This window comes from Camelina sativa, chromosome 7, assembly GCF_030686135.1.
Source record: "Camelina sativa cultivar CO46 ecotype springtype chromosome 7, ASM3068613v1".
NCBI lineage: Eukaryota > Viridiplantae > Streptophyta > Magnoliopsida > Brassicales > Brassicaceae > Camelina > Camelina sativa.
This window is the reverse complement of record NC_141886.1, coordinates 19,345,160-19,471,263: the sequence shown is the minus strand read 5'-3', so window position 1 is coordinate 19,471,263 and position 126,104 is coordinate 19,345,160. Positions and strand designations below refer to the sequence as shown.

The 126,104-nt window shown below is 36.6% G+C and overlaps 9 protein-coding genes, 2 long non-coding RNA genes, 2 other non-coding genes and 3 pseudogenes across 14 annotated transcripts; 10 read left to right on the top strand and 6 right to left on the bottom strand.

Moving 5' to 3' along the window:
• The first annotated feature begins 18,645 nt into the window (after positions 1–18,645).
• Positions 18,646–19,774, top strand: LOC104701301 (uncharacterized). Its single transcript, XR_753797.2, has 2 exons — positions 18,646–18,756; positions 18,918–19,774. It is a non-coding gene; the product is annotated as an uncharacterized LOC104701301 (long non-coding RNA).
• On the bottom strand, positions 18,832–19,895 carry LOC104701303 (uncharacterized). The gene is made up of 2 exons (XR_753798.3): positions 19,621–19,895; positions 18,832–19,522 (listed from the first exon to the last, which is right to left on the bottom strand). It is a non-coding gene; the product is annotated as an uncharacterized LOC104701303 (long non-coding RNA).
• A 23,650-nt stretch (positions 19,896–43,545) lies between these two features.
• On the bottom strand, positions 43,546–46,070 carry LOC147941464 (uncharacterized). Its single transcript, XM_087458522.1, has one exon. The coding sequence runs from the start codon at positions 46,009–46,011 to the stop codon at positions 43,546–43,548; it is 2,466 nt and encodes an 821-aa protein (XP_087314648.1). The 5' UTR covers positions 46,012–46,070.
• Positions 46,071–46,666: 596 nt separating this feature from the next.
• Positions 46,667–46,773, top strand: LOC147941463 (small nucleolar RNA R71). The gene has a single exon (XR_015562990.1). It is a non-coding gene; the product is annotated as a small nucleolar RNA R71 (small nucleolar RNA).
• A 2,919-nt stretch (positions 46,774–49,692) lies between these two features.
• On the top strand, positions 49,693–54,736 carry LOC104701300 (disease resistance-like protein DSC2). The gene is made up of 6 exons (XM_087460111.1): positions 49,693–50,529; positions 50,651–51,728; positions 51,829–52,128; positions 52,344–54,036; positions 54,185–54,272; positions 54,369–54,736. Exons 1-4 carry the CDS (start codon positions 49,934–49,936, stop codon positions 53,988–53,990), a joined length of 3,621 nt encoding a protein of 1,206 aa, XP_087316237.1. The 5' UTR covers positions 49,693–49,933; the 3' UTR covers positions 53,991–54,036; positions 54,185–54,272; positions 54,369–54,736.
• A 1,880-nt stretch (positions 54,737–56,616) lies between these two features.
• LOC147941462 (uncharacterized) lies at positions 56,617–58,146 on the bottom strand (annotated as a pseudogene). The gene is made up of 3 exons (XR_015562905.1): positions 57,914–58,146; positions 57,360–57,649; positions 56,617–57,260 (listed from the first exon to the last, which is right to left on the bottom strand). The product of XR_015562905.1 is annotated as an uncharacterized LOC147941462 (transcript).
• A 5,250-nt stretch (positions 58,147–63,396) lies between these two features.
• LOC147941461 (uncharacterized protein At4g02000-like) lies at positions 63,397–64,125 on the top strand. The gene has a single exon (XM_087458521.1). The coding sequence runs from the start codon at positions 63,397–63,399 to the stop codon at positions 64,123–64,125; it is 729 nt and encodes a 242-aa protein (XP_087314647.1).
• A 673-nt stretch (positions 64,126–64,798) lies between these two features.
• LOC147941460 (uncharacterized) lies at positions 64,799–65,446 on the top strand. The gene is made up of 2 exons (XM_087458520.1): positions 64,799–65,035; positions 65,081–65,446. Exons 1-2 carry the CDS (start codon positions 64,799–64,801, stop codon positions 65,444–65,446), a joined length of 603 nt encoding a protein of 200 aa, XP_087314646.1.
• Positions 65,447–69,796: 4,350 nt separating this feature from the next.
• On the top strand, positions 69,797–73,627 carry LOC104701299 (uncharacterized). The gene is made up of 5 exons (XM_010416948.3): positions 69,797–70,761; positions 70,911–70,972; positions 71,070–72,572; positions 72,652–72,757; positions 72,833–73,627. Exons 1-5 carry the CDS (start codon positions 70,602–70,604, stop codon positions 73,450–73,452), a joined length of 2,451 nt encoding a protein of 816 aa, XP_010415250.1. The 5' UTR covers positions 69,797–70,601; the 3' UTR covers positions 73,453–73,627.
• A 6-nt stretch (positions 73,628–73,633) lies between these two features.
• On the bottom strand, positions 73,634–75,594 carry LOC104701298 (uncharacterized). Its single transcript, XM_010416947.3, has 2 exons — positions 75,379–75,594; positions 73,634–74,568 (listed from the first exon to the last, which is right to left on the bottom strand). Exon 2 carries the CDS (start codon positions 74,550–74,552, stop codon positions 73,857–73,859), a length of 696 nt encoding a protein of 231 aa, XP_010415249.1. The 5' UTR covers positions 74,553–74,568; positions 75,379–75,594; the 3' UTR covers positions 73,634–73,856.
• A 405-nt stretch (positions 75,595–75,999) lies between these two features.
• LOC104701297 (uncharacterized) lies at positions 76,000–77,779 on the top strand. Its single transcript, XM_010416946.3, has 3 exons — positions 76,000–76,132; positions 76,547–76,857; positions 77,622–77,779. The coding sequence occupies exon 2, from the start codon at positions 76,557–76,559 to the stop codon at positions 76,845–76,847; it is 291 nt and encodes a 96-aa protein (XP_010415248.1). The 5' UTR covers positions 76,000–76,132; positions 76,547–76,556; the 3' UTR covers positions 76,848–76,857; positions 77,622–77,779.
• Positions 77,526–79,524, top strand: LOC104701296 (agamous-like MADS-box protein AGL97 pseudogene; annotated as a pseudogene).
• A 12,214-nt stretch (positions 79,525–91,738) lies between these two features.
• Positions 91,739–91,845, top strand: LOC147941459 (small nucleolar RNA R71). The gene has a single exon (XR_015562956.1). It is a non-coding gene; the product is annotated as a small nucleolar RNA R71 (small nucleolar RNA).
• A 12,926-nt stretch (positions 91,846–104,771) lies between these two features.
• Positions 104,772–107,844, bottom strand: LOC147941458 (LEAF RUST 10 DISEASE-RESISTANCE LOCUS RECEPTOR-LIKE PROTEIN KINASE-like 2.7). The gene is made up of 4 exons (XM_087458862.1): positions 107,094–107,844; positions 106,261–106,965; positions 106,141–106,167; positions 104,772–106,060 (listed from the first exon to the last, which is right to left on the bottom strand). Exons 1-4 carry the CDS (start codon positions 107,734–107,736, stop codon positions 104,964–104,966), a joined length of 2,472 nt encoding a protein of 823 aa, XP_087314988.1. The 5' UTR covers positions 107,737–107,844; the 3' UTR covers positions 104,772–104,963.
• Positions 107,845–109,428: 1,584 nt separating this feature from the next.
• On the top strand, positions 109,429–110,040 carry LOC109125456 (uncharacterized; annotated as a pseudogene).
• A 3,806-nt stretch (positions 110,041–113,846) lies between these two features.
• On the bottom strand, positions 113,847–117,816 carry LOC104704684 (glycerophosphodiester phosphodiesterase GDPDL1). The gene is made up of 9 exons (XM_087458863.1): positions 117,555–117,816; positions 117,011–117,449; positions 116,525–116,818; positions 115,809–116,429; positions 115,690–115,728; positions 115,291–115,575; positions 114,895–115,037; positions 114,341–114,824; positions 113,847–114,256 (listed from the first exon to the last, which is right to left on the bottom strand). Exons 2-9 carry the CDS (start codon positions 117,159–117,161, stop codon positions 114,003–114,005), a joined length of 2,271 nt encoding a protein of 756 aa, XP_087314989.1. The 5' UTR covers positions 117,162–117,449; positions 117,555–117,816; the 3' UTR covers positions 113,847–114,002.
• Positions 117,817–126,104: the final 8,288 nt, after the last annotated feature.

The window sequence follows — 126,104 nt, the reverse complement described above, 5'->3', positions numbered from 1 at the left end:
GGACTCGTTATTTGAACAACACATACGTGTGTGTGTTAATGAGGGTTACACAACACAACAAACCATGGATCGCTTGGAAGCGACTTCCATGGTTCAGTCCTTTACAGGAGAGGGTGAACGTCCGTGTCATGATGTTTCGTTCTTTATTTTTTTTGATATTGTGATTTTTATATCTAAGAAGTATATAAATAATTCGATAAAAAGTCAAAACATGTGTATATATATATATGCTAGAATGAGTCCCACGCGATGCGTGGGTAAAATAAACATAGTATACTAATATACTAGGAGAGTTACCCGCACGCTTGTGCGGGCAGGAACTGAATAGAAAAAAAAATTAATTTAATTCTTTAAAATGTTGAATCAAAATTTTATTATATTTTAAAAACCTGTTTAATTTTTTTTAATTTTTATAGTAGTTCGTATGTTCAGACATAAATTATTTTTTTGTAAGTTTCGTATTAAATATATATATATTTTTAAAATTTTTAAAATAATAAAATGAATAGTTAATAAAATGTTTATAGTATTACTCTACATATGCAAAATATAAATTGAAAATTTAAAAGTCCATTTTTAAAGTTTAGTTGAAATTTTAAAGTCCATTTATAGAGTTTAAGCCCAAATTGACTGTAACAAAGTTTTAAATGAGCTTACAATCAATTTTAATTACCTTGATATATTAATTTGGGATAATATAATATGTAATTTTGTTTAGACCATTAAAATAATATTTTAAGCAACCCATAAATATACTTTCGTTTAGACTATTGTATTTAGTACTACAAACATTCAAAATTATACTAAAGTTTGCATATACAAAAAGTTCATTAAGCCACTGTATCTTCATTTCTAAGTCCATTCTTTATGACTGAGTCTCCGAGCTCTCACTTTGATGCTCCATTACATGGTTTATGTAATAACGTCCAGCAAACTCAGACCTGTAAATATATTAAGTGTATGAAACAAAATTATTTTAACATCATACATAATCATATATAAAGTGTATAATGTTATTTTTACATAATCGAATCTTACCAGTCGTTCGAACTGTGGTTTATAAAGATCTTTGAATAGGCCAATGTGTTTTCGATACATGGTGCACCTATAAACATTTGCAGAGTGAATATATTGCTTACCTTATGATGATTATATCAGAACTATTTTATGTTACATACCTTCATATTCTCCGACCTTCACAAACCGCATTACACCAAACTCAGGTCCGGATTTGTATATGAGATGGAACCTATTTGATTGCCATTTAGACATGAATTCTGAAGCGTAGTTATCTTTGACACGACACTTCACAGTTTCATTCCTACATGTTTATCAAATTAATAAATAATCTTAACAGAGACAATTTTAAAACGTAACTGTCCTAAAGGTAGAGTAAATGTCTTTTACCTACAATTCAACAACGTGAAAACAACTTCATTACTTTTAATGGCACTCTGAGGTCTTCTTTTATCTTCCACATCTACTATACACGCAAAAACATCTAATTTGGGGAAAAGATAGAATTTAGTTTTCCAAAGTGTTGCAAATCTACATTTTGTAAAAGTTTAATTCATACTTTTCTAAGGGAGGAGCCAATACACAAAGTTATAACAAATCCTATAAAGATTCTAGATTCCCAAACACAAAGTTACAATTAACTATACTCATGGATTGTACCATATCAATATTAAATTAATTAACGAAACACTTACCGAAAGAGATGGGATGATTTATTCTTCCACGATATATATCATCCAAATCCTCGAATCAAAATTAATTCTTTGGACTCAATTGTTGGACCAGCGTCATAGTGGTATCGTCCATGAATTTAATTTGATAAGGATGATGAGTATTCCTCTCATTCAGGGTTGGATTGATTACTTTGAAAGTTCTAATATCATATCAATCACCATCGTCAATATATTTTCGGAGTTTAGCGAGTGTATTTGGTAAAAAAGTAGCTTCGATTGTGTTACCCTTCACAGTTTAATAACAACTGTTTAAGAAGTATTATATATATAAGAACTGTTAAAAATTAAAATTTAAGTAAGAATGATGTTCAATTAACAACGCTAACCTCTACATCCACAAAAAGCAGTACTCTTTTTGTAAAGAACTCACTGATACTCCAAGAATGTAAGACTTCAGCAATTTTATCGAATCTCATGATTTTCTCAAATTAGGGTTTTTCCTGTTTCTTCTCTGTTATAGAAAACGAAAAGTGGATTCCGGATTTGTAAGAATACAAACAATCACGATTAAACGTTGCGTCTTAATCGTTTTAGTATCTCACCTTTTGTTTGACTATTAAATATTTTTAATATTTATTATTATCTATATATAATAGCAAACCTACTTTTGGGGGTCAACTTTAATCTAACGGGTGAGATTGTTTCTACCATCTCATCTAACAGTCTAGAATTATTAATGATCCCAACAGTTGCAAGTTTTTTTCAATAATCGTGTTTCTTCGTCGTACCCCATCTTTTAAAAATCGCATCTTTTAATTTTTACACTTTTTTGTTTCACAGCTCTTTATTTTCACATCTCTTTGTTTTTATATATATATACATTTTTTATGAACTTTGAAAAAAGTTTTTGTTCTTTGAGTATTATATTATTAATGATGTCACCCTTTGTTATTGATCTCAAAAGTTGCAAAGTTTTGATCCAACAATTGTGTTTCTTCGTCGCACCCCCAGTTTTCCATGTTAGCATCCGTTAGGTTTCACACCTTTTTGTTTTGCACCTTTATTGTTTATATAAAATTGCAATGTTTTGATCCAATAACAAACCTACTTTTGGGGGTCAACTTTAATCTAATGGATGAGATTGTTTCTAATATCTCATATAACGGTTTAGAATAATTAATGATCCCAACAGTTGCAAGTCTTTTTACCAATAATCGTGTTTATTCGTCGTACCCTCATTTCACACCTCTTTGTTTTCACACCTTTTTGTTTATATATATTATACATAGATTTTTATGAACTTTGAAAAGAGTTTTTGTTCTTTGAGTATTATATTATTAATGATCTCACTCTTTGTTAATGATCTCAAAAGTTGCAAAGTTTCGATCCAACAATTATGTTTTTTCGTCGCTCCCCCAACTTTCCATGTTAGCACTTGTTAGTTTTCGCACCTTTTTGTTTCACACCTTTTTGTTTTCACACCTTTTTGTTTATATTTATATACAGATTTTTATGGACTTTGAAAAGAGTTTTTGTTCTTTGAGTATTATTAATGATCTCACCATTTGTTAATGATCTCAAAATTTGCAAAGTTTCGATCCAACAATTGTGTTTCTTCGTCGCACCCGCAGCTTTCCATGTTGGCACCCGTTAGTTTTCACACATTTTTTTTTTACACCTCTTTGTTTATATAAAGTTGCAATGTTTTGATCTAACAACTGTGTTTCTTTGTCGTACCCCTAGCTTTCAATGTTTGCACTAGTTAGTTTTTGCACTTTTTTGTTTCATACCTTTTTGTTTCACACCTCTTTCTTTTTATATATATACAAATTTTTATGGACTTTAAAAATATTTTGTTCTTTGAGTATTATTAATGTTCTCATCCTTTGTTAATGATCTCAAAATTTGCAAAATTTCGATCCAACAATTTTGTTTCTTCGTCGCACCCCCAGTTTTCCATGTTGGCACCCGTTAGTTTTCACATCTTTTTGTTTTACACATTTTGGTTTATATAAAGTTGCAATGTTTTAATCCAACAATTGTGTTTCTTCATCTTACCCCTAGCTTTCAATGTTTTCACTTGTTAGTTTTCGCATCTTTTTGTTTTACACCTCTTTGTTTTCACACTTTTTTGTTTTTATGTATATACAGATTTGTAAGGACTTTGAAAAGAGTTTTTTGCTCTTTGAATATCATTAATGATCTCACCCTTTGTTAATGATCTCAAAATTTACAAAGTTGTGATCCAACAATTGTGATCCAACAATTTTGTTTTTTGAGTATCATTATTGATCTCACCCTTTGTTAATGATCTCAAAATTTGTAAAGTTTTGATCCAACAATTGTGTTTCTTCGTCGCACCCCCAACTTTTTATGTTGGCACCCGTTAGTTTTCACACCTTTTTGTTTTACACCTCTTTGTTTATATAAAGTTACAATGTTTTGATCCAACAATTGTGTTACTTCGTCATACCCTTACCTTTCAATGTTTGCACTTGTTAGTTTTCGCATCTTTTTGTTTCACAGCTTTTTGTTTCACACATATTTGTCTTCAAACGTCTTTGTTTTTATATATATACATATCTTTATGGACTTTGAAAAGAGTTTTTGTTCTTTGAGTATTATTAATTATCTCACATTTTGTTAATGATCTCAAAAGTTGCAAAGTTTCGATCCAACAATTGTGTTTCTTCGTCGCATCCCCAGTTTTCCATGTTGGCACCCGTTAGGTTTTCACACCTTTTTGTTTATATAAAGTTGCAATGTTTTAATCCAACAATTGTGTTTCTTCGTCGTACCCCTAGATTTCAATCTTTGCACTTGTTAGTTTTCGCATCTTTTTGTTTCACACCTCTTTATTTTCACACCTTTTTGTTTTTTTATATATACAGATTTTTATGGACTTTGAAAATAGTTTTTGTTCTTTGAGTATTATTTCACACCTCCAAATTTTAAAAATTATGAGTATTATTTTCTTTTAATTTATTAATCAACATGATTCACTCATCTTTGTTAAAATTTGGATTGTTTTATTTATTGATTCATTCATCTAATTTTTGTTTGGTGTCGTTTTCCATTTATTCATGCATCAATCATCTCTTCCAATTATTAATCTAGGTAATTGATTGTGATTTCTAATTTTCATAGATTTATATGTTTATATATTATAGCAAACTCACTTTTAGGTGTCAATTTAAATATAAGGGATACAATTGTTTTTATTATCTCATCTAACTGTTTAGATTTATTAATTATCTTAAAAGTTGCAATATTTAATTTGATCCAACAATTGTATTTTTTCGCGTTATTCACAACTTTTAATGTTCACATTTATTATGGACATATATATATATTATGGACCTTGAAAAAAGTTTTTGTTCTTTGAGTATTGTTTAACACCTCCAAATTTAAAAATTATAAGTATTATTTTCTTTCAATTTATTAATAACCATTGATTCACTCATCTTTGTTAAAATTTTTTGAATTGTTTTATTTATTGATTTATTCATCTAACTTTTATTTGGTGTCGTTTTCCATCTACCTGTATTGATCATTTCTTCCAAGTATTAATTTAGGTAATTAATTGTGATTTCTAATTTTTTTATAGATTTATATTTTTAGTCAATTTAGTTTGTTGCAGCTATAGCTCTTTCTCCCTGATTCTCTTATTATTTTTTTATAAATTTTGATAGAATAATGATTAATTTTTTTTTTAATGTGAATATCTTTCAAAATTGATTATCTGAGTATCATTCAGTAAACTTAGATTTATATATGTTTAACATTATTCTCTTATTTTCACTGAATTGATTTTTCATTTTATATATACAACAAATATTTTATTTAACTATTTGGTTGATTAATCTTAGTCATTATTTATGATTTTTATACTATATAGTTAAAGAATTACCATAAAGTTAGTCATTTTAAATTTTTATTTTCCCGTACGATAACGTATGGGCTGACATCCTAGTATATATAATTACAGATTAAAGGTAAATTTTGTAGTTAATAGATATGATGTAAAATTATATATACACTTTATGATACAACTAACAATTATATGTTTTCAAACAACATTGTTGAAACCAAATAAAATATAATCATGTGAATATTTTAAATAATATGTTCTGAGACCATCTATAATGTATCTATCTATTATTTTATAATATATAATAAGTCTAAATTAGAAAATGGTTTTCTCCAATGTGAAAGTCTATATCTGACTATAAAATAGAGGTAGTGTTAAAGATATTAAAAATCACTATATTTAAGAGAAGAAATATAATTCAAGTCTAAATATCCAAAACAATTATCCAACTACAAACCATCATTATACAGTCTCAAATACCTTTTTGAAAACAACATTAAGCGTTTTCTTCGGGCATTTTCCATCTTTATCTGTAATTAACACCTTTAATTCTTTTCTGGTTGTGACTCGAGAGAAGGCAACATAAAGCTGTCCATGTGTGAAAACCGGTTTCGGTAGAAACAATCCAACATGTTCTAGCGCTGACCTTGACTTTTGTTTATAGTAATTTCAAACGCCACAATAACAGGAAACTATTGTCGCCTCATACGAAAGGGAAACTTTGCATCAAGTGGACTAACATACATCATAGGGATAAGTACTCTATCACCAACCTTTTTTCCTGTCACGATTCTTGCTTCGATTACATGATTGGCCATCTGAGTAATAATTAACCTCTTACCGTTACACAAACCTCCCTTAGGATCTATATTCCTTAGCAATATGAAGGTGCTCCTATTTTCAACGTTAAAACATGGCTTGGCAATCTAGAAACTTGTATACTGTTTAGAAATTCCTGAGTGTAGATCATATTATCATGAGCACTTGTATCTGACGTTTCAATACTATCAGACCTAAGATACCGTCTCTCCTCACCTGTAAATAAAAAAATAAAGATGGAATTTTAGATATGTATTTAATATTAGTATTTCTTAAAATTATTTCTTAAAATGAGCTTTGCTTCTCTAATTAAGTCAGCAAGATCCGATTCGGCATCGATAGTACACACAGAATATTGATTAAGATTGATTGGAATACCAAATCTTGAATGAGCCGTTCTACCACCTTCCAAAAGCAAAGCAGCTATACCACTTGAAGCAACATTTAGAACAATATTACCTTTAGACCTTATATCAGCACCAAGAATATTCCACAAGAATGTTTTCCAGTACCACCAAATCCATGAACAAAAAACATACCACATTTGTCGTGATTCACAGAGTGAATGATTTCTTCATAAACATGTCTTTGCTCCTCAGTTAGCATAGGTAACAACTCATTGTACAATTCCTGTTGTTTATGAGGCTTATATATTCTCTCATCTGCGATAAGCCTATTTACACATGTGTTCATCATACTATTATCTAGTTTAGGCATTTTCTCAAACGCCGTAAGAGACGTTCCATTCGATCGCAACATCAATTCTATTTCAGTTAAACATATATTTTCTATCTGAGCCTGTGTCAACATTAGACCTACAACAATAAAGTTAAACACTTATTTATAATTTTGTTTTATGAAAAATAAATTACATTCAATTAACCAAATAACAATTTGACTTGTGCGGGAAAAAACTTTTTTAAAAAGAATTATTGTCCAAACTTTTTTGTGGTCAAATATATCACTAATTCAATTCTTTTATAAATTTGTGTGGGCAAATACTTTTTTAAATAATAGTTCAACTAATTTAACAAACCAAAAAGTAAATTAATTATAAGGCTAAAAAGAATTCCAACAAAAATGTAAATGGAAAAGAATTAACTAAAAGAGAAGCTATAATTTAATCTTTAAAAATAGTATTTATTTTCCATTTTTAATAATTTAAAATGGGATTCAATTATTTTATTTTTGAGATTTTCTAATTTTCGTTTGAAAAATAATAATTCATTTTTTTAAACAGTTTATTTTTAAAAGTGAAAGAAAAATAATTTGTTAAAATTACTCGTTTATATTTTCAATATATATACATTTTAATTGTCAGAAACTTTTCTTATTTAGAATCTTTGTTCCTCTTTTTTTTGATAGAGCATCGAGCCGGAATAACATGGGTTTTCTGGAGATTTACATCAACCATATGAGATTTTGTCGAGATCACAAAAGATTGTGTCATATCATCAAATTAAATGGATATTTTTAGTATATCCTCTCGAGATTTTCAATTCCTTCTATCCAAATCAAACAGTCATAATTATCTATAGAAATTTAACATTTTCGAAAATATAAATTTTCTTGAAACAAATATTTACAAAAGATTTAAGTATTTATTTTTCATTTTTTTAAAAATTTAAATTGGATGTGAATATTTGATTTCTGTTTTTTTTTTTCTAATTTTCGTTTTTAAAAGAAAAATAATTTTAAAAGTGACACAAAAGGTCTGTAGAAATTTACTAATTTTAAAAACAGGGATATTCTCAAAGAAATATTTGTAATATATTCTAGTATTTATTTTCTATTACTTTTAAATTTTAAATGAGACATAAAATTTAGATTTCTGATTTTTTTATTAAACAAAATGAGAAATTTACTATTTATTATATATTATTTATCCATCTAAAGAAATTTTCAAATAAACAATAATTGTAAATTGTTAAAAACAACTCTTCCTAATCTTCCTTAATCTCTTTCCTTCTTGAAAAATCTCTGAGATATAAAGTCCCGAATCCAATTAATATTCCTTCCTTCTTCTTTCTATCAATTTAAGAGGAAGAAGGAATATTAGTCACAAATATTTATGAAGAAATATTAGTCACAAATATTTATGAAGAAATATTAGTCACAAATATTTATTTAAATATTAGTCATAAAAAATATTTAATTTATTTGTAAATAGAAAGAAATCAAAGTCTTTAAAAATTACCATAATTGTTTTATGAATAGAATCCACCATAATTTTTGTGCAACTATAATCATTACAAAAAATATTAGCAACAATATTATTTTAAAAAATTAAGGATTTGGGTTAGCAAAAATTAATACCTGAATTTCATTATATTCAATTTTGTAGATCCACAATTATGATCAATGATCATCCATGAATTCAACTGAAACAAAAAAAATTATGTAATAGGTTACATATAAATAGAATTATAATTTAAATCTATTTGTAAACAGAAAGAAATCCAAGTTTTTAGAAAAGTACCATAAATTTGTTATGAACAGAATCCACCATAAATTTTCTGCAACTATAATTATTACAAAAAAAACATTAGCAACAATATTATTTTAAAAAAATAAAGATTCAGATTAGCAAAAATTAATACCTGAATTTCATTATATTCAGTTTTGTAGATCCACAATTATGATCAATGATCATCCGTGAATTCAACTGAAACAAAAAAATATGTATTAGGTTACATATAAAATTTTATTTCAAATTACTAAACTATATAAAAAAAATAGAAAATAATACAACCTATATTTTTAAAGATGGAGAATCTATAGACAAAGTCTATGATTGTTTGATCTTGCTTTCCAAACAACCACTACAAAAAAAAAACATAAAAATTAGAATCCGATGAATCATATAAAATTATCAAAAGTTTTCTTTGCTCATTTTCTTGGAGAATAAAAAATTATGGAATAAAAATATGATCATGTTTAACCAAGAGAACAAAATTGAATAACAATCACCACTATATAAAAAACAAATAAATACAATTATTAAAAATACTTTACCGATTTGATTTTTTTGCTTGCTTCATCAACTTGTTCGTCCAATCTTGTTTTTGATATACAAAAAAACATCCATGGTCCATGGCAGGTACACCTAAAACACAACCAAATAGTACAAAATGAGTAAAACTTTTGATATGATTCAACATAATAATTAAAAATTATAGCAGCATAAAAATTAATCATGCAAAGCACCAAAGCATATGGATTGTACATCAACATGAAAAAAAAAATCAAAATCATACAATAGTAAAGTTGATTCATTAGAACCAAAATAATATAAAAGAAACATTATACTCTCAAAATATATGTTTAGCTTAATGAATCCGACTTCTACTGTTTTGGCTAAGCCTCTATATATATAGCTTAGAAGGAAAATCGTCATAATTATCTTTACTATTTTAATATTTTAAAAAATAGAAATTTTCTTTAAACAAATATTCGTAATATATTCTAATATTTATCTTCCATTTTTTAAAAAAGAAATATTGTGTAAATTTATTAGATTTCTGATTTTGTAAAACAAATTTCGATTTTTTTTTAATTTTCGTTTTTTTATATATATTTTTTTAAATTAAAACTTAGAAAAGGGTAAAAAAGTCCAGTTTTGAATCTCATTAATGGCAAATTAGTAATCTTAAATCTGAGGATGAATGTGGTGCTTTTCAGCAACCTAAATAGAGAAGAAAAGCTTATCCGAAATATTTTTAAGGGTAAACGACGTCAATTTTTGAGAGATTGGTTGTGAGCTCTTTCGACTTCTCCTTTAATATATTAGATATTGTTAGTTATTTTATAAGAAATTTAATAATAATTAGTTTAAATATTGTAACTAAGATATATTAATTTTGTAAATTAAAAATATATTAGGTTTTATGAATTATTATCTAAAACAAAATTTTAGTAACTTTTGTATTAAAATTATTCAAAGTGATCAAAAGAAACAAATTACAATAATTATATAAAATATAAACCTTCTATTTCAATTAAATTTATGAAACTCATATGCAACATTTCGTTGACTGTAAGATTTCAAATTTGAAATTGTATATATTGTATATATTATATTTATTATATTATTTCTGTAAACTGTTTTTCAATAGCTTTGAAGTTGTCAGTTTAAAAATATTTTGATTAATTAGTGAGATTAACATATATGAGTGGTATTAACAGTGTGAATTTTAAATTCTTTATACTGTCAATATCCAAATTAATGACTATTTATTCTACCTTTTTATATTATAGTAAGAACTTCATAAGTATTTTGATATTAAAGAAAAGATACATGATTTAAGTTGACCAAAAAGTATATGGATTCGAATCGATGTATTTATTAAAGTAAATGTAACTTTTAAAAGTACAATATAAAACATACAACTTTGACACACTTATACAATTACTGAATAAATAGAATTATAGATTGGCTAATTAAAAAAAATGTGAGTTCTTTTTGTTAAGAACATACAAATTAAATTTAAATAAACATAAGTTCTACCAATATTATCGGTAAAGATCATATTTTTTGTCTAAGCTTACCAATCATCATATCTTGTAGGCTCTACACCATCTTCATCCATGTAATTTCTTTCTACATTACCTTATTTACCCACATAAGCATCATGGGTAATAATGATGGTCACAAAAAAAAAAGCAAAATATAATGTAAATTTAACATGATAATTAAAAGATAAAAACTTGGAGTGAGTTCTGGATGGAGATGAAGAACTTAGCAAATTATGATGATGAATACAATGACATGAATTTACATATTTAGTACACCTTCTTCCCACTCTCACCATAATTTACTAATTATTAAATAAGTTTTTCTCGTCCAAAAAGAGTAAGAGTACATTAAGATTCTTTTAGATTTAAAGAGAGAGATAGTTTGTTCAGAAGAAAAAAAAAATTAAGAGATCAAACTTTTTAAATATATGAATAATGTTTGTATATTGAAGTTCTAAATAATATTGAAGAGACAAAAAGAAGTAACTACACATAAACATGTATAGAAGATGATAGTAATTTGAATCAGCACTAACCTAAAAATTATTTTATGCATCTAATGAACATTTGGTTATTTTATTTATGTTTATCACTTAATTACTCACTTTAGGTCATTTTGACGGAGAAACTAAAGTACTTTTAAAGACGAATATATATGAATTTTAGCAACTTAATAAAACAGACATGCTAAACAATATTTCCCAACTTCAAAATATGAAGAAGCAGTAGAAACTGAAGGTAAAGAATATAAACATACTTTGTGTACCAGGAGCCTTAGATATTCTTCATCTAACTCTTTCTATAGTAAAACCACATTTCATATGTTCATTTCGGCATATGCTCTAAATTTCAAATTAAGCTGTAAAAAATATTTGGTTTTATTCTCATCGGTTGGTTAAGTACTCACTTTCGGTTCTATTGACGGGAAAAACTAAAATATCTTTAAAGACTAATATGAATTTTAGCAACTTTATAAAATAGACATACTAAATAACATTTGCCAACTTCAAAACATGACGAAAAGTAGAAACTGAAGGTAAAGAACATAGACATACCATGTGTACTCTTAGTTTCAAGACATTCTTCATCTAACATTTTTCTAAAGAAAAATCAAATTTCACATGTTCATTTCTGCATATGGTCCAAATTTAAAATTAAACTATAAAATTTCAAATTACAAAATTTATAAAATTATATGAGAGGTAGAATATGATGTTTGATGAAGAATTTGCCTTGATATATATAGAGAACTTTTTTGTTTTGCTTTTATATTTTGTTTATGCAATATTGATGAAACAAAGATGAAGTTTTTTCATGATCAGTTTTTTTTTTCTAAAACATCATGAGACTTATGGTTACATTTCAAATAAGAATTGTGCCATAGATTTTGATTGTGTTTTTCATATTTATTGTGAAACATTAATTGTATGGTAACCAATACATTAAAATTGCATAGATTGTATGACAATTAATACATTGAATTCTACTGTGGGAGTTATATAACTGCTAAACGGGCATTGAAAATTGATACTGAAAATTAGTATAAAAGTGTAATTAAATATAGTGAATATGAAAAATAATGTAATTAAATTTGAGGAAAATGACACATGTTGAAAGAATAGAGTGTCACTTGTCAGTTTATTAGAGCATGAATTTGAAGAAACCTTACTTTATGGAAAATAACACATGTTGAAAGAATAAAGTGCCTCTTGTCAGTTTATTAGAGCATGTGTTTGAAGAAACCTTATTTTTATATAAGATATATACACACATTGAAATTATTTAGAATTTTTTTTTCATATTAAAGGACACAACATTTAGCATCTTAGCCATAACTGAAAAAGTCGATAACTATTTTATAACGTTTTTAGTTGTTGTTGTTAACATGATTGGAAAAAAAAGGTCTCTCATAAGTCACAAACTCACGAGTTTATAGAAAGAACTTATTTTTTGAAGACATGCACTTATATATATTCTTATCAGAATCTTAATTACATGCAAGGGTTATTCTTATTGACAAAATTTTCAATTATTTTTCTAGCTTGTCACGCGACCGGTGTTGATTAGACATTAAATAGTTTAAGCTTCAAAGTCCTTTCATTTTTTTTTCCTATAAATCGAAACTAATTATGAACATGTATAACACAATTGGGAAATTTGTTCGGATTTGTCCTTAATATATTTAAAAGAAGATGAAGTTATCATTGTGAAACTGTTACTGGATCACTTTTAAGACAAGGAAGTATGGATGACAATTATAATCCGGGAAGATGTCAACCGCCACATGGTTGTAGGGCACTATAAAAACACTTTAATCCTATTCTCTTCTGGTTGTCACTAAATTTGCTTTTTTCATATATAAGAAACTTGGTTTTCTTTATAAGAGGTAGCATATTTCATTTTGTGTACCTTTCAACAAAATTCATACATGAAAATTTGTGAGTAATATATGTTTTACTTTGGTACTAAAATAAACCCCTTGCAATAAAAGTGGTGCAGCTGATTTTGATTGGTACATAAGTAATAAATAGTAAGAACCACAAATTGTCAACTTAGGACGATGAAATACTTGAATGTTTGTTAAAAACGTCAAATCAACATTTGAGTTCTTTTTAATATGTATGGGATGTAACCACATAAAGAAAGGGGCATTGGTTTTCTTTAAGGAAGAGTTGTCCTATAGATTTAGGCTATGAACAAATTCTTTTAAAGCAAATAATTTACTAAATCATTCAATCTAGCCAATCGAAATGACGCCATGTTTATGTTCATTTAAAAATTTTGGTGAATGGACTACTCGACGACTACACTCACTTTAAAAAATTAGTAGAATGTTAAAACTCGAATCATCCTCTGGTTATGTTTTTTAAAAACCGTATATTTATGTTAATTTTCCATTACATGCACACACTAAACTAAGTTTGTTTGTAGCTAGAACATATATGCTTTAGCGGTTGGTATATTAATGTTACCACTATGTCATTATCCAGATTTAAGAACAATTATCATTCTCTACGCCTATGTACTATCCTACTTACTTTTGAGAGCTTCATTGTAACGATCAAGATGGAAAAAGTTACTATGTGACAAGAAACCTCCTGTCTCCGATCCTTTACTATGTGCACATCATGCATATTACTAACAAAATAAACTTAATTGTAAACTGTTGTGGTTTTACTCACTTCTAGTTAATTAAATTACACACATACTCATTCGAGAATATGATAATAACCCCTAATTAATTTTTGTTAAATCAAGCCAGCAAGACGTAATTGATTTCTTAATCATTTGACGGAAGTTTTATACTACTACTAATTAGTCTATTTCAAATAATTAAGTTGGTTTCTCTTTCAGAATACATTTTCGGCAACGGTTCTTTAAAAGTTAAAACCGATCGATGCACATGGATTACGAATAATATGACGCTAGCTAGTTAGGTTCGATTCATGCATTTGAAACAAGAATAATATGGATTATTATGGAGCAACGAATAATGTTTTAATTTATGTAAAATAAACGGACGAAATCTGTGGCTCGAGCTCGACACAACTGCATGAAAATATTTCATAGTCACAATATACATTTTTTTTTTTTTGAACGAAAGTCATAATACATAAAAATACAAAGCTTTTTTTTTGGGGCATTCGTTTTTTCCTTCGGTCGGTTTGGATTTTAGAGTTTTCAGTTTTGGAGAAAATTAAAATGTCCGAACTAGAACATATTTATTCTGATTTTATTTGGTTCCATCCAGATTTGATTCTGTTTTTAAAAAATAAACCAAAAATAAATGTTCTATTATAAAAATTTGTATATTTTATGTTTAATGTATTTTTTGTTTTTAAATGTATTTTTACATTTAAAAGAATTGTGGTTATTATCAAAACCGAGTTATATAGTTTGGATCGGTTTGGTTATACACCAATTAATTGGTGGTTTTGTTTCAAGTCATCATAGTTTGGTTCGGTTACAACTTACAATATATGATGAAGAAATAATTAAAACCTCAATCATGCAACTACGCAAGGGACAAACCGATATAGAGATAGCCTAGTTGAGTTAAATTATGATTAACAATATTTATGCATGCACAGGTATTTAACCAGATATATTAAGTCCAACACGTGCAAACTAAACCAGAAATAAGTAGTACACATCCTATATAAACTTTTAATTATTCAAATTCATGATATAACGAGTACTAGACTTTTCAATATTTTTAAAAATGTTAGGTCGGTTATGCCAAAAATAAATATATGTTATTAGGTTGGGCGAAAACTTGAGTTTGTTTCTATGGCACGTACTTGAAAAAAGCACGCGGTACAATCTTCTTCTTCTTCTTTTTTCTTAAATACAAATCTTTTTAGGGGGAATTTGCGTGGTAGCCAAAATGGCAAATAATACTAAGAATATAGCCCACTGATCCAAAAAATTAAGTGTATCACCAAAGGACATAGTAAAATTACCATTATACTCTCAGGTGATTTTAACGCTCTGTTAAGGTGGGGTGATCAAAATATTTAATGGTTGACTAACGCTGTTTGAGTTAATGTAGGAATATGGGTAACGATTAAAAGTCTAGGCAGTAAATTTGAATTAAGTAAGAGTTTAAATTGAAAAACACATGGTTCTTTTATCTGGGTAGTAATTTACACTTTTGAAATAATACAAGTTGAAATTTACCTTTTTTCCGTGTCCACACATAAGACATAGAGGAAAAATTGTCAAATCAATTTTGTTACATTAGTTTTATGGAAGAGAGTAGTTTAAATGTTTAATAGTTTAGTAGCTGTAATGTTTTACTGTATTTAATGCCAAATTAACCCGAAACCCACACAATCATATGAATCTAGTGTTACATTACACATAAATGGAAATTAGTTTCGTTAGCAATGTTAAAAAAATGGAATAGAATTTGCAAAATCCCAATACATAACATACTGAATTTGTTAACATTCTTTTAAAAGGTCGTCGTATATAGACACCTCTCTCTTCACAGTTTTTGCCAATATAACACTATATCCTAGAAAACAGAACTTGGTAAATCCAAACTAACAAGTAAATATGTCTGTTTCATCTTAAACATTACTTTTTGTACAATGGTAAATATTGTTTTTGAAAAACTAAATCCTACATTATAGAATTTTGTAAACCCAAACCAACAAATAAATATATAGGTTCTATTTTAAACCCCTAAACTAATGTTAAAGAGATTTTTTTAAACAATTGTAAACCCTACAAGATAAAACTTTCTAAATTATACTAAATTTGCATATATTTGTTCTTCCTAGAACATGCCACGATATTAAATGCATGTGTAAATTGATTAAATCTAAACCCTACAAGATATAATTTTATGAAGATGAGTTCTATCGAGATGATGTACTAGGCTATCAACCGCGTATTGTAAAACGGGGAGAATTTTCCAGTTAGTTTTGATAATGTTGTGACTCATTCAGGGGAGAATGAAGATGTATCTGGTGATGTTGTTTAGGTGTTTGAACTGATGAGTTTACAAACATAGTCAAAAAGGGGGAGAATGAAGATGTATGGGATTGTCTGAACTAGTATTTGTGTGATTCAAGACGTGATACAGGATTGCTGTTGTTTTATGTGCTTGAGAAGATTTTAGAAGATTTGAGAAGACAATATTGAAAGACGGTTTTAGGATGAATTGAAGAGGAAAACTACTATTTCTTTGGTTAATTAAATTGGAGTTTTACAAGGAAAAGGAAAATAACAAAAATGAAAAAGGCTTGTTCTTATGAAATTTTGGAAATCTTCTCCTATGGTGATTAGGAAGTCTTGATGGGTATATAAGGAGGTGTTGGGCACGTCCTAGAGAGGCAAGAGAGCTGAGGCATAAAGGTTAGAACCCTAGAGAGCTTTCTGTTGGTGTGTAACTTAGTTTCGCGGTTTGGTGCTTGTGTTATTCAAGATTCTTTGTTCATGGGTGTGACGTGTGTGTGAAGGTTGCTCACGAGAGTTGAAAATCTGAAGTCTAGGCTCAGGGGGAGTTTAGCCCAAGGTTAGGTTATCTTGGTTTGAATCTAGGCTCGGTGTAAGTTTAGTTAAGGGTAGAGATTTATCCTTAAGATTTCATGTTATAGAACGAAGCGGTGAATTAAGAGGGTTGTGCTTGATTTACGTGTTTGCGAATATGTTGTATTTGTTTTCTTGTTCTAGTGGAATCGAAATCTGGACGTGGTCCCAGGGAGTAAGAAAAACTGAACCTCGTTAACAAAGCTCTTGTGTTATTTACTTTATGCACTTTATTATTTGCACCTCATCCGCATTTACACAAGGTAGGCAAGTCTGAACCGTGTTTCAGCATCTCTGGATTTTCCCCAGCAATAATCTAAACTGCAGAATCAAATGAAAACTACAAAATCTAATGAAAATGTTTCATCTTTATGCTTACTGGTATTGATGGAAAGCATGCTTCCTCATCTTCAATCCCTTTTGATCCTTTTACATCACCCCCAGGTACGAAAATTAGATAAAGTGATGGATAGAATCTGAAAATATGAACTTGGTAAGAGAGATAAGGGGCTTCCGCTTCTTATTCCTCTTCAACAACACCAAGTACGAATTAGATAATCGATTTCATCTTTAATCATTAATAAAAAAAAATTATTATAACAGAGACACACTCAAATCCTCAGCAGAATTAATAATTTATAACGAAAATAAGCTAATCACCATTCATGGAAGTGGCGGCAACAATTTGGACCAGGACCACCATCACGCAATCTAAAAAAGAAAAAGGTAAGGAATGAGGAGAGGTTTTTTTTTTAACTAATACAATAGAAACATAATAGACAACTGTTGATAGTGCAACAGGGTTAATTGTGTAAATATTATAGAAAATATAGTCAGTATAAGGTTTTAATGGTTACTATGGTTACACAGTTAATTATTAAATTTTTTTGGGTTATACAGTGCAATTCCCCATCCTCTTAAACTATTTGTCTAATTCGATATATATAAAAAATATCTAGCATAAAAAGTCTTTTTTCTCCCAGATACGATTATCAAGAAACCTTTCCCAACCAAGCTTTTCGGCGCCGGCGAGGTCCTTGCCCACCGGCGTCGGGATCTAATCGACCAATTTCTTGCTCAGCTCTTCTCTATCTTTTTTAGTGTAGCCTTTTTTTAAGTTTTCCCCCAATTTGTTCTCTTCTCTAACCCTTCTCAAACCCTGATAAAACCTGTCTCGAATTACACCAACGAAAAGCGTATATCCCGCAGATCTGTCACTCACCAGAAAAAATCTCTTCACAAATTTCGGGCACCAAACATTCTCATTCCTCACCTTGGTTTTTTCAAGAGAAACTAGGATTTTCCCCAGTGGACCTAGATTCCATCGCCAATCTAAACCGAGGTCACCGACTGTTCCTGTCGATCTTTAAATCACCGAAGATGCGCTTTGCAGCACAAACCTCTCCGCTCCTCTCGGGCAGCCGTCACAATTTTGCTTCAGCTTGGAAATCGTTTGTAAAGCTAGGATTTTCTCCAGTGGACCTAGCTACCAATGGCGACTCTTACCACGGCTACCGCATGGTGCCACTGATCTCTCACTCACCGGAGAAGTCTGCTACACCGCAGATCTCTCTGCAGTTCTCGGGCGGCGACCAATCTCGACAAACTTTGCGGCTCTTCCTTCTGAAACAAGAGTTTTCCCTAGTGGACCTAGTTTTCAGCTTAGGCCCATTAAGTCAAAAAAGCCTTGAGTCCATCAAATCCTATCATATATGCAACAATAGCAAGTTAAACCCCAATTCCTCACCGTCTATGACTCGCCATTGCCAAGATCTGTCCGGTTTCCCGATAACCAATGGTCGAAGACTCCATTGGCGAAAGGTAACACCAGCTTTGCTTTGGCTACTCATACATTTTGTACAGAACCTGGCTTTTGTTGTTTTTAGGGGCTTGCGGTTGAGTATAAATAAATACGGTTCTTTAGTCTATGCTTCTCAATCTGTTCTAGCATAAGTCAACTAGTTTAGATAACGATTTTGTAGTTAACTTCTCATGAGCGCTAATGTTGGAATGGAAGAAGAAACATAAGATATGATGAATCAATTCTTAACGAGAAGGGACAACCGTTCCGAGGAAAAGAAAAACCTCTCTTCTCTCTCCTCTTCTTTAAGCTTCGTTTCAGATTTCCGGAGGCCTTGATCTTCATTCCCTCAGATTGCTAGGTGTTTGTAGAGGGTGTGGTTTTCTCCTTTCTCGACGTAGATGCAGAACCGGCGTGGCGGCAGGAGAGCGCCGCTACAGACCCTCTGGTTTGAAGACGCTGCCGAGTGGTGTAGCTGTCAACTCTCGTGGCTCACCCGTCGTGTCGGAAATAGATCTACGGCGGAAGTAGATGGAGGGGAAGGAGGGTTGCTGATTTGCCTTGAAGGTTAACGGTGGTTCCTTTTGGATCTCGCCGGCTGCCGCGGATTCAGAGTGCCTAGGGTTTCCGATTGAGCCATCGGTCCTAACCACCGCCGCGTCTTACTTCCTTCTTGGCCGGTTCGAAGGGATCTAGTTCGGCGAGTTGAGGACCCGCTAGATCTGGGAAGGAGAGGTTACGCCCGAAGTTGGTGGCTTGCTTGGTCTAGGAGCTGTCAACGGCGTGCTGCGACGTTGGAGGTTGATTATTACTCTTTTTATTAATTAAAAAAATTCAAAACATAAAATAAAATTATTTTTTGTCTAGTGTGGAATTGTAAATACCGCTGGATAATAGCTATCTTCAAAAACATACTGCGGTTCAGTGAATTTTGTTCACCCTAAAAAAACGCATACGGTGTTTTATTCTTTTTTGTAGAATACCGCATATTAGGTGAAATCACGTCAATGGTAACATAGACCCATTTTTAAAAACAAATCTTGAAATACGCTTTTTATAAGGTTACCATTCACTGCCATAGCCTACAAATTGACGTGTTTTTATCAGCAATATTTGGATTCTATTTCAAATATCAACGATCGTGATTTGTGTGAGTCATAAGAAGTTGACGATTCCTTATTATTTTGTTTTTATAAATTTATTCAAGCTAATTACAAATAGAGGTGTCAAGTCGGCCTGTCCGCATCCAAGTAGCCCGTCCTGTCACAGGTTTTTGTTTTTCTGTACCACAACAGATTTAATACACTTTTTGTTTTTCTAATCAATTGTAATTAAAAAAAGAGAGCTAATACACCTTTTTGTCAACTAATTATATTACACATATCACACGTTTAAACAACTCTTCCCGTTTTTTTTTATATTTATTATCATCTCTAATCTCATATCCACTAACAACTTAACATCAATCAACAACAGCGGAAACTAAACAATATTATTAAACCAAAAAAAATCCAACAATGATCCAATAAACCAATAAAGTTAATAACCAAATTCAACATCGTACAATGTTCTATCAACCCAACTCTAGCAACCTAACAAAAGCTAGACCACAATCAATAAGCCTCTAGAACATTCTCCTCTTCATCGCCTTGATTCCACGATCACACTTTGCCTTTACCTGCACCACGAACACAAATTAAGAAGCATGAGTATTGTCATAAACACTTAGTGAGACAATCCTCCCATCTATTGGGCTATACACAAAAGCAACTGAGATTCCAATGTTAAACATGCAACAAACAAACACAAATAAACAAGGAAAACAAGTGTCAGCCTCCTGTTGATGAAACGACTCGACCCGTTTTTTTTTAATAAATAATAATAATAATAATAATAATAATAATAATAATAATAATAATAATAATAATAATAATAATAATAATAATAATAATAATCTACAACTAGTGGTCTCATACCCACTAGCCACCTAGCCACAATCAAACCAAACAGCAGAAAATAAACCATACAATAACCAAATAAATATCCAATAAATAACCAATATGTAAAACATAACAATTATCCAATACTCAAACAACATGAAACATAGAACCAGCAACCTAACAATGTTCTAATGACCCAATTCTAGCAACCTAGCAATACCAGTAAACAACCAATCGAGTCCCTAGAACATCCTCCTCTTCATTGCTTTGATCCCACGATCACACTTTGCCTTTACCTGCACCACAAACATAAATTGAGATGCATGAGTATTTTATAAACACTCAGTAAGGCAATCTTCCCATCTATTGGGCTATACACACAAGCAATAGAGACATCTCTAACCATCAACCAACAATCAACAACCAACAATAACAAACCAGGGCTATGCATCGACCGACACCAACCATGCATCGACCGACACCAACTGGGATTGCATCGACCGACACGCACACTGCATCGACCGACGCATGCTCGACATAGCACGAAAACCCTAGTTGCATCGACCGGCACCTCCACATGGCATCGACCGATGTTCCTAGGTCAAACGCGTCGTCCTCGCATTCGCATTGATCGACACATAAAGTGCATCGACCGATGCACATGCCAAGCATTGTTTTTCCCCGAAGCTTCTCGTCGTATCTTCGTTCCTACAACCAACAAACTCGCTCCTAAGCCACAAGAAAGCTTCACAAAGTCCCAAATAACATTCTAACAGCCTAAACAACACATAAACAAGCAGATCAGAGAAATCTCCAGCTTAGATAAGCCATGGTCATATACTTACCTTTGCCAAGATGATTCTGAACCTCAAACAAGCAAGAAAACACTTTCAGGAAGCTCCTACAACAATCCCAGCTACAAATCTCTACAGGAACAACTTCCAATCTCCCAAAAATCCTCAAGAACACTCAAAAACACTTAAGAACACTTTTTCTCTCTTTCCTTTCTCTCAAAAGAAGCTAAACACGACTAATGAGACAGAAACGCGAGTCAAGGGTTTTTCCTTCACCCAAAACGCAGCGTTTAACTTAAACTCGTCCGCACAAAACCGACCTTGCATCGATCGATGCATCCCGTAAACCGGGACTCCGGTTCGCGGATGTTACAATTCTCCCCCACCAACATAGATTCGTCCTCGAATATCCAACTACCATCAGTCAAGGACTCCAGTGCAACCGTCTCTATGGCCTGCACCACCACCGACCGATCTACGAAAGGGTCTCCTCTAGTCGATAGATTCACGTTCTAGACATTATTTGCTCTCGACTTTTGGACTTTCCTTTACTCATAGGCCTTAACCTTGAGTTTTTTTGGCTCCTCCTCAGGCCTAAGCCTGCATGCCATAATGTTGGCTCCTCATCGGGCCTAAGCCCACATGCCATAATATATAAGGAAGTCCAATATTTGTCACTCGGGTTGCCACCCTACACCGCGCACCCGGATCATCATCCGAAGTCAATATACCAACCATACTCCCAAGCCACAAAGTCTCAGAATATGGTAGTACTAGGAGAACTAAAAGTTCCCCAACAGTCGCGAGCAAACAATTCTGAATACGTCTGAGCCGTATCCCTAACCAAGTTTCCTTCTTGTGGCTCGCGTAAAACATCACAATGTCTTACCAACCACATATCCCCTCACTGGAATACCTCATGACCACACAAGGATCATATACATGCCACACGAACCACCACAAACGCCAAACAAATATCCTAAACAGGACCGCCTCCAAGGCCAAACAAATGTCCTAAACAGGACTGCCACAAAGGCCAAAGAAATGTCATCAACATGACCGTCACAAAGACCACTTGTCCCGAAGGACCGTCACGAAGACAACTCGTCCCGAAGGACCGTCACGAAGACCACACGTCCCGAAGGACCGTCACGAAGACCACACATCCCGAAGGACCGCCTAAACAGGCACATTGGCTAAACAGCCCACCACAAAGGCCACACAATTGGCTAAACAGTCCGCCACAAAGGCTACAAAATTGGCTAAACAGCCCGCCACAAAGGCCACACAATGTCTCAAAAGACCGCCACACACGGGCACAACGACTCAAAATTCCGCCACGAAGGCCACACAAGCCCCACCAAGGCTCACAACCACTAAAAATGGACAAATTCTAACTCACATAAAACTTTCTATTTTTAGAACTTTCTACTTTTTCAAACTTTCCCCTTTTAGAAACTTTTATACCAGGAAATTTCGTACTTCGAGCACCACCTCATCTTGTTACTTAGTCGCAAAACCAACGACCCCTAAGCGACCAAGTAAACAAGAGAGATGGGCTGGAATACTCCATTTCTGCTCCAGCCATGGAATACACCTGGGACCAGGCTAGACAAGTTCAAGTTGCGACCTGCTTCTCGAACCACTTCTTGAACCTAGCCTTCATCCTTGCTTCTGGCTCCCAAGTCTGCTCTTAAACACCATCACAGTCCCAAAGGACTCTCATCAAAGGAACCTTCTACTTCCGAATTTCCTTGATTCTCCTCTCGAGAACCCTCACTGGTCTCGCATCCAAAGTCATGTTAGGATGAAGATACTCAGGAATCTTAGCCAACAACTGATCATCCTCACAGAGACACTTCCGCAACATAGACATATGCTACCGGTCCCACCCACTCAATCACTTTGAACGGACCCATATACCTCAGACTCAACTTAGTCTCAGTCAATGACCTGTTCGGATCCTGCAACATGGCCTTCTTGAGTTACACTCTGTCTCCTATCTGAAACTCAAGATCTCTCCTCCTCCTATCGGTATAACTCCTCTTCCGATCCTGAGCTTCCTTCATGTTCAGCTTGAGAACCCGAATCTTTTCTGAGTCTCCTGAACAAAACTAGCACCATACACGCTCCTCTCCCCCACCTGATTCCAGCATAACGGTGTACGACATGACCTCCCATACAAAGCCTCATAAGGAGCCATCCCAATGCCCGCCTGATAGCTGTTGTTGTAAGCAAACTCTACCAGGTTTAGGTGATCTGCCCAATGGCCACCCAAATCGAACAGACATCCTCAGCAAATCCTCTAACGTCTAGATCGTCCTCTCTAATTGTCCATCTGTCTGGGGATGATAAGCTGTACTCATATGCATCTTAGTGCCCATCTCCGCCTGAAATGCCCTCTAGAACACCGAAGTGAACTTAGAATCCCTATCAGACACATTACTCGTTAGCACCCCATGTAACCTGACTATCTCCCTCACATATTTCTTAGCCAAGAACGCTGCTCCATCAGTCTTTTTAATGGCCAGAAAATGTACAGACTTAGTCAACCGGTCCACAATGACCCAGATAGCATTAAAGGTCCGAGACAATGGCAGTCCTACCATGAAGTCCATCTGATCATATCTCACTTCCACTCTGGAATGGGAAGACTCTTTAGTAACCCGTGTGCAACCTGATGCTCAGCTTTCACTAGCTAGAAAACATCGCACCTCGTGACCCAACTAGCTACATCCTTCTTCATCCCGACCCAATGATAGTACCTCTTGAGATCATTGTACATCTTAGTCGCTCCTGGATGAATAAAGAACTTGCTCGCATGAGCCTCCCTCAAGATCTCCTGTCTCAACTCCTCATCCTTGGGCACACAAATCCGCCCATGCACTAAAATAGTACCATTAGCCGAAACCTGATACTCAAAATCAACATCCTTTGAGGCATTCACCAGCCCCAAGTCCTCCTTCTGAGCCAACCGCACTCTGCTCAGAAGATCTGCTCTATTAACCGCCTCCCAACCCAACGGCTCCTAAGAAATAACACAGAAACTCAACTCACTGATCTCTCCTACCAGAGACTCTATAACCTGTTCCTGAGAAAAAGCTGCCCTCTTCTGAATCAGAGCATATGCAACCAAGTTAGCCTTACTAGGGTGATAGACTATCTCCAAATCATAGTCCGCCACAAACTCCATCCACCGCCACTGCCTCAAGTTCAGCTTGGACTGAGTGAATATGTACTTCAGGCTCTTATGATCTATAAACACCTGTACCTTTGCACTATAAAGATAAGATCTCAAAATCTTCAGGGAAAAAACTACATCAGCCATCTCCAAATCATGAGTAAGATAGTTGTCCTCATGCTTCCACAACTGCCGCGAAGCGTAGGCAATCATCTTCCCATGCTGCATCAACACACACCCCAAACCAACTCTAGATGCATCTGCATAAACCACATAGAGTTCTCCCTACTCATGCAAAGCCAATACTGGCGTAGTAGTCAACATCTCCTTAAGGCTTGCAAAGCCCTCCTCGCACTCCTGTGACCAAACAAAAGGAAGATCCTTCCCAGTCAACTTAGTCATCGGACGTGCCTTGCTTGCAAAGCCCTGCACAAATCTCATGTAGTAACCTGCCAAACTAAGGAAACTCCTGATCTCTGTGGCATTCTGCGGTCTAGGCCAATCTCTGATAGCTTAAATCTTCTCCGGATCTACAGAAACCCCCTCTGCCGAAACAATATGACCCATAAAACCCATCTCAGGCTGCCAAAAACTGCACTTGCGCAATTTAGCAAACAGCTTCTGCTCCCGCAGCTTCTCTAGAACTGCCCTCAAATGCATTGCATGCTCCTCAAGACTCTTGAAATAAACCAGGATATCGTCGATGAAAATGATGACAGACACGTCCAGAAACTCCTGAAACACGTTGTTCATCAATCTCATAAACGCTGTTGGCGCGTTAGTCAAACCAAACGGCATCACCTCAAACTCATAATGCCCATACCTCGTCCTGAACACAGTCGTCCTAACATCTGCCTCATCTATCGGAATCTGATGATAACTCGACGACAGATCTATCTTGGAGAACCAAGTAGCACATCTCAACTGATCCAACAACTCATCGATCCTGGGAAGAGGGTACATGTTCTTCACAATGACCCGGTTCAAACCCCTGTAATCTATGTACAAGCGGAAACTCCCATCCTTCTTCTTAAGAAATAACACCGGCGCTCTCCACGGTGATAGACTAAGATAAATGAATCCCTTGCTCAAAAGATCCTCCAACTGCTTCTTTAGCTCTACCATCTCTGCTGGAGCCATCCTGTAAGGAGCCTTGGATAACGGCGTCATCCCCGGTTCCAGTTTAATCATGAAAGGATCAGACCGAGATGGTGGTAATCCCTGCGATGACTGAAACACATCCTCAAATTCTTTAACAACCTGAATACCGCTAACCGTAGACTGCCCTATTGACTCTGGCATTGATATTGTAACCAAATAAGCCTCACGGCCCTTCTCGATCATCTTCCCAGCCTGCATGGTCGAGATCATGAGACTCCCCGAAGTCAGACTAATACCTTGGAAAACCAACTTCCCTCCTGGACGCTCAAACTCCACTTTATCCCGATGGCAATCCAGATGAACCATATGTCGATGCAACCAATCCATCCCGAGAATAACATCATACAACTCCACTGGCTGATAAACAAATCCGTTGGCCACGACTCTCCCGCGATCTGAATATCAACTCCCCTAGCTCGTCCAATGACTCTCAGAAACTTGCCACCCGCAACTCTGACAACTCCTGTACGCTCTCCGCGATCTCCTATGATATCCGCACCCTCCACACACTCTGGGGTAATGAAGCTATGAGTAGCTCCAGAATCAAACATAACATGGGACTTAAACCCGCCCACCAACAAGATCCCTACACTAAATCCATGTGTTGAGAACCTAACACTTTATCACAGGCAAATCATAAAATCTGAACCTACTGAAATTCACAATGTTTAAGTACCATAAATTATACCTGTGATCGCCCCGGCACTGGTTCCACCAGTCTCGACTATCGTGTACACCCATGGCGCCTGCTTAATTTGTGCTACCTGCTGCACTCCAGGCTGCACCACTGCCACTGCCATCTGTTGCAACTTAGGACACTTGGGCTTGATATGCCAAGGTTCCCTACAATGATAGCGTACACAAACCGCTGCCGTTGCAGCACTCCTCTGGGGACAGCTAGCTACCTTGTGATCCATGCTTCCACATCCGAAGCACCCTGCACCACTCGGCCTCTATGTAGCCTCCCACTTCCTCTTGGTTCCCTGCGCACCTTCCAAGAATTTCCCTGATGATGAGCCTTCCTAGGCTGCACCGCCGGATTAATCGTCACTGCCTGTGCCCAGATATCCTCCTGAATCTCTGCTGCTATCTCAACCAGATCTACACGCGTAACATAGCTCGTCCTCTGTAATGGACCCTAAAGTCATCACAAAGAGCCCTCGTAAACCTCCTGATCTGGGCCTCCTCAGACTCCATAGCCTGACGCCCATAAGACAGAAGACGACTGAACTCTAAGTCCAGCTCCCGCACTGACCGTGTCCCCTAAGATAACTGAAGGAATTGCACCTCCATCCGGTCTAATGCCTCTCTCAGAAAATACTTGCGGTTAAACTCCTCCACGAAGTCAGCCCAAGTCATCTCCCTCTGCACTCTCTTAGCAGCCACTGATCTCCACCATACTTGAGCATCACCAATCAAATTGTAGACCTCTATGCCCACCCAAAGCTCCTCAGGACATCTTAGAATCTGGAAGTTACGTTCCACACTTGTCCTCCACGCATCTGTAGCAGTAGGATCTCTACCACCCAAAAACCATGCAGAATCAATGTTACGCATCTCCCTCAGCATAGACACGTAACAACCATGTGCTCCCACATCCGCAGCCACTGGCTGTCGCTCCTCCGCCATCACTTGTGGCACTACCTGAGCTTGAGCCGGTACCACTCCTGGCAACCGCTCCAAAACCTGTGTTAACAAGCCCACAAGATCAACTCCAGGGACTCCACCTGCTGGGACTCCCACACCCGGAACCCTAGCATCACCGACCACTCGAGCACGAACACCGCTCCCTCCGACCACACTTATGGAATCCTCCTGGACACCCTGCGACTCACCAACACCCTCATCTGTCACACTCTGGTCCACAATATCACTTACTGCTGGGCCTCTGCCACGTCCGCATCCACGTCCACGTCCGCATCCATGACCACGACCAGCAACAGCATCCTCTCTAACCATCTCCACTACCATGAACAGAAGACTAAGTGATGTGTGTACAATTTCACTCCAAATCTTTTACCTGAAAAGACTACACAACGACTGAAAGTGCACAGTTAATCAGTGTAGTATTTTAGGAGCGATCCCACAGAGAGTAATAGCAAACACAAATTGAATTATAAGAGAAAGAACTATGGCTAAGACTAAATAAGAGATTGGGGTTTTGGTTTTCCTAATAACTATTGCAAATAAATAAAAACGGATTAAAGCTATAAGACTAAGGCGTTGGGAGTTTTGGGAGTCATCTCAGGGTTTTCATGGTTCTAAGCAATATTAAGTGTCAGATCTAACAAGTAAATACTAATTTTCGGTCTAGGTTCTCAACTATGAAACACTAATGAACTAACAAGCTATTCTCATAGAATGAAAGTCTAAAGTATTCACACACCGTTACTCAACTTTCGCAGGCAACGACGCATGTCAACCAGCTAGTTAAACAAGTTTGATACATTCACCAAACTTCGTAACTCAACTTACGCAGTTTACGAGCAAGGTTTCGGTATAACACTTGTTTGGAGAAGTAGGATAACGCAGTTAGCGCTCCCGTTCTCTAGATCAGTACTTGGTGATCAATCCAAGCATAAGCATTAAGATAAAGATGTCCCTAAAGAACTCTAATATAACCCAACAAAATAAACTACTCGCTCATGATGCAAAGAAACGACATTGATATTATATAGAACAACATCAAAAACGAATCAATACACAAAAGGGGTTCAAAGGAAACTTCTCTATTTTTCACAAAAGTAACTTGATCCCTAAAGCAAAGTAAAAATGAAAGAAATAAGAAAGAGTAGAGATTTGGTGTCTTCGGCAATGGCTTCTAAGAGGAGGTGAGAGAGGACGAGCTTCGACAGCGGTAGAGGAGTCTCTGGTCGTCTCTAGTCGTCTCTTCATCGGCTGCTGGTGGTGTGAATGAAGAACTTAGAGGCACAAAGGAAACACACCTCAAAACCCTAGGCCTTAAGAGTATTTATAGGGTTTTGTTTAGGGTTAGATTTTTGTAAGGGTAAAAACGTCTTCTCTTCTTAAGTGCAGGACAAGGGGCGGCGAAAGAGGCTTCTGGACCGTGTAGGAGGCTTGGACTGGGCCGCAGTGGTGGTCGCTGGTCAGGCCTTGAATGAAAGTCCATCGGCTGGTTGCTTCTCTTTACGTTGGTTTATAACACGTCTCGGTAAATTGGGCATAACTTCCGGACGAATGAATGGATTGACTTGATTCCACTTCGAGGAGAAAGATGACTCTTCCTAAAACGTATTTTCCTTGTCTTTTGGTCCAAATTGCTATAAAACATGTAAAACCTTATTGAAACCTGAAATACTTGATAATAGACATTTTATACTTGAAATCTTATCAAACTCTTCCTAAATGCATATAAAAACTATAGCTAATATGTGTAAAATAATGATGTTATCACTAAGCAAGAAATCTAAACATAACACAAAAACATAAACTCACCGTGGAATCACACAGTAGGCTCGAAGAGGATGTTCTAGGATTTCATGCCACACACAATTAACTAACTCATATAATCAATCAAAGCATGCAAATCCCATACATCTACAACACAAAGCCTAGTGAACATAAACCTAGAAACGTAAGGGCTATGATACCAAACTGAAACGACTCAATCCGTTTCTTTTTTAATAAATAATAAATAATAATAATAATAATAATAATAATAATCTACAACTAGTGGTCCTATATCCACTAGCCACCTAGCCACAACCAAACCAAACAGCGGAAAATAAACCATACAATAACAAAATAAATATCCAATAAATAACCAATATTTAAAACATAACAATTATCCAATACTCAAACAACATGAAACATAGAACCAGCAACCTAGCAATGTTCTAATGACCCAAGTCTAGCAACCTAGCAATACCAGTCAACAACCAATCTAGTCCCTAGAACATCCTCCTCTTCATTGCCTTGATGCCACAATCACACTTTGCCTTTACCTGCACCACAAACACAAATTGAGATGCATAAGTATTTTATAAACACTCAGTAAGGCAATCCTCCCATCTATTGGGCTATACGCACAAAAAATAGAGACATCTCTAACCATCAACCAACAATCAACAACTAATAATAACAAACCCGGACTCTGCACGGCCGCACGTCCTCCGACCGGACTGAACAGCGTCAGCCAAGGTTTCCCGTGCAGCTGTCGCAACAGCCCGCACACCTCCGACTGAAACCTTGAGGTCTCCCTCTAGTCAATATACTCACATCCTAGACGTTGTATGCTCACAACTAAGTGCTTCCTCGGTCCGCGGTCACAAGCAACGAATAATGCCGGCTCGCTATCAGGCTAACCGCCTTAAGCTACGGTATCCAGAAAGTCACTCACACCCACTCACCCGCTCTCAGGTTGCAACCTTCGAGACATATCAGCTCACTGCCGAGCCGCGACAGTTGTGGAAGCATCATACTTGTTTGCTTGAGCGCGTTCTCGGATCGTCATCCGAAACAAACATACCACTCCCACTCTCTGGCCACAAAGTCCATCGACCTATCAGTATCACATGAGTTGGGCCCACACGACTTTGAGCAAACATGTCTGATGCCAACGAGTATCTCCCGACTAGATCTACCTCAACACTTTCCATTTCTGGAATCTGATGCTCAGCCTTCACCAGCTGGCAAGAGTCGCACTTCACAACCCAGTCAGCTACATCCTTCTTCATCTCGACCCAGTGATAATACCACTTGAGATCAGAGTACATCTTCGTTGCTCTTGGATGAATAGAGAACTTGCTCGAGTGAGCCTCTCTCAGTATCTCTTGCCTTAGACCCTCACCCTTAGGCACACAGACCTGACCATGCACAAGGATAGTTCCATTAGCAGAGACCTGATACTCTGAACTCGCAGCCTTATGGGCATTCACCAACCCCACATCACTCTCCTGAGTTTACCGCACCCTGCTCAACAAATCTGCTCGATTAGCTGTCTCCAAGCCCAAAGGCTCCTGTGAGATAACAAATAGCACTAATCTCACCTACTATCGCCTCCATATCATACTCCTGAGCCGAAGCAGTCCGCTTCCGGCTCAAGGCATCAGCAATCAGGTTAGCCTTACCAAGATGGTAAGTTATATCCAGATCATATTCTGCTACCAAATCCATCCAACGCCTTTGCCTCAAATTCAGCTCAGGCTGAGTGAAGATGTACTTCAAGCTCTTATGATCTATAAATATTTGCACCTTCCCGCCATAAAGATAGGACCTCCAAATCTTCAGGGCAAAAACCACCGCTGCCATCTCCAAATAGTGGATAGGGTAATTGGCCTCATGCTTCCGTAACTGCCGCGAAGCATAGGCTATAAACTTGCCCTACTGCATCAGCACACATCCCAACCCAACTCCGGAAGCATTAGTGTACACAACGTAAGGCTCGTTCTGTTCTGGCAGTACTAACATCGGCGTCATAGTCAACATCTGCTTAAGGCTTGCAAAACTTGTCTCACACTCCGGTGACACACAAATGGAACCTCCTTCCTGTAAGCTTAGTCATTGGTTGTGCCATACTCACAAAATCTTGAACGAATCTCCTGTAATAACCTGCCAACCCCAGGAAACTCCTGATCTTAGTGGCACTATGTGGCCTTGGTAACATGAAACAACAATAATTCGACTGTGGGTTATTCCAACATTTCTTTTTATAATTAAAAATCTGCAACCATTCCGCAGATTTTTGATAAAATAAAAAATCTGTTATCACTTCATGTCAATCTAGTAATTATTTTCTCGTCAACAAATCGGTAATGTGACGACAGACTTATAGTCTCTTAAACAAAACTGAAACGACTAATTAAAAAAAAATCTGTCATATAGTATGAAAGTTTGTGGTAACAACAACAATAAGTCTATCGTAGAAAAGAAAATCTGCCACTAAAATTAAATCTCTTGTAACGAACTACAAAAAAATCTGTCGAATAAAATAAATCTGCCGTGGAAAATATGTCGCAAATAAGAAAATCTGTCACGTATAAAGAAATCTGTGACAACCGAACAGCAGACTTTTAAAAAAAAATTAGAAATTTCCTCCTCGTACGAAAAAAATTGAAGGGATATTTTGGTATTTTTTTTTATTAAAACGAAAAAGGATGTTTTAGAAAAAAAATAATTTAAATAACCGTAATATTTTATGAATTACTTAGGTAATAAACCCTATAATTTGGGTCAACCTAGTTTTTTTCCCTTAAAATATTTATAACGTCTAATTTGCAAATTTATTGTAGAACTTTAGAAAATGTATACAGTCATTAGAGCATCTATAGTAGGAATCTCTCTCCAAATTTTCAACTAATATTAAAATGAAGGGAATTTTGTTTAATGTACCACATTTCCCACAAAACTTTCTAAATGTACCACAATCGAGATTTCTTTTCTGATCTACCATAAATGTGAGGTAGAAAGACGTTTTTGCCCTCCTGCTAATATGACAAGTCTCGTAGACAATTTGAGGAGTACAAACTTGTCCATTAGCTTAAATTACTTGTCTAAAACATAAATATAAAAAGGACTAGTTGTCTCTCCTTTGTGCGAGTTTAAAACTAGTCCACCGAGTTAATAAAAATGTTGTTTACTAGAATTTTTGTGAATCATCTAGTGCATGACAAATTTAATAGATGACAAGTGGAAATTGTGGAAAAGTGTAAAACTTATCTATCGAGTAAATAAAGTATTGTCTTTGTAAAATAACTTGTCCATGATAAGATTAATAGTGGACAACCTGGTGCGTTTAATTGGTCCATCGGTCTTGCAAGGAGAAGCGGAAGACTATGCCAACGACGAATTTAATAGAGGACAAGTGGACATTGTGGACAAGTGTAAAACTTGTCTATCGAGTAAATAAAGTATTGTCTTTGTAAAATAACTTGTCCATGATAAGATTAATAGTGGATAACCTGGTGCGTTTAATTGGTCTATCGGTCTTGCAAGGAGAAGCGAAAGACTATGCCAACGACGAATGGTCAGATCCGGTAGTGAAAGTAAGACCAGCGACAGAACTAAAAAGCAAGGGCCAAGAGATATATATATGAGGAGGCGATCTGGCGGTTCCGGTTGGTCCGGCGAAAGAGCTCTGACGAAAGAGCTCCAGCGATGGCGGTGGTAAGAAAAGATCCGAAAAGAGATGAAGACGAAGATGCGGAGGAGGATGACGGAGCTCCGAACGGAGAAGAACCAGGCTGAGAAGAACCAGACAGAGACATGGCGGTTACTGATTCTCTTCTTCTTCCACTCACTGGTTCACTCTCTTCTTCGCCGGCGTTTGAAAAAAAAACAAAAATAAGAGTTTGATATGGTCACTCTCTTCTGCAATGTAAAATAATTTGAGGATACAATTGTCATTTTGATATGCAGGTGTGGTACATTGAAAAAAAAGTTTTCTAATGTGGTACATTGAGAAAGCTTGAGTTTCCAATGTGGTATAACTCTTAGAAAACTCTAAAATGAATTTAATAAAAAAGAGAAATTCACTAGAACTCTTTGAGAGACCCTTTTTACACATGTCAAAGTTTTATTGGTTTTTTCTAATTTTTAATTTAAAATCACAAATAAATTATGTGAAAAATCTTAAAATAATATTCATTCGGTCCCAATAGATTAATGTTTTGATACTATCATACATATTAAGAAAAAGTTACATTTTTATTTCTAAATTAATTTATAATTACTTTTTGATCGATAGAAAAACTATAAACCATTAGATAAATGCCTATGTAGAAAAGTATAAAGTAGAAAAATTGTTTTAGTTTTTAAATCTGCAAAATAAATCTTTTAAGAAAAAAATTAATCCTATAACATCAATCTATTAGGGACAGGAGAAATATTAGTGAGAGACTCACACCATCTCTAGTCTCTACCAATACTCTTGCTCTTAGGGCCTGACTGGTTCTCCCGCTACCACCCGCAAACGCTGCGTTTGCGGGTGGTAGCGGTTGCTAGCGATTGGTACCAATCTTACAATCCGCTCTCAATCGCTCCAAACCACTAAGTTCCAAAAGCTGATTCCTGCAAGCGTTTACGGTTGCGGGCGACTGCGGTTAGAATTTTTTTTTTTTTTAACTTGAAACAAATCAATGATAATGATATATTTTTTTTTATATCTTTTACTAACTATTTTATTCATTAAGGATTGGAGAAAATGAAGCACGAATATGATTGAGAATATTAAAAAATAAACAATTTGAAGAAAATAAAATTTCAATTAACAATAAACCATAAAACTTGATGTAAATTTAATGGCACATCGCACATATGTTAAAAATAAATCTAATAAATATAACATTTCATCAGAAATTTTAACAAATAAGAATCAGAAATTTTTAAAAATAAGATTATTTTTTGAAAAATATAAAAACAAATCACGAATCTTCTCAACTACTGCCCCACGAAACTTATTGAGTGTGTGAGATTTAAAAAGAAGATCTACGATCTAAAACATATGTTTTGTCATTTATCAAATTACTTGATTAAATTTTTGGTAAAAAGCTAAATGCATACAGTAATAAATATTTCAATATGAAATTTATTTCTTTTTAAAATAATTATTTTAGTATCTTTTTATTGAATTTTAATTATAAATCAAGTTTAATAAATTTTTTGATATTTTTAAACATTTATATAATTATATATTATATTTATTATGTTTTAACCGCTATTGCACCCGCTGGTCAACCAGTTGTAAACTCCCGCAAACGCACCCATTTTAAAACGTTAAACTAGTCATTCAAAACGCTTAATAATGCTTGAAACCGCAACTATCCGCTTCCGCAATCTCCCGCAAACGCAACCACAAACGCTGCGGTTAACCAGTCGGACCCTTAGACTCTGATTAAAAGTATGTGAGAGTAATTGAGTAATTTAATTTGGTTAGTAGTTGTAAATTGCCATTAGTTGACGAACCAGATTAGTTCTTTACAAATTTAAACTTTGAACCAAACCCACCTGCATGTGATGACTGTTTCTGTTTTAATACATATAATATATTTGTGAGTGATTTACTATTTAACTTCCTTTTACCAACAAAACATATTATTTACACAAGTTTGCAAACTTTTCGTTCATAAAACCAAAGCCTTCTTTTTTTCAGGCCCAAAATCATCTTTTTCATGTGAAATATGAAGAAAAAGTAGGTTGTTAAACTCTTATGGATTATTAGGGTTTTTAGTATTAATTTATGGATCCTCTTCATAGGTAACAAGCCTCTCTAATTATATAAAAACCTAAGTTACATAATAAGAAAGTCTCCACTTTCCTTAACTTTTTTTTTTATAAATAACTTTTCTATTAATAATATTAAGAGGAATTGCAGTGTATAACAAAGAAAAAAACTATATTTAACCCACTAATCATATAAAAATTATACATATTATATTTTATATATTAATTATATATTTTACCCTTACCACTATCCCCTACCAACATAATCACCACCACTTCCGGCGACTATCTCCGAGGACCATTTCCGGCGACCAACTCCGGCGGTCAACCCCGGTGACCACCTCCAGCGGTCAACCCCGGCGACTCCTCCGGTGGTTAACCCCGGCGATCACCTCCAGCGGTCAACTCCGGCGACCACCTCCAGCAGTAAACTCCGGCGACCATCTCTACCATCAACCACCATACCATCTATCCTAAAATGGTAATTTTATCTATTCCTAATCCCACTTTTTAAATTTCTTTGATTAATGTGCTATATTCTTAATTTTATTACTGCATTTGGTTATTGGGCAAATTGACCCTAATATTAAAAGGCTCCCACTAATGGGCTCGGCCTTGAACAATTTACAAGGATCCAACAGTTACAAAAAGAGGAAAACGGCGGACGTTGTCATCACCGAAAAAAATGATCGGATCCTGCTGAATGACCTGAAACAAAAGCTTGAGCAGGAATGTCGGTGGTTGTAGGATCCACGACTTTGCGGCGGATACACCAAATCAAAACTCTTGACATCAGCAACCAAACTCTGTCTCGGATTCTTCTCTGGTGTACCGCCTGACCCGCTACAGATCCTCCGACAAGCTCAAACAACCAATGAGAGGCTCTGCGAAGTCAGGTCATGTGCCTAGCAACCCACTCACTCAGATCTAACACGTCTCTTCCAGCTCCGGTGACCACCGCAACCTCAAGGTAGGTTTGCTTCAATTCGGTCCGGTGGATACGAAAGTCATGACGATTTACTAAGGATGATGGATCAATCCATCTTCCATAAACCGGAACCCATGATAGCCCCTGAGAATGACAAACCTCTAGGTTAACCACCGCAACGACGCAACAATACCGTCCTGCCTTCCTCCGACTTCCGCCGCAACCGCAGCTTCTATTGGATAGGTGAACCAAGGGAAAGCTCCACCGCGACCAAACGCGGCTTGATCTAGAAGCTTCCCGACCTTCCGAAACCGAAGCCATAGCTGCATCAGATGGAAGACAATACCACGCCTCTGTTGCCGGAGATGCAAACCACCCACCGCTGCCTTCCCCTTGTAGATCCAAGACCCACAATAAAGTGCTGCCCAACCATACCTTTCAAAGAAGTCAACCCCGAACCGTAAAGTAACACCTCAGCTGGACGGAGAAAAGTCAAGATCCAGTGAGAGAAACACCAGATCTGACCATCGGAGCTCACCGAAGATAAGCCACGGCTCTCACTTCTCACCAAAGCCAACAAACCCCTCGGCGAGTCCCAACCACAAAATCTTCAACCTAGATCTGCCAAATCCAGCCACGAAAACGATGTCGTCCTCAAGCAAGTCCTCCGAGCCTTCACAAGCAGACACCTCCAAACGAAAGCTCCACTTCACACGCCGAAACATCACCAGAAACCATCAACAAGAAAACAAGACGGGAGACGAAGGACAACCTCATAGAGGGGCGACAATGACAGTAGAAGCAGGGAAAGCTAAGAAAAGAGGGGAAGAAGCCCTCTCCGGTGCCGGGAGGGCAACCAGAGAGGCGACGACACTAGATCTAGGTTTAGAAGAAGGAGAGAAAAAAGAGGAGAGAGAGAGTCGGTCACTTTCCTTAACTTTGTGTACTTTTCTTAATCGTATAGAAGGTTGGCTAAAAGACATGGGAGGTCGGCATGGTGATCTCTGTGGGCTTTTGCCCACAAACCCATTATCAACCTTTACTCGAAATTCTTTGGTTTAAGATTAATCACTTTATCCTCAATTTAGATCGATATGTTGTGGATGTCAATTCATCACCAACATTCATCACTTGTGATTCCACTTTAAACATGGATAAGCAATTAGAGTTGTTTCGTGTGGTACCCACGAGCCACTAGCGATAAGCACAATCAACTTGTTTCATATGAATGTATAAATAAATTATTTGATTTGTTTCTTATCTAATGAAATTATATAAACGACATTTACGCTGAATTATGTAAAGGCTAAAGAGATCATAAAAGTTGCTCTCCACACATTTTACCAATCAAAATGAAAATGATTACTAATACAATACTACCACCTTTTCTCTTGGTTTCAAACAAAAACTGCCTTGTTTTAAAAAACTTTGCCTTATTTTATTTTTTCAATTTAATACTTATATATAATAATAATTAATTTTCCTAAAATTTCCATCTGTAAAAAGAAATGAAGGTAAAAAACTTTAGATTAGTTGGTTTCAGATTTTAAAATATATTTAACAAAAATATTTTTTGACATTGATTTAGTCAATATCGTTAAAATTATTGCATGTTGCCCTATAAATAGAGAGTTATAAGCTATGTAACCTATGTTATATTTACAGGATTTAGTAGTTAGGAAATATAAAGTTCACTATAGTGCTCCGACCGCCACCTCTCAGTGGATCTCATGTATACTCTCAGTACCTGGGTGCACTATCTTTACTGGACCTCGCGTTATCTCACTAGGCCCGTGAGCCGATCCATATCCGACGGTCGATTTGCTACGTCGTGAAGGCTTTAAAAACTTGTTTATCGTCCCTACAAATCACCACATGATCTTTCCTTGTGTTTTGTACTCACTCGCACAGTTCCGACAATCACTTCCCAGAAGGTCACCCATCCTGAAATTACTCCAGCATAAGCACACTTAACTCTGAAGTTCTCTCAGGATACTTGACCGAAAAGATAAGTGCACTTTGGTGATATAGGTGACTAAATCAATTCTTTTAAACCTCTCCGCAAACCGGAGTGTCACAGTTCACCCCTGATACACAGAGTTTTAAACCCTATTTTCCTACTGCAAGTGCACAGCAAAGAAGTAGTACTTAGGGGTCGAATCCCACGAAGACCAAGTTTTACTCTATGGTTCTATTGGTTCAATTTCAAGCTAAGACAATTCAAAGTTGGGTTTGTTTGGTAACAGTAACGCGACTAAAACGGTATAAAAAGGCAATAAGCAAAACACTAGATCATGGGTAATTCTCGGGAATTTCAGAGACAGCAACTAAACAACTATTCAGGGCATAGATTAAGTACCAGTCTAGAACTCAAACATAAATATAAACTGATCCACTGTCGTGGCATCAATAACTCTATCTGATCGATTCTGTGCGGAAACGCGGAGCACGTGCTCAGACATCCGGAGCACATGCTCGGCGGTCCATAAACCCTAAACTGTCGTTTGAGCCCAGAATCGCAGACAAGCATTAAAGAACAGGAATGATAAGTTCACAAATCACCTACACATCAACTTTCGCAGGTCTAGGATAATTTGCCCACTAATGTCTTTTCTAGCAACCTATTACACTTTTGATGAATAGATAAACCTAGAATCATAGATTGGGTGATCAAATCAACCTAAGCATTAAGTCTAACAATAGTGAAGACAATCGATTATATAAAGCCCTATTTGTGTCCTGTTGCTAACCCATGAAACCCCCTTGAAACCCCTGATCTAGCAAAGAAAACTACTCAGACATAGAGAATTGAATAGCCAACATAGATGAGAAATTCAATAGCATAAAAATATATAAATCACAAGGGTTCAGAATCGCTTCTCTAACGTAGCCGCTCTTCCTCTCCCTCACAAAAACGTCGCTCAAAAAAAACAAAAAGAAAAGTATATATTCTCTCCTAAAAACCCTAGGTTAAATAGCATACAAGTAGAGAAAAATAAGGAAAGAATCCAAATTCAAATCTCCCTATTAAAAATCGATCTCCTCCCTCTTTTTCTCACAAAGGATTTCCTAAAATAAGGGGAATTAGGCAGGGAATCGGCGCCTAGATGCTTGCCACGTGTCGTCATGAAACCGTAGAGTTGGGAGCATGTGCTCGGAAATCGGGAGCATGTGCTCCTGGGTCTAAAATCAGCTTTTCTGCTCCAATTCAACTCCTTTCTGCTCTGATTGCTCCTGCTGTTCCAAACTTTGCTAGCCTCGTATTATAACATGAAAATGACTCAAACAACTACAAAACTATCAAATAAACGGGGTCAAAGTGAGTCAAAACCGTAACATATCAACTCCCCCGGACTTAGATCTTTGTTTGTCCTCAAACAAACTCAAACCAAGCGCCAAGAGAGCCAAGGTGGGAACTCGCAAAAATCTCAGAAACCATGAGTAGACCATGACCACCTGCAGACCACATGTGTTAGAACAAGCTATACCAAAAACTTCTCCAGCAAACATCTCCAAAACTAGAACCATAATTGGCAATCAAACCCAGAAAAAGATCACTTTCCAGACAAAGGCTCTTTACATTCAATTAAAATTGGCGTGAGCTTCTCATTAAGGGCATTAAGCTAGTGAAATCGAGGATTGGTAGATAAAAGGCTGTTTTAATGGTGGAGCTATAGAGTGTTTAGGGGTTACCATTACTTCGAAAGAGATGCAGGATATCGCACAAAATGGTAAGGGAGAGTGGACTCATTGATGTCCACAACCTCTAATCACTCTCCTCTTCTTATCTTCTTAAACTCAGCCTCTCTTTTCTCCTCAGGGTACAACGCATGCTCGGGGGTGTGTAACACTAACTCTGGTCCCTTTCCATCATCCTTAAGGGTTTTTTTTTTTTTTTTTTTTTTTTTTTTTTTTTTTTTTTATATATATAAAGGATGATGGGGGATCTTCTTCTGATATTGCCCCTGGAGCATGCGGACCGTATCCTAGGCTCTCTCTCTGCTCAAAACAACTCGCGGACTCGGATGTATATAATTTCAGAGCAGGTGCTCGCTGGGTTGGAGCATGTGCTCTGTCCGTCTGGCTCTTTCCTCTTTGGTTCTCCAGCAAGAGCGAGTTAGAGATTGTGTCAGTCCTGCTCTCCCCGACCGTTTTGCACATAGCTGCACAGAATGAGAAAACAAAAATACAAGTGCAAGTGGTTTGAAAGGAGGTTAGGCTCGGGGTGCGTACTAACTTAAAATGAGCTAGCTATTCAGGATCAGCAAGATTGGTAAAATGAATAAGAAGTCCTGAATATGTGACACGTTCCCTATCCTAATGCCCAGAACGAGAAGAATTTAAATCCGGTTAGGTTCCATTAAAGTAGAGTTTAAGTCTTTCCGGTGAAACCTTAACGGGATGAAGCTTTTCTGGCCAGGAGAAGGGTCCGAATGTGAAGAGGTATTAGCTCGTCTCTGTACTCTTAGTTCTGCAACAATGGTCACTAGGAAAAACGGTCAAACTCACAAATGGTTAAAAACATCACAGATTTCGGTCCTAATTCCCACAAGTTTTGGTTCGACTCACATGACAAACTGACTCAATAAAAAGAAATATAAAGAAAACAAATGTCATAGCTGACCCTCCCCCGGACTTACTTCACACCGTCTCCGGTGTGAAAATAAGCCAAAGAGAGAGCTAAACAAGAAGAAAAATAAAGATAACAATAAAAATGAAAAGAAAATAAGGCGGGTAGAACAATGATGGTGTGTGTAACCGTGATCAGACGTCGGAATCGTCTGGGCTCTCGCTCTCCGAACGGGCATGGTGGCGTCGTCGACGTGGTGGTCTCACCGGTGGGCTTGGGTCGGCGGCGGTGGTGGTGTGGTGGCAGCAACCGCGAGATAGTGTCGTCAGGATCCTCCGCATCAAGCTGTTGTTCTTCTACTGCGACTCGACCATCCATCTCCTGTATTCAGCGGTATCGGGCTCATCAGAGATTGGTGGGAGATCAAACTCACCCTGAGGATCGGACGATGTGAATGGTGGAACGTTGTCCTCGCGGTGGTGGGATGAGCTAGCAAAGTCCGCTGGTGGTGGATCAGACTGGGTAGGTGGAGGAGGAACATCTCCCAGAAGTAGTGGGGCGCGGGAGAAACACAGATCATCCATCGTGGCTAGCTGCGTAAGCTCAGGAGCTGGGAGGCGAACGCTGCCCTGATTACCGTCAGGGCCACTGTACCGGTATGTGTAGAAGGGGTTGGCTAACTGAATGACTCGGGAGTGGACCAGATGCTGTATGTCAATGCGCTCCCTCTGCTCTACACGAGAATACCTCGTCAGATCGATCCGCATGTGCTCAAAGAGATGAGTGAGGAGGCTGCCAATCCTCTCTGTACGGCCAGAAGTCTTGTGCTTAGCAGCACAGATCGTCTCAGCGAAGTGCATAGCCATGTTGCACCGCACATCAGATTGAGCAGGTGCGCCAGGAAACAGAGCATGTGCTCCGGGTCTTCTTCGTCTTTTTTTTCTCAGTTTGCCGAGCATGTGCATCAGGTTGCTCGCGTCCGGCGAGCATGTGCTCCGCATCTGCTTCCAACATTCCTGAAACCGAAAAGAGAAGAAACAAATCCTAAAAAGAAAAAGAAAAACTCAGCAATATATACCTGGTGGGTTGCCTCCCACCCAGCGCTTGTTTTAAGTCATTAGCTTGACTCGAAAGCTTCTTAGGCAATAGGAGGGTCGCCTAGGGCGAAGGTTTCACCCCTTGCGTGCTCAGAGGCGGCAAGATATGGTTTCAGCCTCTGTCCATTCACCACAAATTCTCCTCCTTTTGTGTCCAGCAACACAACAGCCCCATATGGTCTAATCTCCTTGATGGTGAAGGGTCCGGACCATCGTGATCTTATCTTTCCGGGAAACAGTTTCAGCCTAGAGTTGAACAACAAGACTTGATCATTAGGAGCAAAGGTCCTAGTGAGGATCCGCTTGTCATGGTAGGCTTTGGTACGCTCCTTGTAGATTTTTGAGTTTTCATAGGCGAGGTGCCTAACCTCCTCTAGCTCATGCAGTTGCATCTTCCTCCTTTCATGGGCGCTCTTAGTGTCAAAGTTCAGCATTTTCACTGCCCAAGAGGCCTTGTACTCTAGCTCAACTGGAAGGTGACACGCCTTACCATACACCAAGTGAAACGGTGTAGTCCCCAGGGGTGTTTTGTAGGCGGTTCTATAAGCCCATAGAGCCTCATCTAGCTTCAGAGACCAATCCTTCCTTGTTGTGTTCACTGTTTTTTGCAAAATGCTCTTGATCTCCCGGTTAGAGATCTCAACTTGGCCGCTTGTTTGTGGGTGGTAGGGGGTGGCGACCTTGTGCCTCACTCCATTCTTCTTGAGAAGACTCTCAAAGACCTTGTTAATGAAATGCGATCCACCATCGCTAATGACTACCCGTGAGACACCAAACCGTGGGAAAATAACCGACTTGAACATCTTGAGCACGGTCTTTGCATCATTATTGGGGCTGGCTAAAGCTTCTACCCACTTGTACACGTAATCTACAGCCACTAATATGTACTCATTGCCGAATGAGTTCGGGAAAGGTCCCATGAAGTCAATTCCCCAAACATCAAATACCTTAACCTCTAAGATGAAATTCTGAGGCATTTCATTCCTCCTGCTGATGTTCTCTTGTCTCTGACATGTGTCGCAAGTAGACACGAACCGCTGCGCATCTCTGAACATGGTAGGCAACCAATAACCCGCTTGAAGAGCTTTGGACACGGTTTTGAAAGTAGCAAAGTGTCCAGCATAGGGTGAGCTATGACAATGAAACAAGACTCCAGGAACCTCCTCTTCAGTCACACACCTCCTGAAAACACCATCCGAGCAATGCCTATAGAGGTAAGGCTCATCCCAAAAATACCGCCTTATGTCTTTTAGGAACTTCTTCTTCTTGTTCCCCACAAACTCAGTAGGTTCTTTCTCTGCTGCTAGGTAGTTTGCATACTCTCCAAACCAGGGAAAACTTGGCTGTTTGTTGGTATCGATTGCCTTGCACGGGGTTTTCGGAGCATGTGCTCCCAGGCGGAGCATGTGCTCGGCGGGATCAAAGATGCCAATCGAGTAAACATGTTCTTCAGGAAGGCTATCATCCAAGGGTAGCTCTTCTTCATTCCTCATTCTTGACAAGTGATCTGCAAATCTGTTCACAATACCCTTCTTGTCTTTAATCTCCAAGTCAAACTCTTGAAGTAACAAAATCCAACGGAGTAGCCTTGGTTTTGCATCCTTCTTGGTCAGTAGATACCTCAATGCTGCATGATCAGTGTGAACAACCACTTTGGAACCAACAAGGTATGATCGAAACTTCTCAAAAGCAAACACAACCGCTAAAAGTTCTTTCTCGGTTGTAGCGTACTTGCACTGAGCCTCATCCAAGGTGCGGCTGGCATAGTATATTACGTGCAGCTTCTTGTCTTTTCTCTGTCCCAGAACCGCTCCCACGTCATAATCACTCGCATCAGTCATGACTTCAAAGGGAAGGTCCCAATCTGGCGGTTGTACAATCGGAGTGCTAACCAAAGCTCCTTTGATCGTGTGAAAGGCCTCCAAGCAAGCAGAATCAAAATCAAACTTCACTTCCTTTCACAACAGCTGGGTAAGTGGTCTTGCTATCTTGGAGAAATCCTTAATGAACCGTCTGTAGAAACCGGCATGGCCAAAGAAACTGCGGATCCCTTTTACCGAATTAGGCGGTTGTAAACTCATCATCACCTCAACCTTGGCTTTGTCAACCTCAATCCCCTTTTCAGAAATCTTGTGTCCCAGCACTATCCCATCTCTGACCATGAAGTGGCATTTCTCCCAATTCAGCACCAGATGTTTGTCTTCACACCGCTGCAACACCCTGCACAAATTAGACAAACAAACGGAAAAGGAGCTCCCATACACGGAGAAATCGTCCATGAAAACTTCCATTATATCCTCAATCAGGTCAGTGAAAATGGACATCATGCATCGTTGGAAGGTCGCTGGTGCATTGCACAAGACAAACGGCATTCTGCGGTAAGCAAAGGTGCCGTAAGGACATGTGAATGTGGTCTTCTCTTGATCGTCGGGATGGATTGGGATCTGAAAGAAACCTGAATAGCCATCTAAGAAACAGTAATAAGGATGGTTAGCCAATCTCTCAAGCATTTGATCAATAAACGGCAAAGGAAAATGATCCTTACGGGTCGCAGCATTAAGTTTTCTATAGTCTATGCACATGCGATGTCCCGTAACTGTCCTAGTAGGAATCAACTCATCCTTATCATTCTTAACCACTGTAATTCCACCTTTCTTAGGGACTACATGAACTGGACTAATCCAGGAACTATCAAAAATAGCATAAATTACACCCGCATCTAGAAGTTTCATTATCTCCTTCTTAACAACATCCTTTAGATTCGGGTTCAACCTCCTCTGATGTTCTACCGAAGTCTTTGATTCATCTTCTAGATGTATCCTATGCATGCAAAGTTCTGGTGAGATTCCTGGGATGTCATCTAGTGAATACCCTAGAGCATTTCTATACTTCCTAAGTTCACAAAGGAGTAAAGCGGTCTCTACATTGTTTAGTTCAGAATTGACTATCACGGGGTATGTAGAGTTAGGACCTAGGAACGCGTACCTAGGCCCGGCTGGAAGTGGTTTTAGCTCTACCTTTGGAGCTCTTAACTCGCTCCAAGGACCATCCGCTGACTTTACCGGAGCATGTGCTCCGGAATCCGGAGCAGGTGCTCCCTCGGTGGATTCCTCCTCTGATTGGTTCTCATCGTCTAGGCTGGCGTAAGCTACCAGTTGCTGGAACCGTGTACCTGCATCCAAAATGCGTGTAAAACCATCAGCTTCCTCATTCAAGAATCCATACTTACCCTCTGCCTTTGTCAAGGCAACCTCCAGCGGGTCGAGAGTGAGAACTTCATCGGTAACCTCATGTGCAACCTCTGAACCATCATCAACCACAAAAGTTTGACCATCTATCATAGGTTTCTTGAGCAGCTTATTCATCTCAAACCTTGCGATCATATCCCCCAGCTGGAGATCGATCGCTCCCCCTTGCACATCTATAATCGCACCAGCTGTGCATAAGAATGATCTACCTAAGATCAGGGGGTCACGTGGTTCTTCTTCAAGTTCCAGAACCACAAAGTCTGCTGGGATAAGCTTGTCCCCTATCTGGACATGTAAATCCTCCAACACTCCTATGGGGCGCTTGGTGGATCTATCCGCGAATACTAACGAAATCCGTGTAGACTTGAACTTCGTGTATCCCAGCCTTTTAGCCACTGAATATGGCATAAGGTTCACACTGGAACCTAGATCACAGAGGGAGTTTGCAAAAATCGTTTTACCTATTCTCACGGATAAGACAAATCGCCCTGGATCATCTCTCTTCTTTAGCACTTTGTTTTGCAGCACAGCACTGCACTCTCTTGAAACCATCATCACGTTCTCTTCCTCTGACACTCGCCCAGAAACTAACCCTTTCACATATCTTTTCAAAGCAGGTATCATCTGAACAGCATCAGCTAGGGGTAGTTTTACCGTCAATTCTCTCAACATCTCCTTGCACTTTGCATCCTCCAAATCCTTGCGAGATTTCTTAGGAGGAACAGGGTAAGGAACCCTAGGGGTGTACACGCGTGCAGGAGGTACCTCAGTAGGAACTGTCTGATCGGGAGTCGGGAGCACGTGCTCGCTGGATGCTTCGGCTTCTTTTTGACTCAACGGTGGAGTCTCAGCAGCATGTTGAGGAAGGTATTCTTCAGCAATACCCTTGCCCTTGTCAAGCCTAGCGGATGGTGCTTCTCTAGGGGGTAACTTCTTTCCTCCCCTTAGCTCAATCGCATTGACATACTCGTTCCGCGGGTTTGCTTCCCCTTTTCCTGGCAGAGTCCCAGGAGTTCTTTTCACGGCTTCAGCAGTCTGTGCAACCTGAACATCAAGCTTCTTCACATGTGACATTACTGCCTCATACTTCCCATTAAGGTCATTGTACATGGTATCGACCTTAGTGTTGATTTCCACTGAAGCTTTTTGTTGATTCACCAAGAGTTGTTGCATCATGTTTTTCAGCTCAACCTGAGAGCTGCTAGCAGATGAAGGTCCCAACTGCTGGTTGGTGTAAGGCAGTGCTTGCTGAGCGCTTGTATATGCCTGCTGGTTCCCCCCTTGGAAACGGTTTTGAGTGGGCGCAAACTGTTTGCCTTGGAAGTTGTTTGAGAAGGTTTTCTGATAACCCATCTGATTCTGAGCTCCTTACTGCGGATACACCTGATCTTGAGGGTTCTCCACGTTGGTGCTTCTATAGGACTAATTCGGATGGCTTCTGTAGTTCGGGTTGAAACCCCTGTTCTGCACAAAACCTTGCCCACTCACATAATTAACCTCCATCGTTTCATCCTCTCCATCACAAATCTCTTGAGCTAGCGGCATGTCCCCGGTCTCATCGACAAAATGGACAGTTTTCTGGCTCCCCTTCAGAAGAAGGTTCACCTTGGCTGTCAACTCGTCAATCTTTTGCGTATCGACACTGTTGACCTTCACGGACCTGTCATACTCAGGAGCCTTGTTGCTAGAGCTTGCAGCTAGGTTCTCAATCAACTGATATGCTCCTTCCTTAGACTTCGTCATAAAATCCCCATTGCTGGCCGAGTTGAGAACATTTCTGTAGTCCCAGTTAACTCCATCATAGAAAATGCCCAGAATCTGTTCATCACTGAATCCATGGTGCGGACACTCTCTACGGTACTCTTTGTACCTCTCCCAAGCCTCGCAGAAGGCTTCTCCAGTGTGCTGTTGGAACGATGAAATCTTGTTCCTTAGGGCAGCGGTCTTAGCCTTGGTGTAGAAATGGTCCAGAAACGCAGACCTACATTGTTCCCATGATGTCAAAGACCCAGGTGGCAATGACTTCAGCCAATGTGAAGCTCTATCCGCAAGAGAGAAGGGAAAGAGCTTGCACTTCAGAAAGCCTGGCGGTATCCCATTTGAACCAGTGGTGCTACATATCTCCTCAAAATTCTCGATGTGGTCCATCGGAATCTCAGCTGGGAGACCGTGAAAGGTGCTGCTTCACTAGAGAGATCATCTGTGGCTTGATCTCAAAATCTTGGTTTGGGATGGTGGGAGGAACAATTGCCGCTCGGTTGGTGTAGGACACATGCGGGTTGTCCTTGTCCCCAATGGATGGTTGCGGCGGCGCGGCTCTTTCGTGTTGAGCACGGAGCAACTGCCCCAATTGTTGTCGAAGTTGCTGCAACTCGGCAACCATATCCTCATTGTTTCTGTTGTCACCCATGTTGACGGATTGAAACTTTCTGTTCTTGCGGTTTGTTCTTTCTGCTAAAGAGAGCTCTGCGGCTGACAAAGCAACTAGTTCTTCGGTTTTGTTTCTTCTTGTAGATCTTCTTGACATGCACCTGAAACACACGCAAAGAAGAAGCAGAAAGACAAATCAGTAAGGTCTTAGTATAGTAATTTCGCCGAAAACCAAAAGTAAAAATTTGGTCCCCGGCAGAGTTTTAAACCCTATTTTCCTACTGCAAGTGCACAACAAAGAAGTAGTACTTAGGGGTCGAATCCCACGAAGACCAAGTTTTACTCTATGGTTCTATTGGTTCAATTTCAAGCTAAGACAATTCAAAGTTGGGTTTGTTTGGTAACAGTAACGCGACTAAAACGGTATAAAAAGGCAATAAGCAAAACACTAGATCAGGGGTAATTCTCGGGAATTTCAGAGACAGCAACTAAACAACTATTCAGGGCATAGATTAAGTACCAGTCTAGAACTCAAACATAAATATAAACTGATCCACTGTCGTGGCTTCAATAACTCTATCTGATCGATTCTGTGCGGAAACGCGGAGCACGTGCTCAGACATCCGGAGCACATGCTCGGCGGTCCATAAACCCTAAACTGTCGTTTGAGCCCAGAATCGCAGACAAGCATTAAAGAACAGGAATGATAAGTTCACAAATCACCTACGCATCAACTTTCGCAGGTCTAGGATAATTTGCCCACTAATGTCTTTTCTAGCAACCTATTACACTTTTGATGAATAGATAAACCTAGAATCATAGATTGGGTGATCAAATCAACCTAAGCATTAAGTCTAACAATAATGAAGATAATCGATTATATAAAGCCCTATTTGTGTCCTGTTGCTAACCCATGAAACCACCTTGAAACCCCTGATCTAGCAAAGAAAACTACTCAGACATAGAGAATTGAATAGCCAACATAGATGAGAAATTCAATAGCATAAAAATATATAAATCACAAGGGTTCAGAATCGCTTCTCTAACGTAGCCGCTCTTCCTCTCCCTCACAAAAACGTCGCTCAAAAAAAACAAAAAGAAAAGTATATATTCTCTCCTAAAAACCCTAGGTTAAATAGCATACAAGTAGAGAAAAATAAGGAAAGAATCCAAATTCAAATCTCCCTATTAAAAATCGATCTCCTCCCTCTTTTTCTCACAAAGGATTTCCTAAAATAAGGGGAATTAGGCAGGGAATCGGCGCCTAGATGCTTGCCACGTGTCGTCATGAAACCGTAGAGTTGGGAGCATGTGCTCGGAAATCGAGAGCATGTGCTCCTGGGTCTAAAATCAGCTTTTCTGCTCCAATTCAACTCCTTTCTGCTCCGATTGCTCCTGCTGTTCCAAACCTTGCTTTTAGCTTCCTAGCCTCGTTACAAACCTATCAAATAAACGGGGTCAAAGTGAGTCAAAACCGTAACATATCAACCCCCCCCCCCACTAATAGATCGCAACGTCCTCGTTGCGCACTAAGATTGTCACTCCCGACGGTGTGAGCCCACTCGACTCCACACTTATCTGGGTTCGGTTTTGATACCACTTGTAATGCTCTGACCGCCACCTCTAATTAGACCCATATCCACTTCCAGTCCATGGGTGCACCATCCTTAATGGGCCTCATGTCCTCTAATTAGGCCCGTGAGTCCATCCATATCCAACGGTGGGTTTGCTACGTCCGGGAGGCTTTAAAGTCTTGTTTACCATCCCTACAAATCACCACATGATATTTCTCTGTGTATTGTCCTCACTCGCATAGTTCCGACAATTACTTCCCGGTAGGTCATCCATCCTGAAACTATTCCAGCATAAGCACGCTTAAATCTGGAATTCTCTCAAGATCCTTAACCGGAAAGATAAGTGCATTTTGGTGACATAGATGACCAAATAAATTCTTTTAAACCTCTACGCAAACCGGAGTGTCACACTAATACAGAAAAAAATATCTATATTTAAAATGCAATCCACTCGTAAAATTAAAAAATTGTGTTAATTTGTCTATCGTAACATTGCAAAGTATAAATTCATTATGACATAAGTAGTGGGATGACAAAAAAGACTCAATCAACTTTAGAATTATTTGATGGGATACCTCTCCTGCATGTGACTCCAATCATGTACTCCCTATAAGAAATTCTAAAGTAATGATAATTTTGTGGAAAGGTAAAATAGAAATGAAATAAACTACTTATGAGTAGCAACAAAAAAAAAACACTACTTATGAGAGAACTAATTTAAAAATCTTGGATGCAGTTTCTTAATCTTCCATGTATCTTTAGTTAAATAACCCTAAAAAAATAATCAATTTCTTGAATCAATTAAAAAAAAAATGAACAAAAGGGCCATTGTTCTTAGTTCTTAGTTCTTACTCATTCTAATTGATCTCGTTACCAAAATACTTCAAACTTTAATTTTTTGTGGATGAGAAACATCCACGAAAAACTTCAAACTTCATAGATTATTCAATTAATGCTTACCCCTATTTATGGACCCCATATTAACTTCAAACTTCATAGATTATTTTGCTAGTGAATTAATTTTGTTGACGTCCTTCGGCTAGTGTTATATGCAGTAGCATTATAAGACAATAGATTTACAAGCCTCTTTGTAAAGCTTTACGCCACATTGTTCTCTTTCTTTGACAAAAAAACTCTGTGATCTTAAAATACTTATGGGTTCTTCATTTCTCCTTGGATCCGGTGTTGCTGCTCTAGGTATACTAATTTATATTGGCAATAGGATACTCGCAGTAGACAAAAAAAGAAAGGAAATGGCTGCTTCTTTATCTCCTTCATCTGGTCCACCTTCTGTGTCTCGTACATTGACACACCAAGTCTTCTTGAGCTTCCATGGAGTGGACGTCCGCAAAAACCTTCTCACTCACATTTTGGGGGAGTTTCAAAGAAAGGGTATCACACCATTCATTGATAATAAGATGGAGAGAGGAGTCTCTATTGGTTCTGAGCTTTTACGCGCTATAAAACATGCCAGGATCACGATTGTCATATTCTCGAGGAACTATGCTTCTTCGAGTTGGTGTCTAAACGAATTGGTGGAGGTTATGAAGTGTAAAGATGAGTTGGGTCAAAAAGTGATGACCATTTTCCATCAAGTTAAACCAGCTGATGTGAGGCATCATAGAGGAGATTTTGGCAAGGCCTTTAAAAAAACATGTGTTGGGAAATCAGAGGAGGTAAAGCGGCTATGGAGGAAAGCTTTGAGCGATGCGGCAAATATACACGGGGACGGGGTGGAATCTGACAAATGGTAGTCGACTATTACCTTTTCTAACCCATTCATAGTCATACTTTTCTGTTATATATGCAACAATAATTACAATCCAAGTATGTTCGTTTCTTTGTAATTGATCAATACTGTTCATTTTTAGGAAAAGTGAAGCGGATATGATCGCTACCATTGCCATAGATGTGTTGGGTGAGTTGCAAACAACACCCTCGAGGGATTTTGATGACTATGTTGGCCTTCAAGCTCATATGACAAGTATCTATTCATTGTTGTGCTTACACACGGATGAAGTAAGGATGATAGGAATTTGGGGTCCATCAGGTATTGGTAAGACTACCATCTCCAGAGTTTTACTTAACGAACTGTCTCTCCATCAGTTCAAACTAACTGCACGTATAGGGGATATCAAGAGACGACATTTGAATCGACATGATGTGTACGATGCGAAGATTGAGTTACAGAAGGAGTTGTTTTGTAAACTACTCAAGCATGAAATTATTGACATTTCCCATTTGGGTGTTACGAAAGAAAGGTTTAAGGACAAGAAAGTGCTCGTCATTCTTGATGATGTGAATGAGTTATGGCAACTAGAGGCAACAGTGAATTGTCCTGGATGGTTTGGTAGTGGAAGTCGGATTATCATCACAACTGAAGATAAAAGAGTTTTGGAGAAACATGGGATCAAAGATGAAGATATTTACAAGGTGAATTATCCAAATAACGATGACGCTCTTCAAATATTCTGCATGTATGCCTTTGATCAGAAGTACCCACATCATGGCTTTGAGCATCTTGCTGAGCAGGTTACGAAGCTTGCCAGCAATCTCCCTTTGGCACTACAGGTTATGGGCTCTCATTTTAAGCAAATGTCCAAAGAGGTGTGGAAAATGGAACTGGAAAATCTTAAGAAGAGTAGGCTTCACAAAGATATTATGGACATTTTGAAATTCAGCTACGATGCCTTAAATGTAGAAGAGAAAGATTTATTCAATGACATAGCCTGCTTTTTCAATGGTGAAATGATTAATAGAGTGGAAGAAATTATTGGGGATGGCTTCAGTCGAAGGCTTAGAGTTTTAGAGGAGAAATCTCTCGTATATACATACGGCGGAATGGTGGAAATGCATACATTGCTAGCAAAATTGGTTAGGGAAGAGGTACAGGGATGTACGGTAGTGGTGGATGCTCAGAGAATTTGCAATGCACTCGCCTACAATAAAGTAAGTTTTGACATATATCCCATCCTAATGTTAATCACCACCATTAATTTCGTTGAGCTAATCAGCAGTTGCCTCTTCATTTCGTGTCTTCTTCTTTCAGGACACTCTACCCATTAGAGGCATAAATTTAAATTTATCTGAGATCAGACACGAACTAGAAATAGACGAGACGGCCTTCGAAAGGATGCTTAGTCTCGAATACTTAAAAATCTACAATGAGGTTTCCGTTAAGACAAAGCTGCATTTACGGCAAGGTCTTAAGTTTCTACCCTACAAACTTAAATTGCTACATTGGGATAGATTTCCGATGAGAGCAATGCCTTCTAAGTTTCATCCTGAGTTTCTTGTTAAACTTGACATGAAGCAGAGTAAACTTGAGAAATTGTGGGAAGGAAATCCGGTAAGTCTTTGTTTTTGTTCTGAAAATTCATTGCAAAAAAATTCGGTTTAAAATAAATGTTTTCATTGTACTTGCTCGATTTGTCTTCGTTAATTGAAATGGTAATGTGTGCTTTGAGTAGTATTAAATCCACGTCCAGATTTTTTCTTCCACATAACAGTTACCTAACCCGCATCAAACAATTTATGTCTACTGCCTTTGTTTCAACTGTGCAGCCTCTTGGAAGTCTCAAGGAGATCAATCTGGCGGGATCCATGAACCTAAAAGAAATTCCTAATCTGTCAAATGCCTCTAGTCTCAAGAGATTGGAACTTGATTTTTGCGAAAGTCTTGTGGAGATCCCATCCTCTATTGGGAATGCCACTAATCTAAACATAATGTATCTCACAGCTTGTTTGAGTTTGGTGAAGCTCCCATTTTCTGTAGGGAAACTCCATAAGCTAGAGACATTGAGAATGATTGGATGCTCAAATCTGGAGGCTTTTCCGACCAACATAAACTTGAACTCTCTGTCTGATCTTACTGTCACAGCCTCAAAATTGAAGAGGTTTCCTGAGATTTCCACAAACATTAGAAAAATTGTTCTTAGTGCTACAGAGATAGAAGAAGTTCCTTCATCAATCATGTATTGGTCCAGTCTTCAGAAGCTCGACATGCATCGTTGCTTTAGCCTCAAGGTGTTCCCACTTGTTCCTGATAGCATCGAAGAATTGGATTTGAGCTTTACCGGAATAGAAGAAGTTCCTTTATCAACCATGCATTTGTCCCGTCTTCGGACGCTCGATATGAGCTCTTGCAATAGCCTCAAAGTGTTCCCACCTGTTCCGGACAGCATCGAAGAATTGGATTTGAGCTTTACGGATATAGAAGAAGTTCCTCCGTCCATCCAGAATCTCTCACGTCTCACTAAGCTAGACATGGTGGGATCCAACCTAAAGGTACTTCCAACCAACATCAACATGGAATCTCTCTCCAAACTTGATCTTAGTCAATGCACAGGATTGCAAACGTTTCCAGATTTTTCTACGAGCATTGAATATCTCAATCTGAGGGATACTGCAATAGAAGAAGTGCCTTCATACATTTGGTCTCGGTTTCGTCTTCTTGAACTGAACATGAATGATTGCAAAAGCCTCAAGGTGTTCCCACCTTTCTCTAATAGCGTCCAAGGGTTGGAGTTGAGGTGCAAGGAACAATTCCCTCGATTATTACAACTTCACCTTAGTGGGTGCAAGAATCTCTTATCACTGCCCCAACTACCGGATTCTATCTCAATCCTTAACGCAGCTAACTGTGAGTCGCTCGAAAGAATACATGGATCTTTTAAAAATCCGCAGATCAGTCTCAACTTTGCCAACTGTTTCAACCTGAGTCAAGAAGCTAGAGAACTCATCGAGATATCAGATTGTAAGTTTAAGCTTTTACCTGGTGAAGAACTACCTGCACGTTTTGATCACCAAGCAAAAGGGTATTTCCTAACAGTCAAATTGGATCAGAGACCTCTTCCTTTGTTCTTGAGATTTAAGGCTTGTCTGTTGCTGCTTCATGGCTGCTTTTATGACGAAACATTTTCGTACGATTCTGATGTCGATTTCTTCACGGGTGCCAAAGCGTTTTCCTGTCGCGTCTTGTACATTCAGAATGACAACGTTATTGGATCTGAATTACGCAAGTACGATCTACCAGCTCTGCTTGGATCTAAGGAGCATCTGTATTTCTGCGAATCTTCCATCCCACTAAACTTTCCTGAAACAGATCATGTGAATCATATCGAGCTTGAGTTTCAGTTCAAGGTCTCTGGTAAGTACTGGAAAATACAACGCTGTGGTGTTTATGATGACAAATCTGCAGATTCACGATAGGAGAAAACTTACATGCACAGACGAAGAGAAGAAGATGCAATCTCAGGTAAGCTTTGCATAAGAATCTCAAAAGTCAAAATTATGATTTATGTATAACAGTACGTTTTCAACATTCCCACTTGATACTGGGGCTTTTCTCGTTTTCTCTAGCGTTAATTTGGACCCTAACAATGTTTGTGATTTAACCAATTCAGGCTTCCGGATGACCAAATGTATAATGATGAAGAAGACTACACAAGAGTGTCATTTAGTGCCTAAGAAGACTAGAATCTTACCCCGCGGGTACTTAAATCTTATACGACTTACTGAAGTAATTTCAATGATTGCGATTGTTATATACGTTAATTGTTAGGTTTATGACTTTATTCACTGATGTAGGATGCGATGGTTCACACGTGGAGCGTCAAGATGTGGTCAAGATAAGTCAAGATAAGAAGAAATATGACCAAGCACGTGTGATTAAGGATGGCGAAGTAACGGAGGGAATCAAGTTGGTTGGCACTGTTTGTCGGCTGTGTGTCACCTTAGTATTTGAGCACTTGTTAGCTCACGTTTTTCATTTTACGTTTATCTGAATTTGTAATCGTTTTCTCTAGAACTTTTTAGATCTCGTTCCTCATCGTTTGTGGGAGAACCTCCATTGGAGACTCTTACAGGTGAGAAGATTGAGCTGCGTTTTCCTTGAATGTTGTATCAATACTATCGGTTACAAGTTCTTAATAAACTCTGTTTCTGTATTGTGAAAATCTGATTTACGGTAACATTCACTTATTCCAGTCTAAAATGGTGTGGCTGATGTGTAAAATACTTTGCCATGGTTGTTCAAAGGAAAAAATGTCATTTAAACCATGAATTTTCAAATTTTGGTCATTTAAACCATGAATTTTGTTGTAGGCCATTTAAAACATCAACTTTTGTTGATTAGTTTTTTTAAACATGAAGTTTTGTTGACCAAGCCAAAAAAGACATGACGCTAAATCCGATAATTGACCTACTAACAGATATTACTATGCTGTTAATCACTCCATTAATAACAAAACGACGTTGTTTTAATGGAAGTTTTAATTCGAACTTTTAAATATCGGCCATTTAAACCATGAACTTTTAAATATCGGTCATCTAAACCATGAACTTGTAAATGTATGTCATATAAACCATGAACTTGTCCTGAGCGTTCGGTGAAAACTAGACAACCTGAAAATTTTGGTTATCGAAGCAAACTGGAAAAAAAGCCTAACCGTTCGTCGCAATTGATTTGGATAATCAGATTTTAGTTCAGTTCGGTAATCGGACCGGTTGGTTTATTAGAAACCACAGAAGTATATAAGCCTAACCGGTTAAACTATTTAACCCTAGTTTAGTTTTTCTCTTCTTTTTTCGGCTCTGTTTTATGATGCGATTCTGAAAAAAAGAAAGAAGAACATCAATTCATCCTTCTTTTTCGATCTTTGTCATGTATTTTGTGTTTTTTTGTATTTTTCTTGAGTCTTTTTCATTTATTAGGACACAACACTAGAGTTTGAAGGATTGATCATTTTGTTTTAGGACACTACATTAGAGTTTGAAAGATTGATCACATTTTCATCTATTATAGTTTAAATGACATAAATTTGAAGGTTCATTGTTTAAATGACATACATTTACAAGTTCATGGTTTAAATGGCCTATATTTAAAAGTTCATTGTTTAAATGACATTTTTTCAAGTTAAAACTTCCATTAAAATGACGTTGTTTTGTCAGTAACGGAGTGATTAACGGCATAGTAACGTCTGTTAGTAGTTCAATTATCGGATTTAACGTCATGTCTTTTTTGGCTTGGTCAACGAAACTTCATGTTTAAAAAAGCTAGTTAACAAAATTTGATGTTTTAAATGGCCTACAACAAAGTTCATGATTTAAATGGCCAAAATTTGAAAGTTCATGGTTTAAATGACATTTTCCCGTTGTTCAAATCTGTTATGGGTCGATTAAACACATCAAGAACGGATGGGAGCGTACGTATATATATACACTAGAAATAGGCATATTTATTTTAATTTTTATTAATTATGATATAACTTAAATTTAGAAATATATTTTTGAAATTAAAATTTTTAATGTGAAAATTTTATTTTTAAAATGTTTATTTGAAATGCTTAATGCTTGGACGCAAAATAAAATAAACAAAACATATCAGAATTTTTTTGATTGAAGTAATTAAATCTCTCAAAGTTTTGTTGTTTTGGATTTTATTATTTTGTGATAAATTGTTAGTTTCTTAGAGCATCTCCAACCCCAATTTATTTTAAAGTCAATAATTTGTTATAGAGTAATATTTACTCTAAAATAGAGTAAATGGTAGTAGTATTCTATATGCAACTTTACTTTTTTACACTAACTCTATTTTAGAGTATACTCTAAAATAGATTGATACATTGAGAAAAACTATGCTCTATTTTAGAGTAAAAAAAGAATATATATTGGAGATAATGCCAACGCAAATCCTTAGCCATCTTTTTGGATCTAAACATCGTCCTGAATATGTCCTTGATCGGAAAATACCTAAGGACCTATCTTGGAATCCTCTTCTTTTCCTCACCACTTTGCTTATCTATCTCCCATCTTGAAGCACTACATCTTGGGCAGCTTTCCATCTCACCAAACTGTTTCCTGTAGAAAATACAATCATTCTTGCACGCATGAATGGTATCATATCCAAACCCAAAAACCTTCAAGAATTTCTTGATTGCATCCGTAGACTTTGGCAGCACATTGCTTACGACAGCATGTCATGAGTTATCGTCAATAGCTGATCGAAGAAGTTCTCAGACAGTCCGCTCTTCACTTTTATATGGTAGAGGGCCATGATTGCAGAAACCTTGGTGTAATTAGAACATGTTGCATACAATGGAGTTTCAACATCTCTCAAACTCTTCCTAAATTCAAAGTCTCGAGTAGTTGCATCCTCCTCAGATTCTCCTAGGTTTGATTGTTGTGGACTGCCTTCATCAGCAAAATAAGCTGTCCTTAGCAAATCATAAGCTTCAGTTTCTGATATTGGAACACTATCCCACATTGCATCCTTTCTTTCACCATGCATATTCCAACACTTATTCCTCATGTACTTCTTATCCACCCTTAATCACCAGATGTTCCACTACTTTGTCTAAGAGTTGATGGGAAACATTGCGGCAATCGATGCACGGACAGATAATTTCAGTCACATTACCCATCTTCTTTGCTGAAGATGTAACAAAATTAGTTGCCCCTTCCACATATTCAAGGCTAGCCCTATATGTTTAATCAGAAAATTCAAAGTAAATATATCAATAATATTCAGAATCATATCATATGGAATATACAAAGTTCATATATATCAACAAATCATACCTTGTAAGCCAAAACCATGTCTTGTCCATATATCCCCAATACGATAACCATAGCTCCACCACAGTTCAAACGATAAGACACTCAAATAACTAGAACGAAAGTACATAAATAAAAAGTTCGAAAATAACAGCTTACAATGAAAATCAATCAGACCCAAAACCGTGATGCTTTTACCTAGTAAACGATAAGTAAAGATCCAGACAAAACTCAAACAATTCTAAAGTCTTAAACAGTTCTGAAATTTTACCTTTATCAGACAAAACTCAAAACAATTCTGAAGTTTCACTGACCTGCGAGCATTAAAAAACTGGATTAGTGTAGAAACAAAATGCTCAAAAAATACAGATATTGAGAGCTACGAGATCTAAGAGTGAGAGATCGACACATGCATAAACAGATAGATCTGAGAATGAGAGATCGACAAATAGATATACAGACAGATCTAAGAGTGAGAGATCAACACATGCATATATAGACAGATCTTAGAGTGAGAGATCGACACAAATATAAATCTTAGAGATTGAGAGTGATACAGAGGAAGAAATTATACTCACTTTGTCGCGACCAAATCATAGGGGCTGCGAGAATTCTGACGAGAGTAAGAGATCAAGACAAAGACAAAAACGAAGAAGAAGGAGAATTGATAAAGCGAGACAAAATTTAAGAGACCGAATGAGAAGAAGTTCAGAGAAAAACAAAAAATTGAAGAAGAAGGAGAAATGATTTTATAAATTACAATCTCTAACTTTCTATTTTTTCCTCCCAAATTTTTTTTCAAATCGCGGGCACTAAAAAAATAATTATTATAGCATTTATAACCTGACAATGCTATTATTAATCGATGCAACTAAGCGTGAAACCAATTTACTTTTGCCGCTCAAAATAAGATAGCATTTATTTTTAAAAAAATGCTGTTAAATATTAAGACAGAAGATAACTATAGCATAAGTAAACAAAACGTTATATTTCAGTGATATTAATACCCTGATTTTCTGTAGTGACTAAACAAAAAATACACACATATATGTATATAATATTGAATGTATGTGTATGTATATATATGTATATATATTGACACCACGTACGTGTATATCTTTCACTATTTGTTTTGTAAAATTTGCTACATATACTTTCGGAAAATGGTTGGTCTATCACACTCTTTTATATTTCAGAAATCATACTACATACTACTACAAAGCTTGCTACACATGTATTTATAATTGCAAGGATTCCTTTAATATAATATGCTAGTAAAACCTTTATGAATTAATAAAGTCGGGACCATGATATTTTATTAATTTATAGAGGTTTTAATTTATTGATAAATTAATAATTATTAATTAATGAAGAGATTTTTCATTTTCATAATTTTGAACATTTTTAATTAATAATAAGATATTTTGTGATAATCCATATTTTCATTGAATTCTCTTAATTTAGAATTTCGGCTATTGTAATATGATTGATGTCAATAGTTTAGTAGATTATCTAATTGAAAATGATAAATGTTTAGAAGTTTAGAGTTTAAAAGAAATTGATGTTACTATCCTTCATGATAGAGTCCAAAAATATATTGAGGTATCTTTCGAACCAATTATACGTAAAGAAGCAAGTATCGCGTGAAAGACGCTCTATAATTTTTGGATGCAATTTGAAAAGACAACACAATTTTTTTTTTTTTTGATGCAATGAGAAATATTTTAGATAGGTTCCAACAAGAATTCAAATTCAAGAATAGAAAAACACCAATAAAACCATATTTCACTAAATGTTTTTAGATATATATATATATATACATATATATTTAGTTTATATCATTATTAATTTATGATATTGATGGGATCATATTTTTACAAAGGATTTCAAAAAAAAAGTATTATCTTATTATTTTATCGAATTGTGTCATTTTTTACACCGGTCCAACTCGGGACTGCAAAAAATTATTAATTTATAGCGAATATTAATTTATAGAGGGTTTTTTTCCGTGTATAAATACAATAAAAACACAATATGTTTCTCTCCAGTGCTTACACATCAACATTTTGGTGAAATATAAAGCTGACACATCAGCTTATTTGTTTATTAATGAAAATATTTCATTAATACAGTTTATATCTCTTAGCCAATAATAATTATTTCCTGTTCCACATCAGCATTTCTAGATTTGTAGGAACTAACACATCATTTAAATTGTGTACCAATTAAATTATGAGAAATAATAAACATCATCAATATTTTGGAAAACAAAAGTTTAAATTTATAGCCTAAATTTAAACTAAATTAATAAATCATTTACAACTTTCAAAAATATAATAATATCAACTAAATATATTAATCATTGTATGTCGTATCAATATTTTCCAAAAACAAAAATTTAAAATTATAGCTTAAATTTAAAATAAATTAATAAATCATTTATAACTTTTAAAAATATACTAATGTTAACCAAGTATAATAATAAAATCAATTCAACATAAGTATCATATTAGTAAAGTATAATATTAGTAAAATAGAAATATAATACAAATAAAATAATAATATAATAGAAATAGATTATAAATTAAGATTAACTACGAATAACACAAAACAAAACTATGTATGTGTATATTGACTTACATGGAATTATTATCAAACAAAAAACACAATTGGATTCAAAAAAAAGAACAAAAAAAAGAAATAAATAACTTATCTCAGAACAAAAAAGCTATATAAAAATTATCTGATTAAATTTGTATAAACTACAAAAATAATACACCATAAAATCAAGCTACACTAATATATCTCCCACAACAATTAAATAAAATAAACTTTGAGATTAGTGTTGATAGTGATTTTATATATAAGAACACCAACTAACGATAAATTGAACAATATTTAAGTTCCAGAATTGAAAGTTTTATATTTTAGTTTAAAATCAGTGACTTAAAAATTACTTTGACAGTGAAGTGACTTTAGTGCATTGGCAGGAGGTAAGTCCATTTGTAGAAGGCACCATCACACCCGGGATCGAGTCCTGGTTCCTATGAATGTAGGAATTTGGCTAATAGGCCGGCCAGTTGTGGCCCAGTGGTTGAAAAAAAAAATTACTTTGACAATCAATCTAATTGTTAAGCTATTCAATAATTTGATATATCTAAAAATAATTACAAATAATTACAAATAGTATCGAGTGTAACCTAGTGATCACTAATAGTCGTTCTCTAAATTAATGTTATAGAAACATGCATTTGTCATTTGTGATAGATACTCTAAAAAAGTGATAGTTATAACAGGGGAGAGATATCATTTAAACAATAAAAAAAAAATCACATACACCATTCCGTAAATAAAAAAAACACCATGACTGTTTAACTTTTCACTCTGATGTTAAATCAAACCACAGTATTCGAGAGAATGCACCAGGAATTTTTGTCTCTTCATCTTGGTCAAAATGTTACTTTTTTTACAAATAGTAAAATTTGCTACACTTTTTGTCATTTATTTTTGACAAAATTTGATCCCTTCTTTTTCTGTTTTCCTTCTTAGCATCGTTTCGTGTTGGGAATCTTCAAACAGTTGTGTTATCAATAATTATCAATTTATAGCTAAACAAAATATATATTTTTTAAAAATATTGAACGTATATATGTGTGTATATATCAGTGTTCAAGAAAGCGCTAGGCGGTATCTACATGGTGATCTAACGCCTAGCGCCTAGAACGTTTAGTCAAGACCTAGACGGTTTAGACGTTTACAACATAAAACATTATATATATATAATTATATTAAAATATATGTTATAAAAATAAAAAATTTATAAATTATAAACAACAGTAAGAAAAATACATTTATTTAAGTTATATTAACAACATATAAATGTTTATAATTACGTATATAGATATAAAACATAATAATTTAATTATATATAATTTAAAAATCAAAAATAACTATTAAAATAAAATGTATGTAATTTTAAGCGGGTTAGGCGGTCATCTAGGCGTCTGCTGAACGCCTAACGCCTAAACAGCGCCTAGACGGCTACCTAGACCGCTTTCTTGAACACTGGTATATATATATATATATATATATCAATTACAAGAAAATAATTGGTACTGTGATTTTGAATATAAGTGGAGGAATACTTGAGATTCGTAGCGTGTATGGGTTTCTTGTCCGTGACATTTCAGAATTCGTCAGACAGAGACAAAGACGCAACTCTGTATTTTTTTCTGTCTTATTACATTTCAAACTTTTTACACCTATCTATTAGTCTATACTCTATACACATACCCATTTATTTATATAGTTCACTATTATTTTCCTAGAAACTAAAACTATACAAATAATGAAGCTCTTGAGTCTTTGTAGCACAAAAGTCGCAACAACGTTGGATATCTTGATAAATGTTTAGGAAATTTGAACGATACTCTCACCCAAATGAGGATTATTAGAGTTGTCTGATTATTTGATAATCGAGCTTATTTGATTTGCTGTAAGATAAGAGGACACTTGTAGTTTAGGAGTATATATGTAGCTTTTAGTGGTTGAACCAAGGACCTTCCAAAGGAGACTGTGCTATAGGTTCTGAGTTCATGTGTCGCCACTAGAAAAAAATACTAGTTTACTCGCTCTACCATACTCGAGAGGATTACTGACTTTATATGACCATTTATGACTTTTCATAACCTTTTGTAACTTTGCACGATAATTTCAGCTAAATACATGTTTCCATTTTTGTTATATTTATAAAAAAAAACATGATGAACTATTTTTTGAAATCCACATCTTCTTGAGTTCTATTATGACGTTGATACAATGATAAATTTTGTTCATGAACCTAAACATAAGTTAAATAACAAATGGACCTTTTCACAAAGTCTAGACTCAAGAAGACTCATGCATAAGAATTTATCGTTCTTGACAATCATCTACTAACTAGTTCGTGACCTATATAACCTCGCAGCTCCTCCCTATATTAAATTGTTATTGCTCTAGGAGACAAGCTAGTACGACAACCTCTAAAAAAAACCCATCACACCGTGGTCATACCCACAAGGTCAGGTCATTGTTTAGCTTCTTCAAAAATGGCAATTTTTTTCTTGTTTCTTTCTTTTGTACTACAAAATAAATATACTCAGATGATTGTCCACATGTCGTCAAATGGTTGGCCAAAAAAAAATCATGCCATCATATTATTATTTTTCAGGATTTGGTTATAATAAAAGAAGACTTTTGGTTTTTTTTTTTTTTTAAATTTCAGTATGGAACAAAAACCAATAAGAAGTTGGAACTGAGAAACGGACTACAGATGAAGCTGGATTCCCCAAAAACGAGAAACAGAAACCTCGAACCTTTCACCTTATTGTCAATGTTCGTTTTTCGGAACCACATTTTACGCTTCTAATATCTGAGAAACCTTTTTTTTTAAAAAAAAAATTACTTTTAGTTTTAAAAGAAATCTGAAAAATCTTATAACCCTACAATAATTATCCGAATAAATATTAAGTTCAGATCAATTCGGTTATTGAAGTAGTCCAATTAGGTTTTGTATTTATAATTCGTAAAAATATTTGGTTTCAGTTTGGTTCTCAGTTTTAGTAGTTTGATATATATATTTTTGCGGATTTTGGTTAGACAGTTTTTCAAAAAACAAATTCAAATTTTATTTAGAAAATCAACTTTATTTGTTCATAGCTTTTTTGTTCAAAAAAAAAAATGTTCATAGCTTCTAAATCAGATACTTTGGTTTATTTTGGTGATACGGTTTGGAATTTCCGGTTGATCGGTTTTTGAAAATTTATACCAATATAATTATCCGAACAAAATATTTGATCCAGGAGGCAATGGGTGGGAGCGTTGCGGCGGCCACTCTAAATCTGATTAGCTCTCAACTCTAGATCTGATTAGATCTCATTTAGCATTAGATTTTTTCTCTTGCTGTTCATTAGATCTTAGTGATCTCGGTTACTTGTTTTCCCCAAGATTCGTTGTTATAGTTGTCTCAAGATCAGATCTGCTTGATACTGAGTGCTGCTTTTAGCTCCAAGGGCCATTCACGATGAATAGACCACGAAAGAAGAAGGAGATGTCCCTTATGGAGGAATTAAGGGAGCGAAACCTACTGTCCGAAGGGGAAATAGTGGAAGTCCCAGATCTGGCAAACAACGATTTGATTGAAGAGAACTCGATGAGCATTATAGTCAGATGTCTGAACCCTACAGTTCATAAGGTAGGAGGGTTAGTCAAAGCGTTGCCATCAATTTGGGGTATGGAGGATAGAGTTCGAGGACGAGGAGTGGGAGATAATAAGGTACAGTTCATATTTGAAGCAGAAGCAGATCTTTACCATGTACTGTTCCGAGGACCCTGGTTCGTGAATGGATGGATTGTTTCACTGGATCAATGGAAGCCCAATCCGAGTCCAGACTTCCTAAACAAAATCCTCTTCTGGGTTCTCATAAGGAATCTCCCAATTCACCTTCTCAAAGGACAAGCAGTAGAAAGTATTATTGAACCAAAAGGCCAGATAGAGGCGGTGGAACTTCATGCGAAAAACTCCTCTTCGTTGGAGAATGTGCGAGCCAAAGCATGGTTTAAGGCAGATGAGCCCTTAGACATTGTTAAAACTGTCAAGTTCTCTTCGGGAGAAGTGGTTAAAGTAGAGCTGGAGTACGAAAAATTGTTGAAAGTATGCTTCTCGTGTTTGAAGCTTACACATGATCAGACTAGCTGTCCTTTGCAGATATCACAGCGTTCTACACAGAAAAGAGGTACTAGGAAGGAATAAAGTAAGGATGCCAATCAGACTAAAAGTAAAGGTAAAGGGGTCATGACAGTAGAAGCCAGTGATCATGCAGTAGCCTCAAAGAGGTCGTTTGAGTCTCAGTCGGCACAGTCGGAACCTCTAGAGAAGAAGAAGCAAGCTAAGGAGCGACTACAGTGGCCTCAAAAGAATACTCAAGGAGGTAGTCTCGAGTTGTACAAGAATGGCGGCCAAAGGAGATAGTGGTATGACATAATGAGAACCAGCTCATGACAGAAAACACTTCAAAAAGCTCTGGAGAATCCACTTTCACGCCTTCGAAGAAACGGAGATTGGACAACAATAGTGAGAGGCAAAATAAGAAAGCTCGCCTGGGTGACTCTGGCTCCTCGACTCTGACCCAATCAGTCTTAGAAAGACTTGGCAATGTAGGTGAAACCCTCACGAGACCAACTACGAGAGATTCCTCTGAAAACAGGAAGACAAATCCTCCATCGGTTTTTGAAAGATTGGGCTCCCAAGCCTCTAGTTCCAGCCCAAAACTAGGAACCTCTACTTCAGCTTCTGAACATTCTGCTCTTGGAGCAGCTCTTTTCGTGAATCATTCTGCTTTTATAGCAGCTAAGACTCCGGTTAGTAAACTTGGAGAAAATTTGAAAGAAGGGTTGATGGTTAATTCCAATCCTTCGAAATCAATATGAGATTACTGAGCTGGAACTGTCAAGGGGTGGGGAATACCCCTACAGTTCGACACCTGAGTGAAATACGAGGTCGGTATTTCCCGGAGGTAATATTCCTCTGTGAGACCAAAAACAAGAGAGGTTACTTGGAAAATGTAGTTAACCATTTTGGTTACTTTGCCTTACACACGATGGAGCCAATTCGGAATAGCGGTGGCCTAGCATTGATGTGGAAGGATTCAGTTACAGTGAAGGTACTTCAGTCAGATAAGAGATTGATAGATGCTTTTATTACTTAGCAAGGAAAAGAATTCCATTTGACTTGTATTTATGGGGAGCCGATTCAAAATGAAAGAGGCGAATTGTGGGATAGGCTTTCCCGGATTGGAGTAACTAGACGAGAACCATGGTTAATGACAGGAGATTTTAATGAACTGGTCGATCCTTCGGAGAAATTGGGTGGGCCAATCCGAAAGGACGCATCATGTAAAGAATTTAGAACGATGCTGTCAGGTTGTGGAATGTGGGAGATAAAACATAGTGGCTACCAATTTTCATGGTATGGAAACAGAAATGATCAGTTGGTACAGTGTAGATTGGACAGAACAGTTGAAAACCAGCTTTGGATGGAATTGTTTCCTCAAGCTCAAGCGATGTACCTCTAGAAAGCTAGCTCGGACCACAGTCCTTTAATTACATGTATGTTGGGAGAACAAAGGAAGGAATGGGCTGGGTTCAAGTATGATCATAGATGGGGATCACGGGAAGGATTTAACGAACTCATCACAAACTTCTGGAAGGACATAGAGAATACAGATCAGCGAACTATGATGGAGAAGATTGCAGACTGTCGGAGGAGTATTTCACGCTGGAAGAGAGACAATCAACCTAACTTTGCAAAAAGGATACAAGATCTGTATTGTCAAATTGATTTAGCTACTCGCCAGCATCCAATACGAAGAGATGAGATTAATAAGCTCAAGTTTGAGTTGAATTTGGAGTATCACAAAGAAGAACAATTTTGGAAAGATAAAAGCCGATTATTATGGCTCAACAATGGGGATAAGAACACTAAGTTCTTCCAGGCAGCAACGAAGAACAGAAGAGCTCAGAATAGAATCCAAAAGCTGGTAGAGGAGGATGAAAATGAATGGTTTGCAGACAAGGATCTAGGGAGAGTAGCAGAAAAATATTTCAAGCTTCTCTTCACTTCAGAGGATGTTGGTCATCAGATTGGTGATAAGATAGGCGCAGGTAGCCGAATCTCTCAAGCTCAAAATGAACAATTACTAGAGCCAATATCCATATAGGAAGTTAGGAGAGCTGTTTTTCAAATTAATGAGAGCTGTTTTTCAAATTAGTCCGACCAAGAGTCCAGATCCTGATGGAATGACAAGACATTTCTACCAACAACATTGGAGTGTAATGGGAGACCAACTCACTGAGATGGTTAGGGATTTCTTCAGGACAGGAATAATGGAGACGGAGATGAATAAAACCAATATATGTCTGATCCCTAAGAAGCACAAATCGGTGAAGCTTGCTGAGTATAGGCCAATAAGTCTTAGTAATGTCATTTACAAGATCATAGCAAAAGTGATGGCCAATCGTCTCAAGAAGGTGTTTCCAGTGGTGGTGTCGGATACTCAGGCAGCGTTCATTAAAGGAAGACTTATCTCTGACAATATCCTAGTTGCCCATGAGCTTATCCATGCACTCAGCTCTAACAACAAGTGCTTTGCGGAATTCATTGCGATGAAGACAGACATTTCTAAGGCATTTGATAGGGTTGAATGGTCCTTTCTACAAGATTCTTTGATATTACTAGGCTTCTCAGATAAATGGATTAGCCTAATCATGAGCTGTGTTGGATCAGTCCACTATCAGGTATTGATTAATGGCACTCCTTTTGGTGATATTAATCCAACAAGAGGCTTAACACAGGGAGATCCACTGTCTCCATACTTTTTTGTTTTATGTTCGAAAATGCTGGTCAGGATGCTAAAGCAAGCCAAGAATGAAGAAATGATCACTGGACTGAAAGTTGCAAGAGGAGCCCCACCTGTGTCCCATTTACTATTTGCTGATGATAACATCTTCTACTGTCAGGAGAAAGATGAGGAGATACAACACTTGATTAGCATACTGGAGGAGTACAGTATTGCCTCTGGTCAGAGGATTAATTACCAAAAGTCAAGTCTCTATTTTGAAAAGCAAATTCCTATGGAAAGAAGAGCAATCATCAAAAGCTTGACTGGGATATCAGAGGAAGGGGGTGAAAGATTTTATTTGGGATTGCCTGAAGCATTCGGAGGTTCAAAGGTTAACAGTTTGAGCTACATCAAAGAGCGATTCAATCAGAAGATCTCAGGCTGGCAACACAACTTCCTCTTTCCTGGAGGGAAGGAGATCCTCCTCAAGGCGGTAGCAATGGCATTACCGACGCATACAATGGCTTGTTTTAAGCTTTCTCAAGCGATTTGTCAACATATGGCTTTGATCATGGCTGGATTCTGGTGGAAAACTAAGAAAGATTCTAGAGGAATGCATTGGAAGTCTTGGGACCAACTGAGTAAGCCGAAACAAGAGGGTGAATTAGGATTTAAGGATATTGAAGCTTTCAATATTGCTTTGCTAGGGAAGCAGCTCTGGAGGATGTTAACCAAACCGAACACTTTGATGGTGAGAGTCTTCAAAGAGTAGGTACTTCAGTAAATCCAACCCTCTTCAGGCGAAACTAGGCTCACGACCCTCTTTTGCCTGGCGGAGCATACTGGAAGCTCAGGAACTCATAAAGCAGAGAGCGAGAATGGTAGTAAGGGATGGTGAGACAATAGATATTTGGCAGACTCAGTGGCTTCACTCAAAACCAGCTAGGGGAGTTCAGAGAGTCAATCAGTGGCCTCTCATTTATATGAAACGGTGTCCTTGCTATCAAAAGTTAGTGACCTTCTGATTGAGACAAGAAGAGAGTGGCGGAGAGACATTCTGGAAATATTATTCTCAGAAGAAGATATGGGACTGATTGAGGATCTTCGCCCAGGAGGACTTAACAGATACGATGGATATACATGGGATTATGCTCGAACTGGGATCTACTCAGTCAAATCAGGGTACTGGGTACTTACTCAAATTATCCAAGTCAGAAAACATCCTCAAGAAATCACTAAACCTAGCCTAAATCCTCTGATTTATCAAGTATGGAGAACGGAAACGATCCCTAAAGTCCAGCATTTTCTATGGAAATGTTTGACTAACTGCATCTCCGTGTCTAAGAACTTGTCTTATCGACATTTGACTAGGGATAATGGTTGTTCAAGATGTCCTAATATAGAAGAATCCATCAATCATCTCCTATTTCAATGTACTTATGCTCGACAGGTGTGGGCGCTCTCTCCTATACCTGCTCCTCCAAGTGGAAGCTGGACAGAATCAATCTATACAAATATGTACCATGTCATGAATATTAAGGATCAACATCCTCAGATTGAAGGATTGGATAAAAATGTTCCTTGGTTACTATGGAGACTATGGAAAGTGAGGAATGAATATATTTTCAAAGGGATGGTTCTGGACACTCTGGACACAGTGAGGAGAGCACTGGAGGATGCAGAGGAGTGGAGCTTGAGGAAAGATCAAGAAGGACCGACCAGACGTCAGTCCATCCTGGGAGTGAGACAATTTGTGAAATGGAAGCCCCCACCGAGAGACTAGGTCAAATGTAATACTGATGGGGCTTGGCATACTGAGGGTACTCGGAGTGGCATTGGTTGGGTTCTTCGGAATCATTGTGGAGAGGTCTTATGGTTGGGAGCGCAAGCTGTTAGAGGAGCCAAATCAGCTTTAGAAGTTGAATTAGAAGCGATACGTATGGCGGTAATGATGATGGCTCGACTGAATTACAAGCAAGTCATTTTTGAGTCAGATTCATTGACGGTTGTTAACTTGCTGAATAACAATGAACACTGGCCTGCATTTGCTCCTATACTTCAAGACATCAAAGGTTTGCTTCCAACTTTTAAAGATTTTAACATTGTGTATTCTCCAAGAGTCTGTAATAGTGTGACTGATAGAGTAGCAAAGGAGTCTCTTTCTTTTCAGAATTATGATCCTAAGTTATACTCTTTAGAGCCAATATGGGTTATGCATTTTGTAATGGTGGATAAACCAAGTGTATCATGATTTGGTGAATGGAAAAGTTGATGTTGAGAAAAAAAAATATATTTGATTCATGTCGGTTCAGTTATCATTCTTTTAATCTGGTTACAATCCGTACACATACATTTTGGTTTGATACAGTTATCAATTTCTAGAATAATTTTATTATATTTTCGTAATTTACTTTGGTTAGACAAATACTATAGTATACTTTTAAAATTCGGGAAAAATGTCGAAAAAATTATGAACTTTCAAATTTGGGAAGAAAAAAACATGAACTTTCGAAATGTTATTTAAATCCCAAACTTTCCGTTGACTTTTCAATAAAATAGCTAAGTTTCATTGACCCATCCATTTAAGGCATCACGTTAAATGTCTGTTAAAATCACAATAGCGGAGCTAACTTCCGTTAACACTAAAACGACGTCGTTTTTTAAAAAATAAACCTTAAAAAAAAATTGGTATTCGAACCCGTTACCTTAAAAAAGTTTTCCATGTAGCCATATCCAACTGAGCTACATTGTTTAGTTAACCAATAAAGAAACGCATAAAGTGATATTGTTACTCAAAAACTTTAAATCAAAAGCACTAAACCATTTCTCGTTTTAGTGTTAACGGAAATTAGTTCCGCTATTGTAATTTTAATAAAAATTTAATGTGAAGCCTTAAATGGCTGGGTCAATTAAACTTAGCTATTTTATTGAAAAATCAACGGAAAATTTGAGATTTAAATGATATTTTGAAAGTTCATGTTTTTTTCTTTCGAAATTTGAAAGTTGATGATTTGTTTGACATTCTTTTCTTTAAAATTCAGTGAACCGATTCAATAACCGACCCCGTCTGGACGTCTAAAATACATAGTAATAAAGAAAAAGAAAAAAAAAAAACAATTTGATCTTTTGCCTATATGTTTCTCTTTCTTTTTCGCCTCGAGAAGCTCTTTAAACTTTCTCTAGTCCTACTTGTATCAGCTACTTAACCTTTTGTGCGCATGCTTCTCTCTCTCTTCTGTAACAATCTCTCTCGAGCCCCTTTCACCGCCAGTGAGTGACAACAGAAGAGAATCACAGTACTTATAATTTTTTTACACAACAAGTCTCTGTCTCTCTCTCTCTCTAATCTCCTCCCCTTCATCTCTCTTTCAATCACTTCTCGTCACTATCGTTTTGCTTTTGTCTCCTTTCACTTTTTTATTCATTCTAACTCCTCTCCCCCAAGTCCCAATTGCGAATATTACCCGTTGAGTTCTCAATTCTTGACTCAAAAAACTTTTTCCTTTCCTTCTTCCTAAAAAGCTATAAATGTAATGATTCTTCAGTTTCTTTCTTCTTCCACTGTACCATTTGTCGTTTTCTTCATTTCCAACTGTCTTCTTTCTTTCCTTAATCTCGTAACTAAAAGCTATATTGATAATGTTGTATTGGTGTTGTTGTACATTCATCATCTCACTGAGAGATTCCCCAAAATTCACAAAAGCTGAGTGACTTTTTCTATTAAAGAATCATTATTTTGTTCTTTTTTTTCTGTGTGTCTTTGCTTCGTTCTTGATTTTATGATAAAAGTCTTGGGATTTTGAGGCAATGTGTCTCCTTCATTACAGTGTTTGAGATCTCTCTGAACTTTTGTGGGTTTGTTAGGGTTTCTTTGTTTATAGTCTTCTTGATGACGGGTGAGTTACAGGAGACCACGGCGCCGTGTGCGGCCATAACTGAGAAACGGCCTAGTCGTCTCGGTGGCTGCGTCGGTGTTTTCTTTCAGCTCTTTGATTGGAACCGAAGATTTGCTAAAAAGAAGCTCTTCTCTCGCAAAACCCTCCTTCCTGGTTTGTCTCTCTCTCTCTCTCACTGTCTCTTTGTCTCTCTGTTTCTCTGCTCTGGTTCTGTCTCTCTCTCTTTCTCTGTCTCAGGTTGTGTCTGAAAATGGATGTTCTTGAGTTAGTGTGTGTATTGAACAAGTTTATGTCTGTGGCAGGGAAACAAGTTTCCAAGCGGTTTGGAGGCAATGACAAAATACTCAAATCTAAGCTAAATCTGGTGAATGTTTCTCACTTTTGTCAAAAGTTTATATCTTTTAGTTTGATTGAGTTGTTTACAGCGAACTAATACTACTGTTGATTGAACTGATTGATAGATTGATGATGAGAACAGAGGAAGTTTTCCAAATCGGAATGAAGTTGGGGAGATTAAAAAGCATGATATGAGATCTCCTAGTTTAGTAGCACGTTTAATGGGGCTTGAATCAATGCCATCTAATCATAGAGACAAAGGGAAGAGTAAGAAGAAACTGAAGATTCAAGATAACGATAGATGTGATTTGTTTGGTGGGTTAGGAGAAGATGATGAAGAAGAAGAGAATGGTTTTGATAAGTTAAGACCACAAAAGATGCAAAGAACAGCAGGAGTTTGTGATAGGCGTGTTGCGGTTAAGAAGTTTGGTTCTGAAGCGTTGCAGATTAAGAACGTTTTGACTCGAGTTAGGAAACATCATCAGTATAATAATAGCAGTCATCATCAGCATCAGAAACTTGCTTCACCTGTTAGAAGCCCGAGGCTTAATAGGAGGAGTTCTAGGTTAATTGATGCTGCTACTAGGATTTTGGAACCTGGGAAGAGAAATGCCAAATGCGCTATTGCTTATCCTGGTTCTTCAGGTGTTAGAAGATGTGACAATGCAGCGAAAGAACTAGCTGAAGTTGTTGTTTTACCTGAGTTTCAACGTGGTTATTATAACAATAGTGTTGCTTCTTGTAAAGCATGTGGTAGCAGTTTGGTTGATGTGAATGGTTCAAGTTCTGTAGCTGAAGAAACAGTAAAGAACATGCCTTGTGTTTCTGAATCATCTCCTTTTCAACGGAGTAAAAGAAATGTGTTTTGGAGAAATGAAGAATCATCATCTGTCTCTCTTCCTGCTAAAGACAATACACTACACCGCTCCCGATATGATTTCAGTGGGAAGGTGTTGCAGAGGGAAAGGTTTCCTCCAGAAGCTAGATGTTTTACCTTACAAAGCAAAAGAGGTTGTTCTTTACCTGCAAATGCAATAAACTGTAAAGAGAAGGACTTTATAGCCATGAGTAGAGCTTCACCTAGTAGGAATCATCACTCTGATTTGAAGCTCCAGAAAAAATTTGCTGAGGAGTCTTGTAATAGATCAGGATTAAGTAGTCCAGCGCGGAAGAGAAGACTAGCTTGCGATAGTGGTCACGAACGAGGAAGTAGCTTTATGAGTCCATTGCAGAGAAGATCAGATGGTGAGAGCTCTTGTGCATGTAGTAATGTCCCCAACGGTAGCAATGAAACAGCATTTTCTCCATTGAAACCTGGTTGTTCCCCTCGTAGAAACTATAGCCAAGGATGTAGAAGCAATGAGAGGAAACGTGTTCCACATCAGATGGGGGAAAGAAGTCCAAGAACATTGTTTACGAGGCCACATCTTGATGTAGGTACTCTGGGGATGATTCAGCAAAAGTTGAAAGACTTGGCTTCTCAAGAAGATGATGATAATGCTGTGGGAGGAAGTGCTTTGCCCAATAAACCAGCATCTTTGATCCTCCATGAATTGCTATCTTCTTTAGCTTTGGAGCAGCGGTATAATAGAGATATCGATATGCCTTACGCAGACACAGCATATCGGGTACGTGTATTGATCTGCAAGGACTTTACATTCTAGTAATTCTCATCTTTTATTCATAATGCTTCTTGTTTTGCTGCAGAGGAAATGCAAAACAACATACAGTGAATACACGAGCCCAGGTTCTGTACTTGATGCATCTTTCTCCAATGAGAGTTGCTTTTCTAATAGTTTTGACAATATCTCAGGTACGAAATTGATTTCTGCAAAGAAAAAGTCTAGTTCTTGTATTTGAAACCTGAAACTGGTGTTATGATTTGTAGTTCCAGGACAGATGAGGCTACCTCTAGAGGTTACAGAACCTGATTGGGACATTCTTGAAGACTCTGCGACTTCATTCAAGAACTCAGAAAGCGGTAGTAATTATCAAGTGCTCGCCAATCTTGTCAGCCATATCTCAAACGTCCTGCGCTGTTTAAGCAACACGGGTCTCATTCTAACGCAGCAGAGATTCACAGTTGCAAGAGAAGTCATAATCCACACTGAGCTATTGGTTGGTACTACAACTACACAAGAATACATCATCGGTCCAGAACTCTTCGATGAACTCATGATCTACGCAGCTCGTTCTGATCATCTAGTCAATCTCCCTGGACTAACCGGAGGGTTCCTTGTGGATGCTATGATTGAACACTTGGAAACAAGAAACATTTCTTGTGGAGGATTAAAGCCTTTGATTGCTAAACCTGACGAGTTGATACGTAGTGTTCTTGAAGAAGTTCCAAAGTGGGGAAGTTTGGCTCGGATTAGTACGGATGACGTTATTGGTATCGAGATGGAGAAATGGATGGATGTTGAAACCCATTTATTTGGAGTCGAATCAGAGATTGCTTATGAAATACTTAAGTGTTTGGTGGGAGAGTTAACAACTGATCTCTTCTAGAACCAACAACGATCTATTGTTTCGTCAAAATAGTATGTGTAATTTCACCATTCGTTATGCTATCCAACGATACTGATCAATGTATGTTTTTTTTTTAGCTTTTCTGATAACTACGCAAAGTTGTATCATTGTTCCCGTGTTTATACAAACTGAAGATGTTCCTCTTCTAACAAAACAATGATTGGTTCCAAAAACCAAAGCTTTTTTATATATCTGAATCTGAACAGAGATGTGGATTCACTTCCCTAATACAAATCTTCAATCTCACAACCAAAAAATCTGAAAAAGGACTAATCTTTCATCAATCAAAACCCACAAAAGAATAGAGAAATCGTAGAAAGACAGAAAACCAAACTTTAAGCCACAAATGTTAAGATTTTTGGACACAAACAAGAACAGAAGAATCAGTAAATTTGTCTGTAACCTAGAATAGTCCGACCACCACCACCAATTGATTTCCTTCCTCCGCCGCCAATCGATTTCCTTCCTCCTCCGCCGCCGCCGTTAATGGCAGAAGCAGCAGCCATGGAAACTTTCTTAAGATCTTCAACAGTCGCGTAGCTTTTACGCATCATCATCCCAATACCTTTCTTCTCACCAGCACTCGCTGAGACACTTCCTCTCAACGCAGATCCGGCGAAAACGGCGGCGTTTCGACTCTTAACCGGCGGTGGAGTAAGCTCTGTTCTCCGAGGAAGCAAATTCGAATTAACCGGTCTACGATTCTCTTTACGAATCATAACAGAGAAATCAGGAACCGATTGAGCCAACGAAGAAGACGACGACGTCGTTGCTGCTTTCCTCTGATTCAAACTCGGATTAAACCCAAACCTCGTCGTCTTCTTCTCCGGCAAAACCCTGATTTCGTCATCTTCTCTTAACCCAAATCTAATTTGCTCTTCTTTCAGAATCTTCTCGAAGTCTCGTTTCATCCGAAGCTTCGATTCTCGTAGCCTCGCGTACTCTCCGTACCTAGGTCCTCTCTCGAATCCGTAATCGCCGTTATCAACCAAAAGCTTGAGTTTTTGTTGCGTTCCGGACATTGTATCGATAGAAAACAACAGAGGTTCCATACTAGGGTTTGAGATTGTGTCGTCCATCGCTTGGGTTCGTCTTCTTCCTCACAAAGTTTGAAACTTTTTATCAAATTGAAATTTGCTTTTTTTGATTCGTAACGGTCTGATTGAAAACAAAGAGGAGAGGCTCCTAAATGTTTTGTTGTACTGACGATTTTACCCTTTCTAAACGGTCTTATTTTAATTGATCGTTGACCGGATCGGTTTAAAGAAATAATTATGCATATTTGGTACACAATAATTTGATTTGGTTTAGTTGAACTTGTTAGAAAATCAGTATATAAAAAAATATCCACCGAAGAAAGCAAAAATTCTATTATATATAGAGAGAGCCGTGCAAAATTCGGTTTTCTTTTTGTTTAGTTGGTTAACATATGTGTTTCAAATTCAGGATTTAGCTATTAACATATGTGTTTCAAATTCAAGATTTAACTATTAATCTTTTACCTCTCATTTTCACATTTTCTCATTCTCTTTCACTTCTCTCATTTTCTTCTATAATACCTTAAATCATTTTTCGTTTGTTTGTTTTCAATTTTAAAATATAATTATTAAATTTTAATGTTAAATTTTAATTTTAGATACTACATGATATATTTTACATTGTTCTTATTTTAAAAAATTCATCTCTATTATCTATATTGGATTATCATCTCTATTGTTATATTTCATATGTATTGTAAGAGTTTGAACCACTAATACCACCAGATTCACTACCATCTGGAACCTAAAAACAATTTTATTCTATCAGTTCACGTGATCCCAAAGCATATCAACAAGTAAGCCGCTTGAAATAGAGTAAACATCGCCATTGTTTTAAACAGAACCGTTTCAACAAAGTACTAAGTACCTTTTTGGAGACCTTCTTCTTTGGTATTTTTATCTTTGGTACTTTCTTCTTCGTTGGGACCTTCGTCTTTGAATCCTTTGTTGATTCCTTTTCGGCGGAAATTTTAATGACTTCAGCAAAAATTATCACTCGCGGAACATCTTAAGATTCTATTCTCGAAGCCAACTCTCTCTCGCGCAACTCTATATCTTTCAGGACGGCCACACAAAAAATCCTAAATAAAAAATTGCTTTTCTTTAGTTTTAATAATAGGCCTGAAAAATTGATGGACCTCTTTTTGGATGGATGTCTAATATTTCTTTCTTTATTTTGTATGTATTATCTATTAAAAAAGCCATATATCTCATTGGTATAAAAAATTCTGAAATTTATATTTTAATAAAAACATTTTTATATGTTATTGCTAATAAAAAGACAATATTTTATTTTAACAAAATTTTGAAAATCTAATAAAAATTATTATGTATATAACCAAGCATTGTGTAGAATACCTAGTCAAATCGAAACAAAAAACCCAACGGAGCAAAACGGACCTTTAGGTTTTTTTTTTTTTTTTGGTCAAACAGACCTTTATTAGAATTAGAGATGTAATATTTGGGGTTTGACACATAAAACCGCGTGGCGTTTTCAGAACAAAACAACGTCTTGTTTCCCTCATTCTAAGTAACAGACAACACGCAGTTTCTGTTTCTCTATCAGATTTCTGTTTCTTCTGTTCTTCATTCATTTCATGTTTTGGTTTTCGTATCTCAAGGTACGTTCCATTTCATTCTCAAAATGGTTTTAGTATCGATCTTTAAGTAGATCTTTAGTCTTAGGTTTGTGTCGATCCTCGTCTCTCAGGAGGAATGATATAAAAGAGACCCTAATTGCTGTAATGTAACTAGAACCTTAACCTAGATCTAGATGGGAACCGAAGTGTACCGTGATGTTTAGGTCAGAGAACCCAATTTGTGGAAATCAATTGCGTTGATTTGATAGGAACCCTAATTTCTGGGTGAAATTGAATTGTGTGTAGTATGATTTTGAGTAGCATTGATTATAGAAACGAGATGGGTTTTTGTAATTTTAGGTCACAGAGCCTAATTTATGGATTTGATTTTTTAAAAAACCTAACATTGGGGTGAAATCGATTGCGAGTGAGTGGTCTGTGTTTTGAGTTTTGCAGTGAGAGAGAGATGGGTTTCATAATGGAATTTGCGGAGAATTTGGTGCTAAGGTTAATGGAGAATCCAGAGAATAGAGACAGGAAAGCAAGGGAACACATATATGAGATGCATGAGAGGTGCAAGAAGATTAAGGAGATGTGGGCGTTACCTATTCGTCCTTATGGATTCTGGACGTTTGAGCGTCACAATGCTCAGCTTCGTTGGGATCCTCAGATCAGTCAGGTTGCTGGTCGAAGGGATCCTTATGATGATCTCCTTCAGGACAACTACACTCCTCCTTCTTCGTCGTCTTCAGACTAATCAAACAATGGTGAGTTTCTTCTATGCTTTTGTCTCTCGGTTGGTAGAGGAATTTGTGTTGGTTTAATATATGACTTAACGAATCCTTGGATCACCAGCATAGTGACGAGTTTGTACATCTTTTCTCCTTCACATTTGTTCTTAGAATTTGTGGTCTTACTTGGTACTTATCGACAGTTTTGTCTCTGTCAATAGAGGATTGTGTGTTGGTTGATATATGATTATACTTCATCTTCAGACTAATCAAAAAGTTTCTTATATGCTTTTGTCTCGGTTGGTAGAGGGATTTGTGTTGGTTTGATGTATTGAACCTTTGAGAGTCTAAGCTATATTGATATATGATTTTACTTCTTAGGTTGTTAGAAATGGTGTGAATATTAGTGTTTGCACTCGCTTTCAAATTGAGGGTCTAAGCGGTATTGATGATGGGTTGGTAGATGTTTTCTGTTGGTCTTTGCTTTACGTTCATAGTTACCTGGAGCAAAGTATATATTGTTCTTCTGATGATTCTATACGCCTCTTGTACTTAAAACATATTTGCTTGGAATCTGCAGTGCTTTCCTCCTTACAGTTTCAAGTTCATTAATGTCTCCTCTAAGCACAACTAGAATTAGCTGCTGTGTGAGAAGTTGAAACTCAGTTTTTGACCTGTTTGTTTTGTCTAGTCTTTGTTTGCATATGTCTGTTATGCTCTCTGGATTGATGGATGCAAATGTCTGTTTTCAAGCTATTTTTCTCAGTATTGTGTGCCCTTTGTTTCCATTTGTTCATCAGGGAGCTTGGTACAAACTCAAATAATAGCTCAAAGACTCGTTTACGAATGAGAGAGGAATACTTGTTGGCGTTTTTAGTAAAGTTGTTTTGATTGTCCATCTTTGATATGAAATAATAATTTCTGAAATATGATCAATATGAAGTTTTGTTGCTGAAAATCTCTTCTGGTTTTAAATGATAGAAACGCACACATCACATTTTTCACACTACCAAGAAATGAGACACTTAACCAAGTTTTGTGATCGAACAAAAAGGAAAAGCAGAGGTCCTAAGATCATTTAAATACGTAACCAAATCCAACAAACCAAACTCTCTAAAGGCAACAACCAAATCACAACGAAACACTTGTACTTAGTCGCAGCAAAGTTAAACGCAGCTTTGGGACCACCGGTACAAGCCTCTTTCACAAAGCTCTGAGCTTTCTCTGTTGCCTTGTAGATCAATACAAGTGCTTGAGTCACCACTTGCTTAGCAATCGGAGTAGCATGCTTCTCAAACTTCTACGGTGCTTCACCAACCTAGAAAAAGTAAATAAAGGTTAGAGACTTAGAGTTAGGACTTTAGCAATACAAATTCGGTTTACTTTTGGTTTACATATGTGTTTTAAATTCAGCTATAAAACTACAAAATTAAGATGTTTACACTAAACCTATTAAAATGGTAAATTTACTTTTCAATTGAAAAAGGAAACAATTTAAACCTAGGAAAACAATTTTTACTTATTTTGTTAATGAAAAATACCGATTAGGGGATTATCAGGAAAAAAAGGAAATAAAAATCGATGGTTTTTAATCAAACCAGCCTTGGTTCGGTCTCAGGAGACTTTTGAGTGTAATTAGAAAAAAAAAAAAGGAAAACAATTTTACTCAAGTCGTTTTAATTACTTATTACTTATTAGTGGAGTCAGAAAATGGAAAACAACTAGGATTAATTAGAAGCTGAGTTTCTTCAGGCTAAAGTCTCTATATATATATATGATTAGAATCACATTCATTCTTTTGCAAACACGCAAAAAAAAAAATCTCAGAGTTGTCTCGTTCTCGTTTTTTGTGAAATTGAGAAAGCACATCATAATAATGGGTGGGTGGGTTGAAGAGGAAGATTGGTATAGCGAAGATAGAGAGTAATTAAAGATCCACGAGCTTTGTCTTCTCTCCGACGCATATATTGCGATTTTAGCGACTCCAGTTTCTTCTAATTCACACGCCACTTTCTACTCTTTTGACTACTTGTCGACAGTGTTGTTTCAGCTTTCCTCGCGGATCAAACTCCTCCTCGGGATGATGATCAAAAGTTAGAGTTTTGGTGGGAAGACAAGAGTCTCGCCGATTCAGAGAATGCGGAAGAATTGGGTACCGCGATTGATTTAATGACGAAGATGTTACACGATCTGAAGGAGTTGCAAAAGAAGCAAAGAGATCGTGTGAACGTGGAGGAGAAGGAGAAGGAGAAGGGTGGTTCACACGTAAGTCATCAGCAGCAAACCCTAGATCATCAACCCTGTTCTTCAAGTCTGTGCGTTGAAGTAGATGATGTATCTGTGAATGTACAAGGGTTTTACAACAACAACACTGAAGAACAACAAACCCTAGCGGTTTCTGCCTACAACAGCAATTTAGTTGGGATCTTCATTGAAGAGCTTGATGTTGATGCTCAAATCTTTGATAGTGAGACGGAATCTGAAGTTCTATGGAACAATTTGGAGATGAATGATTTAACTGTGAATCTCCAATGGTTTCAAAACAATACTGATGAAGAACAAACCCTAGCGAATGACGACGGTTTACATGAGAGCTTTGATGGGTGCAATCAAGAGTTTGATGTTGATCAATTATTTGATTTTGTGACGAAACCTGAAGATCTATGGAAGGATATGGAGATGCATGATGACTGTCTCTATTGATTTGGGATATTGATCGAACTAAAACCGGTCGCTTAGCCTTAGCATTATTTTGCTTGTATGTTTGGAATGTCTTTGAACAACTTTGTTTGTCTTGTATGTATGACATTTATATCATATCTATCTAACTATATAAAGTTTCATTCATTAGAACTTGAGCAAAATAGCTTCTTAACAAAATTGTAAAAACCTTTTATGTCGTTACTGTTTATATCATTCAATTCATTGTTGGTATAAATGTTTTGTTTTGTGGCTATGTCTGAAATTTCATACTTGCAATGCATAATTGCCTGGAGCAAAGCATATTGTTCATCTGATGAGTTTGTACGCCTCTTCTACTACTGATGTGTTTGGTTGGAATCTGTCGCCGTCTTTTCCTCCTTTTAGCATAACTAAAACTAGAATAGCTGGCTGTGTAAGAGAAGTTGTAACTCAATTTTGACCTGTTTGTTTTGTCTGCGCACAGGAAGATGCATTAGATGCTCTCTGGATGAATGGATGGATGGATGCATATGTCTGTTTTCAAGTTATTTTTCTCAGTATTGTACTCTCTTTGTTTCCATTTGTAACCAAGAGGTAATTTACATATGTAACCAAACTAAACTCTCTCCAAAGGGCAACAACCAAATCACACAATCCTAATCCGAATCAGAGGATAACTCATTTCCATTAGTAGTGGCAGTAGTTTCTCCTTTCTTCTTCTTCTGCTCTGCATCTTCTTTCTCATAAGCCTTCACAATATCATCAATAGGTACAACATTGTCTTTTGTTTTTGAGAGAACAATGCTTTTAAGCAAAACCCATTTGGAGATGGATCACTGATGTTACTTTCTCTTGGTTTCATTACAGGGATCTTGAGCTTCACAATCTCTTGATGGACCGGAAAACAAATGACCCTCAAAATAGCAGATCTTGGATTAGCCAGAGCCAATGAAAAAGTATACACATGAGGTATAAAATTGATATGTCTATATTTTGTCTCTCCTTAGAATGTATTTATCATGTGTTTAGCTAGGATAACTGATTGTTTTGAATCATTTTCTAGTCTCTTTTATACACTTTGTATGTTTAGGTAGTTCTTGCATCATCTTTGCATACATCTTGCATATTGGAGTATTTCAGGTGTTTAGGAGACGTCCAGACTGTTTGAACCGAATGGAGCCTAAGATGTGCACTCGATTCAAGCGCTCAACAAAAGAATCAAACCGTTGGACTCGAGCAACACAACCCCAGGATTCACGTCATGTGACTCCAGACAGGCGACTCGACCGACGCTCCCAGGAGAGAAGCAGTGCGACTCGACCGACATGCGATTTGGACGCGCTCCCAGGAAGAAGCACCAGTATCCCACTCGATCCATAACGCCTGTAATGGATGTCATCCCACTCGATCCATCATACTTGGAATGGATGTCATCCCACTTGACCGACCACGCTTGGAAGAGATGTCATTCCACTCGACCAACCACACCAGACATCCGACTTCTTCCACTTAAGACTTAGAAAACTATTACCTATATAGAACCAATGTGTGTAACGAGAACAGCTTGGTATTTTGTTGTTTCTTTAAAGGTAATCTCTTTAATGATTCCAATTCCAAGAAAAAAAGAGTAGAAGACTCCAAAGATGAGAGAAGGGCAGAAAAGAGTAGAAGACTCCGACGAGGAAGAGTCTGACTTCTGCTGTATCAACCTAGCTGCAGCTACCCTGACTTCTATAGAATTTAAGAACACAAAAAGTTAAAAGAATTACTCTCTTTTATTAATCTTTAGGAAAATCTCTCAAAACCTAAAGCCCTCTTATTCTCTCTTAAACTCTTAAAGGTATACCACACCTTGGCAACTCTTTATATAGAGAGATCTCTAGACTAATTTCCTTTTTCACAATAGGTAAACTAACATTATTTAGATGACTCCTAAATAGAAATAATCATATTCCATAACTTGGTAGGATTGGGATAGCTTGCTCTCCAAGCTATCTTCAAGCTTAACCAACATTCTCCCCCTTAAGCTTGAAATCACATTTTGACACATCTTGAACTCCTAGAAGATCTCTCATCTCCTTAAATTTAATCCTACAAAGAGCTTTGGTTAGAATATCAGCTTTCTGTTCCTCCCCAGAAATGTGCTCCACCTCCACGTGTTCATTCTCTACACACTCACGTATAAAATGATATCTCTTGTGGATGTGCTTGCTGCGACCATGGAAAAAAGGGTTCCTAGTGAGTGCTATTGCTGACTTGTTATCTAGTAGAATCGAGACTTTCTCACAAGGTTCTCCGGTAACTTCACCTAGGATCTCTTGTAACCAGATCGCTTGCTTTGCCGCCTCCGTAGCAGCCATAAATTCAGATTCGCACGACGATAGGGCCACTGTATCAAGCTTCTGAGAACACCAAGTTATAGGACACTCATTCAGATAGAAGACATGACCATCTGTACTTCTACCATCATCTTCGTCCACATTGTGATTGCTGTCATTGAAGCCGACCAGTCGAGCATTCTTCTCTCGCTTATAAACAAGACCGTATGAACGAGTTCCCTGCAAATATCTCAGTATCTGTTTTAACGCGGCACCGTGAGACTCCTTGGGATCATGCATGTAACGACTTAGAACACCAACAGAGTACGCAAGATCAGGACGAGTCTGAATCAAGTAACAAAGAAATCCAATTTTTCTCCAATACTCCTTAACATCAATGCTCTTCTCAGCTTGAGCCTTAGAAAACTTAACACCAAAGTCCATGGGTATATGAACTGCATTACACTTTCCCATACCAGTTTCACTCAGGATCTTGTCAGTATATCTTTCTTGTGTAAGAATAATACCAAGGTCGGATTGAGAAACTTCAATGCCGAGGTAGTACGTAAGCTTACCGAGGTCACTCATATCAAATTTCAACGCCATTCGCCGTTTAAAGTCTAGGATTACTTCAAGACTCAAACCTGTGACAAGGAGATCATCAACGTACACAGCCACAATAAGACGATGCTCCTTCTCTTGCTTATGAAACATAGATGGTTCCTTAGAACACTTCATGAAGTTAAGCTCCTTGAGAATCTGATTCAGCTTATTGTTCCAAGCTCTAGGTGCTTGTCGAAGTCCGTATAAGGCCTTATTTAACTTGTAGAATTTGTCCTCACTTCCTAGGATGACAAAACCTTCTGGCTGATTAAAATAAACATCCTCTTTCAGCTCCCAATGAAGAAACACAGTTTTTACATCAAGATGATGTATCTCCCATCCATTAGAGACTGCTAGAGCGATGATAAAGCGAATTGTTTCAATGCGTGCTACAGGAGAAAACACCTCATCAAAATCAATCCCATGACGCTGCACATAACCCTTCGCCACAAGCCGTGCCTTGTACTTGTTTATGCTTCTGTTAGAATTGCGTTTAATCTTAAATACCCACTTTACACCGATAGGCTTAGCTCCAAGAGGAAGATCGACCAGATTCCATGTATTATTCTTGATAATCGAGAACATTTCTCTTGACACGCTTGTAACCAAACTTCCTCACTCTTAGCTTCATTAAAATCACATGGCTCCTCATTGAGTGCAAACAGCAGACGCTCGACCTCTGTTTCTGCAAATAGAATATAGTCCTGAAGATATCTTGGTTCTTGTACTTCTTGATTCTGATCCTCTGCCTCCTCATGATCATCTTGATCTAGGTCCTTTTCTATTTCAGGAAACTCATCTTCTTCTACTTCTCTATCAGAACTGTGACTCTGTTCACGACTCTGTTCCCGACTCTGTTCACGACTCTGTTCCCGACTCTGTTCACGAGGCTCCTCTGTTTCTCCAAAACTCCCTTCTTCTCTTAAACAGTTATTACCAAAAGCTCCAAAGGTAAGAATGAACGTTCCTGAACCATCAACATCTTCATTACCTGTATTACACCATCGCCAACTCTTCTCTTCATCAAAAACTACATCTCTACTCACTGTTATTCTTCGACTTGCCGGATCCAACAAACAATAAGCATTTGATCCTGGCTCAGTTCCAAGGTGCACAAGCATTCTAGTTCTATCGTCAAGCTTCTTCAAGTGTTGAACTTCTGTCTTCGCATAGCTTATACATCCAAATACTCGGAGGTGCTCCACATTCGGCTTTTTTCCCTTAAATGCTTCATATGGGGTTTGATTAACAAGTGCTCTAGTAGCCACTCTGTTTATTAGATATGTAGTATCTATAATAGCTTCTCCCCATAGATAATTAGGCATATTCATATGCTTTAAGAGGCTCCTGGTCATCTCCATCACTGTTTGATTTCGTCGTTCTACTACACCATTCTGCTGAGGTGTATAAGGTGCGGTTAACTGCCTTTTGATTCCAGCTTCTTCACAAAAACGTTGAAACTCATGTGATAGGAACTCACCACCTCGATCAGTTCGAAACGTTTTTATTTTTATGCCTGTCTCTTGTTCAACTGCTGCCTTGAAGACTTTAAACTTGCTAAAAGCTTCGCTTTTTTCTTTCAAAAGAAGTGTCCACATGTAGCGTGAGCAATCATCTATCAGAACAAAGACATACCGGTTCCTAGAAAGTGTAGATGGAGTAATAGGGCCACAAAGATCCCCATGGATAAGCTCTAGTACATGTGTTGCTCGAAACGATGTTGACTGTGGAAAAACTCTTCTCACCTGTTTACCAAGTAAGCATGATGCACAAACCTCCTTCTCAACCTCAAGGTTTGGCAATCCTAAGACAAGTTTCTGCTTTATCATTGTCTTCATGCTTTCACTTCCAATATGTCCTAATCGAGAATGCCACTTGCTTGAATTACCCGAAGATATAAGCTGTAGACACTTGGAGTTCTCTGTTTCCATAGGTACCTTGTACAACCGATTTCTAGATCTTGCAGGTTTTACCAACAGTCGAACGTCCTGATCACGCAATGTCAACACGTCACCACGCATCCAAACGTCACACCCGGACTCAGTAGCCTGTCCAAGGCTTATAATATTGCTTCTTAAGTCAGGTATGAAGTAGACATCAGCTAAAATCTTGCGATCGCCATTCTTGGTAACAAAGAGAATTGATCCTTTGCCTTTTATGTCTATGCGTGAGTCGTCTCCGAACCTGACCTTACCTTTGACTGTCTCATCAAGCTTTGAGAAATAGGACCGATTCCCAGTCATGTGGTTACTTGCCCCATTGTCTAAGTACGACACATCATTACCATCAATATGAGTTTCAAACTCGTTTGGTTTCACATGACGCTCATTAGGATAAACTACTTCGTGCATCATCAATGCGTCAGCGGTTTGTGTGTCCTCTTCATCATTCTCATGGGTCTCCTGCAACTTAAGTAGTCTGTCCGGACAATTAGACGCATAGTGTCCTACTTTGTCACAACGATAGCAAGTCACTTTAGATGTGTCCCTTTCTTTTCTATGTCCATCATTATAGCGACCACGTCCTCCACGTCCTCTTCCGCGACCATATAATCTACCACCTTGACCTCTGCCTCTGCCTCTTCCTGCATTATAGCTGTCTTGATAGGGTTGATGATCCGTATTTGCATACATGAGCTTCCCTTGATCATCATGTAGAGCTTCTTCTTCACCACTAATTCTTTCTTCAAAAGCTTTTAAACGACCAACAATATCTTCGAAAGAAGTGGTGTTTAGATCGAGCACCTGTTCAAGAGCAGCAACAATGTGTATGTATTTCCTCCTTGGCAAGCTGTTAAGAAACTTCTTAACAAGCTTTGGTTCTTCGATATACCTCTCCTAAAGATGCTGATTTTGTTGAAAGTTCAGAGAGTCTTCCAACAAAATCATCAATTGTGTCGGATTCTTTCATCTTGATCCTATCAAACTCAGCAATCAATGTTTGAAGTCTTGCTTCTTTAACCCTCTCAGCTCCGATGTGCCTGGTTTTTATTGCATCCCAAACTGCTTTGGAGGTTTTAAGATTACCAACTTGCAAGAGTAAGGCTTCTGGAATCGATTGAAAGAGAAGAGCTCTAGCCATGTCGTTCTTCTCTATGTCGTCTTCCCCTGGTTCGATGGTCTCCCACACTTTGTTAACCTTTAGCGCAACCGTCATACGCATCGACCACACCGTATAGTTGGCAGAGTTCAGCATAGGACATTGTATTGAGGACGGACCATTCTCCTTTGATTTGCTAGTTGTAGTTGCAGAATTTGCAGGAATTAAATCACCCATGTTAGCTACACACAACGACTTCTCCTCCCTGGTTTCTTCTTCTTTACCATGTCGAGGATAAGCAGAACAAGGATCTTTTGCTCTGATACCAAATATAGAATTTAAAAACACAAAAAGTTAAAAGAATTACTCTCTTTTATTAATCTTTAGGAAAATCTCTCAAAACCTAAAACCCTCTTATTCTCTCTTAAACTCTTAAAGGTATACCACACCTTGGCAACTCTTTATATAGAGAGATCTCTAGACTAATTTCCTTTTTCACAATAAGTAAACTAACATTATTTAGATGACTCCTAAATAGAAATAATCCTATTCCATAATTTGGTAGGATTGGGATAGCTTGCTCTCCAAGCTATCTTCAAGCTTAACCAACAACTTCAACCTCCTTTCTTATCTCCTCAAGACTCTTGGTATCTTTTTTAACCTCCTTAGGCCTCCTGATCTGAACCAAGTTGCTCTCAATAGGATCCTCAGCCATTCTACTGATGGGGAATCAACCGAAACTTCTCTTCACCTTTTCCCGGGTTACTCATCCAAGTGGACAATGAACCATACAAGTTATCCGATGGGAATCATCCGAAACTTCTCTTCACCTCTTCATCTTTTCCCATGCTACTCATCCAAGTGGACAAGTGTGCCAATGTTTAGATTTTTGTATCAATTTTATTGGTTTATCTGAGTTTGTAAACATATCAAAATGACTAGTGACTTGGATCTTATATATGTTGTGTTCAGATGATTGATGATTAATACGGTGTAATTATTATTTTGATTAATTAATTTATTTTTGAGTAAATTGTTGTTTTAATTTCCACAATTTACAATTTTATTTAATAAATAATAATACGACGTGTTTATAGTTCACACGCCAGTTTTAAGTTTGACTTAGGAAAGTGACGCCAGTTATTCGACGTTAAACATAGCGTCGTTCTTTTAAGTGAAGCTAATATAGTTTGCGTCGGCCAGTATTACGTCGGTTAAGTAAACGATGCGAAATTTGTAGAGTCAGTTTATAATCGACGATACATTGAATAAAAACCGACTTTAAATGTGTTCTTTTTTGTAGTGTATGTATCTATCTTAACATTTTTGGAGTACAAATTTGTGCCATCCTCTCTTTTCTGTCGGGTCAGTTTAAAATCATAAATTAATATCCGATTTTACTAAACGGATCCTCGTTAATTATCTAAACAAACTCTAATCAGATCAGATCAAATTAACCTCTAATGACCCATGAATATTGATGACGAGTATTCTTCCTATATTTTCTCCACTTGATTACGAGTTTCCTTTCCAAATTTTTTAGCTCCGATTCTTCCGCAAAAAAATAAAACATCATTTAATTATTTTTGGTAATAGAAACAAAAATATCTCAATTCCATATACGATTTATACTAGTGGCCAAAACCTAAATTCTAAACTAATTGATTTCGCAGTTTCCTTTTCAAACTTTGTTCCCTCTAATATTCTACAATCAAACAAAATCACATTCACTAATATATCGTAACAGAAGCAATAATATCTTATAAAATATTTAATGATTTATAAATATGGTAGAACTTTATTTCTATACTGGCATATTCCATAAACTCCTAACAAAAATCTACTCAGACCTACTTGCTCACCAAGCTTATCTCTAAGCACTCACACAAAACCCTACTCTTTCATTGACACTATTAATAGTTCTCTTTCACCGCAACTCATAACACCAAAATTAATAAAAAGAGATAAACTTATACATGTTATGAAAGTAGAGATACTCGAAGGATGTATTCTCTTGTGTTATTATTGATTCAATCAATAATGATACATATATATAGTAGTACAAAGCCCTAAACATATTAGGATTCCTAAACCGACTTAGTACAAGAGAAGGTGGCCGATGGGCCTTGTGGACTTAGAAAATATATGGGCCAGTTATGGAGATCCATCCTAAGTGATTTACAACACTCCCCCTTGGATGACATAATCGTGAAAATGCTAAGAGATCATCATAATACGCTTGGGGATGCTGCCTCATTAAAACCTTACCAGAAAAATCCAATGGGACAAAACCATGGTGAAGGAAAATGAGTACCGCACATATTACTCCCCCTGTTCCAAGCATCACTAAAAGTCCTTAAGTCTCCGCATCCCAATCTGGTGCGTGAGCTTCTTGAATGTTGATGTCGGTAATGACTTGGTGAAGAGATCTGCTGAATTGTCGCTAGATGGAACTTGTACCACTTGAACTTCTCCGGCCTTTTGTAGTTCATGTGTGAAGAAGAACTTAGGTAAAATGTGCTTCGTCCGATCTCCCTTGATATATCCTTCCTTGAGCTGTGCGATGCAAGCGGTATTGTCCTCATATATGATGGTCGGTTCCTTATTGTCGACCATGCCACAATCTGTCCTGATGTGTTGAGTCATTGACCTCAACCAAACACACTCACGGCTGGCCTCATGCATAGCCAAAATTTCTGCATGATTAGATGATGTGGCCGCAATGGTTTTCTTCATTGAACGCCACAAAATTGCTGTACCACCGTGCGTAAACACATAGCCGGTTTGAGACCTAGCATTATGTGGATCCGATAGATAACCTGCATCAGCAAAACCAACTAAATCTTCTCTGTTATAGTTAGTATAAAACAAACCCAAATCCAACGTTCCTTGTAGGTAACGCAACACATGTTTGATACCGTTCCAGTGCCTTTAGGTCGGACAAGAGCTAAATCTTGCTAGGAGGCTCACGGCAAAATAAGTGTCTGGTCTAGTGTGGCTAGCCAAAAACATTAACGCTCCTATAGCACTGATGTATGACACTTCCGGACCGAGAATCTCTTCATCGTCCTTCCTTGGACCAAATGGATCATTATCCAAATTTAAGCTTCTCACAACCATTAGGCTAGGCAATGGGTGAGCCTGGTCCATATTAAATCTCTTGAGTACCTTTTCAGTATATGCCATTTGATGCACAAGGATTCCATCATTTATGTACTCAAGCTGCGATCCCAAATAAAACTTATTTTTACCTAGTTCTTTCATTTCAAATTCTTTCTTGAGATATTTAACTGTTTGGGGAATTTCCCCAGAGGTTCCTAGGAAATTCAAATCATCCACATATACTGCTATGATTACAAACCCTTTGTTTGCAAACTTCTTTATAAAAATACATGGACTGATGGGATCATTATTATAGCCCTCTTTGGCTAGGTACTCACTCAATCTATTATACCACATACGCCTACTTTGTTTCAGTCCATAAAGGGATTTGTTTAGCCTTATGCAGTATTGTTCTCGAGAACCACTCTTATCTTTGATCTCAATACCCTCTGGTAATCTCATATAAATCTCATTATCCAGTGGACAATATAAATATGTGGTCACTACATCCATTAGCCACAAAACTTGGGTCGGGAGAGAGAACACGGGTATCTACCCGATCGGGTGCTCGAGTGCTAGCGCGGGTGGACGGTCGGGTTGAGCATCGGGTTGGGGATGCGAAACGTCCAGCCAACGGTTGGGAATATGGAACGTCTCCTCTTCCTTGGGAATCATGAGCTTCGGCGGCTTCACCTCCGGTTCTAGCAGCGGCGGAGGTTGATCTTCTCCCCTTCTTTTGGTAAGTCTTCATCTTTGGTGCCATTGGTGGATCCTTGTAGGTCAAAACAGAGACTAAGCCGAGATTAATAGGGTTAGTCCACAAAGATTGAAAAATTCGATTTCTTGGGAGAGAGAAGAAGGTTGGAAGACAAAGAGTTTAGGGTTTAGAGAAAACTTACGGAATTATGAAGTTGTGAGGTTGAGGCTCCTTAAATAGAGATGGTTGGCTTCTTGAGCTTCTCCGAGAGTGGGCTAGGGTTTGTGGAATTCGGACTCCACTCGCCACTTGAGTGGGAACACGATCAGGCGCGTTGGGTACTTATTCGGGTAGTGCCTCGGGTTCCCCAAAATTTCCTTTTCTCTCTCTTTTTTTTTTTTTTTAGATATAAAATCAAATAAAATTAAAAGAAAGAAAGAGACACCTTTGGGACTTCCTCCCAAGTGAGTTTGTTTTAAGTCACTTAGCTTGACTTTTCATGCTCTTCAAGCATGGGTTTTAGGAGGGAGAGGTTTTGGAATCCTCTTTGCAGCAGGCTGGTTTAACGGATTTTCCAGGTCTTGCCCAGGTTCCACAGCAAATGTAGTGTTGCCTTCTTTATGATGCTTGAATCTTTTTTGCTTTGTCTTGGTGGAAAAGACTTGACCATCAATGGTTGGTCTTTTAATTTCTTTCTTGATGCCAAATTCCATTTTGAAATGCTCCCCATGCTCAATTCTGATCCTCCCTTGTTTTACATCAATCACTGCTTCTATTGTTGCCAAGTATGGGCTTCCTAGGATCAGTGGGTCGTCTGGTTCCTTATCCATATCAAGGATCCTGAAATCAGTAGGAACTTCCACTCTTCCAATCCTGAGGGGTAAGTCTTCCAGAATACCAATGGGATGTCTGATTGTTCTATCAGCTAGAACCAAATACAGACTACTTGGTTTAAAACTGCTGAAACCCATCTTGTTGGCAACTGATAGTGGCATGCTGCTTACTGAAGCTCCCAAATCGCACAAGCAATTCTTGAAAATCCGAAGTCCTATTGAACACGGCAAAGTAAAAGAGTCAGGATCCTCCAGTTTTTCCTCAATTCGTATTTCAGGATCAAAACACACCCCACTCCTCAGAATTTCATTCCCAATCTCCTTGACAGCTTCCTTAACCTCGATCTCCAGCTGAGCTGTCTCTTTGATGATTGCCTCTCGAAGTTTGTGTGGTGGCAAGAGCTTAGGAGGTGGAGCTTTTCGCTTGGCCATACGCTCTGCAAGCGCCTCTAATTGGATGTCAAAAGCGGCTTTGAACCTTTCCTCTAGTTCCCTTTCCTCTGCTACAAGCAATTGAGGTTGATCCGTCATCTGAACGTACCCGATGAATAATCCGATCACCATCATCGGGTGTGTCTTCGGGTGCAACGTCGGGTGGTTCTTCTGTTTGTGATTCTCGAACCAGTGTTCGATCATCAACTCGATCAGTCTCCTCGGGTAAAGCCTCGGGTTCATATTCGGATATGTAGTACTGGTACTCATTCATCCCATAATGATCCATGGCCTCCCCATCTTGAACATCACTGTCCTCAATGAGGTAGTCCTCAAAGTCATCATGAAGAAAGATTGCTTGGGCGGTTGCATATTCTTTTGGGTTTTGAACAGCTTTACCTGGAAGCTAGTTGATCTTTGGAGGTCGTTGGTTGTTGTGGTGGCCTTCTAGGTATCTCAGCTTAGTGTTGAGAGAGTCATACGTGGCAGTGAGGTCATTGTACCCAGAATCGATCTTGTTGCTCATCCCCGCGAATCGTTTGGCATTGTCCATTGCAGCCGAGGCTTGACTCTGTATCATTTGCTGAATCAGTCCGCGTAAATCAGCTTCGTGAGAAAGTTTTTGCTGACCTTTCTGTTGTTGGAAACCTGGTGGTGCAATTGGGTCATTGTAATTACCAGAGTACTGCTGCTTAGGAGCATAGCCTTGATTGTATTGAACAAAAGGCTTTTGCTGGCTCTGATTCCCTTGGACTGCTGATGGGTAAATTTGGTCTTGAGGATTTGCAACATTCGGGTTACGGTAGGACAAGTTCAGGTTTGGTTTGTAGTTGTTGTACCCTTTGTTGTAACCTCCTTGGTTGTTGATGTAGTTCATATCCTCTAGCTGAGCATTCTCCCCATCTTGTTGCAGAAACTGCTCTTCCTCTGAGATTGCATGGACATGCTGCTGCTGGCTGAGGAGCTTATCCAACTTGTCATTGAGGGCTTTCATGTCTCTCTTATACTTGGCATCATCCTCTCTAGTAGATCGTACAGTGCGATCATACTCCTCATTGTAATGCCCATCAGATTGAGCCAAGTTCTCTACTAGGTCCCAACCTTCATCGACATCCTTATTGAGGAAGTTACCATTGCTTGCGGTGTCCAACAACATCCGTATCTTTGGGACTACTCCTCGGTATAGTGTACTTAGCAATGAAGCATTGCTGAATCCATGATGTGGGCATCTGGTAGTGTATCCCTTGAAACGTTCCCAAGCTTCACTGAACGTCTCATTGCTCTTCTAAACAAAGCTGGAGATATCATTTCGCAGCCTTGTAGTTCTGGAGTTGGAGAAGAATTTGGCTAGAAACGCCTTCTTGCATGCTTCCTAGGTGGTGATGGACTCCTTGGGGAGTGAATTCTCCCAGATGTGTGCTTTGTCTCCCAAAGAAAATGGGAAAAGCCGAAGTTTGAATCCATCTTCACTAACTCCATTTATCTTCGTTAGGCTACAGAGCCTATCAAACTCATCCAAATGGTCCAATGGGTCCTCCATTGGCAATCCATGAAACTTATTGGGTTTTAACATCTAGATGAGACTACTCTTGATCTCAAAGTTGTTGTTCTGGACAGCAGGTGGCACAATGTCATTTCTTTGAGCGTGAGTAGATGGAGCATCTCCTGCTCCGATGTTAGTTCTTGCTTGAGGAGCTGGTGGACCATTCTGGTTATTCATTATCTCCTCAATTGTGTTTGGTTGCGGTTGTTGAACTTGTTGTGGACGGAGTAACCTTGGTCTGTCGATGTTGTCAATGAAAGGAATCAAGTTTTGGCTACCCTTTGATCTTGTTTGCATGCACAATCAGTTGACCGAGTGAGTACACGAAGGTCAACTCGATCCAGGTGATCGAGTGACGGGTCGGGTGGGTACTCGGGTTGTACCTGAAATGCAAAACAAACTAATACGAAAGTAAACAAGTCAGTAACTAACTAAAGTATATAATAGAACTTGATCTAGCAAGTACTGAAATCTTAAATGTAGCAAATCAAATTCAACCAAATGGCAACAGCGCCAAATTGATACCAAATGGTTGTTATGCTAGCATATGAGATATGATCAGAACTATGCAAGTCAAGCCAAGCAATCAATGGGTTTGATCTAAAAATCCTAAAATAAACTAAAGAAGAACCACACAACAAGAACCACACGACCTAAGCACTCGATGCAAGCATTCGAGTACAGGATCAGGTGGGGTGATTGAGTAAACAAGATGAGTATGAACAGCTCGAAGGTGTACTCGAAGCAGGTGATCGTGTACCTGTTCGGGTAAGTGATCGAGTTATGAATGAAAATGTAAACAAACAAAATGCGAAAGCTCCTAAGGATGGGATAATCGACTCCTAAGCGTTCCTGACCAGTAAGAATGTCCTACATGCCTCAAGCAAATATTCTCTAGACAATGAATCTCTAAAATCTTGTTAAAACACTCTCGTGATAGAAACAATCAACCTTGATCACTCCCCTACCCAACTCTCGTTGGAGAAACATGACCAAGCAGGCAATACAAACCGGTTCATTATTGTCAATAAATTCCTTACACATCTAATCTCTTAGGCTAAGTGAATAAATCTCTAGCATTGATTGATTCAAGCATTTCATCTACACATCTCGATGGTAAAACACCCTAGATCTAATCTCAACCTCTCGGTCTATTGATAGCATTAAGAACACCAATCTAGAAGGGAATTTATAAAACATAAACAACCAAGCTAAGACATCCTAACCGATCAAGAACACGAAATTTTCTATCCCATCCCTAGAAACTTTGTTTCACTACTCAGATCTCATTGCAGAAAACACAAAAGCATAGATAAATGAAAATTGCATTGTATTAAAAATAGAGTAAAGAGGAAGAGTATAGAATTGAAAATGCAAAAGAAAATAACAAAATGAATCCTAACAAAGTGGAAAAAGTGTTTGAGTCGCTCAAGATCTCTCTCAGAAGGTCTCGCTCTCTGGTTTAAGTGTCTGCGGCATGCTAGGGCGAGAGGAAGAAGAGGGGTGTTTATATATGGAAACCCATTAACCCTAGCTTCTCAGTCCTGCCCGAGGGTCTGCTCGATGAAGTGCTCGAGGATGAGCTCGGGTTGCTCTTCGGATAGGTCTCTGGATTGTTCTTCCTGCTCTTGGATCCTCTTCGATCGGGTTGGTGTTCGGACTGTTCTTCCTGCTCAATAGCTCCTTCGGGTACATGCTCGGATTTGACCTTGTTTCTCCCCATTTTAGGCTCTAAAGCACCTGTTTTCATCCAAAATATGCAAATGCAAGAATGCAACATCCTAAATGGCCTAAAAGCGAATTCCTACAGTTAATGACCTAAAAATGCTAAGGTTAGGGTAAAAACAATACAAAATATGGACAAAAAGGATGCTTAAAACATGTAAATTAGAGAGTTATCACCTACTTTAGTGAAAAACTTAATGGAGCTACACTAAACTATCCCACCTATGACAAAGAACACCTACGCATTGGTAAGATCTCTAGAGACTTGGCAACATTATTTATCGTCAAAAGAGTTTGTCATTCATAAAGATCATGAGACGCTTAAGCACCTAAAAGGCCAGACTATGCTCAAGAGAAGACATGCAAAATGGCTTGAGTTCGTTGAGACTTTCCCATTTATTATTAAGTACAAGAAGGGGAAAGAAAATATTGTGGTTGATGCCTTGTCAAGGAGGCACGCTTTGATCAGTGTGATGGACGCTAAGGTGATGGGATTCTAGCATATAAAAAAATATATCAGGCTGATCCAGATTTCAATGAAGCTTATAAGGAGACGAGCAAAGCCGCATATGGAGCGTAATATCAACATGATGGGTATCTATTCAAGGACAAGAGACTTTACATTCCCAAAGGATTGATGAGAGAATTGCTAGTAAGAGAAGCGCATGGAGGCAGCCTTATGGGACATTTTGGAAGAGAAAAAACTTTGGGTGTACTTATGGATCACTTCTATTGTCCACATTTCAAGAGAGAAGTGAAAAAGTTCTGCTCAAAGTGCATCACTTATTTGAAAGAAAAATCTTGGTCACATCCCCACCGTCCATATATATATGCTTTTGTGTATTCCTAACCTACCATGGGTAGTTATTTCTATGGATTTTGTTCTAGGGTTGCCCAAGATCAATCATAAAGACTCCATATTCGTCGTAGTGGACCGGTTCTCAAAGATGGCTCATTTCATTCCATGCAACAAGACGAATGATGCGACTCAGACAGCCGATCTTTTCTTTAAGGAAGTTGTACGTCTACATGGAGTTCCAAGGACGATTGTATCAAATCGAGATACAAAGTTCTCGAGTCATTTTTGGAAGACCTTGTGGAAGAAACTAGGAACTAAGCTACTTTTCTCCATCACTTGTCACCCACAGACTGATGGTCAAGCAGAGGTAGTTAACCATACTCTCTCCACCTTATTGAGAGCTATGGTGGGTAAGAATATCTGAAACTGGCTATCTTGTTTACCATACATCGAATTCGCTTATAATCATGCTAAGCATTCTTCTACTAAATTTTCTCCTTTTGAGGTTGTTTACGGTTTTAACCCTAAGACACCAATGAACCTTTCATCGTTGCCCCAAGCTGTTTAGTCTAAACAAAAGGAGAGACGAGGGCCGAGTTCATCAAGAAACTTCACCAAAGGGTCAAAGAAAATCTAATAAACAACATGCTGACAAGAACCGCAAGGAAGTTACGTTTGAACCTGGAAATTGGATCTGGTTACACATGAGAAAAGAAAGATTTCCCAAAGAAATGAAATCTTAGCTCTCCTCAAGGGGAGACGGACTATTCCGAGTTCTAGAGAAATTCAATGACAACGCCTACAAGTCTGAGCTTTCAGGTGAGTTAACTATCTCTCCTACCTTTAATGTTGCTGATTATATCCTTTCACTGCAGATAATCCCGTTCCGGGATTAGAAATTTCTCAACAGGGAGGGAATGATGAGGCCATCAACCTAAGCCGAGACTGATGAGGGGTTCAACATACCTACTATGAAGAATACACCACAAACAAGGTCAGGGAAAAGGAGCGTAAGAGAGCAGTTTAACAAGTCAATAGAGAGTTTAATCACTCTCATAGAGCATGAAGATCTCAAAGGAAAGCTACTCACCAAGGAGATCACCCGAGAATCCCCATTCAGACCAGAAAGCGAGTCAATTCTTTCAAAGACTCAAGAAGTGGAGATTGATCATTAAGAAATCGAAATCATCAAAGAGAATCAAGGAGACGCTTACTTACAGCTCAAGTTTCATTCCTTATTGTCGGTTTTGCTAGGAACGAGGGAATCAACTTTGTTCACCATTACCAAAACGTTCCAGTACGAGCTAGGGCTTACACACACCTAGTAGCAATTCAAAATGTATCTCCCATGCCAATGGAACCAAGGTAAGTATTTGAGTTTAATTTCCTTAACTATATTTGCAGGAGTTTCCATTAGTTTAAATTCTTTCTTTTTAGTCCTTAACAAGATCTTGTAACTTGTGAGCTTAGCACTTTCCTTTTATGTAATAAAGAACCTCGAAGGTCACAGTTGAAGAGCATATTAATAAGGCTCCCCCACAGCTTTTGTAACACACTTTTTTTCTTATGAAATAAAAACCTAGTTTTCTTACACAGAGAACTCGTAGCCACCCTAGAACCTTGTGTGTGATTCCTTGTGTTCTCGAGCATCCAGACTTATCATAGCTTCAATCCATCAGCTGTGTGGCATCTAACAATCCCTTGTTATCTTTGTTCATCAACCATCTCACCGGAATCCCCAAAGAGTGTCGTACGACCATTTGGTGATTCTCCATCAATCCCCCCTCGTAGGATCCGCTAATCTTGATCCTATAACACGAGGTCTTTGATGTTTTTTGTTTTTGGTGTCTTTTGTCCTTCATTTAGTATTTGTTTTGAGTCATTTGTTGCATCTTTGTCCGTCTTTTGTGTCTTTTTGGTCTTTTCTTGAGTTGTGATTAGGTGTGCAGACGATGTGCTAGATTTGGAGTCTTTTGGTCGGATTCAAGCTTACCACGAAGAAAGAAGCAGGAAGTGACTTTTGGACATCTTCAAGTTGAACTGAATCATGAAGTCTAAAGAAGTCTGGTGAAGTCTATAGACAAGTCTGGGGAAGTCTAGTGAAGTCTGGAGAAGTCTGGAGGAGTCTGGTGAAGTTTATGGACAAGTCTGCTGAAGTCTAGAGAATTCTGAAGAAGTCTGGTGAATTTTGTAGACAAGTCTGGTGAATTCTGGTGAAGTTTGTAGACAAGTCTGGTGAAGTCTGTAGACAAATCTGTTGAAGTCTGGAGAAGTCTAGTGATGTCTGCTGTTTTTCTACCTGGGTTCCAGACACTTATATCCTTTTCCTGAAATTTTCTATTTTCAGTTTTATTTTATTTCTTTTTATTTTAATAAGGGTATAAATACCTCAAGGACCTAATTAGCAAGAGATGCTATTTTCTGAGTTTTTCTGCACCTTGAGACTTTTGTAAGCCATTTTCTGGAGATTAGAGGTTCATCCTCTTTGACAATTTGGAGAAAATTTCTAAACTCTTTCCTCATTTTATTTCATCAATTTAATTATGTCTTCTTCATCTTTTTGTATTGTTGCTTTCAATATGTGTGAATAGTCACCTAATTGGGTTTTAGGGTTCTAAGTAGGGGATCAAATGATTTAATGGTTTAATTGTTGCTTGGAATTCTATTTTCTTTGTCGTTCTTTGATTTATATGCTCTTAATGCTAGAATAGGACTGGTCACCTTGTTCTAGATTATAGGTTTTTCTATGCATCACAAATGTTCGATAGAATGCCTGAACCAATATGAATTAAGCAATATTTATCTAACCTGCGAAAGTTGATGTTAGGGGATATTGTGAACTTAGTGAACTTGTTTGATAATGCAAATTTGATTAGGAGATTACAAATGAAAGATTAATAATTGAGTAGTCAAGTTTAGTGATTAATACCTTGAAAGAGGGTTAGTCAAATCTTGTGTTCATGTTCTAGAACGGTTCTTAACTATTGAATTCCTTGTTTCATTTCCCCATTGATCGTTGATCTCTGAAATACCCTATAGCCCAATGTTTTAATCCCATAAGTTGAATCGTTTTCTTTATTGCATTTTTATTTACAATTTCTGAAACCAAACAAACAAACATTTGTTCGCTTTAGCTATTTACAAGTCTCGCAAATCTTTAGTGTACCATTGGTCCTTGTAGATTCGACCCCGCATATACTGCCTTGCGGTTAAGTGTATCGGGTAAATACTCGAGTAATCAATCTTCTCTCTGAAATGCACATACAAATTCCAAAGGCCACCCTAGTGTACGATAAAAATGTCAGCACTGTCTACATTTCCTCCAATCCTTTTTAGCACCAATGGACGAAGAACATCGAAATAGACATCCATTTCATTCACAGTAATGTCGCTATCGGCGAAATAAAAGTGTTGCATGTTCTGTCTGCTCACCAGTTCAAGAACATCTTCACCAAAGGTCTACCTTCGCCGTTGTTCTTAGACTTTTGGGATAGTCTGAAAGTTCGCTCCTCCGGTGCACCGACGATCCAACTGCAAAGGCGCGTTAGTTAGATAGTTAAGATCCTATGAGATTTTTGATATATGTCAATATGGAGCATCACCATATTGTAATATATATATATACTTAACTATGTTGAATAATAATCTCCACAGAATTTCACTTCTAACATAACCAATCCTGACTAATAACTCCATTCAGCGGGTAAGATTTTTGACCATTTGGGTAAACATATTGAATAGTTGAAACATTGGCCATATTTAAATTGGGGAAGCAAATCCCAACTCCATCTTTAGTTAACTGAACATCATACCATAGAACAACATCGGCTATACTTATCACGATTGCAACATTGTAAGCAACAAGACTCGAATCTGGTAACAATCCAGAAAACCCACCACGAACAATCACATGTGGAGCATCACCTGTTAAATATATAATTAAATAAAACATGATCCACTAAGTTATTTTAAATATGTGGATACAAAAAAGTATTATGCTCCCATAATAAAAGTAATTACTTGACCAATATTTGGGAACTGTCTTTTATTAATTCCAACTCATATATCGATAAAGCAAGAAAGTTACTTGAGTTTAGAATTTAATTGGTTTAATATTTAGGTTAAAATATTTTATATAAAACGCTTTCTTTTCTCTCTTAACTCAAACCCGCTGCCAGTCTAGGTAACCCGGCTCCGGTGGCTTTCTTAGCACCGGAGTCGGGGTTTCTCCTTTATTTAGCTTTGTTTATTCTTTCATCGGTTCATCCCTTTCTGTTTTTTTCCAACGGCATCCGATCTAGTTTTCCAGATCTAGATTTTAAAGCTTAAATCTTTCCTTCTTAGTTTAGTGGCTTGGTTTTCTTGTGTTTTAGCCAAGCGCATCTTCAGATCTGGCCGTCCTTCCAAGGTAGAGGCAGTCTTCAACTGGTTTCGTCACTGCTTCAGATGAAGAAATCTCACCATCGTAGATCTAGATCTCCTTCCTTTCCTCCTGAAGAGTCTTTCGGTTTTGACGTTGTCTCACCGCCTCCGTAGTTCCATGCCGGAGCAACAAAAAGAGGTCGCACGACACTTTATTCCGGGTCCAGTATTGCGGTTAGGAGATTATTGTATTATCATCTGTTTGTGTGTTTTTTCTTGTCTCAGATCTGTATTAAGTTTTAATTTCCAAAGATTTAAGTTTTAATTGTCTACTTTTGGGTTGCTATTTTCGGATCCGGGTTGTAATTGAAGGGATGTTATGTTTTAAGTTGTTTGGGTCTTTTCCCATTTGTTTCCGGGAGTGTTCTGTGCTCGCCGACTTAGTACTCTGGAAGGATTAAAATCCTTGCCGGCTCGGTATTCCATCTTGTAATCCTACCAGTTATCAATGAAAATCCTATTGACGAAAAAAAAAAAGCAGAGTAGTACTTCCAAAACTTTCTTTCATGGACTTGCACATAAGCAACTGAAAGTCAAAATTTATGTTATTTTTTTTGTATTAAAGTATTCAATTAAAAATGTTTAAAACAATAATTAAATAAAAAATAACTGGATATTTGGCAAAAATAACCAACAAAAAAACTTTATTTAAGTGAGTAACCTTTCTAACCATGTATCTATGATATACTGGCTTTGATTGGTAACACATTTAACAGCAGTTAGAGATTCAACCGCTCATTTGTTTACCAATCGGATGAGCGATTGAAATAGGCGGTTGAAACGAGTGGTTGGAATAAGTGGTTGAAAGAGGTGGCTAGAAGCTTAAACGAGGCAGTTTCCAACCGCCTTAAAATAGGTGAGTTTGCAACCACCTTGTTTACAAATCGAGCGGTTGAAAATTTTTTAATTATTTAAATATTTTTTTTTGTAAAAAAATATATTTATGTATTTATATTATTTATGTATAGAGTTTTAAAAATAAAATTGATAATTTCTAAAAATTGTTTAAATTTTAAACTATTTTTTTTTTGTTATTTACAATAATGTTTTTACTATTCGATCGCTCGTTACCAATCATAACTATTATTTAACCGCTCGTTTGAATTTAACCATTTTTTCTTTCATCTTTTGTAATCGCCTTCTCTTTAACCTCTTTCTCTATAACCGCTAAAAAAATCTTAACCGCCTTATTTAAAATGTGTCACCAATCGAAGCCACTATGTATTATCTATAATAATACCAAACATGTCGTTGTTGCGATTGTTCTCTCTCTCCCTTACGTGTACATTGTTGATATACTATGTAACTCTTTTGTATATGTTTACATTCTCACTTACCTTTACATTCATTTCTTTTTCTCATTTTTTCAATATATTTAGATTTCACAACTTATTCAAATAAATAAATTGAAATCATAATTTTCTTTTCTCCTTTTTCTTTTCTTTTTACTCTTTTGTTGTTTTAATATATTCTTTTTACACATATTTTTTTTGTTTATACTATGATTTGAATCAATTAAAACAAACTTTAAAATCAAAAATAATATGTAACTAAAATAACAAAAATATTAGTAATATATAGCACAATATATAATTCTCAAGTTTCAGATTATTTTTATTACATGTTTTCAATTATAATTAGAAATAAGTTATGATTCATATGTTGTATTGTTTTGTTCCCAACATTTAACTCAGGTATTTAAGTTGTTTATATTATATTTCTTATGGTATAAAATATTTTTTTATGTGTGTTTAACGTGGTTGTTTGGGTTTTCAATATTGTATCCCTTAGGGTATATAATTTTTTTTATTAGATATGTGTTTAACTTGGTTGTTTAAATTGTTAATGTTGTAATATTTTAGGTGTTACCATAACAACACCACCGTTACCACCACAATTACTATATAAAAAAAAGTAGATATATACTATTTGATTTCATTCTATACTATTTATTTTGTGTATTTAATCAAATACTATTCACTACTTTATATAATCTATATCCGATTTTAAAAATTTAAATCATATTAAACACAGAAAAAAATCTATGATTTTCAAAACCATAGTAATATTTAATTAAATTAATTTTATACAACTAATTCAAAATTTAAAATCATTTGGATTAATATGTCATGTCATATTATTTAAAAACTTAGAGAAATCCTATAGAACTAAATCACCCACGTCATCACTGCACAACACCAGCCACACAGCACGAGTATGACACATGTATATTTTGGTAATTTTACAATAGACTTTGGTTAGTCAGTGAATTATAACGGTTAGTGGGTTATATTCTTAATTTGATTTGTCATTTTGGTTATCAGGCAAATTGATCCAAAATTAATTAAGTAAATAAATAAAATTTTAAAAGATTATAAACAATAATATATTTTTTTAGTAATAATAATATGATTTAACTTTTAACAGAATTATGATGGTACTTAAAATTTTTGAATGTATTATTTAGTTTTAGAATGAATGTAAAATCAAAAATTCGAATAAAAAATAAAAATAAAGACAGCTAAAATAAGTACTTAAATTTTTACGGTACGGTGTTCTAATATAACCGAATTAATGAAATAACAATGACCATTATTGAATAATCAAAAAAATATTACAATATCACATAACCTACGGTCACTATAACAACAACATCACCAAAGTAACAAACGACAAAAAAAAACCCAGCATTTGTAACAAAATTAAACATCACCAATGGATGCTATTCTCTATACATTGTACTATGAAACAAGCTCAATGCCAACACAGGCACACATCCACCTCATTCTAAAAATCAAAACACCGACAAAAAAAGCAACATCAACTACACAATCTCATATTCCAACGACTATGTACTACAACTAAACAATCCACATTTCAGAAATCTAACCAACATTTATACACGCACCTATCCTATCATTTGGACCAGCCAACCAGCAACCACTTGACATCTTCTTTGAAATCGAATACCACAATCAAAATGCAACAAAAACACTTGATGTGGAAACCGTAATATAAAACGAAGAAATAACAAAAAGGCAAGCCATCCAAGATGAAGAAGGATAATGTTCAACTTGTATTCACGATCTACAAGGAACTCAAAATATCAACACTTTGTTTTGTAATCACAATGAATGTATTGCATTTTTGTTACATCACAAAATAACATGTTCTAATTGTAGAATACAAATAGTATATCTGTAATACAACTTCAAAATTCAGTAAAACAAACATCGATAATATAATAATATTTAAATTATTAAAAAGGTTTCTAAATTATTCATAATTTAGAAAATGATAAGCTGATCATTTAAAAATAATTGTATAATTAATGAATACAAATAAAACAATTCCAAAGCCCTAATGAATTTTAACCAAAAAAACAAAGTCTCTCCCAACAAATAAACTTTGTTGGTATGCTCTTCGCATTGTAAAGTCTCTCGAAAAATTGTTAACCAAATCCTAATGACTTTTAACTAAAAAAACAAACTAATATAACAATCTTTTGCAACGCACCATACTCAATCTTGTAATTGATATATTGTAAACACACAATTAATAAATTAACCACAAATATATAAGCCAACTAAAGGAAACACTCTTATGTTTATTTGCAATACAAAGTTTATAACTTAATAGTAAACAACACTCAAATCTCACACCACTTGTTATTTTCCCAAATTCACACACTCAATTATTTTGTATGTTGCTTAGTATTGCAGCTTCTCTTTATTATATTTGATGCTATAGGATGATTTTCTCTCGTTAGATCGCTCTCTATTTATCGAGAACTTGTAGTCCACTTTTGTTGACAAATATAACAACCACGAGTTCATATTTCAATAATGGATGCACCTTCCATTTATTACCTTCTCTTTTTTTTTTACTTTGGTAAAAACACATGTGAAAATGATGATGAATTTACTTTTAACATTCTTCCTCATTATCAACTTTCCTTGTGTGTGTAGTAATTCCAAGTAACGTTTATACAAATAAGCTTTTTGTAAAGATGTTTGCAACCTGATCTTGTGTCTTGACTAGTGATATATTGTGTTTTTGTCAAATTTAAAGCTTCATTTTTTTTATTCTTTTTATCAATTTTCATTCATGATTAGGCTCATATGTGCAAAAATCTATGTTTTTTTCTTTACAATTTGACATGCATCTTGTTTCAGTGATAGAAATATATTTTCATATTAAAAGTGATATATGCAATGATTTTGTACAACTATTATGGTGTACACAAACCAAAGTGTACAACAAAAATGTTGTACAACGGTTCTGTACAACAGGTTTGTACAATGTACAATGATTGTGGTGTATGCAATATTTCTGTACACCACAATCATTTTACAGAACCGTTATACTGAATCGTTGTACATAACCATTGTATAGAATCGTTGTACAGAATCGTTGTACATAACCATTATACAAAACCATTATCAATTTATGTATGAAATATATTTGAAATCACTAAACAAAATGCATGTCAAATTGTAAAGAAAAAACATCAATTTTTTGTATCTGAAAAAAAATCATATTACCAAAAATTTAGATAACTAAACTTGGATATGCGATGAAAAAAAAATGTCGATGAATGAAGAAAGGAGAGAGAAAAGATAATGTTGACCCCACATTCTCCTCTCTCCCTCACTCATCCACATTTCTTTCTCTCACTCACCCCGCCTTCTTTTTTCTTTCACTATATCTAAAACATATAAAGTCAAATGTACTAATGTTCTAATTAAAAATAACAAATGTACTGAATCTCTTATAGCATCGCCAGCGGGAGAACGCTGATACCATTGCTCAACAAAAAAAATATTTTAATATATTACTAATAATAAACTGACATCTGTAAAAAAAGAATGAGCAACGTTTCTACCCAAAGTAACTTAAGCAACGTTCTCTCTTCTTGTCTCCTTTTTGTATATTTTTATATGTTTTTAATTAAAAATTTTGGAGGAAGCAACGACCAGTAAAGATGGTCTTATAAATCTTCTAAAACGTACTAAATAGCCAACAAACCCTAGAATTGAATTAATAGGCTAATAGCTTTATTAGTTGACTCATAGTGGACCAATGCAGAGAGATATAAAGCAAAAGAATTTGTTAATTTATAGCCGACTTATAAAGAATAGCTTGTCTATTCATTAATTTATAAGCTAAAACACAAATTTGAGATAGAAAAATACTGTTAATGATTTTGAAGGTCGTGAAGTAAAAAAAAAAAACCAATGAATAGTTCCGGTCATTTGCTAGATCAACTATGATTAATATTGTTGCGCTTACATATGAAGTAACACTGATATCACCTGAACGTTTTTGGAAAATGAGGTAAAACATTGGGAAAGAATCTTCAGTGGGCCTTTGAGCATTTGTCCGCTCTGCAAAACATGGGACTTGCCGGTTAACCATTACCATACTATCTCTTCTATCCTATCTCCTAAAGACATGAGAAGTCAATAACTAATTTTATTAGCTCTTTACCTCTACCAGCCAAAGACTTCGGACAAAATACATCAAACGGTCGAGTTTATTTTCAGACTAAATTATGTTCAAGATAAATAGATGTTTGAGCAAGAAATATTGGATGTTAATGTTATTGGACGTCCCTTTTTTTTTTGTCCCTAGGAAAAATTACATACGAATAGTATTGGTGATTTATACTATTTCTTAAAATCTTGTGGATTTGTTGATTGATATCACCTAAACGTCTATTCCTGAAAATTTTCTTGGGAAATGAGATCAAACATGGAAAATAAACTTTCAGTTGGAGTGTAATTAGAAACTTGTTTGTAAACATTTACCACACTTTATCCTAATTACTTTGTCTTCATCCTTCTAACTTATCCACCAAACACCAAAGAGCTTTTACAAGAATATTTTTTTGAACATATGTATAGCTGCTTTCGTGCTTTGATAGATTCCAAGGAGGCTTCTTGGATCATTCTTGAGTGTAAACAGAGGTGTCCTCTGAAAATGTGGAAGAATCTTGGAAACCCACTGTGGGAATTTGGAAAACAGGCCTAGGAGGGACTTCGAGAGCATCCAAGCTTCCTTCCATCATCTCTACAACTCTGTTCATCGGTGGGCGATCTAGTGGAGAAGGCTGAATACACCACAAGCCCACCAATGTCATCTTTTTTGCTACCTCGTCTTCCTCGTTGTTGATTCCATCCTCAATATCCCTTCTCGACTTTCCTAATTCAAGATCCTTATAGATCCATTCAGGAAAGTACATCGAACTTGTGTTAGAAGAAGAGGCTTGATAAGATTTTTCTTTGTTCCTTGCACCAATCATCTCAAGAACCAACATTCCATAGCTATACACATCTGACTTGTGCGACACATTCCCATAAACTCTTGAGATCATCTCTGGCGCAATGTACCCTACTGTACCTCTTGTGTCTAGCAAAGATAGGATGCTCTCTTTCTTCTCACATAGCTTCGCGAGGCCAAAGTCCGAAACTTTGGGACAGAAGTTGTCATCTAAGAGTACATTTTGTGGTTTAATGTCGAAATGTACAATCCTTGTTTTGCATCCATGGTGCAAGTACTCTAGACCACGAGCAACTCCGAGCGCAATTCTATATAGTGCCTCCCAATCCATATTGACCGATTTCTTGTTTGAGATGAACTTATCAAGGGACCCATTTCCCAAAAACTCATATATAATTGCTCTTTTAGAACCTTCGGAGCAGAAACCAAGCAAGGAGACAATGTTAACATGAGATGTTTGGCTCATGCTAGAAACTTCATTGATGAAGTCTTCACCGTTTCCCTTTGAGTCTTTCAAGACCTTGACCGCAACCATACGGCCGTCACTAAGTGTTCCTCGATAAACAATTCCAAATCCGCCTGTCCCAACCACTTCTGCAAATGATTTTGTAATTCTCTTCACTTGTGCGTAAGTATAGTGTTCGAGTGGAATAAGAGCCTTCAGCTTCTGTTGTCTCAGCCGTGTTTCTCTCTTCCGGATCAAACAGGGAAGCAACGTTAAGAAGACCAGGAACAAAACAACTCCTGCTACTGAACCCCCAACTAGAAAAAAAAAAACAGAAAATGTTGAGTGAGTAACTTAACGAAAACGGTTTGAAATTTCTCTGGCTAGCAAAACTCACATATGGGAATTGCTTTGACCAAAGTCCCTGTACAAGTGAAAATTGTACAAATAAGAATTTGTCAGAATGGTACCAAACTCGATCTTGAAGCAAAATCAGACAAGAGAATATATAGTTTACCGTGACTTTTCTTTTTAGAGCTACAATTATTGCCGAAGGTTCCATCGTTACAATAGCAGACGAATGATCTTGAAGTCTCATTGTATCCACAAGCACCCTTAGACTCTAAGCACACTGAACAGTCTTGATTAAGTTCAAGCTCGAAACCCTGTTCAAGAGTCTTCGTTAAATTCTCTGGACGCAGCGTGTACAACGCCGATCCAGGCACAGGTATACTGACGTATGAATTGCAAGATTCCTTCAAGTTCGTAGACACACGGCCACTATTAACATCAGTTATATTTCTCATCTCATAGTAGTTGTTTGAATCTTCGTCATAATTCCCACACACAAGACTTCCAACGTTAGCGGAAGTACCATCAATACTAGATGATAAGTCTGCGCAGTGGTAATAAATTGTTAGCATCATGGTGTCAGGAGCAAATGGAAGGACGACGCTTTTATCGAAAGGCACATGTAGTGGGTTTGTGGGACACATAATGTCCTTAAAATCCGATCTGGCAAGTCTTACGATACGAGAGTCATAGTTTGCATCTAAGATTCTGAACGTCCCTGAGGAGACGTTAAGCTCTGCCAATCTGCTGCTACAGTGGAGCTTAAAGTCTGGGTGGCCACAGTCTTCTCTACCATGTATCCAGAAAGGGAACAAGAGACCGCCCTGATCGCCACAACTAAAAGGTTCCGCACAGCGTCTATAAAGTGCAGCTGATAAAACAACACAATTTGGAATCAGAAATAGTGTTTGTTGAAGGAGGAGATAAACAAATAAGAAGAAAAATTACCACAAAAATAAAAAAAGTAAGAAAAAAAAATGTATACTTAGTGTAACTTACGAGAGGATGAACATTCTTCACACAGAATCTCATTATTCTTCACTTTCACCTCAAATCCTTTTCTTAGAACACTTTCCAAGAAAGTTAGGTTCAATTTTTCCACTTTTGGAAAGAAACTTGTAGGAACGTTAACTGTGAAACTTCCTTGGCAAGAGCTATGATAATTAGGGCTTTGATACGCTGAGACAAGACCTCTCCCACTCCCAGGACATGTATTACTCGAAAGGTACTGAAGACGAGGGTTGCAGAGATAGAAAATAGTGAGGCTCTTGTAGATCGGCAAAACCTCAGAGATTTCGAGAGGCAATATTGTGGAATTGAATGTAGCGGAGCAAAAAGAACCTAACAGGTCTGCTCTGACAAGTTTGAGGGTATTAGATGTTTGATTTATTTGGAGGACATTGTAGCTTAAGTTGGAGATATTTAAAGAGGTAATGTTTTTGATGTCGCAGTGAAGCTCCAGCGATGCATGACCGCAAGATTCGGGACGATTTCCTCCCCAGAAGGGGAAACCTGCGCTGATATCTCCGCACTGAAACAGCTTCTCACACCATTCAAGTTCTTGTTTACTTGAAGCACAAGGAAGATGGTAGAATAAGGAGAAGAGGAAGAGAAAGATCAAACAAGTAAGGGGATAGTACATAATTTGTTAGAGATCTATTTACAGTGTGTATTCTGAATTTGGCTTAGAGAGAAGCATAAACACCATATCAAGGTGAAATAGTGGACAACACAAAAAAAAACTCAAGATATTTTTTATATTATCAAAATGGTTTTATTAGTTGACTGAGACTCTGAAAGACTTCGCTAATTTTTTTAACTTAGTCTATACGCGAGATGATGTAGATAAAGATTGGTCATTGGTCTGAGGGGAGCAGAGAAAGTGATGTAGAGAGAAAAAGAGATGGCCATACTTTCTATGGAATGAACAGACTTGTCCGTAAACCTTATACCATACGATCTCTTGTCTCCTCTATATCTAACCTAATATATTAATGGAATAGTGGAAAGAGCTCACAGCCAATCTCACAAAAAATGATTTCTCTTGCTCTTAATGAAAATTGTCTTTTAAAAAATTTTAGAGAAGTTTTTTTCGTTTATTTAGGTTGCAGAAACGAACCACATTCATCCTCAGACTTAAGATTACTAATTTGCCATTAATGAGATTCAAAACTGGACGTTATTACCTTTTTATAATTTTAAAAATTATTAAAAAATTAATTACGAAAATATATGAATTAAAAGTCAAAATTCATAAAACAAAAATGGCAAAATCAAAAATCTAATATATTTATATGCAATATCTCTCTTAAAAAAAATGGAAGATAAATGTTAGAATATATTACGAATACTCTTTTAAAGAAAATTTCTATTTTAAAAAATATTAAATGGTAAAAATAACTTTGACGATTTTCCTTCTAAGCTATATATATAGAGGCTCAGCCAAAACAGTAGAAGTCGGATTCATTAAGCTAAACATATAGTTTTGAGAGTATAATTTTTATTTTTGTATTATTTTGGTTCTAATGAATCAAGTTTACTATTGTATGATTTTTTTCTTGTTGATGTGCTATTGCTTTGGTGCTTTGCACGAATTAATTTTATGCTCCTATAATTTTTAATTATTATGTTGAATCATATCGAAAGTTTTACTCATTTTGTAATGTTTGATTGTGTTTTAGGTCTACATGTCACGGACCATGGATGTTTTTTTGTATATCAAAAGTCAAAAACAAGATTGGACGAACGAGTTGAGTAAGCAAGCAAAAAATTAAATCGGGGAGGTATTATTAATAATAGTGTTTATTTGTTTTTTTGGTGGTGATTGTTATTTAAATTTATTTTCTTGGTTAAACATGATCATATTTTTATTTGATGATTTTTTATTCTACAAGAAAAGGAGCAAAGACAACTTTTGGTAATATAATCCTGGTCATTTATATGATTCATCAGATTCTAATTTTTATGCTCTTTTTTGTAGTGGTTGTTTGGAAAGCAAGATCAAGCAATCATATGCTTTGTCTATGGTTATCGTGCAAACTCTTTCTCTCTCACGAAGAGGGGTGATAATCAATAACCGTTTTCTTAAAGCAGTCACCGGCGGTTCTGCATCTCCGGCCGACGCTGGCATCTCCGGCGTCGGCTGGTTTTCTTCCTTCTTCCCTGTTTCTTTTCTAATATTGTTGTTTAGGTTTTTATTCTAGAACGCTTATCGATGATGATGAAATTGTTTTTGTCATCACACCAAATGGGTATCTCACTGTTTCCCGGTGGATCTCTGATGGTTTCTTTTGGTTGTTCACTTTTTCTCTATTGGTTCTTGTCCTCACGATATATGTTTCGTCACCGGTGGATTCGAATCAACCGTTGTGTTTCCATATCCGGCGATTTCGCCGAGAGTTTTCCGGTCTAGTTGGCCATGCGTTTGTTCATACTAACACATGATGTTAGTTATGCGATTGTTCTCGGGCGTCAGTATGTTCTTCTGTGGGCGTACCGAAGACTAACACAAATCCCTTCAGATTTGATATACACGTAAACCACCATGGAAGCAATATGTTGAAGAGGAGTTGGAGGCCAATAGAAGGAGAATCAGAAGATGGTTTATACCATACCAACAAAAATGGGTTTCAATTGAAACCAAGATCAATGACATCTCTTTCTACGTGAGAGTTTTGATCAATTGGAAGGTTTTGCGATGTAACAGATGGATCGCTGCCTATGATTTTTGAATGCCTTATCGGTATTTCATCAGTAAAAAAAAAGGATGAATCACAAGCAAGAAAGTCACACCCAATTGCCGGAAAAGACGAATACGATTAAGTTTTTGACTAGGAATTCGGAGCGTATTTTGCTTTATTGTTTCTTCGTTACACAATTCATTGGTTGTATCTGTAATCTTATTCATAATATTGTATACTCTGATTCATATCAATACAGTTTTTAAGATGTTTAAAAAACAAAAAATATCTTTTATATGTAACCTAATACATATTTTTTTGTTTCAGTTGAATTCATGGATGATCATTGATCATAATTGTGGATCTACAAAACTGAATATAATGAAATTCAGGTATTAATTTTTGCTAATCTGAATCCTTAATTTTTTAAAATAAAATTGTTGCTAATGTTTTTTTGTAATGATTATAGTTGCAGAAAAATTATAGTGGATTCTATTCATAACAATTAACAAATTTATGATAATTTTCTAAATACTTGGATTTCTTTCTGTTTACAAATAGATTTAAATATTTTTATGACTAATATTTAAATAAATATTTGTGACTAATATTTCTTCATTTATATTTGTGACTAATATTTCTTCTTATTAAATTGATAGAAAGAAGAAGGAAGGAATATTAATTGGATTCGCGACTTAATCTGCAGAATCTCTCACATGCTTATCAAGAAAGAAGGGAGATTAAGGATGCTTATGAAGAGTTTTCTAACAACTTACAAGTATTGTTTATTTGAAATTGTTTTAGAAGGATATACACTATATAAAAAATTGTAAATTTCCCCTTTTGTTTATTAAAATTTAAAAGTAATAGAAGATAAATACTATAATATACTGCGGATATTTTTTTTTGAGAAAATCACTATTTCTAAAAATGTTATACAGAATAATTTTTCTTTCACTTTTAAATATAATTCTTTTTTCTTAAAACGAAAATCAGAAAAATCGGAAATCAAATATTCATATTCCATTTAATTTTTTAAAAAAATGGAAAATAAATATTATAATCTATTGTAAATATTTGTTTGGAAAAAAACTTCTATTTCTATAGATAATTATGAAGGTTGACTTTGAAAGAATGAACTAAAGAACTCAGGAGGATATACTACAAATATCGATTAATTTGAAGATATGGCACAATCTTCTGTGATCCCGAAAAAATCTCATAGGGTTTAGTATTTATAGTTTAGAGTTTAATTTACATAATTTCAATATGTTTAGAACTTTTTTGGTTTGGGTTCTCTACTTTACATTTAAAGTATATTTTAGAGGGGGTAAGTTTTAGTATTTATAGATTAGGGTTTAATTTTGACCTATAATGCTATATTATAACTGTAGAGATGATTTGCTAAATTTGGAAGTTAAAATTATTTTTGTGCGATTTGTGAGAGTATTACAACTTAGAATCAATATAATTTGTTGGACGCTAACAAATTATATATGTTTTTGATATTAAAAAATAAGAAACACAGAATTTTTTAAATATCGAAGGATCAAGTGAAATTTAAGATGTTAAAGTAGTATATTTTTTTTTTAAACTGTTAATTGGCCTAAAAAAATAATAAAATATTTTGAGGCTTCATTATATGCTTTAACATTTTTTACTATAGTTTGTTTCTTTACAAGACTAAAATATTTTGATGACTATCAAACATGTTTAAAAAAAAATTACTACTAAATCTAAAAAAATAACAAAATAAAAATCAAATGTTAAAATTATTGTTTACAATCAGTATTTGTCAACACAAGAGTGTGGGTAACTCTCCTAGTGTGCTTGTCTGTCTTCATCCCTAAAGTTGTCTAAGAGACAAGTCCAAAGGACAATTTACGAGACTAACAAATTTAGCCGTCTGGAAAATTTATCAATCTAATATAGTAAAGTAGGCTTATACCTTCTAGGCAAGCTCTATCTATCTGCTATGTCGCACCTCTGAATATTTTGGTTTTTTTTGTTTCTCTCATGTTTAAGCTAATTATTAGGCTGTAAATGGTTGATGGGTCACAAAAATATCTAGTCTTTCCAAAGCAAACCCGACGGAATCTCACAGTTCCGTCTTCTCCTCTTTCTCGCCTCTTTCTCTTCCCCACTCCTCCCCTCTTATCTGTTCAATTACTGCTAGAAACCCTAATTAATCTCACCTCTGTTTTTATGGTGTTTCATTGACCAACAACGGAGATCTTAAATCAATATTTTGTTTGTAAAAAGATTACATTAACGTTGTTAAAAATCGTAACAGTTATATGTGGGAAATTGAAAAATCGTGATAGTTCATGTATTTTTTTTATCACCTATAAAATAGTTTAAGTATTTTTCTGGCAACAAAAAAAGTTCGTGTTTTTTCTGGCAAATACTAAATAAGTCATGTATTTTGTTGGCACTTTCCCCTTTTTCTGTTTCATCTTTCTTATTTAAAAATATGAGAAACAGACTCTTCTATTTTTGATTATTATCATCTAATTTAAAAATATATAAGTTATTTTCATATTTAATTTTTTTTTGTGACATGTGACATATTGTCATGTAATTTTCTTTTAAATTTATTTTGTGGTCTCTTTTTAATATTTTCTTACCTAATTATTTTATATTATATAATATTTTCTAATTTCAGTTACTCTCTCCTTAATGGTTCATTTGCTGTTTATTTTCTTAACCATATAATATTATTTTTAATTAAACCTAAAATACAACATATTTAATCATATACATTAATTCATAATTTAAATATGCACTTTAGTACTAAGTTGTAACAGAAATTACATAAATTGTGAATTGACTATTTGTTTTCTCCATTCACTTTGAGTTAAGTACCCTAGCAATTATAATTATAACTCCTCTAATTTAATTTTTGAGAAATATAATTTCCATCACTTCTTATCCTATAAATAATCATTCTCACATCCTCCTCCATCATATCTCCAATCCTAAATATTTTTTTTTGTTTTTTTTTGTTTTAAATGTTTTTTCATTGGTTGAAAACTCAATGAAGATAATATTGTAAGAGTTTGATAATATATTTTACATTGTTCTCCATTTTATTTCTTCTTGCTTTTATAAACTTCTTTCTTTACTTTAGGTGTTAGATTATTTCTTACATGTTCATATATATATATATATATATATATATATATATATTTATTTGATTCTTAAAAATATGTAATGTTCTAACTTCTAAGGAAAGAAAATTTTGTAATATAATTATGGAATATCAAATCATTTTTTCTTAACTCTCTCTTACCTCTAACAAAATTAGAATACATTTTTTAAGAATACTCATCATTATATTTAGTTTCTGATTAAACATATAATTACATAAATATCATTAAGCTATATTTATTTAATTCAAATATGTACTTCAAAAGGATTTCTCTATATAAAAACAATATAATATTATATTTTCTATCTAGCTTTTACTACAAAGATGAAACAATTATAACTAAATCTAGCTATATAAATTAAAATGAGGGCAATATAAAAAAGAGACTTAAAAGTAAAATTAATCTTTGGGAATTGTACTTTAAAGTTTTGCTTGCACTTCATATGACTTTATAGAGAATAATTTCGTTTCTCTCATTTAATACTTTAGGTTATGTGTTAGCTTATATGAAAAAATGAAATTAATATTTGAATATTATAGTTAATTTTCATTTTATCATTTGTTTTAACCTCAAATCCTCAGAAAAACTAATGAAAATTATTATCAAAGTTAAATAATTAAAAAAACAAAGAAAATTAAGAGATATGTATGTGGGATTATATTTAAATTAGTTATATATTAAATTTTAAATTTCCTAAAGAAATTTAGATTTAGATTTTTTTTGCTTTTGATGATTATTAAATAAAATTAAATTAATTAATATAATTTCTTATATATGTAACAATCCACTCATGCACGGGATATAACCTAGTATTTAATAATGTTAAGAATCAAAATTTACATTAGAGAATTTTAACAGATGCTCGTGAAGAAAGGCATATGCTGATTTTTTTGATTTTAATTTTTGATTTTTAAAAGATATTTAGGCATATTATTGTATTTTGATTGGCAAATTAAAAAGAGTGAATAACAATTTTAAGGAAAAATATGGTTGCTACAAATTAAGATTTGACTGAGTTTACCCAAGGAAAAATACGCGAGGGCTAAAGATATTATAAAACAGAGAGGAGATGAGATCTAACGTTGATCAGAGAGAAAAATAGAAATAGGGAGTCGGGTTTGTCCGCTAGGTGCTCCTGCATTGGTTGATGAGGTTAAGGCTTTTGCTACCGGAGGTAGTGGTGCCTCACTGACATCAGCATTTGTGAAAACAAGGTTTGGAGCTTGGGCTGGAGGGAAGGCCGGAGAACTCACAAGAATATTTAAGAGGTTACCGGGTTGAATAGCTGACATGTAAGGTGGTATTACTTTTCTGCCCAAACATCGATTCCCTGAAGAAGATAAACAAAGTTAGGGGATTGATGTTAACATTTTGTTGTAGTGAGATCTTTTGGTGTAAATTTTGAACCACTTACTTTTGTATTTTGCAGCTGTGAAAGGGAACTCTGTAATGGTTCCATTGATACCAGCTCCATAGGTATATGTGTTTAACTCAACAGTTGCATCGTAGAACCAGTCGAGTTTTTGAGAGACAAACTCATTCTGAAATAGTTCCACATAAACCTGAAGCTGAGACTTCTGCAGCCTCTCAACAACCTCGGTTTGCCCAGTGAGAAACCTTTTAGTGGCGGGAAAGACTGATGATTTTCCGATGACAACAGCGTTAGCAAATTTCTTTATGTCTTGTATAGCCGAGTCAAGAATATCACTAATGGTTTCTTCAATTCTGTAGACAGTCTCGTACTTGCTCTGTTTTTTGAATTCAAGTAGAACCGAGCTGTTCGTAGACTGAATCATGACCTTTGTTGTGGTTATGTTGTTGTAACCAGTTTCTGTGAGTGTGTCCAGAACCGCTCTAATAACGTCGAGCCCTTGCTTCTCTCTCAGGTACACTACATTCTGGAGGAAACAAAAAAGGCACATGATTGATTCATGTTTTATGATTAAAAGAAGGTAAATGATAACTCACCTCAACAATGATCAAAACACCGGAGAGAGATGTGGAGTTCTTTGCCAAGTCTAGGAATTGACAAAGCGAAATAAGATTTACAGAATTTGACTCATTCGGATTCCTTAACATACTGTTTGACCTGTAAGGGTTTGAAATAGCAGCTGCACAAAAATATGGGAATATAGTTACTGTAACTTTCCAAGTTATGTAATCCCTAAATCAACTAGTAATAATTTTGTCCACAACATATCAAGCTAGGAGAATGTAAGTTTTTTAAGAAAACAGGTATTTGCATCTATATATAACCTCTTTAGTCTAAGCGAGTAGAAACTAGAAACAGCAGGAACAATAGTGTAGTAACAACACAGACTTACATTTGTCTGAAGCAAGTGGAAACTATGAAGGGAAACTTACGAGTCAAATTTTGGATCTCAGGCCATGTTAGACTAAAAGTGTATATTCCACCATCTGAGCTAATTTCAGAAACAGTTGTAAGACGGTTTCTGAAAGGAGTTTGTGCGACCATTGTGCTATCCCCGAGATCGATAGAACTTAAGCAAAAGGGTGTACCGTTGCTGGACATTTGGACAGAGCAATCAATAACATCAGCACCATCTTTGATTGCCTTCTCATATGCCAAGTTCGTACATCCAGGATAGTCCCCACTCGCACCATTTTTTGATATTACAAGAAAATCCACTGAAGTACGAATTAGCTTAATTTTAATCTTTCCAATTGCCATTTGCCAAATTCACTCGTCTTTTTCTCCACTAGTGGGAAAACAAAAAAATACAAAGTAATTACTGTCATTACCTTGTTTTGTAGCGTTTCTGCCAATGTGGGCGAAGCAGTCTGAGATAAATGAAGATGTTTGATTTTGAGTATTTCCAGCTTAAGGAAAAAATTGTGTACGTAGAAGAATTTTTACTTACCGATGGAAGCAGATGCAGTTAAGGGAAAATCAGAGAGCATGCCATCAACAGAGAAATCGCCATTGTCCACAAAAGATAGATACTCAGACACTGGATCGAAACTGTAGTTATGAGCAATATCAGCATCATTTGCGAAACCTGACACATATACTTTCAATCCTTCTTTGTGAGCATCTTGAACTAATGATGTATGAGGAATCAAGTACTGCTTGTCATCAAGTGGCAATATATATGACTTGGGAACAAGAATCCCTGAAGCAAACGTCTTGACAAAAGTTAGGTTACTCAAGATAGAACCGTATGTTTGGTTTGTTGTCGGCTCGACATCTTCTTTCCCGAGAAACTGAAACACGAAACTCGGTCCATTACGCTTGAAACGGCCAGCAATTTTCTTAAAGAAATTCACTTCAGGGGAAGAGATGAAGTCCATGGAAACAGTTTTTGAAGCTGATAATAGAAAACTGCTCATGCTTAAATTGTGTTCCTCATAGAACGCATCGTGTTGAACATTTAACCAAAAACCTCCTTGTGGCTTAATCTGCTCGGCTACATTTTGAATCATGAGAATCGTATATCCATTTCCATCGAATCTATCTGATCGGGATAATATTCCTCGAATCACTGTGGTGAAGAGTAATGTGTAAGAAATTACAAGAAATACCAAAAAAAAATTCGTAACACTCTACGAATGCACTAACTGAGTCATAAACACTTACAGGCTACATTCTGGAGATCTCTCATGGTGGAATCAATGGTGAACCAACCCTGAGTAGTGACTCCATTAACTGGGTAAGATTTTTGACCCTTTGGGTAAGCATATTGAACAGTTGAAGCATTGGCCAGGTTTAAATCGGGGAAGCAAATCCCAACTCCATATTTGGTTAGCTGAACATCACACCATAGAACAACATCGGCTACACTTTTCTGGATTGCAAGATTGTAAGCATCAAGACTCGAATCTGGTAACAATCCAGAAAACCCACCACGAGCAATCACACGTGGAGCTTCACCTAGTAATTAATAAAGTCATAAGAAGTAATATTCCGAAAAGTTATATTTAGTACGACAAAAGTATATATGCTACCACAATCAAAGTAATTATTGGACTCTTGTTTCAACATAATTTATTGAAAACCATGCCGAAAAGAAAGAAAGAAAGAAAGAAAGAAAGAGAGAAAGTGAGAAAGTGGGGCAACTCTCACCACTGAGTGTCTGCCATCGACTTCTTGATCTTTGAGCATCGATTCGAGGAGCGAACAGCTGAATCAGAACTACACCACATAACAAAATCGTTGAAGATCGTAACAGTAGCATTTTTGGATAACCTAGCCGGGTATCAGAGCTACACCACATAATAATAGCGTTTAAAGAATTCGTAGAGGTCTCTGGGCTCACAATGAACAAGAGCAAAACAGACCTGTACCTAGCGGGAGTGAGCCAAGTTGAAACCTCCTAGATGGCATCTCTTGGTTTCAACCTAGGATCACTCCCTATTAGGTACCTTGGGCTCCCTCTTATGCATCAAAAGCTAAGGATAGCAGAGTATAGGACGTTGCTTGATAATCTTTCAAGACAATTTACCTCCTGGGCAGCTCGTTCACTATCCTATGCTGGCAGGCTACAACTCTTAGCTTCTGTGACCTATGGCACAATAAACTTCTGGATGTCAGCGTTTATTCTTCCTAAGGGTTGCATTAAAAAGATCGAAAGTATGTGCATCAAATTCTTGTGGTCTGGAGATGTTACCAGGAAAGTTACAACGAGAGTTGCTTGGAGCAGCCTGTGTCTTCCAAAGGAAGAGGGAGGATTAGGACTTCGGAGCCTTACCCAATGGAACCGGACACTTTGCCTCAAACTTATATGGAGACTATTCATGGCAAGTGATTCTCTATGGGCGTTGTGGCTCAGAAATACCAAGATCAAAGATGGATCCTTCTGGGCTATTGATGCAAAAAAAGAAACATCATGGACCTGGAAATCTATGCTGAATCACAGACAGTTTGCGATCAAGTTCCTCAAAGCCAGATTGGGTAATGGGACACAAATAAGTTTTTGGTATGACGACTGGACACCTTATGGCCCTCTGATTGAGTTTCTTGGGCCTACAGGACCATATCAAACAGGAATTCCTCTCCGAGGGAAAGTGGGGCAAGCTTGTTCTGCTTCGGGGTGGAGATTTAGACCAGCCAGGTCGACCAAAGTTGAGGAGCTTCAAATATATTTAACAATGATCGAGCCTCCCATCTCCTCCTCCTTGCCAGATAACGACTACTGGCAAATTGGGTCTGAGAAGCTGCAACAATTTTCCACAAGCAAAACGTGGGAGGCGATAAGGCCAGCACAAGTTTCTACCCACCTGGGCTAGACAAGTCTGGTTTAAAGGAGCAATACCTAGACATGCCTTCATGATGTGGCTCATGCACCTGGATAGGTTACCAACAAGAGAGAGACTAGTGCAATGGGGGTATCAAATTGAGGAAAAGTGTTGTTTATGTGGTCTGATGCAGGAAACCCGAGATCACCTTTTTCTCCGATGCGAAGTCAGTGAGGAACTATGGGTGGGGGTGACAAGTCGTATCAGATATAGACCCTTCTCTTTCCACACATGGGCAGCCTTGTTATTGAGAGAGATATATGCACATGTTACATATATACATTGTGTTGGAGATTTACTTTACAGAGAATAGGATAGTGTATAACTTGTTCTCCAAGTCTAGTTGGTCTAAGGATCTCTTGTATATATATTGAGTTGTAAACGTTTAATATCAATAAGAAAACACATTCTAAACCTAGCCGCTCCTAAGATTTACCTGGTATCAGAGCACTAGGGCTAATTTTTTTTTTTTTTCGTTTTCATTGTTCTCTAAACGTTTTCTTCTTTTTTTTTGTCGATCTTTGATCTTTGATTAAGACCAAAATCTTGTTCCAATGTCAAGCCACGAAGATACCAAGGCTATTGTTACTAAGGGCAATGATTCAACAGAAATCACGCCTTACTCTCTGTTTTCTGGTGATAACCCTGGTTCCATCATGATCACGGGAGAGAATTATGCTGAATGGGCTACGGAGATGGTTAACGCTCTGAAGGCTAAAAGGAAGACTGGTTTCATTGATGGTTCGATCAAGAAGCCAACAACTGGAGGTTCGGAGTTGGAATCATGGACCAGTGTGAATTCCATGGTTGTGGGATGGCTACGAACTTCCATCGTATCACGTGTGCGTTCCACGGTGTCGTTCATCGATGATGCAGGTGAGCTATGGGAGAGCTTGAAGGAACGTTTTTCTGTTGGAAACAAGGTCAGAATTCACCAGATCGTGTGTCTCCTAGCTTCATGTCGTCAAGATGGACAGTCCGTAATTGATTATTACGGACGTTTGGTGGTGTTGTGGGATGAGCTTCAGAATTATCGCCCAATTCCTGTGTGTACGTGTGGAGCAGGAGCCAAAATCGCCACAGAAAGAGAAGATGAAAAAGTTCACCAGTTTGTTATGGGGCTTGATGAGTCCCGTTTTGGCAATGTGATTTGTCAAATTATTGATGCCGATCCTATGCCTGATCTGGGACAAGCATATGCTAAGGCAATTAGAGAAGAACAGAGACTTGCGGCAGCGAAGAAGAAAGAACAGCAACAAGATGTTGTTGGTTTCACCACTCGTCGTGAAGACTCATCACCTGCACTTACTCGTGAATCGGCTGATGCATTTGGTTTTGTCTCTCGTTTCATTCCTAATGCAACTAGAAACAGAGACCGTAACATGGTGTGTTCCAATTGTGGAAGGAGTGGTCATGAAAAAGAATTTTGCTGGCAGCTTGTGGGTTATCCAGAATGGTGGAGTGAACGAAATAATAAGAATGGTTGTCGTGGTTCCAACCGTGGGCGTGGATCGAGTTCAGGACCATCCGGTCGAGGTTGCGGTTTTGCGATAGTGGCTCACGCGACAAGTCCTCAGGCTATATGACAATTGGCTAAAGAGAAATCTTCTGGCAACTCCGACAAGCTTTCTGGTAAGATTAGTGAGGACATGATTCTTGATACGGGTGCATCACATCATATGACAGGAAACCTTTCCTTGTAAGAAAATGTTGTTCCCATTCCTGTTTGCTCAGTGGGATTTGCAGATGGAAGTAAAACCGTTTCTCAGAGTATCAGCGTGTTCCGCGTTTCAGATCGTCTCACTCTTATGGACGTTCTATATGTTCCTGATCTCAATTGTTCTTTGTTGTCTATTTCCAAGTTGTTAAAACAGATTAAAGGTGTAGCCATGTTTACCGATACACTTTGTGTTTTACAGGACCGTTTTTCGAAGACTTTGATTGGAGCCGGGAAAGAGCGTGATGGGGTCTACTATTTCACGGATGTGGAAGTTGTACGAAAAAACAAGGTTGACGTGCAATGTGATTCGACTTTGTGGCATCGCCGACTCGGACATCCTTCTTTCTCGAATTTCGAAATTAGACAGTTCTAGTCGTTGTGACGTATGTTTTAAAGCTAAGCAAACAAGAGAAGTATTTTATGACAATTCTAATAAAGCAACAGATTGTTTTTCTCTCATTCATGTGGATGTTTGGGGGCCATATCGAGTTTCAGCTTCATGTGGAGCTGTTTATTTTTTGACAATTGTGGATGATTTTTCTAGAGCAGTTTGGACACATCTCTTGCTCGAAAAATCAGAGGTTAGACGTGTTCTACAAAAATTTTGTGCATATGCTGAAAAACAGTTTGGCAAATCAGTTCGTATGGTCCGTAGTGACAATGGTACGGAGTTTATGTGTCTTTCTACATACTTCAAAGACAACGGTATTGTTTATCAGACTTCATGTGTCGATACTCCTCAGCAGAATGGACGCGTTGAGAGGAAGCATCGTCATATTTTAAATATTGCTTGTTCTCTACTTTTCCAAGCTAATCTTACTGTTCAGTTTTGGGGTGAAGCGATTTTAACCGCTGCGTATCTTGTCAATCGCACCCCATCAAAATTACTTCAAGGTCAAACACCGTATGAACTCCTTCATGGGGTAAAACCATCATACGATCAACTGAGGGTATTTGGCTCTGCATTGTATTTTTATGGGTTACCCCTTTGGCAAGAAAGGATGGAAAGTTTATGATCTTGAGAGCAAAGAGTTTTTGGTTTCACGTGACGTAGTTTTTCAAGAAAATATTTTCCCTTTTGTCGAGCATCCTGATGCGCATACTTCAACCATTGAGACGGTTGATGAGGATTGGATCATTGATTTGTCACCAACTCATGTAGTAAGGGGGAGCGAATTGCACGAAGATAGTGATCATGTTGCATCTCCTCCATCGGACGTGTCTCCGACTTTATCATCGGACGTGTATCTGACTTTATCACCGGACGTGTCACCGACCTTAACACCGGACGTGTCGTCCACTCCGCCACCGGAGGTACCATTGCCTTCTTCAACTGTGTTGCCATCCGCTCCGTCGCCAGCGGTCGTTCCCGTTGAGCCATTATCTCCGCCATCGACAATGTCATCGGAGATGTTACAACCACAACAGCCTGATGCTATTGAAATGGGTAAAGGACAGCGTGCAAAGTTTCCTTCTGTTCGATTACAAGGATACGTCACATATCATGCTAACTGTACTGAAGACTCCCATCACGCTCCACCTGACTCTACTTCAAATGCTTCGTTCTTGGTCCAAGGTAACACACCGTATCCTCTTACGAATTATATATCTGATGATATGTTCTCCCCTAGTCATAAAGTGTTTTTAGCAGCAGTACTCGATGGGGTAGAACCAACTTCGTATAAACAGGCTATGCTTGACCCACGTTGGATTAAAGCTATGGGTACCGAAGTCGAAGCCCTCGAAGACAGTGGCACTTTGAGTATTGTTGATCTGCCTCCAGGGAAAGAAGCTATTAACAACAAGTGGGTGTATAAAATAAAGTTGCATGCTGATGGTTCTCTTGAGCATTATAAAGCCCGGTTAGTTGCATGTGGAAATCGACAAATAGAAGGTGAAGACTATAACGAAACGTTTGCTCCGGTTGTCATGATGAAGACGGTTCGTAGTTTGTTACGTATTGTTTCGGCTAATAATTGGGAAGCACATCAAATGGATGTTCACAATGCTTTTCTTCATGGTGATTTAGAAGAGGTAGTCTATATGAAATTGCCTCTTGGTTTTCGTCATCCAGATCCAAATAAAGTTTGTCGTCTCCACAAATCTTTGTATGGTCTTAAGCAAGCTTATCGGTGTTGGTTTGCTAAACTTTCTTCGGCATTGACAAAATTTGGTATTATCCAGTCTTATGCGGATTATTCACTTTTTACTCTTTCACGTGAGGGTGTAGAGCTTCGAGTTCTTGTTTATGTGGATGATTTATTAATTTGTGGAAACAACACGCGGATGCTTCAGAGTTTTAAACATTACTTGGGCAGATGTTTTCACATGAAGGATTTGGGACAGGCCAAATATTTTCTTGGGATTGAGATTGCCAGAGGTTTCGAAGGTTTTTATCTTTCTCAAAGAAAATATGCTCTTGATATAGTAACAGAAACTGGTCTTCTTGGTTGTAAACCATTTCCAACTCCGATTGATCAGAATCATAATTTGGGTTCAAGTAAAAGTGATTTTCTCTCTAATCCTGCAGCGTATAGGAGACTCGTTGGTCGACTTATATATCTCCTTACCACTCGACCTGAGTTATGTTTTGTTGTTCATCTTTTATCTCAGTTTTTGAAAAAGCCCCATGTTGATCATTGGGAGGCTGCGCTCCGTGTTGTGCGTTATTTGAAAGGTTCTCCGGGACGTGGCGTGTTACTAAGCTCGGATTCTGATCTTACTCTCACCGCCTACTGTGATGCTGATTTTAGCTCTTGTCCAGCCACTCGCCGTTCTCTAAGTGCTTATGTCATGTTTTTGGGAGGATCTCCGATTTCGTGGAAGACAAAGAAACAGAAGACAGTGTCTCATTCATCCGCCGAGGCTGAATATCGTTCCATGCGTCATGCATTACAGGAGGTTCAATGTCTCAAACAACTTTTGGAAGATTTAGGCTATCCTCAACCTCAACCGACACGTTTGTTTTGGGATAGTCAGGCCGCTATTCACATCTCTTCTAATCCAGTTTTTCATGAAAGAACTAAGCATATAGAGCGGGATTGCCATGCTGTTCGTGATGCTGTTCAAGATGGGACTCTTACAATGGTTCATGTAAATACTCATGATCAAATCGCAGATTTGCTTACAAAGGCTTTGGGTCGTGGACAGTTTGAAGGTTTGACATCCAAGTTGGGCATTTCAGATTTACATGCTCCAACTTGAGGAGGAGTATTGAGAGAGATATATGCACATGTTACATATATACATTGTGTTGGAGATTTACTTTACAGAGAATAGGAAAGTGTATAACTTGTTCTCCAAGTCTATTTATTGTCTCTATTTCTAATCATTTTAATATAAATAGTATAATTAACAATAAATTAATTTTGAAATTATTATTTTCTGTTATATTATAGGGTGATAAAGCAATTATGTTATGATACTATTATGTTTTTAGTACATATGTTTTAAAGATAATCAAACAGTAACTTATAAATTACTATTTAATAAAAATTTGAGTAGTGTCTTTAATACATTATATATGATTACTGAATATAATTTGAGTTTTTTATATATTAGAAAATCATTTATATTTTTAAATTAGTTTATCATCATTAATTTGGTTTCAGTTTTTACTTTGAAATGTATGAAACCGTTTTATAGTAATAGGACAATTAGTTACAGCAAAATTAATTAAATTTTGTATGTTCGTTAATAATTAAGATAAATTAATTTATTTACAGTTTGTTTTTTTGGAAAAAAAACTGATAAATATTCTAAAGAAAAAAGTGTAAGACCTTACTTTGATAGATAAATTATGTTATCTTATATATTAATTTTATTTTCATATATAAAAGTAATAGTTAACAACAAATTTTTTTTATGATATTATAAGTCAATTTTAAAAGAATTTATTGAAACGATATCACAAAACAAATATCTTATACTCTAAGTCTAACTAATTTTTAATAAAATTCATGAAATAAAAGTGTGTTAAATTTAATATAAATATGTTTTTCTTCTATAAATTTTCTATATTTCTAATCATTTTAAAATAAATAGTATAATTAACAATAAATTAATTTTGAAACTTGTGTTTTCTGTTATTTTATTGGGGAGATAAAACAATTATGTTATGATACCATTTTTTAGTACATATGTTTTAAAGACAGTCAAACTGTAACTTATAGAATACTATTAAATACAAATTTGAGTTGTGTCTTTAATACATTATATATGATTATTGAACACAATGTATATATATATATATATATATATATTAGAAAATCTTCTATATTTTTAAATTAGTCTATCATAAATTAATTTGGTTTCAGTTTTTACTTTAAAAGTATGAAACCATTTTCTATTTTTATTTGGTTTCAATTTGTTTATATTTTTTTAGTTGGGTGGTCAGTATTTTTTTTTTAGGTTCTATGGTGTATGATTTCATTATGAAATATATTAGATGCTAAACTAAAAAATAGAAGGAATATATTTTTGTGACAATTTTGAAAAAAATTTATAAAGCAAACTATATACCACATAAGATACAAATGAAATAAAGTCAAATAAAAAAAACAGAATGTTAAATTTAAAATAAATGAGAATGACATATGTCATAAAGCTAGAGTGACAAATGTAACATTGTTAGGCAAAGTTAGAAAAAACCTTCTCTTATTATATAAGACAAGATGAGTACCCGTGCACTACGCGGGTTATCTTTTGGTGATATGAACAATTATATTTTTACTGTCAATATGAGATCGTGTATTGAGTAGTCAAAAAAAACTAAAACACAAACCATGGTGAACAATATCATGTGACTGAAAATTTGGAGTAGCCACCGCAAATGATTGAATCTTCTTTTTCTCTCGCACTGTAGCAGTTAAAAAAAACTGTAGTAAATTTGGCTAATTCCCAAGTCTCATAATCTATTCTACCTCTTAAAAATCAAACACAAAATGACCAACTTCTTATTCAATAGTAAGATTATATTTAGCAACACACATACCGGTCCTAGATACATAAAATAAAAATTTAGAAACAATACCACTCAATTAAAAAAATCTTTAAGGTTCACCATAGTGAGAATGAACTTGCAATCTTGTTTATAGTTGATCAAATATAGTCATAGAAAAAGGTTTGCAGAGAAGGAAAACAACACAACAATGTATGATTAAGAGAGAATTTTGATTTTTTCTTGTTTGTTATCGAATGAGAATAAATATAATCACTTACAAACTATAATTAGAAGAACTAATTAAATATCTTTCTCTATATATTCACGACTCCTGCCATATAAGGATTTGCTTTTTTCGAACCTGCTACACTGTACCAAAGTAAGAAATATATGAATAATTAAAGAAAATAGGAAGCAAAACATAGCATGCAATTCCCATAATGAAATAACTAACTTGTAATCTATTTTGAGCAAAATAAAAAAACCATTACTAATGCATTAACATAGTATAGGTAAGCTACAAAAAATAACCAGTTACAACCAATATAAATTTGTTTATGTGTGGATATAGACTCTTGAGAAGCCTAAACAGCTACAAGATGTACCCATCAGCTATTTGGAACAATAAGCATACTAATAAATTTCAGTTAGACAATTTATAGATGATGTTAAGACAATCTTAACATTATAAGACAATTTTCTTTCTTTAGGAAGTTCAATCATTTATTATATTCAGCATTCTAATCTATATTCTGAAGCCAAGTCTCGTTGGCGATTTCTTCAAAAGAGTACTCTATGAATATGCTTGATCTTCAAGTTTTCCTTTCTCTGTAGTTGACATTCATCTTCCACACATCTTCGTTCACTACAAAAAAAACAGTAGGATGTGAGAGATATTATAAAAGAGCAGTTACTACAAAAATCAAAGCAACAGAAGGCGAAAAGGGTTGAAATAGCAGTTACTAAAAAAATCAAGCGAGGGAAGACGAAGAGGATCAGTCAAGCAACATAAAGAATTCAAGATGATTGGTTGATTTTAGTCATTGACATGTGTCCATCTCTCTATTGTTGATGTGGCAGAAGGATGGAGAGAGTTAGCCAACTTTCATAGTATAGATTCTTTTATTGCTACCTCCTAAATCTGTTTATCTTCATCCTATAAAGGTGATCTAAGAAGGTTTAGGAGACTTGAAAAGTCAATAATGCTATCAGCTCTTTATGGCTACTGTCTAAGACTTAGGTTGGAAACTTTTCTTGTAT

Excerpts from the sequence above, each read along its gene's own strand:
- LOC147941464 (XM_087458522.1), bottom strand. The coding sequence starts at position 46,011 with ATGATGCAACAACTCTTGGTGAATCAACAAAAAGCTTCAGTGGAAATC.
- LOC104701300 (XM_087460111.1), top strand. The coding sequence starts at position 49,934 with ATGGGTTCTTCATTTCTCCTTGGATCCGGTGTTGCTGCTCTAGGTATA. Across the intron at positions 51,729-51,828 it reads ATGCACTCGCCTACAATAAA|GACACTCTACCCATTAGAGG; the intron begins GTAAGTTTTGAC and ends TTCTTCTTTCAG. Across the intron at positions 52,129-52,343 it reads AATTGTGGGAAGGAAATCCG|CCTCTTGGAAGTCTCAAGGA; the intron begins GTAAGTCTTTGT and ends TCAACTGTGCAG.
- LOC147941461 (XM_087458521.1), top strand. The coding sequence starts at position 63,397 with ATGAATAGACCACGAAAGAAGAAGGAGATGTCCCTTATGGAGGAATTA.
- LOC147941460 (XM_087458520.1), top strand. The coding sequence starts at position 64,799 with ATGAGATTACTGAGCTGGAACTGTCAAGGGGTGGGGAATACCCCTACA. Across the intron at positions 65,036-65,080 it reads AGGATTCAGTTACAGTGAAG|CAAGGAAAAGAATTCCATTT; the intron begins GTACTTCAGTCA and ends TTTATTACTTAG.
- LOC104701299 (XM_010416948.3), top strand. The coding sequence starts at position 70,602 with ATGACGGGTGAGTTACAGGAGACCACGGCGCCGTGTGCGGCCATAACT. Across the intron at positions 70,762-70,910 it reads TCGCAAAACCCTCCTTCCTG|GGAAACAAGTTTCCAAGCGG; the intron begins GTTTGTCTCTCT and ends TGTCTGTGGCAG. Across the intron at positions 70,973-71,069 it reads TCAAATCTAAGCTAAATCTG|ATTGATGATGAGAACAGAGG; the intron begins GTGAATGTTTCT and ends ACTGATTGATAG.
- LOC104701298 (XM_010416947.3), bottom strand. The coding sequence starts at position 74,552 with ATGGACGACACAATCTCAAACCCTAGTATGGAACCTCTGTTGTTTTCT.
- LOC104701297 (XM_010416946.3), top strand. The coding sequence starts at position 76,557 with ATGGGTTTCATAATGGAATTTGCGGAGAATTTGGTGCTAAGGTTAATG.
- LOC147941458 (XM_087458862.1), bottom strand. The coding sequence starts at position 107,736 with ATGTACTATCCCCTTACTTGTTTGATCTTTCTCTTCCTCTTCTCCTTA. Across the intron at positions 106,966-107,093 it reads TGAAGAATGTTCATCCTCTC|CTGCACTTTATAGACGCTGT; the intron begins GTAAGTTACACT and ends TTGTTTTATCAG. Across the intron at positions 106,061-106,140 it reads GGTCAAAGCAATTCCCATAT|TTGGGGGTTCAGTAGCAGGA; the intron begins GTGAGTTTTGCT and ends TTTTTTTTCTAG.
- LOC104704684 (XM_087458863.1), bottom strand. The coding sequence starts at position 117,161 with ATGTGGTGTAGCTCTGATACCCGGCTAGGTTATCCAAAAATGCTACTG. Across the intron at positions 116,819-117,010 it reads TCGATGGCAGACACTCAGTG|GTGAAGCTCCACGTGTGATT; the intron begins GTGAGAGTTGCC and ends ATTAATTACTAG. Across the intron at positions 115,576-115,689 it reads CAGAAACGCTACAAAACAAG|TGGATTTTCTTGTAATATCA; the intron begins GTAATGACAGTA and ends TTCGTACTTCAG.